The 144179-nt window shown below is 44.7% G+C and overlaps 2 protein-coding genes and 4 long non-coding RNA genes across 55 annotated transcripts; 3 read left to right on the plus strand and 3 right to left on the minus strand.

Moving 5' to 3' along the window:
• Positions 1-16828: 16828 nt before the first annotated feature.
• On the minus strand, positions 16829-18970 carry LOC127925827 (uncharacterized). 4 transcript variants are annotated; one of them, XR_008122419.1, is made up of 4 exons: positions 18075-18970; positions 17715-17930; positions 17499-17558; positions 16837-17162 (listed from the first exon to the last, which is right to left on the minus strand). It is a non-coding gene; the product is annotated as an uncharacterized LOC127925827 (long non-coding RNA). The 4 variants fall into 4 exon arrangements; XR_008122417.1 differs by having other exon boundaries at positions 17499-17588; XR_008122418.1 differs by having other exon boundaries at positions 16829-17006; positions 17499-17930.
• A 523-nt stretch (positions 18971-19493) lies between these two features.
• Positions 19494-24904, minus strand: LOC118383807 (FAD-linked sulfhydryl oxidase ALR). The gene is made up of 3 exons (XM_052511146.1): positions 24522-24904; positions 20255-20469; positions 19494-19936 (listed from the first exon to the last, which is right to left on the minus strand). Exons 1-3 carry the CDS (start codon positions 24756-24758, stop codon positions 19774-19776), a joined length of 615 nt encoding a protein of 204 aa, XP_052367106.1. The 5' UTR covers positions 24759-24904; the 3' UTR covers positions 19494-19773.
• Positions 24905-24923: 19 nt separating this feature from the next.
• Positions 24924-85158, plus strand: drg2 (developmentally regulated GTP binding protein 2). The gene is given in 18 exon segments (XM_052511147.1): positions 24924-25047; positions 27079-27184; positions 32403-32451; positions 33141-33165; positions 33167-33206; positions 33209-33252; positions 36842-36867; positions 37153-37216; positions 44036-44096; positions 48485-48599; positions 59007-59079; positions 72989-73079; positions 75788-75885; positions 77694-77770; positions 78256-78344; positions 84179-84237; positions 84353-84406; positions 84751-85158. Coding segments are annotated over 17 exon segments (1116 nt in total). The 5' UTR covers positions 24924-25047; positions 27079-27120; the 3' UTR covers positions 84838-85158.
• On the plus strand, positions 54872-58980 carry LOC127925830 (uncharacterized). Of its 42 annotated transcripts, none has more exons than XR_008122441.1 (11): positions 54942-55046; positions 55152-55229; positions 55265-55303; positions 55539-55643; positions 55679-55853; positions 56202-56464; positions 56665-56866; positions 57171-57244; positions 57306-57569; positions 57702-58088; positions 58308-58426. It is a non-coding gene; the product is annotated as an uncharacterized LOC127925830 (long non-coding RNA). The 42 variants fall into 42 exon arrangements; XR_008122464.1 differs by lacking the exon at positions 55265-55303 and adding an exon at positions 58176-58206 and having other exon boundaries at positions 55539-55853; positions 57702-57952; positions 58023-58123; XR_008122430.1 differs by lacking the exon at positions 55265-55303 and adding an exon at positions 57046-57080 and having other exon boundaries at positions 55539-55853; positions 56665-56769; positions 56801-56870; positions 57171-57209.
• Positions 76014-77687, minus strand: LOC127925831 (uncharacterized). 6 transcript variants are annotated; one of them, XR_008122483.1, is made up of 5 exons: positions 77190-77687; positions 76892-76927; positions 76749-76786; positions 76388-76577; positions 76014-76195 (listed from the first exon to the last, which is right to left on the minus strand). It is a non-coding gene; the product is annotated as an uncharacterized LOC127925831 (long non-coding RNA). The 6 variants fall into 6 exon arrangements; XR_008122481.1 differs by lacking the exon at positions 76749-76786 and having other exon boundaries at positions 76426-76577; XR_008122482.1 differs by lacking the exons at positions 76388-76577; positions 76749-76786 and having other exon boundaries at positions 76892-76963; positions 77078-77256.
• Positions 85159-85258: 100 nt separating the features above from the next.
• LOC127925828 (uncharacterized) lies at positions 85259-86550 on the plus strand. The gene is made up of 3 exons (XR_008122422.1): positions 85259-85840; positions 85885-86051; positions 86120-86550. It is a non-coding gene; the product is annotated as an uncharacterized LOC127925828 (long non-coding RNA).
• The last annotated feature ends 57629 nt before the right edge of the window (positions 86551-144179 follow it).

Here is a 144179-nt window from a genome sequence, read left to right on the forward strand (position 1 = left end):
TCTATTGAGGAGCTATAGGAGGTAGGAGGTCTAGACTACACATCTGTTGAGGAGCTGTAGGAGGAAGGAGGTCTAGACTACACATCTGTTGAGGAGCTATAGGAGGTCTAGACTACACATCTGTTGAGGAGCTATAGGAGGTTGAGACTACACATCTGTTGAGGAGTTATAGGAGGTCTAGACTACACATCTGTTGAGGAGCTATAGGAGGTTGAGACTACACATCTGTTGAGGAGCTGTAGGAGGTCTAGACTACACATCTGTTGAGGAGTTATAGGAGGTCTAGACTACACATCTGTTGAGGAGCTATAGGAGGTTGAGACTACACATCTGTTGAGGAGCTGTAGGAGGTCTAGACTACACATCTGTTGAGGAGCTATAGGAGGCTGAGACTACACATCTGTTGAGGAGTTATAGGAGGTCTAGACTACACATCTGTTGAGGAGCTATAGGAGGTCTAGACTACACATCTGTTGAGGAGTTATAGGAGGTCTAGACTACACATCTGTTGAGGAGCTATAGGAGGTAGGAGGTCTAGATTACACATCTGTTGAGGAGCTATAGGAGGTCTAGACTACACATCTGTTGAGGAGCTATAGAGGTAGGAGGTCTAGATTACACATCTGTTGAGGAGCTATAGGAGGTCTAGACTACACATCTGTTGAGGAGTTATAGGAGGTCTAGACTACACATCTGTTGAGGAGCTATAGGAGGTCTAGACTACACATCTGTTGAGGAGCTATAGGAGGTCTAGACTACACATCTGTTGAGGAGTTATAGGAGGTCTAGACTACACATCTGTTGAGGAGCTATAGGAGGTCTAGACTACACATCTGTTGAGGAGCTATAGGAGGTCTAGACTACACATCTGTTGAGGAGCTATAGGTAGAAGGAGGTCTAGACTACACATCTGTTGAGGAGCTATAGGTAGAAGGAGGTCAAGACTACACATCTGTTGAGGAGCTATAGGAGGTCTAGACTACACATCTGTTGAAGAGCTATAGGAGGAAGGAGGTCTAGACTACACATCTGTTGAGGAGCTATAGGAGGTCTAGACTACACATCTGTTGAGGAGCTGTAGAAGGTCTAGACTACACATCTGTTGAGGAGCTATAGGAGGTCTAGACTACACATCTGTTGAGGAGCTGTAGAAGGTAGGAGGTCTAGACTACATATCTGTTGAGGAGCTATAGGAGGTCTAGACTACACATCTGTTGAGGAGCTATAGGAGGTCTAGACTACACATCTGTTGAGGAGTTATAGGAGGTCTCGACTACACATCTGTTGAGGAGCTATAGGAGGTCTAGACTACACATCTGTTGAGGAGTTATAGGAGGTCTAGATTACACATCTGTTGAGGAGCTATAGGAGGTCTAGACTACACATCTGTTGAGGAGCTATAGGAGGTAGGAGGTCTCGACTACACGTCTGTTGAGGAGTTATAGGAGGTCTAGACTACACATCTGTTGAGGAGCTATAGGAGGTCTAGACTACACATCTGTTGAGGAGCTGTAGGAGGTCTAGACTACACATCTGTTGAGGAGCTGTAGGAGGAAGGAGGTCTAGACTACACATCTGTTGAGGAGCTATAGGAGGTCTAGACTACACATCTGTTGAGGAGCTGTAGGAGGTCTAGACTACACATCTGTTGAGGAGCTGTAGGAGGAAGGAGGTCTAGACTACACATCTGTTGAGGAGCTATAGGAGGTAGGAGGTCTAGACTACACATCTGTTGAGGAGCTATAGGAGGTCTCTACTACACATCTGTTGAGGAGCTATAGGAGGTCTAGACTACACATCTGTTGAGGAGCTATAGGAGGTCTCTACTACACATCTGTTGAGGAGCTATAGGAGGTCTAGACTACACATCTGTTGAGGAGCTATAGGAGGTCTAGACTACACATCTGTTGAGGAGCTATAGGAGGTCTCTACTACACATCTGTTGAGGAGCTATAGGAGGTCTAGACTACACATCTGTTGAGGAGCTATAGGAGGTCTAGACTACACATCTGTTGAGGAGCTATAGGAGGTCTAGACTACACATCTGTTGAGGAGTTATAGGAGGTCTAGACTACACATCTGTTGAGGAGCTATAGGAGGTCTCTACTACACATCTGTTGAGGAGCTATAGGAGGTAGGAGGTCTAGACTACACATCTGTTGAGGAGCTATAGGACGTAGGAGGTCTAGACTACACATCTGTTGAGGAGCTATAGGAGGTCTAGACTACACATCTGTTGAGGATCTATAGGAGGTCTAGACTACACATCTGTTGAGGAGTTATAGGAGGTCTAGACTACACATCTGTTGAGGAGCTATAGGAGGTCTAGACTACACATCTGTTGAGGAGTTATAGGAGGTCTCTACTACACATCTGTTGAGGAGCTATAGGAGGTCTAGACTACACATCTGTTGAGGAGCTATAGGAGGTCTAGACTACACATCTGTTGAGGAGTTATAGGAGGTCTAGACTACACATCTGTTGAGGAGTTATAGGAGGTCTAGACTACACATCTGTTGAGGAGCTGTAGGAGGTCTAGACTACACATCTGTTGAGGAGTTATAGGAGGTCTAGACTACACATCTGTTGAGGAGCTATAGGAGGTTGAGACTACACATCTGTTGAGGAGTTATAGGAGGTCTAGACTACACATCTGTTGAGGAGCTATAGGAGGTCTAGACTACACATCTGTTGAGGAGTTATAGGAGGTCTAGACTACACATCTGTTGAGGAGTTATAGGAGGTCTAGACTACACATATGTTGAGGAGTTATAGGAGGTCTAGACTACACATCTGTTGAGGAGCTATAGGAGGTCTAGACTACACATCTGTTGAGGAGTTATAGGAGGTCTAGACTACACATCTGTTGAGGAGCTATAGGAGGTCTAGACTACACATCTGTTGAGGAGTTATAGGAGGTCTAGACTACACATCTGTTGAGGAGCTATAGGAGGTTGAGACTACACATCTGTTGAGGAGTTATAGGAGGTCTAGACTACACATCTGTTGAGGAGCTATAGGAGGTCTAGACTACACATCTGTTGAGGAGTTATAGGAGGTCTAGACTACACATCTGTTGAGGAGCTGTAGAAGGTAGGAGGTCTCGACTACACATCTGTTGAGGAGCTATAGGAGGTCTAGACTACACATCTGTTGAGGAGCTGTAGAAGGTAGGAGGTCTAGACTACACATCTGTTGAGGAGCTATAGGAGGTCTAGACTACACATCTGTTGAGGAGTTATAGGAGGTCTAGACTACACATCTGTTGAGGAGCTGTAGAAGATAGGAGGTCTAGACTACACATATGTTGAGGAGTTATAGGAGGTCTAGACTACACATCTGTTGAGGAGTTATAGGAGGTCTAGACTACACATCTGTTGAGGAGCTATAGGTAGAAGGAGGTCTAGACTACACATCTGTTGAGGAGCTATAGGTAGAAGGAGGTCAAGACTACACATCTGTTGAGGAGCTATAGGAGGTCTAGACTACACATCTGTTGAAGAGCTATAGGAGGAAGGAGGTCTAGACTACACATCTGTTGAGGAGCTATAGGAGGTCTAGACTACACATCTGTTGAGGAGCTGTAGAAGGTCTAGACTACACATCTGTTGAGGAGCTATAGGAGGTCTAGACTACACATCTGTTGAGGAGCTGTAGAAGGTCTAGACTACACATCTGTTGAGGAGCTATAGGAGGTCTAGACTACACATCTGTTGAGGAGCTGTAGAAGGTAGGAGGTCTAGACTACATATCTGTTGAGGAGCTATAGGAGGTCTAGACTACACATCTGTTGAGGAGTTATAGGAGGTCTAGACTACACATCTGTTGAGGAGCTATAGGAGGTCTAGACTACACATCTGTTGAGGAGTTATAGGAGGTCTAGACTACACATCTGTTGAGGAGCTATAGGAGGTAGGAGGTCTCGACTACACGTCTGTTGAGGAGCTATAGGAGGTCTAGACTACACATCTGTTGAGGAGCTATAGGAGGTCTAGACTACACATCTGTTGAGGAGCTATAGGAGGTCTAGACTACACATCTGTTGAGGAGCTGTAGGAGGTTGAGACTACACATCTGTTGAGGAGCTGTAGAAGGTCTAGACTACACATCTGTTGAGGAGCTATAGGAGGTCTAGACTACACATCTGTTGAGGAGTTATAGGAGGTAGGAGGTCTAGACTACACATCTGTTGAGGAGCTATAGGAGGTCTCGACTACACATCTGTTGAGGAGCTATAGGAGGTCTAGACTACACATCTGTTGAGGAGTTATAGGAGGTCTAGACTACACATCTGTTGAGGAGCTATAGGAGGTCTCTACTACACATCTGTTGAGGAGCTATAGGAGGTCTAGACTACACATCTGTTGAGGAGCTATAGGAGGTCTAGACTACACATCTGTTGAGGAGCTATAGGAGGTCTCTACTACACATCTGTTGAGGAGCTATAGGAGGTCTAGACTACACATCTGTTGAGGAGCTATAGGAGGTCTAGACTACACATCTGTTGAGGAGCTATAGGAGGTCTAGACTACACATCTGTTGAGGAGTTATAGGAGGTCTAGACTACACATCTGTTGAGGAGCTATAGGAGGTCTCTACTACACATCTGTTGAGGAGCTATAGGAGGTCTAGACTACACATCTGTTGAGGAGTTATAGGAGGTCTAGACTACACATCTGTTGAGGATCTATAGGAGGTCTAGACTACACATCTGTTGAGGAGTTATAGGAGGTCTAGACTACACATCTGTTGAGGAGCTATAGGAGGTCTAGACTACACATCTGTTGAGGAGCTATAGGAGGTCTAGACTACACATCTGTTGAGGAGCTATAGGAGGTCTAGACTACACATCTGTTGAGGAGCTATAGGAGGTCTAGACTACACATCTGTTGAGGAGTTATAGGAGGTCTAGACTACACATCTGTTGAGGAGTTATAGGAGGTCTAGACTACACATCTGTTGAGGCACAGTGGATGGGAGACTCAGACTGGCAGGTATAATTGCCCAGACGATAGACATCAACGTATATAGGACAGGGTCAGGCATTCAAAATGTTTGTTCAATAACAGTAAAAACAAATAGATCACATACTAACATCTACTATATAGATCATACACTATATAGATCATACACTAACATCTACTATATAGATCATACACTATATAGATCATACACTAACATCTACTATATAGATCATACACTATATAGATCATACACTAACATCTACTATATAGATCATACACTATATAGATCATACACTATATAGATCATACACTATATAGATCATACACTAACATCTACTATATAGATCATACACTATATAGATCATACACTAACATCTATTATATAGATCATACACTATATAGATCATACACTAACATCTACTATATAGATCATACACTATATAGATCATACACTATATAGATCATACACTAACATCTACTATATAGATCATACACTATATAGATCATACACTAACATCTACTATATAGATCATGCACTATATAGATCATACACTAACATCTACTATATAGATCATACACTATATAGATCATACACTAACATCTACTATATAGATCATACACTATATAGATCATACACTATATAGATCATACACTAACACTATATAGATCTACTATATAGATCATACACTATATAGATCATACACTAACATCTACTATATAGATCATACACTATATAGATCATACACTAACATCTACTATATAGATCATACACTATATAGATCATACACTATATAGATCATACACTAACATCTAGACTATATAGATCATACACTATATAGATCATACACTAACATCTACTATATAGATCATACACTATATAGATCATACACTAACATCTACTATATAGATCATACACTATATAGATCATACACTATATAGATCATACACTATAGATCATACACTATATAGATCATACACTATAACATCTACTATATAGATCATACTATATAGATCATACACTATATAGATCATACACTAACATCTACTATATAGATCATACACTATATAGATCATACACTATATAGATCATACACACTATATAGATCATACACTATATAGATCATACACTATATAGATCATACACTAACATCTACTATATAGATCATACACTATATAGATCTACTATATAGATACAGCTATATAGACTTCATACCCCACTATAAGATCTACCCCCCAGCTATAAGATCATACCCCCCAGCTATATAGACATACACCCATCTAGCTATAAGATCACCCCCACTATAAGATCATACCCCATATAGATCATAAGACTAACATCTACTATAAGACTTCTACCCCCAGCTATAAGACTTCTACCCCCAGCTATAAGACTTCTACCCCCAGCTATAAGACTTCTACCCCCAGCTATAAGACTTCTACCCCCCAGCTATAAGACTTCTACCCCCAGCTATAAGACTCCTGAACAGCTTCCCCCAGCTATAAGACTTCTACCCCCAGCTATAAGACTTCTACCCCCCAGCTATAAGACTTCTACCCCCAGCTATAAGACTTCTACCCCCAGCTATAAGACTTCTACCCCCAGCTATAAGACTTCTACCCCCAGCTATAAGACTTCTACCCCCAGCTATAAGACTTCTACCCCCAGCTATAAGACTTCTACCCCCCAGCTATAAGACTTCTACCCCCCAGCTATAAGACTTCTACCCCCAGCTATAAGACTTCTACCCCCAGCTATAAGACTTCTACCCCCAGCTATAAGACTTCTACCCCCAGCTATAAGAGCTATAAGACTTCTACCCCCAGCTATAAGACTTCTACCCCCAGCTATAAGACTTCTACCCCCAGCTATAAGACTTCTACCCCCCAGCTATAAGACTTCTACCCCCCAGCTATAAGACTTCTACCCCCCAGCTATAAGACTTCTACCCCCCAGCTATAAGACTTCTACCCCCCAGCTATAAGACTCTTGTACACTTCTACCCCCAGCTATAAGACTTCTACCCCCCAGCTATAAGACTTCTACCCCCAGCTATAAGACTTGTACCCCCAGCTATAAGACTTCTACCCCCAGCTATAAGACTTCTACCCCCAGCTATAAGACTTCTACAGCCCCCAGCTATAAGACTCTCTACCCCCCAGCTATAAGACTTCTACCCCCAGCTATAAGACTTTACCCCCCAGCTATAAGACTTCTACCCCAGCTATAAGACTTCATACTGTGGTCCAACCCCCAGCTATAAGACTTCTACCCCCCAGGATTAAGAGGCCAGGTCAGCTGATGCAGACTCCTGAACAAATAACTTCTACCCCCCAGCTATAAGACTTCTACCCCAGCTATAAGACTTCTAATCCCCCAGCTATAAGACTTATCGCTGCAGAATGACCCCCAGCTATAAGACTTCTAGGCCCCCAGCTATAAGACTTCTACCCCCCAGCTATAAGACTTCTACCCCCAGCTATAAGACCAACCCCCAGCTATAAGATGGGGTATCACTACAGAATGCCCCCAGCTATAAGACTTCTACCCCCAGCTATAAGACTTCTACCCCCAGCTATAAGACTTCTACCCCCAGCTATAAGACTTCTACCCCCCAGCTATAAGATTCTACCCCCCAGCTATAAGACTTCTACCCCCCAGCTATAAGACTTCTACCCCCAGCTATAAGACTTCTACCCCAGCTATAAGACTTCTACCCCCCAGCTATAAGACTTCTACCCCCAGCTATAAGACTTGGTTAGGCCAAACCCAGCGTATACTGCAGACTTCTACCCCCCAGCTATAAGACTCCTGTAACAGCTTCTACCCCCAGCTGGGATAAGACTTCTACCCCCCAGCTATAAGACTTCTACCCCCAGCTATAAGACCTACCCCCCAGCTATAAGACTTCTACCCCCAGCTATAAGACTTCTACCCCCCAGCTATAAGACTTCTACCCCCAGCTATAAGACTTCTACCCCCAGCTATAAGACTCCTACCACCCAGCTATAAGACTTCTACCAGATGGGATGGCTCTCTTGTACACTGCTGCTATTCTCTGATTATTATCTATGCATAGTCACTTTAACTCTGCCTACATGGACACTACCGGTTAACAGTTTTAGAACACCTATTCATTCAAGGGGTTTTCTTTATTTTCTAATGGTGAAGACATCACAACTAATAGCCTTGATGGCAGCTTTGCACACTCTGGGATGGCATTCTCTCAACCAGCTTCACCTGGAATGTTTTTCCAACAGTCTTGAAGGAGTTCCCACATATGCTGAGAACTTGTTGGCCTCTTTTCCTTCATTCTAATATATAATAATAATAATTCTGTGGTCCAACTCATCCCAAACCATCTCAGTTTGGTTGAGGTCAGGGGATTGTGGAGGCCAGGTCATCTGATGCAGCACTTCATCACTCTCCTTCTTGGTCAAATAGCACTTACACAGCCTAGAGGTGTGTTGGGTCATTGTCCTGTTGAAAAACAAATGATAATCCCACTAAGAGCAAACCAGATGGGATGGCGCATCGCTGCAGGATGCTGTGGTAGCCATGCTGGTTAAGGCCAAACCAGATGGGATGGTGTATCACTACAGAATGCTGTGGTAGCCATGCTGGTTAAGGCCAAACCAGATGGGCGTATCGCTGCAGAATGCTGTGGTAGCCATGCTGGTTAAGGCCAAACCAGATGGGATGGCGTGTCGCTGCAGAATGCTGTGGTAGCCATGCTGGTTAAGGCCAAACCAGATGGGCGTATCACTGCAGAATGCTGTGGTAGCCATGCTGGTTAAGGCCAAACCAGATGGGATGGCGTATCGCTGCAGAATGCTGTGGTAGCCATGCTGGTTAAGGCCAAACCAGATGGGATGGCGTATCGCTGCAGAATGCTGTGGTAGCCATGCTGGTTAAGGCCAAACCAGATGGGATGGTGTATCTCTGCAGAATGCTGTGGTAGCCATGCTGGTTAAGGCCAAACCAGATGGGATGGCGTATCGCTGCAGAATGCTGTGGTAGCCATGCTGGTTAAGGCCAAACCAGATGGGATGGCGTATCGCTGCAGAATGATGTGGTAGCCATGCTGGTTAAGGCCAAACCAGATGGCATGGCGTATCGCTGCAGAATGCTGTGGTAGCCATGCTGGTTAAGGCCAAACCAGATGGGATGGCGTATCGCTGCAGAATGCTGCGGTAGCCATGCTGGTTAAGGCCAAACCAGATGGCATGGCGCATCGCTGCAGAATGCTGCGGTAGCCATGCTGGTTAAGGCCAAACCAGATGGCATGGCGCATCGCTGCAGAATGCTGCGGTAGCCATGCTGGTTAAGGCCAAACCAGATGGCATGGCGCATCGCTGCAGAATGCTGCGGTAGCCATGCTGGTTAAGGCCAAACCAGATGGGATGGCGTATCTCTGCAGAATGCTGTGGTAGCCATGCTGGTTAAGGCCAAACCAGATGGGATGGGGTATCTCTGCAGAATGCTGTGGTAGCCATGCTGGTTAAGGCCAAACCAGATGGGATGGCGTATCTCTGCAGAATGCTGTGGTAGCCATGCTGGTTAAGGCCAAACCAGATGGGATGGCGTGTCTCTGCAGAATGCTGTGGTAGCCATGCTGGTTAAGCCCAAACCAGATGGCATGGCGCATCGCTGCAGAATGCTGTGGTAGCCATGCTGGTTAAGGCCAAACCAGATGGGATGGCGTATCGCTGCAGAATGCTGTGGAAGCCATGCTGGTTAAGGCCAAACCAGATGGGATGGCGTATCGCTGCAGAATGCTGTGGTAACCATGCTGGTTAAGGCCAAACCAGATGGCATGGCACATCGCTGCAGAATGCTGTGGTAGCCATGCTGGTTAAGGCCAAACCAGATGGGATGGCGTGTCGCTGCAGAAAGCTGTGGTAGCCATGCTGGTTAAGGCCAAACCAGATGGGATGGAGTGTCGCTGCAGAATGCTGTGGTAGCCATGCTGGTTAAGGCCAAACCAGATGGGATGGCGCATCGCTGCAGAATGCTGTGGTAGCCATGCTGGTTAAGGCCAAACCAGATGGCATGGCGCATCGCTGCAGAATGCTGTGGTAGCCATGCTGGTTAAGGCCAAACCAGATGGCATGGCGCATCGCTGCAGAATGCTGTGGTAGCCATGCTGGTTAAGCCCAAACCAGATGGGCGTATCGCTGCAGAATGCTGTGGTAGCCATGCTGGTTAAGGCCAAACCAGATGGGATGGTGTATCGCTGCAGAATGCTGTGGTAGCCATGCTGGTTAAGCCCAAACCAGATGGGATGGCGTATCGCTGCAGAATGCTGTGGTAACCATGCTGGTTAAGCCCAAACCAGATGGGATGGTGTATCGCTGCAGAATGCTGTGGTGGCCATGCTGGTTAAGGCCAAACCAGATGGGATGGAGTATCACTGCAGAATGCTGTGGTAGCCATGCTGGTTAAGGCCAAACCAGATGGGATGGCATATCACTACAGAATGCTGTGGTAGCCATGCTGGTTAAGGCCAAACTAGATGGGATGGCGTATCACTACAGAATGCTGTGGTAGCCATGCTGGTTAAGGCCAAACCAGATGGGATGGTGTATCGCTGCAGAATGCTGTGGTAGCCATGCTGGTTAAGGCCAAACCAGATGGGATGGTGTATCGCTGCAGAATGCTGTGGTAGCCATGCTGGTTAAGGCCAAACCAGATGGGATGGTGTATCGCTGCAGAATGCTGTGGTAGCCATGCTGGTTAAGGCCAAACCAGATGGGATGGTGTATCACTGCAGAATGCTGTGGTAGCCATGCTGGTTAAGGCCAAACCAGATGGGATGGTGTATCGCTGCAGAATGCTGTGGTAGCCATGCTGGTTAAGGCCAAACCAGATGGGATGGTGTATCGCTGCAGAATGCTGTGGTAGCCATGCTGGTTAAGGCCAAACCAGATGGGATGGTGTATCGCTGCAGAATGCTGTGGTAGCCATGCTGGTTAAGGCCAAACCAGATGGGATGGTGTATCACTGCAGAATGCTGTGGTAGCCATGCTGGTTAAGGCCAAACCAGATGGGATGGTGTATCGCTGCAGAATGCTGTGGTAGCCATGCTGGTTAAGGCCAAACCAGATGGGATGGCGCATCGCTGCAGAATGCTGTGGTAACCATGCTGGTTAAGGCCAAACCAGATGGGCGCATCGCTGCATAATGCTGTGGTAGCCATGCTGGTTAAGGCCAAACCAGATGGGATGGCGTATCACTGCAGAATGCTGTGGAAGCCATGCTGGTTAAGGCCAAACCAGATGGGATGGCGCATCGCTGCAGAATGCTGTGGTAGCCATGCTAGTTAAGGCCAAACCAGATGGCATGGCGCATCGCTGCAGAATGCTGTGGTAGCCATGCTGGTTAAGGCCAAACCAGATGGGATGGCGCATCGCTGCAGAATGCTGTGGTAGCCATGCTGGTTAAGCCCAAACCAGATGGGATGGCGTATCTCTGCAGAATGCTGTGGTAGCCATGCTGGTTAAGCCCAAACCAGATGGCATGGCGCATCGCTGCAGAATGCTGTGGTAGCCATGCTGGTTAAGGCCAAACCAGATGGGATGGCGTATCGCTGCAGAATGCTGTGGTAGCCATGCTGGTTAAGGCCAAACCAGATGGGATGGCGTATCGCTGCAGAATGCTGTGGTAGCCATGCTGGTTAAGGCCAAACCAGATGGGATGGTGTATCGCTGCAGAATGCTGTGGTAGCCATGCTGGTTAAGGCCAAACCAGATGGGATGGCGTATCGCTGCAGAATGCTGTGGTAACCATGCTGGTTAAGGCCAAACCAGATGGGATGGTGTATCGCTGCAGAATGCTGTGGTAGCCATGCTGGTTAAGGCCAAACCAGATGGGATGGCGTATCGCTGCAGAATGCTGTGGTAGCCATGCTGGTTAAGGCCAAACCAGATGGGATGGTGTATCGCTGCAGAATGCTGTGGTAGCCATGCTGGTTAAGGCCAAACCAGATGGGATGGCGTATCGCTGCAGAATGCTGTGGTAACCATGCTGGTTAAGGCCAAACCAGATGGGATGGCGTATCGCTGCAGAATGCTGTGGTAGCCATGCTGGTTAAGGCCAAACCAGATGGGATGTTGTATCGCTGCAGAATGCTGTGGTAGCCATGCTGGTTAAGGCCAAACCAGATGGGATGGCGTATCGCTGCAGAATGCTGTGGTAGCCATGCTGGTTAAGGCCAAACCAGATGGGATGGCGTATCGCTGCAGAATGCTGTGGTAGCCATGCTGGTTAAGGCCAAACCAGATGGGATGTTGTATCGCTGCAGAATGCTGTGGTAGCCAGGAAGGATATAACCAAAGCCATGCTGGTTAAGCCCAAACCAGATGGGCGTATTGCTGCAGAATGCTGTGGTGGCCATGCTGGTTAAGGCCAAACCAGATGGGCGTATCGCTGCAGAATGCTGTGGTGGCCATGCTGGTTAAGGCCAAACCAGATGGGATGGCGTATCACTGCAGAATGCTGTGGTAGCCATGCTGGTTAAGGCCAAACCAGATGGGATGGCGTATCGCTGCAGAATGCTGTGGTAGCCATGCTGGTTAAGGCCAAACCATATGGCATGGCACATCGCTGCAGAATGCTGTGGAAGCCATGCTGGTTAAGGCCAAACCAGATGGGCGTATCGCTGCAGAATGCTGTGGTGGCCATGCTGGTTAAGGCCAAACCAGATGGGCGTATCGCTGCAGAATGCTGTGGTGGCCATGCTGGTTAAGCCCAAACCAGATGGGATGGCTTATCGCTGCAGAATGCTGTGGTAGCCATGCTGGTTAAGGCCAAACCAGATGGGATGGCGTATCGCTGCAGAATGCTGTGGTAGCCATGCTGGTTAAGGCCAAACCATATGGCATGGCACATCGCTGCAGAATGCTGTGGTAGCCATGCTGGTTAAGGCCAAACCAGATGGGATGGCGTATCGCTGCAGAATGCTGTGGTAGCCATGCTGGTTAAGGCCAAACCAGATGGGATGGCGTATCGCTGCAGAATGCTGTGGTAGCCTTGCTGGTTAAGGCCAAACCAGATGGGATGGCGTGTCTCTGCAGAATGCTGTGGTAGCCATGCTGGTTAAGGCCAAACCAGATGGGATGGCTTATCGCTGCAGAATGCTGTGGTAGCCATGCTGGTTAAGGCCAAACCAGATGGGATGGCTTATCGCTGCAGAATGCTGTGGTAGCCATGCTGGTTAAGGCCAAACCAGATGGGATGGTGTATCGCTGCAGAATGCTGTGGTAGCCATGCTGGTTAAGGCCAAACCAGATGGGATGGCTTATCGCTGCAGAATGCTGTGGTGGCCATGCTGGTTAAGGCCAAACCAGATGGGCGTATCGCTGCAGAATGCTGTGGTAGCCATGCTGGTTAAGGCCAAACCAGATGGGATGGCGCATCGCTGCAGAATGCTGTGGTAGCCATGCTGGTTAAGGCCAAACCAGATGGGATGGCGTATCGCTGCAGAATGCTGTGGTGGCCATGCTGGTTAAGGCCAAACCAGATGGGCGTATCGCTGCAGAATGCTGTGGTGGCCATGCTGGTTAAGCCCAAACCAGATGGGATGGCGTATCGCTGCAGAATGCTGTGGTAGCCATGCTGGTTAAGGCCAAACCAGATGGGCGTATCGCTGCAGAATGCTGTGGTAGCCATGCTGGTTAAGCCCAAACCAGATGGGATGGCGTATCGCTGCAGAATGCTGTGGTAGCCATGCTGGTTAAGGCCAAACCAGATGGGATGGCGTATCGCTGCAGAATGCTGTGGTAGCCATGCTGGTTAAGGCCAAACCATATGGCATGGCACATCGCTGCAGAATGCTGTGGTAGCCATGCTGGTTAAGGCCAAACCAGATGGGCGTATCGCTGCAGAATGCTGTGGTGGCCATGCTGGTTAAGGCCAAACCAGATGGGCGTATCGCTGCAGAATGCTGTGGTGGCCATGCTGGTTAAGGCCAAACCAGATGGGATGGCGTATCGCTGCAGAATGCTGTGGTAGCCATGCTGGTTAAGGCCAAACCAGATGGGATGGCGTATCGCTGCAGAATGCTGTGGTAGCCATGCTGGTTAAGGCCAAACCATATGGCATGGCACATCGCTGCAGAATGCTGTGGTAGCCATGCTGGTTAAGGCCAAACCAGATGGGATGGCGTATCGCTGCAGAATGCTGTGGTAGCCATGCTGGTTAAGGCCAAACCAGATGGGATGGCGTATCGCTGCAGAATGCTGTGGTAGCCATGCTGGTTAAGGCCAAACCAGATGGGATGGTGTATCGCTGCAGAATGCTGTGGTAGCCATGCTGGTTAAGGCCAAACCAGATGGGATGGCGTATCGCTGCAGAATGCTGTGGTAGCCATGCTGGTTAAGGCCAAACCAGATGGGATGGCGTATCACTGCAGAATGCTGTGGTAGCCATGCTGGTTAAGGCCAAACCAGATGGGATGGCGTATCGCTGCAGAATGCTGTGGTAGCCATGCTGGTTAAGCCCAAACCAGATGGGCGTATCGCTGCAGAATGCTGTGGTGGCCATGCTGGTTAAGGCCAAACCAGATGGGCGTATCGCTGCAGAATGCTGTGGTGGCCATGCTGGTTAAGCCCAAACCAGATGGGATGGCGTATCGCTGCAGAATGCTGTGGTAGCCATGCTGGTTAAGGCCAAACCAGATGGGATGGTGTATCGCTGCATAATGCTGTGGTAGCCATGCTGGTTAAGGCCAAACCAGATGGGATGGCGTATCGCTGCAGAATGCTGTGGTAGCCATGCTGGTTAAGGCCAAACCATATGGCATGGCACATCGCTGCAGAATGCTGTGGAAGCCATGCTGGTTAAGGCCAAACCAGATGGGCGTATCGCTGCAGAATGCTGTGGTGGCCATGCTGGTTAAGGCCAAACCAGATGGGCGTATCGCTGCAGAATGCTGTGGTGGCCATGCTGGTTAAGGCCAAACCAGATGGGATGGCGTATCGCTGCAGAATGCTGTGGTAGCCATGCTGGTTAAGGCCAAACCATATGGCATGGCACATCGCTGCAGAATGCTGTGGTAGCCATGCTGGTTAAGGCCAAACCAGATGGGATGGCGTATCGCTGCAGAATGCTGTGGTAGCCATGCTGGTTAAGGCCAAACCAGATGGGATGGCGTATCGCTGCAGAATGCTGTGGTAGCCATGCTGGTTAAGGCCAAACCAGATGGGATGGCGTATCGCTGCAGAATGCTGTGGTAGCCATGCTGGTTAAGGCCAAACCAGATGGGATGGCGTATCGCTGCAGAATGCTGTGGTAGCCATGCTGGTTAAGGCCAAACCAGATGGGATGGTGTATTGCTGCAGAATGCTGTGGTAGCCTTGCTGGTTAAGGCCAAACCAGATGGGATGGCGTGTCTCTGCAGAATGCTGTGGTAGCCATGCTGGTTAAGGCCAAACCAGATGGGATGGCTTATCGCTGCAGAATGCTGTGGTAGCCATGCTGGTTAAGGCCAAACCAGATGGGATGGCGTATCGCTGCAGAATGCTGTGGTAGCCATGCTGGTTAAGGCCAAACCAGATGGGATGGCGTATCGCTGCAGAATGCTGTGGTAGCCATGCTGGTTAAGGCCAAACCAGATGGGATGGCGTATCGCTGCAGAATGCTGTGGTAGCCATGCTGGTTAAGGCCAAACCAGATGGGCGTATCGCTGCAGAATGCTGTGGTAGCCATGCTGGTTAAGGCCAAACCAGATGGGCGTATCGCTGCAGAATGCTGTGGTAGCAAGGGCTGGTTAAGAGTGCCTTGAATTTTTAAATAAATCACAGACAGCGTCACCAGCAAAGCACCCCCACACCATCACACCTCCTCCTCCATGCTTCACGGTGGGAACCACACATGCAGAGATCATCCATTCTGCCACATCTCATCTCACAAAGACAAAGCGGTACGTACCAAAAATCTCCAATTTGGACAAATATCTAGTGGTCCAATGTCCATTGATCGTGTTTCTTGGCCCAAGCAAGTCTCTTCTTCTTATTGGTGTGCTTTAGTAGTGGGTTATTTGCAGCAATTTGACCATGAAGGCCTGATTCACACAGTCTCCTCTGAACAGTTGATGTTGAGATGTGTCTGTTACTTGAATTCTGTGAAGCATTTATTTGGGCTGCAATCTGAGGCTGGTAACTCTAATGAACTTATCCTCAGCAGCAGAGGGAACTCTGGGTCTTCCTGTCCTGTGGCGCTCCTCATGAGAGACAGTTAACTAATGAACTTATCCTCTCCAGCAGAGGTAACTCTGGGTCTTCATGTAGCAGAGGTAACTCTGGGTCTTCCTGTAGCAGAGGTAACTCTGGGTCTTCCTGTAGCAGAGGTAACTCTGGGTCTTCCTGTAGCAGAGGTAACTCTGTGTCTTTCTTTCCTGTGGCGCTCCTCATGAGAGCCAGTTAACTCTAATGAACTTATCCTCTGCAGCAGAGGTAACTCTGTGTCTTCCTGTAGCAGAGGTAACTCTGGGTCTTCCTGTAGCAGAGGGAACTCTGGGTCTTCCTGTAGCAGAGGTAACTCTGGGTCTTCCTGTAACAGAGGTAACTCTGGGTCTTCCTGTAGCAGAGGTAACTCTGGGTCTTCCTGTAGCAGAGGTAACTCTGGGTCTTCCTGTAGCAGAGGTAACTCTGGGTCTTCCTGTAGCAGAGGTAACTCTGTGTCTTCCTGCAGCAGAGGTAACTCTGTGTCTTCCTGTTTCATTAGCGCTTGGTTTTTGCGACTTGAAGAAACGTTAAAAGTTCTTGAAATTTTCCGTATTGACTGACCTTCATGTCTTAAAGTAATGATGGACTGACCTTCATGTCTTAAAGTAATGATGGTCTGTTGTATTGACTGACCTTCATGTCATAAAGTAATGATGGACTGTTGTATTGACTGACCTTCATGTCTTAAAGTAATGATGGACTGTTGTATTGACTGACCTTCATGTCTTAAAGTAATGATGGACTGACCTTCATGTCTTAAAGTAATGATGGACTGTTGTATTGACTGACCTTCATGTCTTAAAGTAATGATGGACTGACCTTCATGTCTTAAAGTAATGATGGACTGTTGTATTGACTGACCTTCATGTCATAAAGTAATGATGGACTGTTGTATTGACTGACCTTCATGTCTTAAAGTAATGATGGACTGTTGTATTGACTGACCTTCATGTCTTAAAGTAATGATGGACTGACCTTCATGTCATAAAGTAATGATGGACTGTTGTATTGACTGACCTTTATGTCTTAAAGTAATGATGGACTGTTGTATTGACTGACCTTCATGTCATAAAGTAATGATGGACTGTTGTATTGACTGACCTTTATGTCTTAAAGTAATGATGGACTGTTGTATTGACTGACCTTCATGTCATAAAGTAATGATGGACTGTTGTATTGACTGACCTTTATGTCTTAAAGTAATGATGGACTGTTGTATTGACTGACCTTCATGTCTTAAAGTAATGATGGACTGTTGTATTGACTGACCTTTATGTCTTAAAGTAATGATGGACTGTTGTATTGACTGACCTTCATGTCTTGAAGTAATGATGGACTGACCTTCATGTCTTAAAGTAATGATGGACTGACCTTCATGTCTTAAAGTAATGATGGACTGACCTTCATGTCATAAAGTAATGATGGACTGTTGTATTGACTGACCTTCATGTCTTAAAGTAATGATGGACTGTTGTATTGACTGACCTTCATGTCTTAAAGTAATGATGGACTGTTGTATTGACTGACCTTCATGTCTTAAAGTAATGATGGACTGACCTTCATGTCTTAAAGTAATGATGGACTGACCTTCATGTCTTAAAGTAATGATGGACTGTTGTATTGACTGACCTTCATGTCTTAAAGTAATGATGGACTGACCTTCATGTCTTAAAGTAATGATGGACTGTTGTATTGACTGACCTTCATGTCTTAAAGTAATGATGGACTGTTGTATTGACTGACCTTCATGTCTTAAAGTAATGATGGACTGTTGTATTGACTGACCTTCATGTCATAAAGTAATGATGGACTGACCTTTATGTCTTAAAGTAATGATGGACTGTTGTATTGACTGACCTTCATGTCTTAAAGTAATGATGGACTGACCTTCATGTCTTAAAGTAATGATGGACTGACCTTCATGTCTTAAAGTAATGATGGACTGTTGTATTGACTGACCTTCATGTCTTAAAGTAATGATGGACGCTCCTAACTCAGTGTATCAATACACCCAGTCACTACAATGATAATGCTCCTAACTCAGTGTATCAATACACCCAGTCACTACAATGATAATGCTCCTAACTCAGTGTATCAATACACCCAGTCACTACATTGATACAGGCGTCCTTCCTAACTCAGTTAACGGAGAGGAAGGAAACCGCTCAGTGTTTTCACCACGAGGCCCATGGCGACTGCAAAACAGTTAGAGTTTAATGGCTGTGATGGGAGAACACTGAGGCTGGATCAACAACATTGTAGTTACTCCTCAATACTATTGACAGAGTGAAAAGAAGGACGCCTGTACAGAATAAATATATTCCAAACATGCGTTCTGTTTGCAATAAGGCACTCACGTAAAACTGCAAAAATGTGGCAAAGAAATTAACTTTATGTCCTGAATACAAAGCGTTATGTTTGGGGCAAATCCAACACAACATCACTGAGTAACACTTCATATTTTCAAAGATGAGGTGGCTGCATCATGTTATGGGTATGCTTGTCATCGGCAAGGACTAGGGGAGTTTTTTAGGATAAAAATAAATGGAATAGAGAGAAGCACAGACAAAATCCCAGAGGAAAACCTGGTTGTCTGCTTCCCAACAGATACTGGGAGTATTCCAAAACATGCAAAAAATATCATGTACAAATATTGTACAATCCAAGTGTGTAAAGTTCTTAGAGAATTACCCACAAAGCTTACCCAGAAAGACTTACAGCTGTAAATCAAAGATGATTCTAAGATGTACTGACTCAGGGGTGTGAATACTTGTAAAATGGGATATTTCATTTTCAATATTTTCATTTTAAAAACCTGTTTTACATTTGAAAATGTCTGTAGCTCAGTTGGTAGAGCATGGCGTCATTTGTATTGTGACGTCCAGGGGGTAGTGGGTTGTGATGTCATTATGGGGTATTGTGATGTCATTATGGGGTATTGTGATGTCCATGTCATACATAGTCATTATACGTGATGTCATTATATTGTATGTCATTATGGGGTATTGTGATGTCATTATGGGGTATTGTGATGTCACACCACCCATACGCACACATGACTGTAAGTCGCTTTGATGTCATTATAAAAGTATTGTGATGTCATTAGGGGTATTGTGATGTCAAATGGCATATATTATTATTTATTATATTATAACATTTCTAAAAACCTGTTTTCACTTTTGTCATTATGGGGTATTGTGATGTCATTATGGGGTATTGTGATGTCATTATGGGGTATTGTGTGTCGTTGTGGGGTATTGAGATGTCGTTCATTAGGGGGGGGTATTGTGATGTCATTATGGGGGTATTGTGATGTCATTAGGGGTATTGTGATGTCATTATGGGATATGTAATCCATGTTGAGTTCAGGCTGTAACACAACAACATGTGTAATAAGTCCAGGGGTTTGAATACTTTCTGAAGGCACTGGACAACAGATTGATAGCGAACATCATGTAGATCCGTAGCCAATCAGAAAATAGAAACCAGTCTCTGTGTCAGATAGTTCCCTAAACGGTACTATACAGGGAACAGGATGTGAATAGACGCGTCCTGTATCTCTCAGTTCCCAGGTAACAGTAACGAATCAGTCACAGCTGCCATCTTTCCAACCGTCCCTCCACCTCTCATCCACGAGGGAACAGTCAAACGGCTGCTTCCCCAGCCGAGCGTTGACGTCGTTATGGACGCCACACAGCCACTGGGAGAGGGCGTGGCGACTACTGGCATCTGGCTGATTGGTCTTCAGCCTGAGGAAACAGGAAGTGATGTCATTTAGTCAACCCTGTGGTGGAGTCCCTACTCGACTACATTGCAGACGATCTTACAGGACAGGTATTTAACAGATCAGCTAACCACATATAATACAGCAATGTGACGCCCGACTGCATAGTGGATGACGTGGCAACCATTGATTGATGCAATGCTACTCCTGGGTATCTAGTTGGGCAGGAAGTGGACCTGTATCTACTGCCAGTCATCTGTGACCTTTAACCCACTAGAACCAATTATACAACTCTCAACACCAGCCAACGTAACACACAATAACATAACCTCTAACCCCTGACCTTGTCCGCAGGTCCTCAGCACACTCCTCGCAGGGGAAGACCTTAGAGAAGAGGTTGATGAACTGTCCCATGTCTGTCTGCTGTCTGGGGGAGGGCCGGTCTGGGTAGTAAGCTGCCATGGTGTGCAGGAAGGACCAGGTGTTACGCCCTAACTCTTCCCTGTCCAGCGGACACTCCGGCTGCCGCTGGGGCTCCACATGCTCAGCTGGGGCCTCCTACACACAAACACACACAGGGATACAGACAGACACACATACTGCTTGACTGCGTTGTCTGATGAGCATTACCAAGTCATCATTACTCAACATGAAGAAACGCATGCAGAGGTAGTAGACTATCCACACTGACATCATGCAGGTTTACTAATCTCCTCTATTAGATAATAGTAGAGGCCTGGCAGAGTTAGTAGACTATCCACACTGACATCATTCAGGTTTACTAATCTCCTCTATTAGATAATAGTAGAGGCCTGGCAGAGTTAGTAGGTTATCCACACTGACATCAGTCAGGTTTACTAATCTCCTCTATTAGATAATAGTAGAGGCCTGGCAGAGTTAGTAGGTTATCCACACTGACATCATGCAGGTTTACTAATCTCCTCTATTAGATAATAGTAGAGGCCTGGCAGAGTTAGTAGGTTATCCACACTGACATCAGTCAGGTTTACTAATCTCCTCTATTAGATAATAGTAGAGGCCTGGCAGAGTTAGTAGACTATCCACACTGACATCATGCAGGTTTACTAATCTCCTCTATTAGATAATAGTAGAGGCCTGGCAGAGTTAGTAGGCTATCCACACTGACATCAGTCAGGTTTACTAATCTAAATAGATCCTCTATTAGATAATAGTAGAGGCCTGGCAGAGTTAGTAGACTATCCACACTGACATCATTCAGGTTTACTAATCTAAATAGATCCTCTATTAGATAATAGTAGAGGCCTGGCAGAGTTAGTAGGCTATCCACACTGACATCAGTCAGGTTTACTAATCTCCTCTATTAGATAATAGTAGAGGCCTGGCAGAGTTAGTAGGCTATCCACACTGACATCAGTCAGGTTTACTAATCTCCTCTATTAGATAATAGTAGAGGCCTGGCAGAGTTAGTAGGCTATCCACACTGACATCATTCAGGTTTACTAATCTCCTCTATTAGATAATAGTAGAGGCCTGGCAGAGTTAGTAGGTTATCCACACTGACATCATTCAGGTTTACTAATCTCCTCTATTAGATAATAGTAGAGGCCTGGCAGAGTTAGTAGACTATCCACACTGACATCAGTCAGGTTTACTAATCAGGTTTACTAATCACACTGACATCAGTCAGGTTTCTAATCTCTATTAGATAATAGTAGAGGCCTGGCAGAGTTAGTAGACTATCCACACTGACATCATTCAGGTTTACTAATCTAAATAGATCCTCTATTAGATAATAGTAGAGGCCTGGCAGAGTTAGTAGGTTATCCACACTGACATCATTCAGGTTTACTAATCTCCTCTATTAGATAATAGTAGAGGCCTGGCAGAGTTAGTAGACTATCCACACTGACATCAGTCAGGTTTACTAATCTCCTCTATTAGATAATAGTAGAGGCCTGGCAGAGTTAGTAGACTATCCACACTGACATCATTCAGGTTTACTAATCTCCTCTATTAGATAATAGTAGAGGCCTGGCAGAGTTAGTAGGCTATCCACACTGACATCATTCAGGTTTACTAATCTCCTCTATTAGATAATAGTAGAGGCCTGGCAGAGTTAGTAGGCTATCCACACTGACATCATTCAGGTTTACTAATCTCCTCTATTAGATAATAGTAGAGGCCTGGCAGAGTTAGTAGGCTATCCACACTGACATCATTCAGGTTTACTAATCTCCTCTATTAGATAATAGTAGAGGCCTGGCAGAGTTAGTAGACTATCCACACTGACATCAGTCAGGTTTACTAATCTCCTCTATTAGATAATAGTAGAGGCCTGGCAGAGTTAGTAGACTATCCACACTGACATCATTCAGGTTTACTAATCTCCTCTATTAGATAATAGTAGAGGCCTGGCCGAGTCAGAACAACGTGGCAGCTTACAGAGGTGTCCATGAGGAAACATCTTATCAGCTACATAAACAGTGATGTTTGTGTCAAACAAGTAGAATTTTGGTAGGTTGCTGTTTGTCTCAAACAAGTAGCTTTACGGTAGGTTGATGTTTGTCTCAAACAAGTAGCTTTATGGACGGTTGACGTTTGTGTCAAACAAGTAGCTTTACGGTCGGTTGACGTTTGTGTCAAACAAGTAGCTTTACGGTCGGTTGACGTTTGTCTCAAACAGGTAGCTTTACGGTCAGTTGACGTTTGTGTCAAACAAGTAGCTTTTTGGTCGGTTGACGTTTGTGTCAAACAAGTAGCTTTTTGGTCGGTTGACGTTTGTGTCAAACAAGTAGCTTTTTGGTCGGTTGACGTTTGTGTCAAACAAGTAGCTTTTTGGTTGGTTGACATTTGTGTCAAACAAGTAGATTTTTGGTCGGTTGAGGTTTGTCTCAAACAAGTAGCTTTATGGTCGGTTGACGTTTGTCTCAAACAAGTAGCTTTACGGTCGGTTGACGTTTGTGTCAAACAAGTAGCTTTACGGTCGGTTGACGTTTGTGTCAAACAAGTAGCTTTACGGTCGGTTGACGTTTGTGTCAAACAAGTAGCTTTACGGTCGGTTGACGTTTGTCTCAAACAAGTAGCTTTACGGTCGGTTGATGTTTGTCTCAAACAAGTAGCTTTACGGTCGGTTGATGTTTGTCTCAAACAAGTAGCTTTACGGTCGGTTGATGTTTGTCTCAAACAAGTAGCTTTACGGTCGGTTGATGTTTGTGTCAAACAAGTAGCTTTACGGTCGGTTGACGTTTGTCTCAAACAATTAGCTTTACGGTAGGTTGATGTTTGTCTCAAACAATTAGCTTTACGGTAGGTTGATGTTTGTCTCAAACAAGTAGCTTTACGGTAGGTTGACGTTTGTCTCAAACAAGTAGCTTTACGGTAGGTTGACGTTTGTCTCAAACAAGTAGCTTTACGGTAGGTTGATGTTTGTCTCAAACAAGTAGCTTTACGGTAGGTTGATGTTTGTCTCAAACAAGTAGCTTTACGGTAGGTTGATGTTTGTCTCAAACAAGTAGCTTTACGGTAGGTTGATGTTTGTCTCAAACAAGTAGCTTTACGGTAGGTTGACGTTTGTCTCAAACAAGTAGCTTTACGGTAGGTTGACGTTTGTCTCAAACAAGTAGCTTTACGGTAGGTTGATGTTTGTCTCAAACAAGTAGCTTTACGGTCGGTTGACGCTCATACGCAGTACATCATGCGTGGCTCACTTGTGGGTGTGGGGTTAGGGTTAGGGGTTAGGGTAAGGGGTTAGGCTCACTTGTGGGTTAGGGCTAGGGGTTAGGGGTAGGGTTAGGCTCACTTGTGGGTGTGCTGGCAGCATATTGCAGAACAGTCGATTGTGCGTCAAGAATTCAGCATATAGCAAGTTTGTATGAAGGTCTGGTTATTAAATGGGTAAATAGTTTAATTCGTTTTCAGAATTTATGGCCATGGAGGAGGGTGAAAGGATAGCAGATCCAGTGTCAAAGATCTAGAGAGAAGGCTATTCTGGATAGGGCAGGGACTTCTGGATAGGGGAGGGACTTCTGGATAGGGGAGGGACTTCTGGATAGGGGAGGGACTTCTGGATAGGGCAGGGACTTCTGGATAGGGCAGGGACTTCTGGATAGGGCAGGGACTTCTGGATAGGGCAGGGACTTCTGGATAGGGCAGGGACTTCTGGATAGGGCAGGGACTTCTGGATAGGGGAGGGACTTCTGGATAGGGGAGGGACTTCTGGATAGGGGAGGGACTTCTGGATAGGGGAGGGACTTCTGGATAGGGGAGGGACTTCTGAGGACTTCACCTCAGCATGGGAGCCAATCCGTATTGCAGATCTTCACCTCCTACATCGAAGAGGGTGCTGTTCCCTGGCAACACCTTGTGCCGAAGACTACACTTTGCACAACCAAAGACTATTTTAAGAGCCACCCATATTGCAATAAGAGTATTCTTCCATTTACTTAGCTATGTCAACTGCAGATAATTACATTCACAGTTTCTCTCCCATGGAAATAAAAATATATATATTTTAAATCCCGTTTTCTCTCCAATTTAGTGATATCCAATTGGTAGTAGTTCCAGTCTTGTCCCATCGTTGCAACTCCCGTACGGACTCGGGAGGGGCGAAGGTCGAGAGCCATGCTCACCTGTGGCGCTGCTGCTGCTGGGGTCTGTGGCGTTTTCTGGACCTTCATCCACGACTTGAAGTCGGTACAAGCCCTGCACGGCTTTTTCTTCGGTTCTCCGGTCTGCTCCGGGTCCTTACCGGTGCTGTCCTCCGGGGGCCTGCCGGTTATTATGGGGAACCCCTGGATGCCCGCGGTGGATGATCCTCCGGTGGACGTGGCCATGTCCGCTGTGTTACCGTGGGAAGGATCTGTCATCGGACCAGAACCCGCGGCGGAAGGACGCTTCCGTTATAACGCTTTATAACTCCTCCTCCATGTGTTCTATATATGACACCCGGCCTCCATGTTCACCAACACATGTCTGAATTTATTGTAAACATGTAGGGCAGTAAGTCCACTCGAACCGTGTTCTGTAAACGACTTGATATTTGACCAGGAACTATTTTTCCAGGTATATAACGTTAGATGTTTTGTTCCCCACCGGAATGAAAAGAGAACGGAACCCTCCAGTTCCGGTTTGTGACGTCATTTTTCTATGCATGCAGTTGAGTCGAACACATTTAAAGTGTATATTTTTCATAGATATTAATACCGGCTGATCAGTTTTGTGTTTGTATGTTAACTTCTTGGATTATAGTTAAATCTGTAGTTTTTATTTGATTGACAAATTAATGTTGCGGTCTTCTCACTAGTTGCCTGACACAGGAAGCTATCGCTAGTTAGCGAGCTTGCTAGGCTATTGGGGAGTAGCGGTGTTGACACGTTTCAGTCACAGGAGGTTGGTGGCACCTTCATTCGGGAGGATGGACTCGTGGTAATGGCTGGAGTGAAATGAGTGGAATGGTATCAAACACATGGTTTCCATTCGCTCCGTTCCAGCCATTATTATGAGCCGTCCTCCACCCAGCAGCCTCCAGTGGTTCCAGTCTGATGTAGTGTCTCTCTCCAGGCAGTAACCAGTCTGATGTAGTGTCTCTCTCCAGGCAGTAACCAGTCTGATGTGTGTCTCTCTCCAGGCAGTAACCAGTCTGATGTGTGTCTCTCTCCAGGCAGTAACCAGTCTGATGTAGTGTCTCTCTCCAGGCAGTAACCAGTCTGATGTAGTGTCTCTCTCCAGGCAGTAACCAGTCTGATGTGTGTCTCTCTCCAGGCAGTAACCAGTCTGATGTGTGTCTCTCTCCAGGCAGTAACCAGTCTGATGTAGTGTCTCTCTCCAGGCAGTAACCAGTCTGATGTAGTGTCTCTCTCCAGGCAGTAACCAGTCTGATGTAGTGTCTCTCTCCAGGCAGTAACCAGTCTGATGTGTGTCTCTCTCCAGGCAGTAACCAGTCTGATGTAGTGTCTCTCTCCAGGCAGTAACCAGTCTGATGTAGTGTGTCTCTCCAGGCAGCAACCAGTCTGATGTAGTGTCTCTCTCCAGACAGTAACCAGTCTGATGTAGTGTCTCTCTCCAGGCAGTAACCAGTCTGATGTAGTGTCTCTCTCCAGGCAGTAACCAGTCTGATGTAGTGTGTCTTTCTCCAGGCAGTAACCAGTCTGATGTAGTGTGTCTCTCTCCAGGCAGTAACCAGTCTGATGTAGTGTCTCTCTCCAGGCAGTAACCAGTCTGATGTAGTGTCTCTCTCCAGGCAGTAACCAGTCTGATGTGTGTCTCTCTCCAGGCAGTAACCAGTCTGATGTGTGTCTCTCTCCAGGCAGTAACCAGTCTGATGTAGTGTGTCTCTCTCCAGGCAGTAACCAGTCTGATGTAGTGTCTCTCTCCAGGCAGTAACCAGTCTGATGTAGTGTCTCTCTCCAGGCAGTAACCAGTCTGATGTAGTGTCTCTCTCCAGGCAGTAACCAGTCTGATGTGTGTCTCTCTCCAGGCAGTAACCAGTCTGATGTAGTGTCTCTCTCCAGGCAGTAACCAGTCTGATGTAGTGTCTCTCTCCAGGCAGTAACCAGTCTGATGTAGTGTCTCTCTCCAGGCAGTAACCAGTCTGATGTAGTGTCTCTCTCCAGGCAGTAACCAGTCTGATGTGTGTCTCTCTCCAGGCAGTAACCAGTCTGATGTAGTGTCTCTCTCCAGGCAGTAACCAGTCTGATGTAGTGTCTCTCTCCAGGTAGTAACCAGACTGATGTAGTGTGTCTCTCCAGGCAGTAACCAGTCTGATGTAGTGTCTCTCTCCAGGCAGTAACCAGTCTGATGTAGTGTCTCTCTCCAGACAGTAACCAGTCTGATGTGTGTCTCTCTCCAGGCAGTAACCAGTCTGATGTAGTGTCTCTCTCCAGGTAGTAACCAGACTGATGTAGTGTCTCTCTCCAGGCAGTAACCAGTCTGATGTAGTGTCTCTCTCCAGACAGTAACCAGTCTGATGTGTGTCTCTCTCCAGGCAGTAACCAGTCTGATGTAGTGTCTCTCTCCAGGTAGTAACCAGACTGATGTAGTGTGTCTCTCCAGGCAGTAACCAGTCTGATGTAGTGTCTCTCTCCAGGCAGTAACCAGTCTGATGTAGTGTCTTTCTCCAGGCAGTAACCAGTCTGATGTAGTGTCTCTCTCCAGGCAGTAACCAGTCTGATGTGTGTCTCTCTCCAGGCAGTAACCAGACTAGAAGTGTAACCTGCCCGCTACGACAACATGGGTATCCTGGAGAAGATAGGAGAGATAGAGAGAGAGATCTCTCGAACACAGAAAAACAAAGGTAAGACAGAGGTGGCCGGCTGGGTTGTTTGAGTTTATTTTTACAGGGACCTACGCTACGCCATCTTGGACCCTTAACCTTGACCCTTAACCCCGACCCTGGAGTTTGAGTTTATTTTTTATTTTTACAGGGACAGTGCACATTAATCAACGTTTCAGTAAAAGTGCCGGTTTTAGCCAGCCGGCTAATTTTCAACCGCAGTCCCTGGGCAGGTTATTAAAAACAATTACAATATAGACAATCAATGAGCAGTGAGCAACATAGGACAAGCAAGACATAGCATACAGACAGAGCAACATAGGACAAGCAAGTCATAGCATACAGACAGAGCAACATAGGACAAGCAAGACGTAGCACACAGACAGAGCAACATAGAACAAGCAAGACATAGCATACAGACAGAGCAACATAGAACAAGCAAGACGTAGCATACAGACAGAGCAACATAGAACAAGCAAGACGTAGCATACAGACAGAGCAACATAGAACAAGCAAGACGTAGCATACAGACAGAGCAACATAGAACAAGCAAGACGTAGCATACAGACAGAGCAACATAGAACAAGCAAGACGTAGCATACAGACAGAGCAACATAGAACAAGCAAGGCATAGCATACAGACAGAGCAACATAGAACAAGCAAGACGTAGCATACAGACAGAGCAACATAGAACAAGCAAGACGTAGCATACAGACAGAGCAACATAGAACAAGCAAGACGTAGCATACAGACAGAGCAACATAGAACAAACATGGCATACAAAGAGCAACAACAAGAGTGGCATACAGACAGAGCAACATAGAAAACAAGCAAGACAGCTAGACATACAGACAGAGCAATCTGATAGAACAAGCCATGACTTCAAGCATACAGACAGAGCAACATAGGACAAGCAAGACAGTGCATTACAGACAGAAGCAACAGAGAACAAGCAAGGTGCTTTTCCATAGACAGGAACATATACAGACGTAGCATACAGACAGAGCAACATAGGACAAGCCAAGACATGGTTTTCATACAGACAGAGCAACATAGGACAAGCAAGACGTTTAGGATCATGACAGACAGTTCTGCAACATTCAAGGCATAGACAGATCCATAGAACAAGCACGGGGCATACAGACAGAGCAACATAGAACAAGCAAGACCAGTTCAGACAGAGCAACATAGAACAAGCAAGACGCTAGCATACAGACAGACAGTAGCATACAGACAGAGAACATAGAACAAGCAAGACGTAGCATACAGACAGAAGCAACATAGAACAAGCAGAGACGTAGGGGGCATACAGACAGAGCAACATATATTAACAAGCAAGATATAGCATACAGACAGAGCAACATAGGACACAAGACGTAGCATACACAGACAGAGCAACATAGAACAAGCAAGACGTAGCATACAGACAGAGCAACATAGAGACAAGCAAGACATAGCATACAGACAGAGCAACATAGGACAGCAAGACATAGCATACAGACAGAGCAACATAGAACAAGCATACCATAGCACACAGAGCAACAGAACAACATACAAACACAGACAGAGCAACATAGAACAAGCAAGACATAGCATACAGACAGAGCAACATACAGAGACAAGCAAGCGTAGCATACAAGCAGACGTAGCATACATAGAACACCCCAAGGCTAGCTACTCTTCCTGGGGACAGAGCAACATAGAACAGCTACTCTTCCTGGATACAGACAGTATTTATTATGGATCCCCATAGATCAAGCAAGGGGTTTAGCATACATCCCCATTAGCTCAGCTACTCTTCCTGGGGTTTATTATGGATCCCCATTAGCTCAGCTACTCTTCCTGGGGTTTATTATGGATCCCCATTAGCTCAGCTACTCTTCCTGGGGTTTATTATGGATCCCCATTAGCTCAGCTACTCTTCCTGGGGTTTATTATGGATCCCCATTAGCTCAGCTACTCTTCCTGGGGTTTATTATGGATCCCCATTAGCTCAGCTACTCTTCCTGGGGTTTATTATGGATCCCCATTAGATCAGCTACTCTTCCTGGGGTTTATTATGGATCCCCATTGGCTTAGCTACTCTTCCTGGGGTTTATTAGCTCAGCTACTCTTCCTGGTGTTTATTATGGATCCCCATTAGCTCAGCTACTCTTCCTGGGGTTTATTATGGATCCCCATTAGCTCAGCTACTCTTCCTGGGGTTTATTATGGATCCCCATTAGATCATCTACTCTTCCTGGGGTTTATTATGGATCCCCATTGGCTTAGCTACTCTTCCTGGGGTTTATTAGCTCAGCTACTCTTCCTGGTGTTTATTATGGATCCCCATTAGCTCAGCTACTCTTCCTGGGGTTTATTATGGATCCCCATTAGCTCAGCTACTCTTCCTGGGGTTTATTATGGATCCCCATTAGATCAGCTACTCTTCCTGGGGTTTATTATGGATCCCCATTGGCTTAGCTACTCTTCCTGGGGTTTATTAGCTCAGCTACTCTTCCTGGGGTTTATTATGGATCCCCATTAGATCAGCTACTCTTCCTGGGGTTTATTATGGATCCCCATTGGCTTAGCTACTCTTCCTGGGGTTTATTAGCTCAGCTACTCTTCCTGGGGTTTATTATGGATCCCCATTAGCTCAGCTACTCTTCCTGGGGTTTATTATGGATCCCCATTAGATCAGCTACTCTTCCTGGGGTTTATTATGGATCCCCATTAGCTCAGCTACTCTTCCTGGGGTTTATTAGCTCAGCTACTCTTCCTGGGGTTTATTATGGATCCCCATTAGATCAGCTACTCTTCCTGGGGTTTATTAGCTCAGCTACTCTTCCTGGGGTTTATTATGGATCCCCATTAGATCAGCTACTCTTCCTGGGGTTTATTATGGATCCCCATTAGATCAGCTACTCTTCCTGGGGTTTATTAGCTCAGCTACTCTTCCATTATTTTATTATGGATCCCCATTAGAGTCAGCTATCTTCCTGGGGTTTATTATGGATCCCCATTAGCTCAGCTACTCTTCCTGGGGTTTATTATGGATCCCCATTAGCTCAGCTACTCTTCCTGGGGTTTATTAGACCCCCATTGTGTAGATCAGCTACTCTTCCTGGGGTTTATTAGATTTTCCCCATTAGCTCAGCTACTCTTCCTGGGGTTTATTATGGATTTCCCCATTAGATCAGCTACTCTTCCTGGGGTTTATTATGGATCCCCATTAGATCAGCTACTCTTCCTGGGGTTTATTATGGATCCCCATTAGCTCAGCTATCTTCCTGGGGTTTATTATGGATCCCCATTAGCTCAGCTACTCTTCCTGGGGTTTATTAGCACAGGTACCATCTTCCTGGGGTTTATTATGGATCCCCATTAGCTCAGCTATCTTCCTGGGGTCCAGCAAAATGAAGGCAGTTACACAATTTTAAAAACATTACAATACATCTGGGCCTTTCAGAAGGCTTCACTACACACTATGTGTTTGCCTCAGGCCATCTACTCCACTACCACATATCTACAACAGTAAATGCATGTGTGTGTGTGTGTCTGGGTTGTAGTAGTCCCAGTATTTGTGTGTGTGTAGCCACAGAGTACCATCTGTGCCTGTGAAGGTGTGTGTCCCAGTATTGTCTGTGTGTAGCCACAGAGTACCATCTGGGCCTGTGTGTAGTAAATTGTGTGTGTGTCAAATCAAATGTGTATTTGTCACATACCACTGGTTAGCAGATGTTAATGCGAGTGTAGCCACAAATGCTCTGGGTCGCTAAGTGTCCTGTGCCACAGAGTGTCTGTGCTGAAGGCTAAGTCCCAGTATTGTGTGTGTGTGTAGTGTACCATCTGGGCCTGCTTGTGTTTGTAAGTCCCAGTATTTTCCCCTGTGTGTGTAGCCACAGAGTACCATCTGGGCCTGCTGAAGGCTAAGTGTAGTGAAGTACCAGTATTTTCCCCTGTGTGTGTAGCCACAGAGTACCATCTGGGCCTGCTGAAGGCTAAGTCCCAGTATTTTCCCCTGTGTGTGTAGCCACAGAGTACCATCTGGGCCTGCTGTATAGGCTAAGTCCCAGTATTTTCCCCTGTGTGTGTAGCCACAGAGTACCATCTGGGTGTGTCTGAAGGCTAGCCTAGTGTGTCCCAGTTTTCCCCTGTGTGTGTAGCCACAGAGTACCATCTGGGTGTAGTCCCAGTATTTCCCCCCCCTGTGTGTGTAGCCACAGAGTACCATCTGGGCCTGCTGAAGGCTTGTTGCTCCCCCTGTGTGTGTAGACAGAGTACCAGTCCCAGTATTTTCCCCCTGTGTGTGTAGCCACAGAGTACCATCTGGGCCTGCTGAAGGCTAAGCTAGCTAAGTCCCAGTATTTTCCCCCTGTGTGTGTAGCCACAGAGTACCATCTGGGCCTGCTGAAGGCTAAGCTAGCTAAGTCCCAGTATTTTCCCCCTGTGTGTGTAGCCACAGAGTACCATCTGGGCCTGCTGAAGGCTAAGCTAGCTAAGTCCCAGTATTTTCCCCTGTGTGTGTAGCCACAGAGTACCATCTGGGCCTGCTGAAGGCTAAGCTAGCTAAGTCCCAGTATTTTCTCCCTGTGTGTGTAGCCACAGAGTACCATCTGGGCCTGCTGAAGGCTAAGCTAGCTAAGTCCCAGTATTTTCCCCTGTGTGTGTAGCCACAGAGTACCATCTGGGCCTGCTGAAGGAAGGCTAAGTCCCAGTATTTTCCCCCTGTGTGTGTAGCCACAGAGTACCATCTGGGCCTGCTGAAGGCTAAGCTAGCTAAGTCACAGTATTTTCCCCCTGTGTGTGTAGCCACAGAGTACCATCTGGGCCTGCTGAAGGCTAAGCTAGCTAAGTCCCAGTATTTTCCCCCTGTGTGTGTAGCCACAGAGTACCATCTGGGCCTGCTGAAGGCTAAGTCCCAGTATTTCCCCCCTGTGTGTGTAGCCACAGAGTACCATCTGGGCCCGCTGAAGGCTAAGCTAGCTAAGTCCCAGTATTTTCCCCCTGTGTGTGTAGCCACAGAGTACCATCTGGGCCTGCTGAAGGCTAAGCTAGCGAAGTCCCAGTATTTCTCCCTGTGTGTGTAGCCACCATCTGGGCCTGCTGAAGGCTAAGCTAGCTAAGTCCCAGTATTTTCCCTGCTGAAGGCTAAGTCCCAGTATTTTCTCCCTGTGTGTGTAGCCACAGAGTACCATCTGGGCCTGCTGAAGGCTAAGCTAGCGAAGTACCAGCATTTTCCCCCTGTGTGTGTAGCCACAGAGTACCATCTGGGCCTGCTGAAGGCTAAGCTAGCTAAGTACCAGTATTTTCCCCCTGTGTGTGTAGCCACAGAGTACCATCTGGGCCTGCTGAAGGCTAAGCTAGCTAAGTCCCAGTATTTTCTCCCTGTGTGTGTAGCCACAGAGTACCATCTGGGCCTGCTGAAGGCTAAGCTAGCTAAGTCCCAGTATTTTCCCCTGTGTGTGTAGCCACAGAGTACCATCTGGGCCTGCTGAAGGCTAAGCTAGCTAAGTCCCAGTATTTTCCCCCTGTGTGTGTAGCCACAGAGTACCATCTGGGCCTGCTGAAGGCTAAGCTAGCTAAGTCCCAGTATTTTCCCCCTGTGTGTGTAGCCACAGAGTACCATCTGGGCCTGCTGAAGGCTAAGTCCCAGTATTTTCCCCTGTGTGTGTAGCCACAGAGTACCATCTGGGCCTGCTGAAGGCTAAGCTAGCTAAGTCCCAGTATTTTCCCCCTGTGTGTGTAGCCACAGAGTACCATCTGGGCCTGCTGAAGGCTAAGTCCCAGTATTTCCCCTGTGTGTGTAGCCACAGAGTACCATCTGGGCCTGCTGAAGGCTAAGTCCCAGTATTTTCCCCCTGTGTGTGTAGCCACAGAGTACCATCTGGGCCTGCTGAAGGAAGGCTAAGTCCCAGTATTTTCCCCCTGTGTGTGTAGCCACAGAGTACCATCTGGGCCTGCTGAAGGCTAAGCTAGCTGAAGTAGCCACAGCGCCCAGCTGCTGGAACCGTCCCAGTATTTCCGCAGGAGCCAAAGGAGAGTTCGATGTCATGAAATCTGAGACGCACGTGTTGCACTGATTGGCTTCCCCTCTGTCGGAAAGGTCAGACAGGAAACAGACTGAGCACGCTCACAACGTGTCCTCTAGTCCTGTGTGTTAACTCATGTCTCTGTCCTCTAGTCCTGTGTGTTAACTCATGTCTCTGTCCTCTAGTCCTGTGTGTTAACTCATGTCTCTGTCCTCTAGTCCTGTGTGTTAACTCATGTCTCTGTCCTCTAGTCCTGTGTGTTAACTCAGGTCTCTGTCCTCTAGTCCTGTGTGTTAACTCAGGTCTCTGTCCTCTAGTCCTGTGTGTTAACTCATGTCTCTGTCCTCTAGTCCTGTGTGTTAACTCATGTCTCTGTCCTCTAGTCCTGTGTGTTAACTCATGTCTCTGTCCTCTAGTCCTGTGTGTTAACTCATGTCTCTGTCCTCTAGTCCTGTGTGTTAACTCATGTCTCTGTCCTCTAGTCCTGTGTGTTAACTCATGTCTCTGTCTCTGTCCTCTAGTCCTGTGTGTTAACTCATGTCTCTGTCCTCTAGTCCTGTGTGTTAACTCATGTCTCTGTCCTCTAGTCCTGTGTGTTAACTCATGTCTCTGTCCTCTAGTCCTGTGTGTTAACTCATGTCTCTGTCCTCTAGTCCTGTGTGTTGACTCATGTCTCTGTCTCTGTCCTCTAGTCCTGTGTGTTGACTCATGTCTCTGTCCTCTAGTCCTGTGTGTTAACTCATGTCTCTGTCCTCTGTCTCTGTCCTCTAGTCCTGTGTGTTAACTCATGTCTCTGTCCTCTAGTCCTGTGTGTTAACTCATGTCTCTGTCCTCTAGTCCTGTGTGTTAACTCATGTCTCTGTCCTCTAGTCCTGTGTGTTAACTCATGTCTCTGTCTCTGTCCTGTGTGTTAACTCAGTCCTGTGTGTTAACTCATGTCTCTGTCCTCTAGTCCTGTGTGTTAACTCATGTCTCTGTCCTCTAGTCCTGTGTGTTAACTCATGTCTCTGTCCTCTAGTCCTGTGTGTTAACTCATGTCTCTGTCCTCTAGTCCTGTGTGTTAACTCATGTCTCTGTCCTCTAGTCCTGTGTGTTAACTCATGTCTCTGTCCTCTAGTCCTGTGTGTTAACTCATGTCTCTGTCCTCTAGTCCTGTGTGTTAACTCATGTCTCTGTCCTCTAGTCCTGTGTGTTAACTCATGTCTCTGTCTCTGTCCTCTAGTCCTGTGTGTTAACTCATGTCTCTGTCCTCTAGTCCTGTGTGTTAACTCATGTCTCTGTCCTCTAGTCCTGTGTGTTAACTCATGTCTCTGTCCTCTAGTCCTGTGTGTTAACTCATGTCTCTGTCCTCTAGTCCTGTGTGTTAACTCATGTCTCTGTCCTCTAGTCCTGTGTGTTAACTCATGTCTCTGTCCTCTAGTCCTGTGTGTTAACTCATGTCTCTGTCCTCTAGTCCTGTGTGTTAACTCATGTCTCTGTCCTCTAGTCCTGTGTGTTAACTCATGTCTCTGTCCTGTCCTCTAGTCCTGTGTGTTAACTCATGTCTCTGTCCTCTAGTCCTGTGTGTTAACTCATGTCTCTGTCCTCATGTCTCATGTCTCTGTCCTCTAGTCCTGTGTGTTAACTCATGTCTCTGTCTCTGTCCTCTAGTCCTGTGTGTTAACTCATGTCTCTGTCCTCTAGTCCTGTGTGTTAACTCATGTCTCTGTCCTCTAGTCCTGTGTGTTAACTCATGTCTCTGTCCTCTAGTCCTGTGTGTTAACTCATGTCTCTGTCCTCTAGTCCTGTGTGTTAACTCATGTCTCTGTCCTCTAGTCCTGTGTGTTAACTCATGTCTCTGTCCCTGTGTGTTAACTAGTCTAGTCCTGTGTGTTAACTCATGTCTCTGTCCTCTAGTCCTGTGTGTTAACTCATGTCTCTGTCCTCTAGTCCTGTGTGTTAACTCATGTCTCTGTCCTCTAGTCCTGTGTGTTAACTCATGTCTCTGTCCTCTAGTCCTGTGTCAGTCTAACTCATGTCAGCCTGTCCTCTAGTCCTGTGTGTTAACCACCCTGTCTCTGTCCTCTAGTCCTGTGTGTTAACTCATGTCTCTGTCCTCTAGTCCTGTGTGTTAACTCATGTCTCACACCTCTATGTCACACCTCTGTACCTAGTCCTGTGTGTTACACTCATGTCTCTGTCCTCTAGTCCTGTGTCACTCTAGTGTTACTCACTCAGTACCACACCTACCTGTCTCTCTAGTCCTGTGTGTTAACTCATGTCTCTGTCCTCTAGTCCTCATGTCTCTGTAGTCCTCTGTCTCTGTACCACAGTCCTGTGTGTTAACTCATGTCTCTGTCCTCTAGTCCACACCTGTTACTCACTCATGTCTAGTCCACACCTCATCTCTGTCCTCTAGTCCTGTGTGTTAACATGTCCTCCTCTAGTCCTGTGTGTTAACTCATGTCTCTGTCCTCTAGTCCTGTGTGTTAACTCATACCACACCTCTGTCCTCTAGTCCTGTGTGTTACCACACCTCATGTACCACACCTCTGTACCACACCTCTAGTCCTGTGTGTTACCACTCATGTCTCTGTCCTCTAGTCCTGTGTGTTAACTCATGTCTCATAGTCCTGTGTGTTAACATGTCTCTGTCCTCTAGTCCTGTGTGTTACCACTCCTCATGTCTCTGTCCTCTAGTCCTGTGTGTTAACTCATGTCTCTGTCCTCTAGTCCTGTGTGTTAACTCATGTCTCTGTCCACACCTGTGTTAACTCATGTCTCACCTCTAGTCCTGTGTGTTAACCACACTCATGTATGTCTCTACCTGTGTGTTAACACCTCTCTGTCCTGTGTGTTAACTCATGTCTCTGTCCTCTAGTCCTGTGTGTTACACCTCATGTCTCTGTCCTCTAGTCCTGTGTGTTAACTACCATGTCTCTGTCCTCTAGTCCTGTGTGTTAACTCACTCATGTCCTCAGTCCTGTATGTTAACTCATGTACTCTGTCCTCTAGTCCTGTCATATTAACACCATGTCTCTGTCCTCTAGTCCTGTATGTTAACTCATGTCTCTGTCCTACCACACCTGTCATGTTACACCTCATGTACCACACCTCATGTCTCTGTCCTCTAGTCCTGTGTGTTAACATACCATGTCTCTGTCCTCTAGTCCTGTGTGTTAACTCATATCTCTGTCCTCTAGTACCACCTATATACCAACTCATGTCTCTGTCCTCTAGTCCTGTGTAACACCATACCACACCTCATATGTCATATACCACACCTCTATACCACAGTCCTGTGTGTTAACTCATGTCTCTGTCCTCCAGTCCTGTGTGTTAACTCATACCACACCTCTGTCCTCAGTCCTGTATGTTAACTCATGTACTCACACCTCTAGTCCTGTGTGTATACCACACCTCTGTACCACACCTCTATCCTGTATTAACACCATGTCCACACCACTCTAGTCCTGTGTGTTCACTCATGACCTGTATCCCTAGTCCTGTGTGTACATCCACACTCATATCTCACACCTCTAGTCCTGTGTGTTAACTCATGTCTCTGTCCTCTAGTCCTGTGTTAACACCATACCACACCTCTGTCCTCAGTCCTGTATGTTAACTCATGTCTCTGTCCTCCAGTCCTGTGTGTTAACACCATGTCACACCTCTGTCCTCTAGTCCTCATATGTTAACCTCATGTCCTGTCCTCTAGTCCTGTGTGTTACCTCATGTCTCTGTCACCATACCACACCTCATATACCACACCTCATATCCTGTCCTCTAGTCCTGTGTGTTAACCATGTCTCTGTCCTCTAGTCCACACCTCATATTAACTCATATCCTCTAGTCCTGTGTGTTAACTCATGTCTCTGTCCATACCAGTCCACCATACCAACTCATGTCTCATATCCTCCACACCTGTGTTACCCACACCATACTGTCCCTATATACCACACCTCATATACCACACCTCTATACCACACACACCATACCACACCACACCATACTTCCTATGAGTTCACCACCCTGACCTGTATCCCTGGAGTTATAGAGGTACATCCACACCTCATATACCACACCTCATATACCACACATACCATACCACACACCTACCTCACACACCATACCACACCTCTGTCCATACCACACCTCATATACCACACCTCATATACCACACCTCACACACCATACCACACACCCCACACACCATACACACACACCATAACACATACCATACCACACATACCCACTCACACACACCACCATACACACCATACCACACACCATGTCACACACCCCACACACCATTAACACACCATACCTGTCCCATAGTCCACACCATACCACACACCACACCATACCACACACCCCATATACCACACACCATACCACACCCCATATGCCCCACACCATACCACACACCATACCACACCCCATATACCACACACCATACCACAGTCCATATGCCCCACACCACAACATACCACACCCCATATACCCCACACCATACCATACACCTCATATACCACACCCCATATACCACATACCATACCACATAACATGTGTTACCCCACATACCATACCATACCCCATACCACACCTCATACCATACCACACACCCCATATACCACACACCATGGGTTGTGGGGTCCAGCTGACAGTAGTGTATAATGACCCATCCAGCAGTATAATGGAGCCAACATCCAGCTGACAGTAGTGTATAATAACCCATCCTGCAGTATAATGGAGCCAACATCCAGCTGACAGTAGTGTATAATAACCATCCAGTCCTGCAGTATAATGGAGCCAACATCCAGCTGACAGTAGTGTGTGTATAACCCATCCTGCAGTATAATGGAGCCAACATCCAGCTGACAGTAGTGTATATCAACCCATCCTGTTGTCCTGCAGTATAATGGAGCCAACATCCAGCTGACAGTAGTGTATAATAACCCATCCTGTTGTCCTGCAGTATAATGGAGCCAACATCCAGCTGACAGTAGTGTATAATAACCCATCCTGTTGTCCTGCAGTATAATGGAGCCAACATCCAGCTGACAGTAGTGTATAATAACCCATCCTCAGTATAATGGAGCCAACATCCAGCTGACAGTAGTGTATAATAACCCATCCTGCAGTATAATGGAGCCAACATCCAGCTGACAGTAGTGTATAATAACCCATCCTGTCCTGCAGTATAATGGAGCCAACATCCAGCTGACAGTAGTGTATAATGACCCATCCTGTTGTCCTGCAGTATAATGGAGCCAACATCCCTGACAGTAGTGTATATAACCCATCCTGTTGTCCTGCAGTATAATGGAGCCAACATCCAGCTGACAGTAGTGTATAATAACCCATCCTGTTGTCCTGCAGTATAATGGAGCCAACATCCAGCTGACCAGTAGTGTATAATAACCCATCCTGCAGTATAATGGAGCCACATCCAGCTGACAGTAGTGTATAATAACCCATCCTGTTGTCCTGCAGTATAATGGAGCCAACACCTGACAGTAGTGTATAATAACCCATCCTGCAGTATAATGGAGCCAACATCCAGCTGACAGTAGTGTATAATACCCATCCTGTTGTCCTGCAGTATAATGGAGCCAACATCCAGCTGACAGTAGTGTATAATAACCCATCCTGCAGTATAATGGAGCCAACATCCAGCTGACAGTAGTGTATAATAACCCATCCTGTTGTCCTGCAGTATAATGGAGCCAACATCCAGCTGACAGTAGTGTATAATACCCATCCTGCAGTATAATGGAGCCAACATCCAGCTGACAGTAGTGTATAATAACCCATCCTGTTGTCCTGCAGTATAATGGAGCCAACATCCAGCTGACAGTAGTGTATAATAACCACATCCTGTTGTCCACACCTAATGGAGCCAACATCCAGCTGACAGTAGTGTATAATAACCCATCCTGCAGTATAATGGAGCCAACATCCAGCTGACAGTAGTGTATAATAACCCATCCTGTTGTCCTGCAGTATAATGGAGCCAACATCCAGCACAGTAGTGTATAATACCCATCCTGCAGTATAATGGAGCCAACATCCAGCTGACAGTAGTGTATATTACCACACCCATCCTGTTGTCCTGCAGTATAATGGAGCCAACATCCAGCTGACAGTAGTATATAATAACCATCCTATGTCCTGCAGTATAATGGAGCCAACATCCAGCTGACAGTAGTGTATAATAACCCCCTGTTGTCCTGCAGTATAATGGAGCCAACATCCAGCTGACAGTAGTGTATAATAACCCATCCTGCAGTATAATGGAGCCAACATCCAGCTGACAGTAGTGTATAATAACCCATCCACCATAATACCAACATCCAGCTGACAGTAGTGTATAATAACCCACCTGTATAACCCTGCAGTATAATGGAGCCAACATCCAGCTGACAGTAGTGTATAATAACCCATCCTGTTGTCCTGCAGTATAATGGAGCCAACATCCAGCTGACAGTAGTGTATAATAACCCATCCTGTTGTAACCCATCCTGCAGTATAATGGAGCCAACATCCAGCTGACAGTAGTGTATAACCACCCATCCTGTTGTCCTGCAGTATAATGGAGCCAACATCCAGCTGACAGTAGTGTATAATAACCCATCCTGCAGTATAATGGAGCCAACATCCAGCTGACAGTAGTGTATAATACCCACCCATCCTGTTGTCCCAGTATACCCATGGAGCCAACATCCAGCTGACAGTAGTGTATAATAACCCATCCTGCAGTATAATGGAGCCAACATCCAGCTGACAGTAGTGTATAATGACCCATCCTGCAGTATAATGGAGCCAACATCCAGCTGACAGTAGTGTATAATAACCCATCCTGCAGTATAATGGAGCCAACATCCAGCTGACAGTAGTGTATAATAACCCATCCTGCAGTATAATGGAGCCAACATCCAGCTGACAGTAGTGTATAATAACCCATCCTGCAGTATAATGGAGCCAACATCCAGCTGACAGTAGTGTATAATAACCCATCCTGTTGTCCTGCAGTATAATGGAGCCAACATCCAGCTGACAGTAGTGTATAATAACCCATCCTGTTGTCCTGCAGTATAATGGAGCCAACATCCAGCTGACAGTAGTGTATAATAACCCATCCTGCAGTATAATGGAGCCAACATCCAGCTGACAGTAGTGTATAATAACCCATCCTGCAGTATAATGGAGCCAACATCCAGCTGACAGTAGTGTATAACCCACCCATCCTGCAGTATAATGGAGCCAACATCCAGCTGACAGTAGTGTATAATAACCCATCCTGCAGTATAATGGAGCCAACATCCAGCTGACAGTAGTGTATAACCCACACCCATCCTGCAGTATAATGGAGCCAACATCCAGCTGACAGTAGTGTATAATAACCCATCCTGCAGTATAATGGAGCCAACATCCAGCTGACAGTAGTGTATAATAACCCATCCTGTTGTCCTGCAGTATAATGGAGCCAACATCCAGCTGACAGTAGTGTATAATAACCCATCCTGTTGTCCTGCAGTATAATGGAGCCAACATCCAGCACAGTAGTGTATAATAACCCATCCTGTTGTCCTGTAGTATAATGGAGCCAACATCCAGCTGACAGTAGTGTATAATAACCCATCCTGCAGTATAATGGAGCCAACATCCAGCTGACAGTAGTGTATAATGACCCATCCTGCAGTATAATGGAGCCACACATCCAGCAGTATAATGACAGCTAGTGTATAATAACCCATCCTGCAGTATAATGGAGCCAACATCCAGCTGACAGTAGTGTATACCCATCCTGCAGTATAATGGAGCCAACATCCAGCTGACAGTAGTGTATAATGACCCATCCTGCAGTATAATGGAGCCAACATCCAGCTGACAGTAGTGTATAATGACCCATCCTGCAGTATAATGGAGCCAACATCCAGCTGACAGTAGTGTATAATGACCCATCCTGCAGTATAATGGAGCCAACATCCAGCTGACAGTAGTGTATAATGACCCATCCTGCAGTATAATGGAGCCAACATCCAGCTGACAGTAGTGTATAATGACCCATCCTGTTGTCCTGCAGTATAATGGAGCCAACATCCAGCTGACAGTAGTATATAATAACCCATCCTGTTGTCCTGCAGTATAATGGAGCCAACATCCAGCTGACAGTAGTGTATAATAACCCATCCTGCAGTATAATGGAGCCAACATCCAGCTGACAGTAGTGTATAATAACCCATCCTGTAGTATAATGGAGCCAACATCCAGCTGACAGTAGTGTATAATAACCCATCCTGTAGTATAATGGAGCCAACATCCAGCTGACAGTAGTGTATAATAACCCATCCTGTAGTCCTGCAGTATAATGGAGCCAACATCCAGCTGACAGTAGTGTATAATAACCCATCCTGCAGTATAATGGAGCCAACATCCAGCTGACAGTAGTGTATAATGACCCATCCTGCAGTATAATGGAGCCAACATCCAGCTGACAGTAGTGTATAATAACCCATCCTGTTGTCCTGCAGTATAATGGAGCCAACATCCAGCTGACAGTAGTGTATAATAACCCATCCTGTTGTCCTGCAGTATAATGGAGCCAACATCCAGCTGACAGTAGTGTATAATAACCCATCCTGTTGTCCTGCAGTATAATGGAGCCAACATCCAGCTGACAGTAGTGTATAATAACCCATCCTGCAGTATAATGGAGCCAACATCCAGCTGACAGTAGTGTATAATAACCCATCCTGTTGTCCTGCAGTATAATGGAGCCAACATCCAGCTGACAGTAGTGTATAATAACCCATCCTGCAGTATAATGGAGCCAACATCCAGCTGACAGTAGTGTATAATAACCCATCCTGTTGTCCTGCAGTATAATGGAGCCAACATCCAGCTGACAGTAGTGTATAATAACCCATCCTGCAGTATAATGGAGCCAACATCAGCTGACAGTAGTGTATAATACCCATCCTGCAGTATAATGGAGCCAACATCCAGCTGACAGTAGTGTATAATAACCCATCCTGTTGTCCTGCAGTATAATGGAGCCAACATCCAGCTGACAGTAGTGTATAATAACCCATCCTGTTGTCCTGCAGTATAATGGAGCCAACATCCAGCTGACAGTAGTAGTATATAATAACCCATCCTGTTGTCCTTAGTATAATGGAGCCAACATCCAGCTGACAGTAGTGTATAATAACCCATCCTGCAGTATAATGGAGCCAACATCCAGCTGACAGTAGTGTATAATAACCCATCCTGTTGTCCTGCAGTATAATGGAGCCAACATCCAGCTGACAGTAGTGTATAATAACCCATCCTGCAGTATAATGGAGCCAACATCCAGCTGACAGTAGTGTATAATAACCCATCCTGTTGTCCTGCAGTATAATGGAGCCAACATCCAGCTGACAGTAGTGTATAATAACCCATCCTGCAGTATAATGGAGCCAACATCCAGCTGACAGTAGTGTATAATAACCCATCCTGCAGTATAATGGAGCCAACATCCAGCTGACAGTAGTGTATAATAACCCATCCTGTTGTCCTGCAGTATAATGGAGCCAACATCCAGCTGACAGTAGTGTATAATAACCCATCCTGCAGTATAATGGAGCCAACATCCAGCTGACAGTAGTGTATAATAACCCATCCTGTTGTCCTGCAGTATAATGGAGCCAACATCCAGCTGACAGTAGTGTATAATAACCCATCCTGTTGTCCTGCAGTATAATGGAGCCAACATCCAGCTGACAGTAGTGTATAATAACCCATCCTGTAGTATAATGGAGCCAACATCCAGCTGACAGTAGTGTATAATAACCCATCCTGTAGTATAATGGAGCCAACATCCAGCTGACAGTAGTGTATAATAACCCATCCTGTTGTCCTGCAGTATAATGGAGCCAACATCCAGCTGACAGTAGTGTATAATAACCCATCCTGCAGTATAATGGAGCCAACATCCAGCTGACAGTAGTGTATAATAACCCATCCTGTTGTCCTGCAGTATAATGGAGCCAACATCCAGCTGACAGTAGTGTATAATAACCCATCCTGCAGTATAATGGAGCCAACATCCAGCTGACAGTAGTGTATAATAACCCATCCTGCAGTATAATGGAGCCAACATCCAGCTGACAGTAGTGTATAATAACCCATCCTGTTGTCCTGCAGTATAATGGAGCCAACATCCAGCTGACAGTAGTGTATAATAACCCATCCTGCAGTATAATGGAGCCAACATCCAGCTGACAGTAGTGTATAATAACCCATCCTGCAGTATAATGGAGCCAACATCCAGCTGACAGTAGTGTATAATAACCCATCCTGCAGTATAATGGAGCCAACATCCAGCTGACAGTAGTGTATAATAACCCATCCTGTTGTCCTGCAGTATAATGGAGCCAACATCCAGCTGACAGTAGTGTATAATAACCCATCCTGCAGTATAATGGAGCCAACATCCAGCTGACAGTAGTGTATAATAACCCATCCTGCAGTATAATGGAGCCAACATCCAGCTGACAGTAGTGTATAATAACCCATCCTGTTGTCCTGCAGTATAATGGAGCCAACATCCAGCTGACAGTAGTGTATAATAACCCATCCTGTTGTCCTGCAGTATAATGGAGCCAACATCCAGCTGACAGTAGTGTATAATAACCCATCCTGTAGTACTGCAGTATAATGGAGCCAACATCCAGCTGACAGTAGTGTATAATAACCCATCCTGTAGTCCTGCAGTATAATGGAGCCAACATCCAGCTGACAGTAGTGTATAATAACCAATCCTGCAGTATAATGGAGCCAACATCCAGCTGACAGTAGTGTATAATAACCCATCCTGTTGTCCTGCAGTATAATGGAGCCAACATCCAGCTGCTGGATCTGCCAGGAATCATAGAAGGAGCTTCCCAAGGTACAGTAACTGGTTACCGTGATGGTTGTCTACTGTAGAGGGGGTTGCTGCCACGTTCAGTAGCCAAACGGTGTTGAACGTTGCAGAGACAGATGACACAAGTTAATATAGAGCACTGTGTTATCTCTGAGCTATTAATATAGAACACTGTTATCTCTGAGCTATTAATATAGAGCACTGTGTTATCTCTGGGCTATTAATATAGAGCACTGTGTTATCTCTGAGCTATTAATATAGAGCACTGTGTTATCTCTGAGCTATTAATATAGAGCGCTGTGTTATCTCTGGGCTATTAATATAGAGCACTGTATTATCTCTGAGCTATTAATATAGAGCGCTGTGTTATCTCTGAGCTATTAATGTAGAGCACTGTGTTATCTCTGAGCTATTAATATAGAGCACTGTGTTATCTCTGAGCTATTAATATAGAGCACTGTGTTATCTCTGGGCTATTAATATAGAGCGCTGTGTTATAGAGCACTGTGTTATCTCTGAGCTATTAATATAGAGCGCTGTGTTATCTCTGAGCTATTAATATAGAGCACTGTGTTATCTCTGAGCTATTAATATAGAGCGCTGTGTTATCTCTGGGCTATTAATATAGAGCACTGTGTTATCTCTGGGCTATTAATATAGAGCGCTGTGTTATCTCTGGGCTATTAATATAGAGCACTGTGTTATCTCTGAGCTATTAATATAGAGCACTGTGTTATCTCTGAGCTATTAATATAGAGCGCTGTGTTATCTCTGGGCTATTAATATAGAGCACTGTGTTATCTCTGAGCTATTAATATAGAGCGCTGTGTTATCTCTGGGCTATTAATATAGAGCACTGTGTTATCTCTGAGCTATTAATATAGAGCACTGTGTTATCTCTGAGCTATTAATATAGAGCGCTGTGTTATCTTTGGGCTATTAATATAGAGCACTGTGTTATCTCTGAGCTATTAATATAGAGCGCTGTGTTATCTCTGGGCTATTAATATAGAGCACTGTGTTATCTCTGAGCTATTAATATAGAGCACTGTGTTATCTCTGGGCTATTAATATAGAGCACTGTGTTATCTCTGGGCTATTAATGTAGAGCACTGTGTTATCTCTGGGCTATTAATGTAGAGCACTGTGTTATCTCTGGGCTATTAATATAGAGCTCTGTGTTATCTCTGGGCTATTAATGTAGAGCACTGTGTTATCTCTGGGCTATTAATATACAGAGCACTGTGTTATCTCTGGGCTATTAATATAGAGCACTGTGTTATCTCTGAGCTATTAATATAGAGCGCTGTGTTATCTCTGAGCTATTAATATAGAGCACTGTGTTATCTCTGAGCTATTAATATAGAGCACTGTGTTATCTCTGGGCTATTATATAGAGCGCTGTGTTATAGAGCACTGTGTTATCTCTGAGCTATTAATATAGAGCGCTGTGTTATCTCTGAGCTATTAATGTAGAGCACTGTGTTATCTCTGAGCTATTAATATAGAGCACTGTGTTATCTCTGAGCTATTAATATAGAGCGCTGTGTTATCTCTGGGCTATTAATATAGAGCACTGTGTTATCTCTGAGCTATTAATATAGAGCGCTGTGTTATCTCTGAGCTATTAATATAGAGCACTGTATTATAGAGCACTGTATTATCTCTGAGCTATTAATGTAGAGCACTGTTTTATCTCTGGGCTATTAATATAGAGCACTGTATTATCTCTGAGCTATTAATATAGAGCACTGTGTTATCTCTGAGCTATTAATGTAGAGCACTGTGTTATCTCTGGGCTATTAATATAGAGCACTGTGTTATAGAGCACTGTATTATCTCTGAGCTATTAATGTAGAGCACTGTGTTCTCTCTGAGCTATTAATATAGAGCACTGTGTTATAGAGCACGGTGTTATCTCTGAGCTATTAATATAGAGCACTATGTTATCTCTGAGCTATTAATATAGAGCACTGTGTTATCTCTCAATAATGTGGGTGGGATTAATATAGAGCACTGTGTTCTCTCTGGGCTCGTAGTATAGAGCACTGTGTTATCTCTGAGCTATTAATATAGAGCACTGTTATCTCTGAGCTATTAATATAGAGCACTGTGTTATCTCTGAGCTATTAATATAGAGCACTGTGTTATAGAGCACTGTGTTATCTCTGAGCTATTTATATAGAGCACTGTGTTATCTCTGAGCTATTAATATAGAGCACTGTGTTATCTCGGAGCTATTAATATAGAGCACTGTGTTATCTCGGAGCTATTAATATAGAGCACTGTGTTATCTCTGAGCTATTAATATAGAGCACTGTGTTATCTCTGAGCTATTAATGTAGAGCGCTGTGTTATCTCTGTGCTATTAATGTAGAGCACTGTGTTATCTCTGAGCTATTAATATAGAGCACTGTGTTATCTCTGAGCTATTAATATAGAGCACTGTGTTATCTCTGAGCTATTAATATAGAGCACTGTGTTATCTCTGAGCTATTAATATAGAGCACTGTGTTATCTCTGAGCTATTAATATAGAGCACTGTGTTATCTCTGAGCTATTAATGTAGAGCACTGTGTTATCTCTGAGCTATTAATATAGAGCACTGTGTTATCTCTGAGCTATTAATATAGAGCACTGTGTTATCTCTGAGCTATTAATATAGAGCACTGTGTTATCTCTGAGCTATTAATATAGAGCACTGTGTTATCTCTGAGCTATTAATATAGAGCACTGTGTTATCTCTGAGCTATTAATATAGAGCACTGTGTTATCTCTGAGCTATTAATATAGAGCACTGTGTTATCTCTGAGCTATTAATGTAGAGCACTGTGTTATCTCTGAGCTATTAATATAGAGCACTGTGTTATCTCTGAGCTATTAATATAGAGCACTGTGTTATCTCTGAGCTATTAATATAGAGCACTGTGTTATCTCTGAGCTATTAATATAGAGCACTGTGTTATCTCTGAGCTATTAATATAGAGCACTGTGTTATCTCTGAGCTAGTAATATAGAGCACTGTGTTATCTCTGAGCTATTAATATAGAGCACTGTGTTATCTCTGAGCTATTAATATAGAGCACTGTGTTATCTCTGAGCTATTAATGTAGAGCACTGTGTTATCTCTGAGCTATTAATGTAGAGCACTGTGTTATCTCTGAGCTATTAATATAGAGCACTGTGTTATCTCTGAGCTATTAATGTAGAGCACTGTGTTATCTCTGAGCTATTAATATAGAGCACTGTGTTATCTCTGAGCTATTAATGTAGAGCACTGTGTTATCTCTGAGCTAGTAATATAGAGCACTGTGTTATCTCTGAGCTATTAATATAGAGCACTGTGTTATCTCTGAGCTATTAATGTAGAGCACTGTGTTATCTCTGAGCTATTAATATAGAGCACTGTGTTATCTCTGAGCTATTAATATAGAGCACTGTGTTATCTCGGAGCTATTAATATAGAGCACTGTGTTATCTCTGAGCTATTAATATAGAGCACTGTGTTATCTCTGAGCTATTAATATAGAGCACTGTGTTCTCTCTGAGCTATTAATATAGAGCACTGTGTTATCTCTGAGCTATTAATATAGAGCACTGTGTTATCTCGGAGCTATTAATATAGAGCACTGTGTTCTCTCTGAGCTATTAATATAGAGCACTGTGTTCTCTCTGAGCTATTAATATAGAGCACTGTGTTATCTCTGAGCTATTAATATAGAGCACTGTGTTATCTCTGAGCTATTAATATAGAGCACTGTGTTATCTCTGAGCTATTAATGTAGAGCACTGTGTTATCTCTGAGCTATTAATATAGAGCACTGTGTTCTCTCTGAGCTATTAATATAGAGCACTGTGTTATCTCGGAGCTATTAATATAGAGCACTGTGTTATCTCTGAGCTATTAATATAGAGCACTGTGTTATCTCTGAGCTATTAATGTAGAGCGCTGTGTTATCTCTGTGCTATTCATGTAGAGCACTGTGTTATCTCTGAGCTATTAATGTAGAGCGCTGTGTTATCTCTGAGCTATTAATGTAGAGCACTGTGTTATCTCTGAGCTATTAATATAGAGCACTGTGTTCTCTCTGAGCTATTAATATAGAGCACTGTGTTATCTCGGAGCTATTAATATAGAGCACTGTGTTATCTCTGAGCTATTAATATAGAGCACTGTGTTATCTCTGAGCTATTAATGTAGAGCGCTGTGTTATCTCTGAGCTATTAATATAGAGCACTGTGTTATCTCTGAGTAGAGGTGTGTGTTCTGTTCTTAGTGTGTGTTCTGTTCTAGTAATGTAGAGCACTGTGTTATCTTAGAGCTATTAATATAGAGGCCTTTTATGATTGGATGATGATTTGAACTCTTTGTTGTGATTGGGTGACCTCTGACCTGTGTGTGTGTTTCGCAGGTAAGGGTCGAGGTCGGCAGGTCATTGCTGTTGCCAGGACAGCAGACGTGGTCATCATGATGCTGGACGCCACCAAGGGAGAGTACAGAGGTTAGTACTAGGGAGACGTACAGAGGTGGGTTCTGGGTTAGTACTAGGGAGACGTACAGAGGTGGGTTCTGGGTTAGGGAGTTACGTACAGAGGTCTGTTAGGGTTAGTACTAGGGAGACGTACAGAGGTGGGTTAGTCTAGGGAGACGTACAGAGGTGTGGTTCTGTCTTAGTACTAGGGAGACGTACAGAGGTGGGTTAGGGTTAGTACTAGGGAGACGTACAGAGGTGTTCTGGTTAGTACTAGGGAGACGTACAGAGGTGGGTTCTGGGTTAGTACTAGGGAGACGTACAGAGGTGTGTTAGGTTAGGGTACTACAGAGTGGGTTGGGTTAGGGAGTTCAGAGGTTAGTGTGTTCTGGGTTAGTACTAGGGAGACGTACAGAGGTGGGTTAGGGTTAGTGGAGACGTACAGAGGTGGGTTACTAGTTAGTGTGGAGACGTACAGAGGTGGGTTAGGGTTAGTACTAGGGAGTTCTGTTCTTAGTAGGTGGGAGACGTACAGAGGTGGGTGTTCTGTTCTTAGTACTAGGGAGACGTACAGAGGTTCTGTTCTTAGTACTAGGGAGACGTACAGAGGTTCTGTTCTTAGTACTAGGAGACGTACAGAGGTTCTGTACTAGGGAGACGTACAGAGTTCTTAGTACTAGGGAGACGTACAGAGGTTAGTAGGGAGACGTACAGAGGGTACTGGGAGACTACAGAGTACTAGGGAGTGTGTTCTGTTCAGAGGTTAGTACTAGGGAGACGTACAGAGGTTCTGTACTCTTACAGAGTTCTGTTAGTACTAGGAGACGTACAGAGTGTTCTGTTCTTAGTACTAGGGAGACGTACAGAGGTTCTGTTCTTAGTACTAGCAGCTAGTTAGTTAGTGTTCTGTTCTGTACAGAGGTGAGGTTAGGTGTGTGTTCTGTTCTTAGTACTAGGGAGACGTACAGAGGTGTGTGTTCTGTTCTTAGTACTAGGAGACTTAGTACAGAGGTTCTGTTCTTAGTACTAGCAGCTAGTTAGTTAGTGTGTTCTGTTCTTAGTACTAGGGAGACGTACAGAGGTGTGTTCTGTTCAGGTTAGTACTAGTACTAGAGCGTACAGTTAGTGTGTTCTGTTCTTAGTACTAGGGAGACGTACAGAGGTTCTGTTCTTAGTACTAGCAGCTAGTTAGTGTGTTCTGTTCTTAGTACTAGCAGCTAGTTAGTTAGTGTGTTCTGTTCTTAGTACTAGGGAGACGTACAGAGGTGTGTGTTCTGTTCTTAGTACTAGGGAGACGTACAGAGGTGTGTGTTCTGTTCTTAGTACTAGTGTGTTCTGGGAGACGTACAGAGGTTCTGTTCTTAGTACTAGCAGCTAGTTAGTTAGTGTGTTCTGTTCTTAGTACTAGGGAGACGTACAGAGGTGGGTGTGTTCTGTTCTTAGTGTGTTCTGGGAGACGTACAGAGGTGTGTGTTCTGTTCTTAGTACTAGGGAGACGTACAGAGGTGTGTGTTCTGTTCTTAGTACTAGCAGCGTACAGTTAGTGTGTTCTGTTCTTAGTACTAGCAGGAGACGTACAGAGGTGTGTGTTCTGTTCTTAGTACTAGGAGACGTACAGAGTTCTGTAGTGTGTTCTGTTCTTAGTAGCAGCTGGTTAGTGTGTTCTGTTCTTAGTACTAGCAGCTAGTTAGTGTGTGTTCTGTTCTTAGTACTAGGGAGACGTACAGAGGTTCTGTTCTTAGTACTAGCAGAGGTGTGTGTTCTGTTCTTAGTACTAGGGAGACGTACAGAGGTGCTGTTCTTAGTACTAGGGAGACGTACAGAGGTGTGTGTTCTGTTCTTAGTACTAGCAGCTAGTTAGTGTGTTCTGTTCTTAGTACTAGGGAGACGTACAGAGGTGTGTGTTCTGTTCTTAGTACTAGGGAGACGTACAGAGGTGTGTGTTCTGTTCTTAGTACTAGCAGCTGGTTAGTTAGTGTGTTCTGTTCTTAGTACTAGCAGCTAGTTAGTTAGTGTGTTCTGTTCTTAGTACAAGGGAGACGTACAGAGGTGTGTGTTCTGTTCTTAGTACTAGGGAGACGTACAGAGGTTCTGTTCTTAGTACTAGCAGCTTGTTAGTGTGTTCTGTTCTTAGTACTAGCAGCTAGTTAGTGTGTTCTGTTCTTAGTACTAGCAGCTAGTTAGTGTGTTCTGTTCTTAGTACTAGCAGCTAGCAGTTAGTTAGTGTGTTCTGTTCTTAGTACTAGGAGACGTACAGAGGTGTGTGTTCTGTTCTTAGTACTAGCAGCTAGTTAGTTAGTGTGTTCTGTTCTTAGTACTAGGGCAGTACAGAGTTGTGTGTTCTGTTCTTAGTACTAGCAGCTAGTTAGTTAGTGTGTTCTGTTCTTAGTACTAGCAGCAGAGTTGTGTGTTCTGTTCTTAGTACTAGGGAGCAGCTAGTTAGTTAGTGTGTTCTGTTCTTAGTACTAGCAGCTAGTTAGTTAGTGTGTTCTGTTCTTAGTACTAGCAGCTAGTTAGTTAGTTGTGTGTTCTGTTCTTAGTACTAGGGAGACGTACAGAGCAGCAGTTAGTGTGTTCTGTTCTTAGTACTAGTAGCTTGTTAGTTAGTGTGTTCTGTTCTTAGTACTAGCAGCTAGTTAGTTAGTGTGTTCTGTTCTTAGTACTAGCAGCTAGTTAGTTAGTGTGTTCTGTTCTTAGTACTAGCAGCTAGTTAGTTAGTGTGTTCTGTTCTTAGTACTAGCAGCTAGTTAGTTAGTGTGTTCTGTTCTTAGTACTAGCAGTTAGTTAGTGTGTTCTGTTCTTAGTACTAGCAGCTAGTTAGTGTGTTCTGTTCTTAGTACTAGCAGCTAGTTAGTGTGTTCTGTTCTTAGTACTAGCAGCTAGTTAGTTAGTGTGTTCTGTTCTTAGTACAAGGGAGACGTACAGAGGTGTGTGTTCTGTTCTTAGTACTAGGGAGACTACAGAGGTGTGTGTTCTGTTCTTAGTACTAGTTACAGTTAGTGTGTTCTGTTCTTAGTACTAGCAGCTAGTTAGTGTGTTCTGTTCTTAGTACTAGGGAGACGTACAGAGGTGTGTGTTCTGTTCTTAGTACTAGGGAGACGTACAGAGGTGTGTGTTCTGTTCTTAGTACTAGCAGCTAGTTAGTGTGTTCTGTTCTTAGTACTAGCAGCTAGTTAGTTAGTGTGTTCTGTTCTTAGTACTAGCAGCTACAGAGTTAGTGTGTTCTGTTCTTAGTACTAGCAGCAGCTAGTTAGTTAGTGTGTTCTGTTCTTAGTACTAGCAGCTAGTTAGTTAGTGTGTTCTGTTCTTAGTACTAGCAGCAGTGTTCTGTTCTTAGTACTAGTTAGTTAGTTAGTGTGTTCTGTTCTTAGTACTAGCAGCTAGTTAGTTAGTGTGTTCTGTTCTTAGTACTAGCAGCTAGTTAGTTAGTGTGTTCTGTTCTTAGTACTAGCAGCTAGTTAGTTAGTGTGTTCTGTTCTTAGTACTAGCAGCTAGTTAGTTAGTGTGTTCTGTTCTTAGTACTAGCAGCTAGTTAGTTAGTGTGTTCTGTTCTTAGTACTAGCAGCTAGGTTGTGTGTTCTGTTCTTAGTTAGTTAGTGTGTGTTCTGTTCTTAGTACTAGCAGCTAGTTAGTAGTGTGTTCTGTTCTTAGTACTAGCAGCTAGTTAGTTAGTGTGTTCTGTTCTTAGTACTAGCAGCTAGTTAGTTAGTGTGTTCTGTTCTTAGTACTAGCAGCTAGTTAGTTAGTGTGTTCTGTTCTTAGTACTAGCAGCTAGTTAGTTAGTGTGTTCTGTTCTTAGTACTAGCCAGGTTAGTTCAGTACAGAGTTAGTTAGTGTGTTCTGTTCTTAGTACTAGCAGCTAGTTAGTTAGTGTGTTCTGTTCTTAGTACTAGCAGCTAGTTAGTTAGTGTGTTCTGTTCTTAGTAGTTAGTTCAGCTGTTAGTGTGTTCTGTTCTTAGTACTAGCAGCTAGTTAGTGTGTTCTGTTCTTAGTACTAGCAGCTAGTTAGTTAGTGTGTTCTGTTCTTAGTACTAGCAGCTAGTTAGTTAGTGTGTTCTGTTCTTAGTACTAGCAGCTAGTTAGTTAGTGTGTTCTGTTCTTAGTACTAGGGAGACGTACAGAGGTGTGTTCTGTTCTGTTCTTAGTACTAGGGAGACGCACAGAGGTAGTGTGTTCTGTTCTTAGTACTAGGGAGACGTACAGAGGTGTGTGTTCTGTTCTTAGTACTAGGGAGACTACCAGCACAGTTAGTTAGTTGTGTGTTCTGTTCTTAGTACTAGCAGCTAGTTAGTTAGTGTGTTCTGTTCTTAGTACTAGCAGCTAGTTAGTTAGTGTGTTCTGTTCTTAGTACTAGCAGCTAGTTAGTTAGTGTGTTCTGTTCTTAGTACTAGCAGCTAGTTAGTTAGTGTGTTCTGTTCTTAGTACTAGCAGCTAGTTAGTTAGTGTGTTCTGTTCTTAGTACTAGCAGCTAGTTAGTTAGTGTGTTCTGTTCTTAGTACTAGCAGCTAGTTAGTTAGTGTGTTCTGTTCTTAGTACTAGCAGCAGTTCTAGCAGCTAGTTAGTTAGTGTGTTCTGTTCTTAGTACTAGCAGCTAGTTAGTTAGTGTGTTCTGTTCTTAGTACTAGCAGCTAGTTAGTTAGTGTGTTCTGTTCTTAGTACTAGCAGCTAGTTAGTTAGTGTGTTCTGTTCTTAGTACTAGCAGCTAGTTAGTTAGTGTGTTCTGTTCTTAGTACTAGCAGCTAGTTAGTTAGTGTGTTCTGTTCTTAGTACTAGCAGCTAGTTAGTTAGTGTGTTCTGTTCTTAGTACTAGCAGCTAGTTAGTTAGTGTGTTCTGTTCTTAGTACTAGCAGCTAGTTAGTTAGTGTGTTGTTCTGTTCTTAGTACTAGCAGCTAGTTAGTTAGTGTGTTCTGTTCTTAGTACTAGCAGCTAGTTAGTTAGTGTGTTCTGTTCTGTACTAGCAGCTAGTTAGTTAGTGTGTTCTGTTCTTAGTACTAGCAGCTAGTTAGTTAGTGTGTTCTGTCTTAGTCTAGTACTAGCAGCTAGTTAGTTAGTGTGTTCTGTTCTTAGTACTAGCAGCTAGTTAGTTAGTGTGTTCTGTTCTTAGTACTAGCAGCTAGTTAGTTAGTGTGTTCTGTTCTTAGTACTAGCAGCTAGTTAGTTAGTGTGTTCTGTTCTTAGTACTAGCAGCTAGTTAGTTAGTGTGTTCTGTTCTTAGTACTAGCAGCTAGTTAGTTAGTGTGTTCTGTTCTTAGTACTAGCAGCTTAGTACTAGTTAGTGTGTTCTGTTCTTAGTACTAGCAGCTAGTTAGTTAGTGTGTTCTGTTCTTAGTACTAGCAGCAGTTAGTTAGTGTGTTCTAGTTAGTTGTGTGTTCTGTTCTTAGTACTAGCAGCAGCTAGTTAGTTAGTGTGTTCTGTTCTTAGTACTAGCAGCTAGTTAGTTAGTGTGTTCTGTTCTTAGTACTAGCAGCTAGTTAGTGTGTTCTGTTCTTAGTACTAGCAGCTAGTTAGTGTGTTCTGTTCTTAGTACTAGCAGCTAGTTAGTTAGTGTGTTCTGTTCTTAGTACTAGCAGCTAGTTAGTTAGTGTGTTCTGTTCTTAGTACTAGCAGCTAGTTAGTTAGTGTGTTCTGTTCTTAGTACTAGCAGCTAGTTAGTTAGTGTGTTCTGTTCTTAGTACTAGCAGCTAGTTAGTTAGTGTGTTCTGTTCTTAGTACTAGCAGCTAGTTAGTTAGTGTGTTCTGTTCTTAGTACTAGCAGCTAGTTAGTTAGTGTGTTCTGTTCTTAGTACTAGCAGCTAGTTAGTTAGTGTGTTCTGTTCTTAGTACTAGCAGCTAGTTAGTTAGTGTGTTCTGTTCTTAGTACTAGTAGCTTGTTAGTTAGTGTGTTCTGTTCTTAGTACTAGCAGCTAGTTAGTTTGTGTGTTCTGTTCTTAGTACTAGCAGCTAGTTAGTTAGTGTGTTCTGTTCTTAGTACTAGCAGCTAGTTAGTTACTGCTAAACCATCTAGTGTGCGTTTCCCTGTACTGTTCTATCTGTCCCAGCTGGTTGGTTAGTGTGTTCCGTTTGTCCCCGCTGGTTAGTTAGTTTGTGTGTTCTGTCTGTCCCAGCTAGTTAGTTTGTGTGTTCTGTCTGTCCCAGCTAGTTAGTTAGTGTGTTCTGTCTGTCCCAGCTAGTTAGTTAGTGTGTTCTGTCTGTCCCAGCTGGTTAGTTTGTTAGTGTGTTCTGTCTGTCCCAGCTGGTTAGTTAACCTGGGGAAACAGACAGAACACAGTGTGTTCTGTCTAACCAACCTGGGGAGACAGTTACTGTGTTTTGTCTGTCTCCCCAGGTTAGTTAGTGTGTTCTGTCTGTCTCTACAGGTTGGTTAGTTAGTGTGTTCTGTCTGTCTCCCCAAGTTAGTTAGTTAGTGTGTTCTGTCTGTCTCCCCAAGTTAGTTAGTTAGTGTGTTCTGTCTGTCTCTACAGGTTGGTTAGTTAGTTAGTGTGTTCTGTCTGTCTCTACAGGTTGGTTAGTTAGTGTGTTCTGTCTGTCTCCCCAGGTTGGTTAGTTAGTGTGTTCTGTCTGTCTCTCCAGGTTAGTTAGTTAGTGTGTTCTGTCTGTCTCTCCAGGTTGGTTAGTTAGTTAGTGTGTTCTGTCTGTCTCTACAGGTTGGTTAGTTAGTTAGTGTGTTCTGTCTGTCTCTACAGGTTGGTTAGTTAGTGTGTTCTGTCTGTCTCTACAGGTTGGTTAGTTAGTTAGTGTGTTCTGTCTGTCTCTACAGGTTAGTTAGTTAGTGTGTTCTGTCTGTCTCCCAAGTTAGTTAGTTAGTGTGTTCTGTCTGTCTCCCAAGTTAGTTAGTTAGTGTGTTCTGTCTGTCTCCCCAAGTTAGTTAGTGTGTTCTGTCTGTCTCCCCAGGTTAGTTAGTTAGTGTGTTCTGTCTGTCTCCCCAGGTTAGTTAGTTAGTGTGTTCTGTCTGTCTCCCCAGGTTAGTTAGTTAGTGTGTTCTGTCTCCCCAGGTTAGTTAGTTAGTGTGTTCTGTCTGTCTCCCCAAGTTAGTTAGTTAGTGTGTTCTGTCTGTCTCCCCAGGTTAGTTAGTTAGTGTGTTCTGTCTGTCTCCCCAAGTTAGTTAGTTAGTGTGTTCTGTCTGTCTCCCCAGGTTAGTTAGTTAGTGTGTTCTGTCTGTCTCCCCAAGTTAGTTAGTTAGTGTGTTCTGTCTGTCTCCCCAAGTTAGTTAGTTAGTGTGTTCTGTCTGTCTCCCCAAGTTAGTTAGTTAGTGTGTTCTGTCTGACTCCCCAAGTTAGTTAGTTAGTGTGTTCTGTCTGTCTCCCCAGGTTAGTTAGTTAGTGTGTTCTGTCTCCCCAGGTTAGTTAGTTAGTGTGTTCTGTCTCCCAGGTTAGTTAGTTAGTGTGTTCTGTCTCCCCAGGTTAGTTAGTTAGTGTGTTCTGTCTCCCCAGGTTAGTTAGTTAGTGTGTTCTGTCTCCTCAGGTTAGTTAGTTAGTGTGTTCTGTCTCCTCAGGTGAGTTAGTTAGTTAGTGTGTTCTGTCTCCTCAGGTTAGTTAGTTAGTGTGTTCTGTCTCCTCAGGTTAGTTAGTTAGTGTGTTCTGTCTCCTCAGGTGAGTTAGTTAGTTAGTGTGTTCTGTCTCCTCAGGTTAGTTAGTTAGTGTGTTCTGTCTCCCCAGGTTAGTTAGTTAGTGTGTTCTGTCTCCCCAGGTTAGTTAGTTAGTGTGTTCTGTCTCCTCAGGAAACTCCTGGAGAAGGAGTTGGAGTCTCCCCAGGTTAGTTAGTTAGTGTGTTCTGTCTCCCCAGGTTAGTTAGTTAGTGTGTTCTGTCTCCCCAGGTTAGTTAGTTAGTTAGTGTGTTCTGTCTCCCCAGGTTAGTTAGTTAGTTAGTGTGTTCTGTCTCCCCAGGTTAGTTAGTTAGTGTGTTCTGTCTGTCTCCCCAGGTTAGTTAGTTAGTGTGTTCTGTCTCCCCAGGTTAGTTAGTTAGTGTGTTCTGTCTGTGTCCCCAGGTTAGTTAGTTAGTGTGTTCTGTCTCTCCCCAAGTTAGTTAGTTAGTGTGTTCTGTCTGACTCCCCAAGTTAGTTAGTTAGTGTGTTCTGTCTGTCTCCCCAGGTTAGTTAGTTAGTGTGTTCTGTCTCCCCAGGTTAGTTAGTTAGTTAGTGTGTTCTGTCTGTCTCCCCAGGTTAGTTAGTTAGTGTGTTCTGTCTCCCCAGGTTAGTTAGTTAGTGTGTTCTGTCTCCCCAGGTTAGTTAGTTAGTTAGTGTGTTCTGTCTCCCCAGGTTAGTTAGTTAGTGTGTTCTGTCTCCCCAGGTTAGTTAGTTAGTTAGTGTGTTCTGTCTCCCCAGGTTAGTTAGTTAGTGTGTTCTGTCTCCCCAGGTTAGTTAGTTAGTTAGTGTGTTCTGTCTCTCAGGAAACTCCTGGAGAAGGAGTTGGAGTCTCCCCAGGTTAGTTAGTTAGTGTGTTCTGTCTCCCCAGGTTAGTTAGTTCTGTCTCCCCAGTTAGTGTGTTCTGTCTGTGTCCCCAGGTTAGTTAGTTAGTGTGTTCTGTCTGTGTCCCCAGGTTAGTTAGTTAGTGTGTTCTGTCTCCCCAGGTTAGTTAGTGTTTCTGTCTCCCCAGGTTAGTTAGTTAGTTAGTGTGTTCTGTCCCCAGGTTAGTTAGTTAGTTAGTGTGTTCTGTCTCCCCAGGTTAGTTAGTTAGTTAGTGTGTTCTGTCTCCCCAGGTTAGTTAGTTAGTTAGTGTGTTCTGTCTCCCAGGTTAGTTAGTTAGTGTGTTCTGTCTCCCCAGGTTAGTTAGTTAGTGTGTTCTGTCTCCCCAGGTTAGTTAGTTAGTGTGTTCTGTCTCCCCAGGTTAGTTAGTTAGTGTGTTCTGTCTCCCCAGGTTAGTTAGTTAGTTAGTGTGTTCTGTCTGTGTCCCCAGGTTAGTTAGTTAGTGTGTTCTGTCTCCCCAGGTTAGTTAGTTAGTGTGTTCTGTCTCCCCAGGTTAGTTAGTTAGTTAGTGTGTTCTGTCTCCCCAGGTTAGTTAGTTAGTGTGTTCTGTCTCCCCAGGTTAGTTAGTTAGTTAGTGTGTTCTGTCTCCTCAGGAAACTCCTGGAGAAGGAGTTGGAGTCTCCCCAGGTTAGTTAGTTAGTTAGTGTGTTCTGTCTCCCCAGGTTAGTTAGTTAGTGTGTTCTGTCTCTCCCAGGTTAGTTAGTTAGTGTGTTCTGTCTCCTCAGGTTAGTTAGTTAGTGTGTTCTGTCTCCCCAGGTTAGTTAGTTAGTGTGTTCTGTCTCCTCAGGTTAGTTAGTTAGTTAGTGTGTTCTGTCTCCCCAGGTTAGTTAGTTAGTTAGTGTGTTCTGTCTCCTCAGGAAACTCCTGGAGAAGGAGTTGGAGTCTCCCCAGGTTAGTGTGTTCTGTCTCCCCAGGTTAGTTAGTTAGTGTGTTCTGTCTCCCCAGGTTAGTTAGTTAGTTAGTGTGTTCTGTCTCCCCAGGTTAGTTAGTTAGTGTGTTCTGTCTGTCTCCCCAGGTTAGTTAGTTAGTTAGTGTGTTCTGTCTCCCCAGGTTAGTTAGTTAGTGTGTTCTGTCTCCCCAGGTTAGTTAGTTAGTTAGTGTGTTCTGTCTCCTCAGGTTAGTTAGTGTGTTCTGTTAGTTAGTTAGTTAGTGTGTTCTGTCTCCCCAGGTTAGTTAGTTAGTGTGTTCTGTCTCCCCAGGTTAGTTAGTTAGTTAGTGTGTTCTGTCTCCCCAGGTTAGTTAGTTAGTGTGTTCTGTCTCCTCAGGTGAGTTAGTTAGTTAGTGTGTTCTGTCTCCTCAGGTGAGTTAGTTAGTTAGTTAGTGTGTTCTGTCTCAGGTGAGTTAGTTAGTTAGTGTGTTCTGTCTCCTCAGGTGAGTTAGTTAGTTAGTGTGTTCTGTCTCCTCAGGTTAGTTAGTTAGTTAGTGTGTTCTGTCTCCTCAGGTGAGTTAGTTAGTTAGTGTGTTCTGTCTCCTCAGGAAACTCCTGGAGAAGGAGTTGGAGTCTCCCCAGGTTAGTTAGTTAGTTAGTGTGTTCTGTCTCCTCAGGTGAGTTAGTTAGTTAGTGTGTTCTGTCTCCTCAGGTGAGTTAGTTAGTTAGTGTGTTCTGTCTCCTCAGGTGAGTTAGTTAGTTAGTGTGTTCTGTCTCCTCAGGAAACTCCTGGAGAAGGAGTTGGAGTCTCCCCAGGTTAGTTAGTTAGTTAGTGTGTTCTGTCTCCTCAGGTGAGTTAGTTAGTTAGTGTGTTCTGTCTCCTCAGGTGAGTTAGTTAGTTAGTGTGTTCTGTCTCCTCAGGTGAGTTAGTTAGTTAGTGTGTTCTGTCTCCTCAGGTGAGTTAGTTAGTTAGTGTGTTCTGTCTCCTCAGGTGAGTTAGTTAGTTAGTGTGTTCTGTCTCCTCAGGTTAGTTAGTTAGTTAGTGTGTTCTGTCTCCTCAGGTTAGTTAGTTAGTTAGTGTGTTCTGTCTCCTCAGGTGAGTTAGTTAGTTAGTGTGTTCTGTCTCCTCAGGAAACTCCTGGAGAAGGAGTTGGAGTCCGTCGGCATCAGACTCAACCGCTCTAAACCCAACATCTACTTTAAGGTCCGTTTCTCCATCACATTATTTTATATATTTTACATTTAACCTTTAACAACAAATTCTTAATTACAATGACGGCCTACCCTGGCCAAACCAGGACGCTGTGCACGGCCCTATGAGACTCCCAATGACGGCCTACCCTGGCCAAACCAGGACGCTGTGCACGGCCCTATGAGACTCCCAATGACGGCCTACCCTGGCCAAACCAGGACGCTGTGCACCGCCCTATGAGACTCCCAATGACGGCCTACCCTGGCCAAACCACCGCCCTATGAGACTCCCAATGACGGTCTACCCTGGCCAAACCAGGACGCTGTGCACGGCCCTATGAGACTCCCAATGACGGCCTACCCTGGCCAAACCAGGACGCTGTGCACGGCCCTATGAGACTCCCAATGACGGCCTACCCTGGCCAAACCAGGACGCTGTGCACGGCCCTATGAGACTCCCAATGACGGCCTACCCTGGCCAAACCAGGACGCTGTGCACGGCCCTATGAGACTCCCAATGACGGCCTACCCTGGCCAAACCAGGACGCTGTGCACGGCCCTATGAGACTCCCAATGACGGCCTACCCTGGCCAAACCAGGACGCTGTGCACGGCCCTATGAGACTCCCAATGACGGCCTACCCTGGCCAAACCAGGACGCTGTGCACCTCCCTATGAGACTCCCAATGACGGCCTACCCTGGCCAAACCAGGACGCTTTGCACGGCCCTATGAGACTCCCAATGACGGCCTACCCTGGCCAAACCAGGACGCTGTGCACTGCCCTATGAGACTCCCAATGACGGCCTACCCTGGCCAAACCACCGCCCTATGAGACTCCCAATGACGGCCTACCCTGGCCAAACCAGGACGCTGTGCACTGCCCTATGAGACTCCCAATGACGGTCTACCCTGGCCAAACCAGGACGCTTTGCACGGCCCTATGAGACTCCCAATGACGGCCTACCCTGGCCAAACCAGGACGCTGTGCACGGCCCTATGAGACTCCCAATGACGGCCTACCCTGGCCAAACCAGGACGCTGTGCACGGCCCTATGAGACTCCCAATGACGGCCTACCCTGGCCAAACCAGGAGACTGCACGGCCCCCTGGACTCCCAATGACGGCCTACCCTGGCCAAACCACCGCCCTATGAGACTCCCAATGACGGCCTACCCTGGCCAAACCAGGACGCTGTGCACTGCCCTATGAGACTCCCAATGACGGCCTACCCTGGCCAAACCACCGCCCTATGTGACTCCCAATGACGGCCTACCCTGGCCAAACCAGGACGCTGTGCACTGCCCTATGAGACTCCCAATGACGGCCTACCCTGGCCAAACCAGGACGCTGTGCAATGCCCTATGAGACTCCCAATGACGGCCTACCCTGGCCAAACCAGGACGCTGTGCACCGCCCTATGAGACTCCCAATGACGGCCTACCCTGGCCAAACCACCGCCCTATGAGACCCCCAATGACGGCCTACCCTGGCCAAACCAGGACGCTGTGCACCGCCCTATGAGACTCCCAATGACGGCCTACCCTGGCCAAACCAGGACGCTGTGCACTGCCCTATGAGACTCCCAATGACGGCCTACCCTGGCCAAACCAGGACGCTGTGCACGGCCCTATGAGACTCCCAATGACGGCCTACCCTGGCCAAACCAGGACGCTGTGCACGGCCCTATGAGACTCCCAATGACGGCCTACCCTGGCCAAAACGCTGTGCACCGGCCCAGGACGCCTGCAAACCAGGACGCCCTATGAGACTCCCAATGACGGCCTACCCTGGCCAAACCAGGACGCTGTGCACCGCCCCTATGAGACTCCCAATGACGGCCTACCCTGGCCAAACCAGGACGCTGTGCACTGCCCTATGAGACTCCCAATGACGGCCTACCCTGGCCAAACCACCGCCCTATGAGACTCCCAATGACGGCCTACCCTGGCCAAACCAGGACGCTGTGCACGGCCCTATGAGACTCCCAATGACGGCCTACCCTGGCCAAACCAGGACGCTGTGCACCGCCCTATGAGACTCCCAATGACGGCCTACCCTGGCCAAACCAGGACGCTGTGCACCGCCCTATGAGACTCCCAATGACGGCCTACCCTGGCCAAACCAGGACGCTGTGCACGGCCCTATGAGACTCCCAATGACGGCTTACCCTGGCCAAACCAGGAAGCTGTGCACGGCCCTATGAGACTCCCAATGACGGCCTACCCTGGCCAAACCAGGACGCTGTGCACGGCCCTATGAGACCCCCAATGACGGCCTACCCTGGCCAAACCACTGCCCTATGAGACTCCCAATGACGGCCTACCCTGGCCAAACCAGGACGCTGTGCACTGCCCTATGAGACTCCCAATGACGACCTACCCTGGCCAAACCAGGACGCTGTGCACTGCCCTATGAGACTCCCAATGACGGCCTACCCTGGCCAAACCAGGACGCTGTGCACCGCCCTATGAGACTCCCAATGACGGCCTACCCTGGCCAAACCACCGCCCTATGAGACTCCCAATGACGGCCTACCCTGGCCAAACCAGGACGCTGTGCACGGCCCTATGAGACTCCCAATGACGGCCTACCCTGGCCAAACCAGGACGCTGTGCACCGCCCTATGAGACTCCCAATGACGGCCTACCCTGGCCAAACCAGGACGCTGTGCACGGCCCTATGAGACTCCCAATGACGGCCTACCCTGGCCAAACCAGGACGCTGTGCACGGCCCTATGAGACTCCCAATGACGGCCTACCCTGGCCAAACCAGGACGCTGTGCACCGCCCTATGAGACTCCCAATGACGGCCTACCCTGGCCAAACCACCCTGGCCAAACCGCTGTGCACCGCCCTATGAGACTCCCAATGACGGCCTACCCTGGCCAAACCAGGACGCTGTGCACTGCCCTATGAGACTCCCAATGACGGCCTACCCTGGCCAAACCACCGCCCTATGAGACTCCCAATGACGGCCTACCCTGGCCAAACCAGGACGCTGTGCACGGCCCTATGAGACTCCCAATGACGGCCTACCCTGGCCAAACCAGGACGCTGTGCACCGCCCCTATGAGACTCCCAATGACGGCCTACCCTGGCCAAACCAGGACGCTGTGCACCGCCCTATGAGACTCCCAATGACGGCCTACCCTGGCCAAACCAGGACGCTGTGCCACCGGCCCTATGAGACTCCCAATGACGGCCTACCCTGGCCAAACCAGGACGCTGTGCACGGCCCTATGAGACTCCCAATGACGGCCTACCCTGGCCAAACCAGGACGCTGTGCACGGCCCTATGAGACTCCCAATGACGGCCTACCCTGGCCAAACCACTGCCCTATGAGACTCCCAATGACGGCCTACCCTGGCCAAACCAGGACGCTGTGCACGGCCCTATGAGACTCCCAATGACGGCCTACCCTGGCCAAACCAGGACGCTGTGCACCGCCCCCCTATGAGACTCCCAATGACGGCCTACCCTGGCCAAACCAGGACGCTGTGCACCGCCCTATGAGACTCCCAATGACGGCCTACCCTGGCCAAACCAGGACGCTGTGCACGGCCCTATGAGACTCCCAATGACGGCCTACCCTGGCCAAACCAGGACGCTGTGCACGGCCCTATGAGACTCCCAATGACGGCCTACCCTGGCCAAACCAGGACGCTGTGCACGGCCCTATGAGACCCCAATGACGGCCTGACCTGGCCTACCCTGGCCAAACCACTGCCCTATGAGACTCCCAATGACGGCCTACCCTGGCCAAACCAGGACGCTGTGCACTGCCCTATGAGACTCCCAATGACGGCCTACCCTGGCCAAACCAGGACGCTGTGCACCGCCCTATGAGACTCCCAATGACGGCCTACCCTGGCCAAACCAGGACGCTGTGCACTGCCCTATGAGACTCCCAATGACGGCCTACCCTGGCCAAACCAGGACGCTGTGCACTGCCCTATGAGACTCCCAATGACGGCCTACCCTGGCCAAACCAGGACGCTGTGCACTGCCCTATGAGACTCCCAATGACGGCCTACCCTGGCCAAACCACTGCCCTATGAGACCCCCAATGACGGCCTACCCTGGCCAAACCAGGACGCTGTGCACGGCCCTATGAGACTCCCAATGACGGCCTACCCTGGCCAAACCACTGCCCTATGAGACCCCCAATGACGGCCTACCCTGGCCAAACCACTGCCCTATGAGACCCCAATGACGGCCTACCCTGGCCAAACCAGGACGCTGTGCACAGCCCTATGAGACCCCCAATGACGGCCTACCCTGGCCAAACCAGGACGCTGTGCACTGCCCTATGAGACTCCCAATGACGGCCTACCCTGGCCAAACCAGGACGCTGTGCACGGCCCTATGAGACTCCCAATGACGGCCTACCCTGGCCAAACCAGGACGCTGTCCACCGCCCTATGAGACTCCCAATGACGGCCTACCCTGGCCAAACCAGGACGCTGTGCACTGCCCTATGAGACTCCCAATGACGGCCTACCCTGGCCAAACCAGGACGCGCCGCCCTATGAGACCCCCAATGACGGCCTACCCTGGCCAAACCACTGCCCTATGAGACCCCAATGACGGCCTACCCCTGGCCAAACCACTGCCCTATGAGACCCCCAATGACGGCCTACCCTGGCCAAACCACTGCCCTATGAGACTCCCAATGACGGCCTACCCTGGCCAAACCAGGACGCTGTGCACCGCCCTATGAGACTCCCAATGACGGCCTACCCTGGCCAAACCACCGCCCTATGAGACTCCCAATGACGGCCTACCCTGGCCAAACCAGGACGCTGTGCACCGCCCTATGAGACTCCCAATGACGGCCTACCCTGGCCAAACCAGGACGCTGTGCACCGCCCTATGAGACTCCCAATGACGGCCTACCCTGGCCAAACCAGGACGCTGTGCACGGCCCTATGAGACTCCCAATGACGGCCTACCCTGGCCAAACCAGGACGCTGTGCACCGCCCTATGAGACTCCCAATGACGGCCTACCCTGGCCAAACCAGGACGCTGTGCACCGCCCTATGAGACTCCCAATGACGGCCTACCCTGGCCAAACCAGGACGCTGTGCACCGCCCTATGAGACTCCCAATGACGGCCTACCCTGGCCAAACCAGGACGCTGTGCACCGCCCTATGAGACTCCCAATGACGGCCTACCCTGGCCAAACCAGGACGCTGTCCACCGCCCTATGAGACTCCCAATGACGGCCTACCCTGGCCAAACCAGGACGCTGTCCACCGCCCTATGAGACTCCCAATGACGGCCTACCCTGGCCAAACCAGGACGCTGTCCACCGCCCTATGAGACTCCCAATGACGGCCTACCCTGGCCAAACCACTGCCCTATGAGACTCCCAATGACGGCCTACCCTGGCCAAACCAGGACGCTGTCCACCGCCCTATGAGACTCCCAATGACGGCCTACCCTGGCCAAACCAGGACGCTGTCCACCGCCCTATGAGACTCCCAATGACGGCCTACCCTGGCCAAACCAGGACGCTGTGCACTGCCCTATGAGACTCCCAATGACGGCCTACCCTGGCCAAACCACTGCCCTATGAGACCCCCAATGACGGCCTACCCTGGCCAAACCAGGCCCTATGAGACCCTATGAGATGACGGCCTACCCTGGCCAGGACCACTGCCCTATGAGACTCCCAATGACGGCCTACCCTGGCCAAACCACTGCCCTATGAGACTCCCAATGACGGCCTACCCTGGCCAAACCAGGACGCTGTGCACCGCCCTATGAGACTCCCAATGACGGCCTACCCTGGCCAAACCAGGACGCTGTGCACGGCCCTATGAGACTCCCAATGACGGTCTACCCTGGCCAGACCACTGCCCTATGAGACTCCCAATGACGGCCTACCCTGGCCAAACCAGGACGCCACCGCCCTATGAGACTCCCAATGACGGCCTACCCTGGCCAAACCAGGACGCTGTGCACCGCCCTATGAGACTCCCAATGACGGCCTACCCTGGCCAAACCAGGACGCTGTGCACGGCCCTATGAGACTCCCAATGACGGCCTACCCTGGCCAAACCAGGACGCTGTGCACGGCCCTATGAGACTCCCAATGACGGCCTACCCTGGCCAAACCAGGACGCTGTGCACGGCCCTATGAGACTCCCAATGACGGCCTACCCTGGCCAAACCAGGACGCTGTGCACCGCCCTATGAGACTCCCAATGACGGCCTACCCTGGCCAAACCAGGACGCTGTGCACGGCCCTATGAGACTCCCAATGACGGCCTACCCTGGCCAAACCACCGCCCTATGAGACTCCCAATGACGGCCTACCCTGGCCAAACCAGGACGCTGTGCACCGCCCTATGAGACTCCCAATGACGGCCTACCCTGGCCAAACCAGGACGCTGTGCACCGGCCCTATGAGACTCCCAATGATGGCCTACCCTGGCCAAACCAGGACGCTGTGCACTGCCCTATGAGACTCCCAATGACGGCCTACCCTGGCCAAACCAGGACGCTGTGCACCGCCCTATGAGACTCCCAATGACGGCCTACCCTGGCCAAACCAGGACGCTGTCCACCGCCCTATGAGACTCCCAATGACGGCCTACCCTGGCCAAACCAGGACGCTGTGCACCGCCCTATGAGACTCCCAATGACGGCCTACCCTGGCCAAACCAGGACGCTGTGCACCGCCCTATGAGACTCCCAATGACGGCCTACCCTGGCCAAACCAGGACGCTGTGCACCGCCCTATGAGACTCCCAATGACGGCCTACCCTGGCCAAACCAGGACGCTGTGCACCGCCCTATGAGACTCCCAATGACGGCCTACCCTGGCCAAACCACCGCCCTATGAGACTCCCAATGACGGCCTACCCTGGCCAAACCAGGACGCTGTGCACCGCCCTATGAGACTCCCAATGACGGCCTACCCTGGCCAAACCAGGACGCGCCCTATGAGACCCCCAATGACGGCCTACCCTGGCCAAACCAGGACGCTGTGCACGGCCCTATGAGACTCCCAATGACGGCCTACCCTGGCCAAACCAGGACGCTGTGCACCGCCCTATGAGACTCCCAATGACGGCCTACCCTGGCCAAACCAGGACGCTGTGCACCGCCCTATGAGACTCCCAATGACGGCCTACCCTGGCCAAACCACCGCCCTATGAGACTCCCAATGACGGCCTACCCTGGCCAAACCAGGACGCTGTGCACCGCCCTATGAGACTCCCAATGACGGCCTACCCTGGCCAAACCAGGACGCTGTGCACGGCCCTATGAGACTCCCAATGACGGCCTACCCTGGCCAAACCACCGCCCTATGAGACTCCCAATGACGGCCTACCCTGGCCAAACCAGGACGCTGTGCACCGCCCTATGAGACTCCCAATGACGGCCTACCCTGGCCAAACCAGGACGCTGTGCACCGCCCTATGAGACTCCCAATGACGGCCTACCCTGGCCAAACCAGGACGCTGTGCACCGCCCTATGAGACTCCCAATGACGGCCTACCCTGGCCAAACCAGGACGCTGTGCACCGCCCTATGAGACTCCCAATGACGGCCTACCCTGGCCAAACCAGGACGCTGTGCACGGCCCTATGAGACCCCAATGACGGCCTACCCTGGCCAAACCAGGACACCGCCCTATGAGACTCCCAATGACGGCCTACCCCGGCCAAACCAGGACGCTGTGCACCGCCCTATGAGACTCCCAATGACGGCCTACCCTGGCCAAACCAGGACGCCGCCCTATGAGACTCCCAATGACGGCCTACCCTGGCCAAACCAGGACGCTGTGCACGGCCCTATGAGACCCCAATGACGGCCTACCCTGGCCAAACCAGGACGCCGCCCCTATGAGACTCCCAATGACGGCCTACCCTGGCCAAACCAGGACGCTGTGCACCGCCCTATGAGACTCCCAATGACGGCCTACCCTGGCCAAACCAGGACGCCGCCCTATGAGACTCCCAATGACGGCCTACCCTGGCCAAACCAGGACGCCGCCCTATGAGACTCCCAATGACGGCCTACCCTGGCCAAACCAGGACGCTGCCCTATGAGACTCCCAATGACGGCTGGATGTGAAACAGCCTGGTTTCGAACCAAGGACTGTAGTGACGCCCCTTTCACTGAGATGCAGTGTGTCAGACCGCTGAACCAAGGACTGTAGTGACGCCTCTTGCACTGAGATGCAGTGTGTCAGACCGCTGAACCAAGGACTGTAGTGACGCCTCTTGCACTGAGATGCAGTGTGTCAGACCGCTGAACCAAGGACTGTAGTTAGTGACGCCTCTTGCACTGAGATGCAGTGTGTCAGACCGCTGAACCAAGGACTGTAGTGACGCCTCTTGCACTGAGATGCAGTGTGTCAGACCGCTGAACCAAGGACTGTAGTGACGCCTCTTGCACTGAGATGCAGTGTGTCAGACCGCTGAACCAAGGACTGTAGTGACGCCTCTTGCACTGAGATGCAGTGTCTCAGACCGCTGAACCAAGGACTGTAGTGACGCCTCTAGCACTGAGATGCAGTGTGTCAGACCGCTGAACCAAGGACTGTAGTGACGCCTCTTGCACTGAGATGCAGTGTGTCAGACCGCTGAACCAAGGACTGTAGTGACGCCTCTTGCACTGAGATGCAGTGTCTCAGACCGCTGAACCAAGGACTGTAGTGACGCCTCTTGCACTGAGATGCAGTGTCTCAGACCGCTGAACCAAGGACTGTAGTGACGCCTCTTGCACTGAGATGCAGTGTGTCAGACCGCTGAACCAAGGACTGTAGTGACGCCTCTTGCACTGAGATGCAGTGTCTCAGACCGCTGAACCAAGGACTGTAGTGACGCCTCTTGCACTGAGATGCAGTGTGTCAGACCGCTGAACCAAGGACTGTAGTGACGCCTCTTGCACTGAGATGCAGTGTGTCAGACCGCTGAACCAAGGACTGTAGTGACGCCTCTTGCACTGAGATGCAGTGTGTCAGACCGCTGAACCAAGGACTGTAGTGACGCCCCTTTCACTGAGATGCAGTGTGTCAGACCGCTGAACCAAGGACTGTAGTGACGCCTCTTGCACTGAGATGCAGTGTCTCAGACCGCTGAACCAAGGACTGTAGTGACGCCTCTTGCACTGAGATGCAGTGTGTCAGACCGCTGAACCAAGGACTGTAGTGACGCCTCTTGCACTGAGATGCAGTGTCTCAGACCATGAAATGGGTTTCCATGGCCGAGCAGCCGCACACAAGCCTAAGATCACCATGCACAATGTCGAGCGTCGACTGGAGTGGTGTAAAGCTCGCCGCCATTGGACTCTGGAGCAGTGGAAACGCGTTCTCTGGAGTGATGAATCACGCTTCACCATCTGGCAGTCCGATGGACGAATCTGGGTTTGGCTTATTCCAGGAGAACGCTTCCTGCCCGACTACATAGTGCCAACTGTAAAGTTTGGTGGAGGAGGAATAATGGTCTGGGGCTGATGGAAGCAAGGCCTAATCACCCCCAACATCAGTGACCGACCGCACTAATGCTCATGGCTGAATGGAAGCAAGGCCTAATCACCCCCAACATCAGTGACCGACCGCACTAATGCTCATGGCTGAATGGAAGCAAGGCCTAGTCACCCCCAACATCAGTGACCGACCACACTAATGCTCATGGCTGAGTGGAAGCAAGGCCTAGTCACCCCCAACATCAGTGACCGACCGCACTAATGCTCATGGCTGAATGGAAGCAAGGCCTAATCACCCCCAACATCAGTGACCGACCGCACTAATGCTCATGGCTGAATGGAAGCAAGGCCTAGTCACCCCCAACATCAGTGACCGACCGCACTAATGCTCATGGCTGAGTGGAAGCAAGGCCTAATCACCCCCAACATCAGTGACCGACCGCACTAATGCTCATGGCTGAGTGGAAGCAAGGCCTAGTCACCCACAACATCAGTGACCGACCGCACTAATGCTCATGGCTGATGGAAGCAAGGCCTAATCACCCACAACATCAGTGATTGACCGCACTGAATGCTCATGGCTGAGTGGAAGCAAGGCCTAATCACCCCCAACATCAGTGACCGACCGCACTAATGCTCATGGCTGAGTGGAAGCAAGGCCTAATCACCCCCAACATCAGTGACCGACCACACTAATGCTCATGGCTGATGGAAGCAAGGCCTAATCAGTATTCAACATCAGTGATGACCGTACTAATGCTCATGGCTGAGTGGAAGCAAGGCCTAATCACCCACAACATCAGTGACTGACCGCACTAATGCTCATGGCTGAGTGGAAGCAAGGCCTAATCACCCCCAACATCAGTGATGACCGCACTAATGCTCATGGCTGAATGGAAGAAGGCCTAGTATTCACCCACAACATCAGTGATGATGGCACTAATGCTCATGGCTGAGTGGAAGCAAATGTGTATGGCCTAATCACCCCATGATCAGTGACCGACCGCACTAATGCTCATGGCTGAATGGAAGCAAGTCCTAATGGTAGTATTCAACATCAGTGACCGACCGCACTAATGCTCATGGCTGAGTGGAATTCAAGGCCTAATCACCCCCAACATCAGTGACCGACCACACTAATGCTCATGGCTGAGTGGAAGCAAGGCCTAATCAACCCCAATGATCAGTACCGTATTCCAACTAATGTATGATGGCTGAGTGGAAGCAAGGCCTATGTGTATCAGTGAGTATTCTAACTCATGGCTGATGGAAGCAAGGCCTAATCAACCCCAAGATCAGTGACCATGTGTATGATGTATTCATGGTAGAGTGGGATTCAAAGGCCTAATGTGTATGATGGTAGTATTCAACATGTGTATGATGGTAGTATTCAACATGTGTATGATGGTAGTATTCAACAACATGTGTATGATGGTAGTATTCAACAACATGTGTATGATGGTAGTATTCAACATGTGTATGATGGTAGTATTCAACATGTGTATGATATGTATTCAACATGTGTATGATGGTAGTATTCAACATGTGTATGATGGTAGTATTCAACATGTGTGTGTATGATGGTAGTATTCAACATGTGTGTGTATGATGGTAGTATTCAACAACATGTGTTTGATGGTAGTATTCAACAACATGTGTATGATGGTAGTATTCAACATGTGTGTGTATGATGGTAGTATTCAACATGTGTATGATGGTAGTATTCAACATGTGTATGATGGTAGTATTCAACATGTGTATGTATGATGGTAGTATTCAACATGTGTATGTATGATGGTAGTATTCAACATGTGTATGATGGTAGTATTCAACATGTGTATGATGGTAGTATTCAACATGTGTATGATGGTAGTATTCAACATGTGTATGATGGTAGTATTCAACATGTGTATGATGGTAGTATTCAACAACATGTGTATGATGGTAGTATTCAACATGTGTATGATGGTAGTATTCAACATGTGTATGATGGTAGTATTCAACAACATGTGTATGATGGTAGTATTCAACATGTGTATGATGGTAGTATTCAACAACATGTGTATGATGGTAGTATTATGATGGTAGTATTCAACAACATGTGTATGATGGTAGTATTCAACATGTGTATGATGGTAGTATTCAACATGTGTATGATGGTAGTATTCAACATGTGTATGATGGTAGTATTCAACATGTGTATGATGGTAGTATTCAACATGTGTATGATGGTAGTATTCAACATGTGTATGATGGTAGTATTCAACATGTGTATGATGGTAGTATTCAACAACATGTGTATGATGGTAGTATTCAACAACATGTGTATGATGGTAGTATTCAACAACATGTGTATGATGGTAGTATTCAACAACATGTGTATGATGGTAGTATTCAACATGTGTATGATGGTAGTATTCAACAACATGTGTATGATGGTAGTATTCAACATGTGTATGATGGTAGTATTCAACATGTGTATGATGGTAGTATTCAACATGTGTATGATGGTAGTATTCAACATGTGTATGATGGTAGTATTCAACATGTGTATGATGGTAGTATTCAACATGTGTATGATGGTAGTATTCAACATGTGTATGATGGTAGTATTCAACATGTGTATGATGGTAGTATTCAACATGTGTATGATGGTAGTATTCAACATGTGTATGATGGTAGTATTCAACAACATGTGTATGATGGTAGTATTCAACATGTGTATGATGGTAGTATTCAACATGTGTATGATGGTAGTATTCAACAACATGTGTATGATGGTAGTATTCAACATGTGTATGATGGTAGTATTCAACATGTGTATGATGGTAGTATTCAACATGTGTATGATGGTAGTATTCAACATGTGTATGATGGTAGTATTCAACATGTGTATGATGGTAGTATTCAACAACATGTGTATGATGGTAGTATTCAACATGTGTATGATGGTATGTGTATGATGGTAGTATTCAACATGTGTATGATGGTAGTATTCAACAACATGTGTATGATGGTAGTATTCAACATGTGTATGATGGTAGTATTCAACATGTGTATGATGGTAGTATTCAACATGTGTATGATGGTAGTATTCAACATGTGTATGATGGTAGTATTCAACATGTGTATGATGGTAGTATTCAACAACATGTGTATGATGGTAGTATTCAACATGTGTATGATGGTAGTATTCAACATGTGTATGATGGTAGTATTCAACAACATGTGTATGATGGTAGTATTCAACATGTGTATGATGGTAGTATTCAACATGTGTATGATGGTAGTATTCAACATGTGTATGATGGTAGTATTCAACAACATGTGTATGATGGTAGTATTCAACATGTGTATGATGGTAGTATTCAACATGTGTATGATGGTAGTATTCAACATGTGTATGATGGTAGTATTCAACATGTGTATGATGGTAGTATTCAACATGTGTATGATGGTAGTATTCAACAACATGTGTATGATGGTAGTATTCAACATGTGTATGATGGTAGTATTCAACATGTGTATGATGGTAGTATTCAACATGTGTATGATGGTAGTATTCAACAACATGTGTATGATGGTAGTATTCATGTGTATGATGGTAGTACAACATGTGTATGATGGTAGTATTCAACATGTGTATGATGGTAGTATTCAACAACATGTGTATGATGGTAGTATTCAGTACAACATGTGTATGATGGTAGTATTCAACAACATGTGTATGATGGTAGTATTCAACATGTGTATGATGGTAGTATTCAACATGTGTATGATGGTAGTATTCAACATGTGTATGATGGTAGTATTCAACATGTGATGGTAGTATGATGGTAGTATTCAACATGTGTATGATGGTAGTATTCAACATGTGTATGATGGTAGTATTCAACATGTGTATGATGGTAGTATTCAACAACATGTGTATGATGGTAGTATTCAACATGTGTATGATGGTAGTATTCAACATGTGTATGATGGTAGTATTCAACATGTGTATGATGGTAGTATTCAACATGTGTATGATGGTAGTATTCAACAACATGTGTATGATGGTAGTATTCAACATGTGTATGATGGTAGTATTCAACAACATGTGTATGATGGTAGTATTCAAACATGTGTATGATGGTAGTATTCAACATGTGTATGATGGTAGTATTCAACAACATGTGTATGATGGTAGTATTCAACAACATGTGTATGATGGTAGTATTCAACAACATGTGTATGATGGTAGTATTCAACATGTGTATGATGGTAGTATTCAACATGTGTATGATGGTAGTATTCAACATGTGTATGATGGTAGTATTCAACATGTGTATGATGGTAGTATTCAACAACATGTGTATGATGGTAGTATTCAACATGTGTATGATGGTAGTATTCAACATGTGTATGATGGTAGTATTCAACATGTGTTTGATGCTGGTCTGTAGTAATGTGACAACTGTGTGTTTGTGTTCAGCCCAAGAAAGGAGGGGGTTTGTCCTATAACTCCATGGTTCCTCTGACGATGTGTTCTGAGAAACTGGTCCAGCTTATCCTCCACGAATACAGTATCCTTCTGACCTACAGACACCACTAGATACAGACACCACTAGATACAGACACCACGAGATACAGACACCACTAGATACAGACACCACTAGATACAGACACCACTAGATACAGACACCACTAGATACAGACACCACTAGATACAGACACCATGGTAGATACAGACACCACTATGATACAGACACCACTAGATACAGACACCACATGTGATACAGACACCACTAGATACAGACACCACTGATACAGACACCACTATGATACAGACACCATGTGTATGAGATACAGACACCACTAGATACAGACACCACTAGATACAGACACCACTCGATACAGACACCACTAGATACAGACACCACTAGATACAGACACCACTAGATACAGACATACAGACACCACTAGATACAGACACCACTAGATACAGACACCAGACCAGACACCACTGTGATACAGACACCACTAGATACAGACACCACTAGATACAGACACCACTAGATACAGACACCACTAGATACAGACACCACTGTAGATACAGACACCACTAGATACAGACACCACTAGATACAGACACCACTAGATACAGACACCACTAGATACAGACACCACTAGATACAGACACCACTCGATACAGACACCACTAGATACAGACACCACTAGATACAGACACCACTAGATACAGACACCACTAGATACAGACACCACTAGATACAGACACCACTAGATACAGACACCACTAGATACAGACACCACTAGATACAGACACCACTAGATACAGACACCACTAGATACAGACACCACTAGATACAGACACCACTAGATACAGACACCACTAGATACAGACACCACTAGATACAGACACCACTAGATACAGACACCACTCGATACAGACACCAGACCACCACCAGATACAGACACCACTAGATACAGACACCACTAGATACAGACACCACTAGATACAGACACCACTAGATACAGACACCACTCGATACAGACACCACTAGATACAGACACCACCGACTACAGACACCAGACCACCACCACCTACAGACACCACTAGATACAGACACCACTAGATACAGACACCACTAGATACAGACACCACTAGATACAGACACCACAGATACAGACACCACCAGATACAGACACCACTAGATACAGACACCACGAGATACAGACACCACTAGATACAGACACCACTAGATACAGACACCACTAGATACAGACACCACTAGATACAGACACCACTAGATACAGACACCACTCGATACAGACACCACTAGATACAGACACCACTACAGATACAGACACCACTAGATACAGACACACTAGATACAGACACTAGATACAGACACCACTAGATACAGACACCACTAGATACAGATACAGATACAGACACCACTAGATACAGACACCACTCAGATACAGACACACCATACAGACACCGACTACAGATACAGACACCACCGACTACAGACACCACTAGATACAGACACCACCGACTACAGACACACCACACAACAGATACAGACACCACAGATACAGACACCACTCGACTACAGACACCACTAACTACAGACACCACTAGACTACAGACAGACTAGATACAGACGCCACCGACTACAGACACTACAGACTCCACCGACTACAGACACTACAGACAGACTCCACCGACTACAGACACTACAGACTCCACCGACTACAGACACTACAGCCACCACTACAGACTCCACCAGACTACAGACACTACAGACACAATACCACTACTAACTACAGACACAATACCACTACTAACTACAGACACCATACCACTACTAACTACAGACACCATACCACTACTAACTACAGACACCATACCACTGCTAACTACAGACACAATACCACTGCTAACTACAGACACAATACCACTGCTAACTACAGACACAATACCACTGCTAACTACAGACACAATACCACTGCTAACTACAGACACAATACCACTGCTAACTACAGACACAATACCACTGCTAACTACAGACACCACCACTACTAACTACAGACACCATACCACTAAACTACAGACACAATACCACTGCTAACTACAGACACAATACCACTGCTAACTACAGACACCACTACAGTACCACTACCTAACGATCCACCTCACCAACTACAGACACAATACCTTAACGATCCACCTCAGAACAGTAGGTAGAACCTTAACGATCCACCTCAGAACAGTAGGTAGAACCTTAACGATCCACCTCAGAACAGTAGGTAGAACCTTAACGATCCACCTCAGAACAGTAGGTAGAACCTTAACGATCCACCTCAGAACAGTAGGTAGAACCTTAACGATCCACCTCAGAACAGTAGGTAGAACCTTAACGATCCACCTCAGAACAGTAGGTAGAACCTTAACGATCCACCTCAGAACAGTAGGTAGAACCTTAATGATCCACCTCAGAACAGTAGGTAGAACCTTAATGATCCACCTCAGAACAGTAGGTAGAACCTTATCCACGATCCACCTCAGAACAGTAGGTAGAACCTTAATGATCCACCTCAGAACAGTAGGTAGAACCTTCTGATCCACCTCAGAACAGTAGGTAGAACCTTTACAGATCCACCTCAGAACAGTAGGTAGAACCTTAACGATCCACCTCAGAACAGTAGGTAGAACCTTAATGATCCACCTCAGAACAGTAGGTAGAACCTTAATGATCCACCTCAGAAATCTTCAATGCGGAGGTTCTGTTCCGAGAAGACAGCACTCCTGATGACTTCATCGACGTCATTGTTGGGAACCGAGTTTACATGCCCTGTTTATACGTACGTACCTGATCTATGATCTAGCTCTATGTTTATACGTACGTACCTGATCTATGATCTAGCTCTATGTTTATACGTACGTACCTGATCTATGATCTAGCTCTATGTTTATACGTACGTACCTGATCTATGATCTAGCTCTATGTTTATACGTACGTACCTGATCTATGATCTAGCTCTATGTTTATACGTACGTACCTGATCTATGATCTAGCTCTATGTTTATACGTACGTACCTGATCTATGATCTAGCTCTATGTTTATACGTACGTACCTGATCTATGATCTAGCCCTGTTTATACGTACGTACCTGATCTATGATCTAGCTCTATGTTTATACGTGATCTACGCTCTATGTTTACCTGATCTATGATCTAGCTCTATGTTTATACGTACGTACCTGATCTATGATCTAGCTCTATGTTTATACGTACGTACCTGATCTATGATCTAGCTCTATGTTTATACGTACGTACCTGATCTATGATCTAGCCTGATCTACCTGATCTATGATCTAGCTCTATGTTTATACGTACGTACCTGATCTATGATCTAGCTCTATGTTTATACGTACGTACCTGATCTATGATCTAGCTCTATGTTTATACGTACGTACCTGATCTATGATCTAGCTCTATGTTTATACGTACGTACCTGATCTATGATCTAGCTCTATGTTTATACGTACGTACCTGATCTATGATCCTCTGTTTATACGTACGTACCTGATCTATGATCTAGCTCCTGTTTATACGTACGTACCTGATCTATGATCTAGCTCTATGTATACGTATACCTGATCTATGATCTAGCTCTATGTACGTACTGATCTATGATCTAGCTCCATGTTTATACGTACGTACCTGATCTATGATCTAGCTCTATGTTTATACGTACGTACCTGATCTATGATCTAGCTCTATGTTTATACGTACGTACCTGATCTATGATCTAGCTCTATGTTTATAGTACGTACCTGATCTATGATAGCTCTGTTTATATGTACCTGATCTATGATCTAGCCCTGTTTATACGTACGTACCTGATCTATGATCTAGCTCTGTTTATACGTACGTACCTGATCTATGATCTAGCTCTATGTTTATACGTACGTACCTGATCTATGATCTAGCTCTATGTTTATACGTACGTACCTGATCTATGATCTAGCTCTATGTTTATACGTACGTACCTGATCTATGATCTAGCCCTGTTTATACGTACGTACCTGATCTATGATCTAGCTCTATGTTTATACGTACGTACCTGATCTATGATCTAGCTCTATGTTTATACGTACGTACCTGATCTATGATCTAGCTCTATGTTTATACGTACGTACCTGATCTATGATCTAGCTCTATGTTTATACGTACGTACCTGATCTATGATCTAGCTCTATGTTTATACGTACGTACCTGATCTATGATCTAGCTCTATGTTTATACGTAGGTACCTGATCTATGATCTAGCTCTATGTTTATATGTAGGTACCTGATCTATGATCTAGCTCTATGTTTATACCTAGGTACCTGATCTATGATCTAGCTCTATGTTTATACCTAGGTACCTGATCTATGATCTAGCTCTATGTTTATACCTAGGTACCTGATCTATGATCTAGCTCTATGTTTATACCTAGGTACCTGATCTATGATCTAGCTCTATGTTTATACCTAGGTACCTGATCTATGATCTAGCTAGCTCTATGTTTATACATGCGTACCTGATCTATGATCTAGCTAGCTCTATGTTTATACGTACCTGTTCTGTACCAGTCCACAATGAATATGTAGTGGTGTGTGTAGGTGTATAACAAGGTGGATCAGATCTCTATAGAGGAGGTGGACAGACTGGCCCACGAACCCCACAGCGTTGTCATCAGGTCAGAAACTACCCTGTCTGTGTCTGACTGTCTGTCTGACTGTCTCTTCTCTGTCTGACTGTCTCTTCTCTGTCTGACTGTCTCTTCTCTCTCTGACTGTCTCTTCTCTCTGTCTGACTGTCTCTTCTCTGTCTGACTGTCTCTTCTCTGTCTGACTGTCTCTTCTCTGTCTGACTGTCTCTTCTCTGTCTGACTGTCTCTTCTCTGTCTGACTGTCTCTTTCTCTGTCTGACTGTCTCTTCTCTCTGTCTGACTGTCTCTTCTCTCTGTCTGACTGTCTCTTCTCTGTCTGACTGTCTCTTCTCTGTCTGACTGTCTCTTCTCTGTCTGACTGTCTCTTCTCTGTCTGACTGTCTCTTCTCTGTCTGACTGTCTCTCTCTCTGTCTGACTGTCTCTTCTCTGTCTGACTGTCTCTTCTCTGTCTGACTGTCTCTTCTCTGTCTGACTGTCTCTTCTCTGTCTGACTGTCTCTTCTCTCTGTCAGCTGTGGGATGAAGCTGAACCTGGACTTCCTGTTAGAGAGGCTGTGGGAATACCTGGCGCTCATCTGTCTTTACACAAAGAAGAGAGGAGGTACACACCCCCCCCCAACCCCCGTATACTGAGAATGCGTCATGTTCGATTCTGTTGTTGCCTGCTATTGGTTGATGTCGGTAGCTCCTCCCCATATCTAACTGATCAGCTGTTGTCATAGGCTGAATGAGTTTCAAATTGTCGCATTCTATTTTACTTTTTCTCATACTTAAACGGCCTACTCCCACGCTGTGTGTAGAACCCCTGGCGTCTCCCACGCTGTGTGTAGAACCCCTGGCGTCTCCCACGCTGTGTAGAACCCCTGGTGTCTCCCACGCTGTGTAGAACCCCTGGCGTCTCCCACGCTGTGTGTTGAACCCCTGGTGTCTCCCACGCTGTGTGTAGAACCCCTGGTGTCTCCCACGCTGTGTGTAGAACCCCTGGTGTCTCCCACGCTGTGTGTTGAACCCCTGGCGTCTCCCACGCTGTGTAGAACCCCTGGTGTCTCCCACGCTGTGTGTTGAACCCCTGGTGTCTCCCACGCTGTGTTGAACCCCTGGTGTCTCCCACGCTGTGTGTTGAACCCCTGGTGTCTCCCACGCTGTGTGTAGAACCCCTGGTGTCTCCCACGCTGTGTAGAACCCCTGGTGTCTCCCACGCTGTGTGTTGAACCCCTGGTGTCTCCCACGCTGTGTGTAGAACCCCTGGTGTCTCCCACGCTGTGTGTAGAACCCCTGGTGTCTCCCCCTGGTGTCTCCCACGCTGTGTGTAGAACCCTGGTGTCTCCCACGCTGTGTGTGAACCCTGGTGTCTCCCACGCTGTGTGTAGAACCCTGGTGTCTCCCACGCTGTGTGTAGAACCCCTGGTGTCTCCCACGCTGTGTGTAGAACCCCTGGTGTCTCCCACGCTGTGTGTAGAACCCCTGGTGTCTCCCACGCTGTGTGTAGAACCCCTGGTGTCTCCCACGCTGTGTGTAGAACCCTGGTGTCTCCCACGCTGTGTAGAACCCCTCTCTCCCACGCTGTGTGTAGAACCCCTGGTGTCTCCCACGCTGTGTGTAGAACCCCTGGTGTCTCCCACGCTGTGTGTAGAACCCCTGGTGTCTCCCACGCTGTGTGTAGAACCCCTGGTGTCTCCCACGCTGTGTGTAGAACCCTGGTGTCTCCAACGCTGTGTGTAGAACCCTGGTGTCTCCCACGCTGTGTGTAGAACCCCTGGTGTCTCCCACGCGAACCCCTGGTGTCTCCCACGTGTTGAACCCCTGGTGTCTCCCACGCTGTGTGTAGAACCCTGGTGTCTCCCACGCTGTGTGTAGAACCCCTGGTGTCTCCCACGCTGTGTGTAGAACCCCTGGTGTCTCCCACGCGAACCCCTGTCTCCCACGCTGTGTGTAGAACCCTGGTGTCTCCCACGCTGTGTGTAGAACCCCTGGTGTCTCCCACGCTGTGTGTAGAACCCCTGGTGTCTCCCACGCTGTGTGTAGAACCCCTGGCGTCTCCCACGCTGTGTAGAACCCCTGGCGTCTCCCACGCTGTGTGTAGAACCCCTGGTGTCTCCCACGCTGTGTGTAGAACCCCTGGCGTCTCCCACGCTGTGTGTAGAACCCCTGGTGTCTCCCACGCTGTGTGTAGAACCCCTGGTGTCTCCCACGCTGTGTGTAGAACCCTGGTGTCTCCCACGCTGTGTGTAGAACCCCTGGTGTCTCCCACGCTGTGTGTAGAACCCCTGGTGTCTCCCACGCTGTGTGTAGAACCCCTGGTGTCTCCCACGCTGTGTGTAGAACCCCTGGTGTCTCCCACGCTGTGTTGAACCCCTGGTGTCTCCCACGCTGTGTGTAGAACCCCTGGTGTCTCCCACGCTGTGTGTAGAACCCCTGGTGTCTCCCACGCTGTGTGTAGAACCCCTGGTGTCTCCCACGCTGTGTGTAGAACCCCTGGTGTCTCCCACGCTGTGTGTAGAACCCCTGGTGTCTCCCACGCTGTGTGTTGAACCCTGGTGTCTGTGTGTAGAACCCCTGGTGTCTCCCACGCTGTGTGTAGAACCCCTGGTGTCTCCCACGCTGTGTGTAGAACCCCTGGTGTCTCCCACGCTGTGTGTAGAACCCCTGGTGTCTCCCACGCTGTGTGTAGAACCCCTGGTGTCTCCCACGCTGTGTGTAGAACCCCTGGTGTCTCCCACGCTGTGTGTAGAACCCCTGGCGTCTCCCACGCTGTGTGTAGAACCCCTGGCGTCTCCCACGCTGTGTGTAGAACCCCTGGCGTCTCCGCACGCTGTGTGTGAACCCCTGAACCCCTGGAACCCTGGTGTCTCCCACGCTGTGTGTTGAACCCCTGGTGTCTCCCACGCTGTGTGTAGAACCCCTGGTGTCTCCCACGCTGTGTGTAGAACCCTGGTGTCTCCCACGCTGTGTGTAGAACCCTGGTGTCTCCCACGCTGTGTGTAGACCCTGGTGTCTCCCCCTGGAACCCTGGCGTCTCCCACGCTGTGTGTGAACCCCTGTAGAACCCCTGGTGTCTCCCACGCTGTGTGTAGAACCCCTGGTGTCTCCCACGCTGTGTGTAGAACCCCTGGTGTCTCCCACGCTGTGTGTAGAACGTCTCCCACGCTGTGTGTAGAACCCTGGTGTCTCCCCCTGTAGAACCCTGGTGTCTCCCACGCTGTGTGTGAACCCTGTGTCCCACGCTGTGTGTAGAACCCCTGGTGTCTCCCACGCTGTGTAGAACCCCTGGTGTCTCCCACGCTGTGTGTAGAACCCCTGGTGTCTCCCACGCTGTGTGTAGAACCCCTGGTGTCTCCCACGCTGTGTGTAGAACCCCTGGTGTCTCCCACGCTGTGTGTAGAACCCCTGGTGTCTCCCACGCTGTGTGTAGAACCCCTGGTGTCTCCCACGCTGTGTGTAGAACCCCTGGTGTCTCCCACGCTGTGTGTAGAACCCCTGGCGTCTCCCACGCTGTGTTGAACCCCTGGCGTCTCCCACGCTGTGTTGAACCCCTGGTGTCTCCCACGCTGTGTGTAGAACCCCTGGTGTCTCCCACGCTGTGTAGAACCCCTGGTGTCTCCCCGCTGTGTGTAGAACCCCGTCTCCCACGCTGTGTGTAGAACCCTGGTGTCTCCCACGCTGTGTGTAGAACCCTGGTGTCTCCCACGCTGTGCGTCTCCCTGGCTCTCCCACGCTGTGTAGAACCCTGGTGTCTCCCACGCTGTGTGTAGAACCCTGGTGTCTCCCACGCTGTGTGTAGGTGTCTCCCACGCTGTGTGTAGAACCCCTGGCGTCTCCCACGCTGTGTGTAGAACCCCTGGTGTCTCCCACGCTGTGTGTAGAACCCCTGGTGTCTCCCACGCTGTCCCACGCTGTGTAGAACCCCTGGTGTCTCCCACTCCCACGCTGTGTGTAGAACCCTGGTGTCTCCCACGCTGTGTGTAGAACCCCTGGTGTCTCCCACGCTGTGTGAACCCCTGGTGTCTCCCACGCTGTGTGAACCCTCTCCCACGCTGTGTGTAGAACCCCTGGTGTCTCCCACGCTGTGTGTAGAACCCCTGGTGTCTCCCACGCTGTGTGTAGAACCCCTGGTGTCTCCCACGCTGTGTGTTGAACCCCTGGTGTCTCCCACGCTGTGTGTGAACCCTGGTGTCTGAACCCCTGGTGTCTCCCACGCTGTGTGTAGAACCCTGGTGTCTCCCACGCTGTGTGTAGAACCCCTGGTGTCTCCCACGCTGTGTGTAGAACCCTGGTGTCTCCCACGCTGTGTGTAGAACCCCTCCCACGCTGTGTGTCTCTCCCACGCTGTGTGTAGAACCCTGGTGTCTCCCACGCTGTGTGTCTAGAACCCTGGTGTCTCCCACGCTGTGTGTAGAACCCTGGTGTCTCCCGCGCTGTGTGTAGAACCCCTGGTGTCTCCCACGCTGTGTGTAGAACCCTGGCGTCTCCCACGCTGTGTGTTGAACCCCTGGTGTCTCCCACGCTGTGTGAACCCTGGTGAACCCCTGGTGTCTCCCACGCTGTGTGTTGAACCCCTGGTGTCACGCTGTGTGTAGAACCCTGGTGTCTCCCACGCGTGTAGAACCCCTGTCTCCCACGCTGTGTAGAACCCCTGGTGTCTCCCGCGTGTGTGAACCCTGGTGTCTGAACCCCTGGTGTCTCCCACGCTGTGTGTGTCTCCCACGCTGTGTGTAGAACCCCCCTGGTGTCTCCCACGCTGTGTGTAGAACCCCTGGTGTCTCCCACGCTGTGTGTAGAACCCTGGTGTCTCCCACGCTGTGTGTAGAACCCCTGGTGTCTCCCCGCTGTGTGTAGAACTCCCACGCTGTGTGTAGAACCCCTGGCGTCTCCCACGCTGTGTAGACCCTGGTGTCTCCCCCTGGTGTCTCCCACGCTGTGTGTAGAACCCTGGTGTCTCCCACGCTGTGTGTAGAACCCTGGTGTCTCCCACGCTGTGTGTAGAACCCCTGGCGTCTCCCACGCTGTGTGTAGAACCCTGGCGTCTCCCACGCTGTGTGTAGAACCCTGGCGTCTCCCACGCTGTGTGTTGAACCCCTCCCACGCTGCGTGTAGAACCCTCCCACGCTGTGTGTAGAACCCCTGGCGTCTCCCACGCTGTGTGTAGAACCCCTGGCGTCTCCCACGCTGTGTGTAGAACCCTGGTGTCTCCCCCTGTAGAACCCGTCTCCCACGCTGTGTGTAGAACCCCTGGCGTCTCCCACGCTGTGTGTAGAACCCCTGGCGTCTCCCACGCTGTGTGTAGAACCCCTGGTGTCTCCCACGCTGTGTGTAGAACCCCTGGCGTCTCCCACGCTGTGTGTAGAACCCCTGGCGTCTCCCACGCTGTGTGTAGAACCCCTGGCGTCTCCCACGCTGTGTGTAGAACCCCTGGCGTCTCCCACGCTGTGTGTAGAACCCCTGGCGTCTCCCACGCTGTGTGTAGAACCCCTGGCGTCTCCCACGCTGTGTGTAGAACCCCTGGCGTCTCCCACGCTGTGTGTAGAACCCCTGGCGTCTCCCACGCTGTGTGTAGAACCCCTGGCGTCTCCCACGCTGTGTGTAGAACCCCTGGTGTCTCCCACGCTGTGTGTAGAACCCCTGGCGTCTCCCACGCTGTGTGTAGAACCCCTGGCGTCTCCCACGCTGTGTGTAGAACCCCTGGCGTCTCCCACGCTGTGTGTAGAACCCCTGGCGTCTCCCACGCTGTGTGTAGAACCCCTGGCGTCTCCCACGCTGTGTGTAGAACCCCTGGCGTCTCCCACGCTGTGTGTAGAACCCCTGGCGTCTCCCACGCTGTGTGTAGAACCCCTGGTGTCTCCCACGCTGTGTGTAGAACCCCTGGTGTCTCCCACGCTGTGTGTAGAACCCCTGGCGTCTCCCACGCTGTGTGTAGAACCCCTGGTGTCTCCCACGCTGTGTGTAGAACCCCTGGCGTCTCCCACGCTGTGTGTAGAACCCCTGGCGTCTCCCACGCTGTGTGTAGAACCCCTGGTGTCTCCCACGCTGTGTGTAGAACCCTGGCGTCTCCCACGCTGTGTGTAGAACCCCTGGCGTCTCCCACGCTGTGTAGAACCCCTGGCGTCTCCCACGCTGTGTGTAGAACCCCTGGCGTCTCCCACGCTGTGTGTAGAACCCCTGGCGTCTCCCACGCTGTGTGTAGAACCCCTGGCGTCTCCCACGCTGTGTGTAGAACCCCTGGCGTCTCCCACGCTGTGTGTAGAACCCCTGGCGTCTCCCACGCTGTGTGTTGAACCCCTGGCGTCTCCCACGCTGTGTGTTGAACCCCTGGCGTCTCCCACGCTGTGTGTAGAACCCCTGGCGTCTCCCACGCTGTGTGTTGAACCCCTGGCGTCTCCCACGCTGTGTGTTGAACCCCTGGTGTCTCCTGTTGAATTGTGGGTCTTGTTGTTTCAGAGAGGCCTGACTTCAGCGACGCCATCATCATGAGGAGAGGAGCGTCTGTAGAACATGTGGTGAGCTTGAACACACTGACAATCCTGGCTTTGAACCCAGGTGGTCGGCACCAGACTGTGTTAACCCGCTGAGCTAAAGCCTTAACGACGGTCTCCCCCCTCTCTCTCCCTGCAGTGTCATCGGATCCACAGAACGTTAGCCAGCCAGTTCAAGTACGCCCTGGTCTGGGTAAGTTAGCAGCACCCCGTGCTATAGCAACGTTGGGTTTGTCCTCTGCGTTTATAAAACGATGTATCTTTCTTTCATGACTCCATTTTGTGCCTGTTGTGTTCCAGGGCATGACTCCATTTTGTGCCTGTTGTGTTCCAGGGCATGACTCCATTTTGTGCCTGTTGTGTTCCAGGGCATGACTCCATTTTGTGCCTGTTGTGTTCCAGGGCATGACTCCATTTTGTGCCTGTTGTGTTCCAGGGCATGACTCCATTTTGTGCCTGTTGTGTTCCAGGGCATGACTCCATTTGTGCCTGTTGTGTTCCAGGGCATGACTCCATTTTGTGCCTGTTGTGTTCCAGGGCACCAGCACCAAGTTCGACCCCCAGCGGGTGGGGCTGACACACATCATGGAGCACGAGGACGTCATCCAGATTGTTAAGAAGTGAAACAGCTCTTCGGGATAGGACCGATGACGGGCTGGGGGTGGGTGGGACGAGTTAGTAAAACATGCCTTCTGATTGGACGGAATACAAGATGGGTGGGAGGAGTTAAAAACAGGAAGTTGATTTATCCAGAACCAGTGGTACAGTAGATTCTAAAGTCCTGATTTTTATTTTGCATTTAGAACAAACAACAAAAATAACCAATCAAGAACCAGATGCCATCTGGGTTACAAGAGGACAGGAAGCAACATATTTTAACTTAGTTGACATTTAAACGCATCCAGAATGACAAGGGAAACTAAATAAATAAAATAAATAAATGGACACAGTTTGTTTCTGTGGTTTTGTTTTTCCATTGGTTGCAATATGTCTTGTTTTTGAATTCCAATCCAGCAGGTCCTGTAGTCTACAGAGGTAAGGAGACTGACAGCAGGTCCTGTAGTCTACAGAGGTAAGGAGACTGACAGCAGGTCCTGTAGTCTACAGAGGTAAGGAGACTGACAGCAGGTCCTGTAGTCTACAGAGGTAAGGAGACTGACAGCAGGTCCTGTAGTCTACAGAGGTAAGGAGACTGACAGCAGGTCCTGTAGTCTACAGAGGTAAGGAGACTGACAGCAGGTCCTGTAGTCTACAGAGGTAAGGAGACTGACAGCAGGTCCTGTAGTCTACAGAGGTAAGGAGACTGACAGCAGGTCCTGTAGTCTACAGAGGTAAGGAGACTGACAGCAGGTCCTGTAGTCTACAGAGGTAAGGAGACTGACAGCAGGTCCTGTAGTCTACAGAGGTAAGGAGACTGACAGCAGGTCCTGTAGTCTACAGAGGTAAGGAGACTGACAGCAGGTCCTGTAGTCTACAGAGGTAAGGAGACTGACAGCAGGTCCTGTAGTCTACAGAGGTAAGGAGACTGACAGCAGGTCCTGTAGTCTACAGAGGTAAGGAGACTGACAGCAGGTCCTGTAGTCTACAGAGGTAAGGAGACTGACAGCAGGTCCTGTAGTCTACAGAGGTAAGGAGACTGACAGCAGGACAGCAGGTCTGTAGTCTACAGAGGTAAGGAGACTGACAGCAGGTCCTGTAGTCTACAGAGGTAAGGAGACTGACAGCAGGTCCTGTAGTCTACAGAGGTAAGGAGACTGACAGCAGGTCCTGTAGTCTACAGAGGTAAGGAGACTGACAGCAGGTCCTGTAGTCTACAGAGGTAAGGAGACTGACAGCAGGTCCTGTAGTCTACAGAGGTAAGGAGACTGACTGCAGGTCCTGTAGTCTACAGAGGTAAGGAGACCAGGTCCTGTAGTCTACAGAGGTAAGGAGACTGACAGCAGGTCCTGTAGTCTACAGAGGTAAGGAGACTGACAGCAGGTCCTGTAGTCTACAGAGGTAAGGAGACTGACAGCAGGTCCTGTAGTCTACAGAGGTAAGGAGACTGACAGCAGGTCCTGTAGTCTACAGAGGTAAGGAGACTGACAGCAGGTCCTGTAGTCTACAGAGGTAAGGAGACTGACAGCAGGTCCTGTAGTCTACAGAGGTAAGGAGACTGACAGCAGGTCCTGTAGTCTACAGAGGTAAGGAGACTGACAGCAGGTCCTGTAGTCTACAGAGGTAAGGAGACTGACAGCAGGTCCTGTAGTCTACAGAGGTAAGGAGACTGACAGCAGGTCCTGTAGTCTACAGAGGTAAGGAGACTGACAGCAGGTCCTGTAGTCTACAGAGGTAAGGAGACTGACAGCAGGTCCTGTAGTCCTGTATGAACCATTATACATAACACCCCTGTTAGGTTCAGATCTGGGATCAGCTTCCCCCTATGAACCATTATACATAACATAACACCCCTGTTAGGTACAGATCTGGGATCAGCTTCCCCCTATGAACCATTATACATAACACCCCTGTTAGGTACAGATCTGGGATCAGCTTCCCCCTATGAACCATTATACATAACATAACACCCCTGTTAGGTTCAGATCTGGGATCAGATTCCCCTATGAACCATTATACATAACACCCCTGTTAGGTTCAGATCTGGGATCAGCTTCCCCTAGGTGAACAGCTTCCCCCTATGAACCATTATATAACATAACACCCCTGTTAGGTTCAGATCTGGGATCAGCTTCCCCTATGAACCATTATACATAACACCCCTGTTAGGTACAGATCTGGGATCAGCTTCCTGTAGTCTAACACCCAGAGGTACAGATCTGGGATCAGCTTCTATGAACCATTATACATAACACCCCTGTTAGGTACAGATCTGGGATCAGCTTCCCCCTATGAACCATTATACATAACATAACACCCCTGTTAGGTACAGATCTGGGATCAGCTTCCCCCTATGAACCATTATACATAACACCCCTGTTAGGTACAGATCTGGGATCAGCTTCCCCCTATGAACCATTATACATAACATAACACCCCTGTTAGGTACAGATCTGGGATCAGCTTCCCCCTATGAACCATTATACATAACATAACACCCCTGTTAGGTACAGATCTGGGATCAGCTTCCCCCTATGAACCATTATACATAACATAACACCCCTGTTAGGTACAGATCTGGGATCAGCTTCCCCCTATGAACCATTATACATACATAACACCCCTGTTAGGTACAGATCTGGGATCAGCTTCCCCCTATGAACCATTATACATAACATAACACCCCTGTTAGGTACAGATCTGGGATCAGCTTCCCCCTATGAACCATTATACATAACATAACACCCCTGTTAGGTACAGATCTGGGATCAGCTTCCCCCTATGAACCATTATACATAACACCCCTGTTAGGTACAGATCTGGGATCAGCTTCCCCCTATGAACCATTATACATAACACCCCTGTTAGGTACAGATCTGGGATCAGCTTCCCCCTATGAACCATTATACATAACATAACACCCCTGTTAGGTACAGATCTGTACAGGATCCCCATGCTTCCCCCTATGAACCATTATACATAACATAACACCCCTGTTAGGTACAGATCTGGGATCAGCTTCCCCCTATGAACCATTATATACATAACACCCCTGTTAGGTACAGATCTGGGATCAGCTTCCCCCTATGAACCATTATACATAACATAACACCCCTGTTAGGTACAGATCTGGGATCAGCTTCCCCCTATGAACCATTATACATAGGTACAGATCTGGGATCAGCTTCCCCCTATGAACCATTATACATAACATAACACCCCTGTTAGGTACAGATCTGGGATCAGCTTCCCCCTATGAACCATTATACATAACACCCCTGTTAGGTACAGATCTGGGATCAGCTTCCCCCTATGAACCATTATACATAACATAACACCCCTGTTAGGTACAGATCTGGGATCAGCTTCCCCCTATGAACCATTATACATAACATAACACCCCTGTTAGGTTCAGATCTGGGATCAGCTTCCCCCTATGAACCATTATACATAACATAACACCCCTGTTAGGTACAGATCTGGGATCAGCTTCCCCCTATGAACCATTATACATAACACCCCTGTTAGGTACAGATCTGGGATCAGCTTCCCCCTATGAACCATTATACATAACATAACACCCCTGTTAGGTACAGATCTGGGATCAGCTTCCCCCTATGAACCATTATACATAACATAACACCCCTGTTAGGTACAGATCTGGGATCAGCTTCCCCCTATGAACCATTATACATAACACCCCTGTTAGGTACAGATCTGGGATCAGGAACCATTATACATAACATAACACCCCTGCCCAGCTTCCCCTATGAACCATTTCATAACATAACACCCCTGTTAGGTACAGATCTGGGATCAGCTTCCCCCTATGAACCATTATACATAACACCCCTGTTAGGTTCAGATCTGGGATCAGCTTCCCCCTATGAACCATTATACATAACATAACACCCCTGTTAGGTACAGATCTGGGATCAGCTTCCCCCTATGAACCATTATACATAACATAACACCCCTGTTAGGTACAGATCTGGGATCAGCTTCCCCTATGAACCATTATACATAACACCCCTGTTAGGTACAGATCTGGGATCAGCTTCCCCCTATGAACCATTATACATAACACCCCTGTTAGGTACAGATCTGGGATCAGCTTCCCCTATGAACCATTATACATAACACCCTGTTAGGTACAGATCTGGGATCAGCTTCCCCTATGAACCATTTACATACATAACACCCCTGTTAGGTACAGATCTGGGATCAGCTTCCCCCTATGAACCATTATACATAACATAACACCCCTGTTAGGTACAGATCTGGGATCAGCTTCCCCTATGAACCATTATACATTAACATAACACCCTGTTAGGTTCAGATCTGGGACAGCATTCCCCCTATGAACCATTGACATAACACCCCTGTTAGGTTCAGATCTGGGATCAGCTTGGGAAGTGTTACCAAACATAACATAACACCCTGTTAGGTTCAGATCTGGGATCAGCTTCCCCTATGAACCATTTGACTAACAATAATGAACATAACACCCCTGTTAGGTTCAGATCTGGATCAGCTTCCCCCTATGAACCATTAATATAACATAACACCCCTATACAGAGGTCCAGATAAAATAGATCAGCTTCCCCTTGAACCATTATACATAACATAACACCCTGTTAGGTTCAGATCTGGGATCAGCTTCCCCCTATGAACCATTATACATAACACCCTAGATCTGGGATCAGCTTCCCCTATGAACCATTATACATAACACCCCTGTTAGGTACAGATCTGGGATCAGCTTTCCCCTATGAACCATTATACATAACATAACACCCCTGTTAGGTACAGATCTGGGATCAGCTTCCCCCTATGAACCATTATACATAACATAACACCCCTATTAGGTACAGATCTGGGATTATGAACCATTATACATAACATAACACCCCTGTTGAATCCCAGTCCACAGATCTGGGATCAGCATTATGTATGAACCATTATACATAACACCCCTGTTAGGTACAATCTGGGATCAGCTTCCCCATGAACCATTATACATAACATAACACCCCTGTTAGGTTCAGATCTGGGATCAGCTTCCCCCTATGAACCATTATACATAACACCCCTGTTAGGTATCAGTTGAACCATTATACATAACACCCTGAATCCCAGACTCCAGAGTCTGGGATCAGCTTATGTTTGAACCATTATACATAACATAACACCCTGCTGTACAGATCTGGGACTCAGCTTCCCCCTATGAACCATTATACATACACCCCTGTTAGGTTCAGATCTGGGATCAGCTCCCCTAGAACCATTATACATAACATAACACCCCTGTTAGGTAACAGATCTGGGATCCCAGACTCCATGAACCATTATACATAACACCCCTGTTAGGTTCAGATCTGGGATCAGCTTCCCCCTATGAACCATTATAGGCTGAATAACACCCCTGACTCAGATCTGATCAGCTTATGTTTGAACCATTATACATAAGACACCCCTGAGGTTCAGATCTGGGATCAGCTTCCCCCAGAACCATTATACATAACACCCCTGTTAGGTACAGATCTGGGATCAGCTTCTATGAACCATTATACATAACATAACACCCCTGTTAGGTAACAGATCTGGGATCATCCCCTATGAACCATTATACATAACACCCCTGTTAGGTTCAGATCTGGGATCAGCTTCCTATGAACCATTATACATAACACCCCTGTTAGGTACAGATCTGGGATCAGCTTCCCCTATGAACCATTATACATAACATAACAATCCCAGGACAGATCTGGGATCAGCTTCCCCCTATGAACCATTATACATAACATAACACCCCTATTAGGTACAGATCTGGGATCAGCTTCCCCTATGAACCATTATACATAACATAACAGTTAGGCTGAATCCCAGACTCAGCTTCCCCCTGTTGAACCATTTAACACCCCTGTTAGGTACAGATCTGGGATCAGCTTCCCCTGAACCATTATACATAACAGAAGGCTGAATCCCAGACTCAGATCTGATCAGCATTATGTTTCCTCTATGAACAGACACCCCTGTTAGGTACAGATCTGAGCTTCCCCTATGAACCATTATACATAACACCCCAGGTTCAGATCTGGGATCAGCTTCCCTAGCATTATACATAATATAACACCCAGAAGGCTGAGGTACAGATCTGGGATCAGCTGTCCCCCTATGAACCATTATACATAACACCCCTGTTAGCTGAATCCCAGTTCAGATCTGGGATCAGCTTATATGAACCATTATACATAACATAACACCCCTGTTAGGTACAGATCTGGGATCAGCTCCCCCTATGAACCATTATACATAAGGCTGAGCTGATCCCAGAACCAGAGTCTGTTAACAGCCCTGTTAGGTACAGATCTGGCTCTAACAGGCTGAATCCCAGACTCCAGAGTCTGTTCAGCATTATGTTTAATAGCTCTAACAGAAGGCTGAATCCCAGACTCCAGTACAGTCTGATCAGCATGAACCCCTATGAACCATTTACATAACATAACACCCCTGTTGGGTTCAGATCTGGGCTCAGCTTCCCAGAACCATTATACATAACACCCTGTTAGGTACAGATCTGGGATCAGCTTCCCCCTATGAACCATTATACATAACACCCCTGTTAGGTTCAGATCTGGGATCAGCTTCCCCTATGAACCATTATACATAACATAACACCCCAGACTACAGAGTCTGGGATCAGCATTATGAACCATTATAACAGAAGGCTGAATCCCAGACTCCAGATCTGGGTTCAGCATATAACCATTTAACAACCCTGTTAGGTACAGATCTGGGATCAGCTTCCCCTATGAACCATTAACATAACATAACACCCCTGTTAGGTTCAGATCTGATCAGCTTCCCCCATGAACCATTATACATAACATAACACCCCTGTTAGGTACAGATCTGGGATCAGCTTCCCCCTATGAACCATTATACATAACATAACACCCCTGTTAACAGATCTGGGATCAGCTTCCCCCTATGAACCATTATACATCCCTGTTAGACTCAGATCTGGGATCAGCTTTATGAACCATTATACATAACACCCCTGTTAGGTTCAATCTGGGATCAGATTCCCCCTATTGAACCATTATATATAACATAACACCCCTGTTAGGTTCAGATCTGGGATCAGCTTCCCCCTATGAACCATTATACATAACATAACACCCCTGTTAGGTACAGATCTGGGATCAGCTTCCCCCTATGAACCATTATACATAACATAACACCCCTGTTAGGTACAGATCTGGGATCAGCTTCCCCCTATGAACCATTATACATAACACCCCTGTTAGGTTCAGATCTGGGATCAGCTTATGTTATGAACCATATATACATAACACCCCTGTTAGGTACAGATCTGGGATCAGCTTCCCCCTATGAACCATTATACATAACATAACACCCCTGTTAGGTACAGATCTGGGATCAGCTTCCCCCTATGAACCATTATACATAACTGAACCCCTGTTAGGTTCAGATCTGGGATCAGCTTCCCCTATGAACCATTATACATAACTCTAACAGAAGGCCCTGTTAGGTACAGATCTGGGATCAGCTTCCCCCTATGAACCATTATACATAACATAACACCCCTGTTAGGTACAGATCTGGGATCAGCTTCCCCTATGAACCATTATACATAACTAACACCCTGTTAGGTACAGATCTTGGATCAGCTTCCCCCTATGAACCATTATACATAACACCCCTGTTAGGTACAGATCTGGGATCAGCTTCCCTATGAACCATTATACATAACATAACACCCCTGTTAGGTACAGATCTGGGATCAGCTTCCCCCTATGAACCATTATACATAACATAACACCCCTGTTAGGCTCAGATCTGGGATCAGACTCCCCCTCTGAACCATTATACATACACCCCTGTTAGGTACAGATCTGGGATCAGCTTCCCCCTATGAACCATTAACATAACACCCCTGTTAGGTTCAGATCTGGGATCAGCTTCCCCTATGAACCATTATACATAACATAACACCCCTGTTAGGTACAGATCTGGGATCAGCTTCCCCTATGAACCATTATACATAACACCCCTGTTAGGTACAGATCTGGGATCAGCTTCCCCCTATGAACCATATACATAACATAACACCCCTGTTAGGTACAGATCTGGGATCAGCTTCCCCTATGAACCATTATACATAACACCCCTGTTAGGTTCAGATCTGGGATCAGCTTCCCCCTATGAACCATTATACATAACATAACACCCCTGTTAGGTACAGATCTGGGATCAGCTTCCCCTATGAACCATTATACATAACACCCCTGTTAGGTACAGATTGGGATCAGCTTCCCCCTATGAACCATTATACATAACATAACACCCCAGTTAGGTACAGATCTGATCAGCTTCCCCCTATGAACCATTATACATAACATAACACCCCTGTCCCAGTTCAGATCTGGGATCAGCTTCCCCCTATGAACCATTATACATAACACCCCTGTTAGGTACAGATCTGGGATCAGCCCCTATGAACCATTATACATAACCCCTCCTGTTAGGTCAGATCTGGGATCAGCTTCCCCTATGAACCATTATACATAACACCCCTGTTAGGTACAGATCTGGGATCAGATTCCCCCATGAACCATTATACATAACATAATAAGATTCCCTCTGAACCATTAGAAAAGGCTAAACTGTCCCAAGACTCAGAGTCTGTTCGGCATCCTCCTGTTAAAACCAGAGGAGTGACGGCTAGAGTGGATTACTGAAAGGTATGCCGAGCCCTTCTGTGATAGAAATCTCCGGGTGTCATCGCGTTTCAATCACTTTACAAGCGTCATGAACAGATTTAGATTATCTTTGGTGATCTTCACCTCGGACTAGTTGAACATTAACAGCTAAACTCCCAGATAGTGTGTGTGTCGGGAAGTGTAATGTAAAACGGTCTTTGAGGTGAGTAGGGTTCACAGTGCAGCAGAAGGAGTCGAGAGGGTTGGACGCTTGAAGAGGTTCAGTCTGGAGGTAAGAAATGAAACAGTTGTTCTCTTGGAGAATCAAATCAGACTATTCACCTTACTGGGCTTCACAAATGACCAAGTGAGAAAGATTAAAACACATTTCTTAAATTGGACATTAAAATGTTAACGACAATAATGAAGTAAATGGTAAACCTGAGAGACTAATGCATTAAAATAACATACAGAGAGAGATAAAATAGACAGGATGACTAAAACCAAACCCGAAGACCCCAGACTCCAGAGTCTGTTCAGCATTATGTTTAATATGCTCTAACAGAAGGCTGAATCCCAGACTCCAGAGTCTGTTCGGCATTATGTTTAATATGCTCTAACAGAAGGCTGAATCCCAGACTCCAGAGTCTGTTCGGCATTATGTTTAATATGCTCTAACAGAAGGCTGAATCCCAGACTCCAGAGTCTGTTCAGCATTATGTTTAATATGCTCTAACAGAAGGCTGAATCCCAGACTCCAGAGTCTGTTCAGCATTATGTTTAATATGCTCTAACAGAAGGCTGAATCCCAGACTCCAGAGTCTGTTCAGCATTATGTTTAATATGCTCTAACAGAAGGCTGAATCCCAGACTCCAGAGTCTGTTCAGCATTATGTTTAATATGCTCTAACAGAAGGCTGAATCCCAGACTCCAGAGTCTGTTCAGCATTATGTTTAATATGCTCTAACAGAAGGCTGAATCCCAGACTCCAGAGTCTGTTCAGCATTATGTTTAATATGCTCTAACAGAAGGCTGAATCCCAGACTCCAGAGTCTGTTCAGCATTATGTTTAATATGCTCTAACAGAAGGCTGAATCCCAGACTCCAGAGTCTGTTCAGCATTATGTTTAATATGCTCTAACACATAGGCTATAACAAATCACAGACTATCCAGACAAACTATGTTTAATATGCTCTAACAGAAGGCTGAATCTATAACAAACTCCAGAGTCTTTCAGCATTATGTTTAAATATGTTCTAACAGAAGGCTATAATAAACCCAGACTAACCAGAGTCTGTAACAAACTGGGTGGTTCTAACGCATATTATCTATAACAAACTGGGTGGTTCTAACACATATTATCTATAACAAACTTGGTTTAAAATATCTATAACAAACTGGGTGGTTCTAACAGATCTATAACAAACTGTCTGGTTCTAACGGCATTATCTTAACAAATATGTTCTAACAGAAGGCTTATCTATAACAAGTCTGTTGGTTATGTTTACATATATCTATAACAAAGGCTGTTCTAACACATCTATAACAAACTGGGTGGTTCTAACACATCTATAACAAACTGGCTGAATCCCATTATCTATAACAAACTGTTGGTTTACACATATATCTATAACAAACTGGGCTGAATCCCAGACTCCAGAGTCTATAACAGCATTATGTTTAATATCTATAACAAACTGGCTGGTTCTAACACATATTATCTATAACAAACTGGGTGGTTCTAACTATAACATCTATAACAAACTGGGTGGTTCTAACACATCTATAACAAACTGGACTCCAGAAGGCTGAATGGTTTCTAATCTATAACAAATATGGTTCTAACACATATATCTATAACAAAGGCTGGTTCTAACACATATTATCTATAACAAACTGGATGGTTCTAACACTATTATCTATAACAAACTGGATGGTTCTAACACATATTATCTATAACAAACTGGCTGGTTCCCATTATCTATAACAAACTGTCTGGTTCAGCATTATCTATAACAAACTGAATCCCAGACTGGTTCTAACACACATTATGTTTAATATAACAAAGGCTGAATCCCATTATCTATAACAAACTGTCTGGTTCTAACACATCTATAACAAATGGTTTACATATTATCTATAACAAAGGCTGAATCCCAGATCTATAACAAACTGGGTTGTTCTAACACTGTTCTATAACAAACTTGGTTTAATATTATCTATAACAAACTGAATCCCAGATCTATAACAAACTGTCTGGTTCTAAGCATATTATCTATAACAAACTGGGTTGTTCTAACACATATTATCTATAACAAACTGAATCCCAGTCCAGTTCTAAGCATATTATCTATAATAAACTATGGTTCTAACACATATTATCTGAATCCCAAACTCCAGAGTCTGTTCTAACACATTATGTTAACAAACTATGGTTCTAACAGATATTATCTATAACAAACTGGATGGTTCTAACACATATTATCTATTTAAACTGGGTGGTTCTAACACATCTATAACAAATTGGTTCTAACACATATTATCTATAACAAACTGGGTGGTTCTAACACATATTATCTATAACAAACTGGATGGTTCTAACACATATTATCTATAACAAACTGGATGGTTCTAACACATATTATCTATAACAAACTGGGTGGTTCTAACACATATTATCTATAACAAACTGGGTGGTTCAAATCTATAACAAACTGGATGGTTCTAAACATATTATCTATAACAAACTGGGTGGTTCTAACACATATTATCTATAACAAACTGGGTGGTTCTAACACATATTATCTATAACAAACTGAGTGGTTCTAACACATATTATCTATAACAAACTGGGTGGTTCTAACACATATTATCTATAAAAACTGGGTGGTTCTAACACATATTATCTATAACAAACTGGGTGGATCTAACACATATTATCTATAACAAACTGGATGGTTCTAACACATATTATCTATAACAAATTGGGTGGATCTAACACATATTATCTATAACAAACTGGATGGTTCTAACACATATTATCTATAACAAACTGGATGGTTCTAACACATTATCTATAACAAACTGGGTGGTTCTAACACATATTATCTATAACAAACTGGGTGGTTCTAACACATATTATCTATAACAAACTGGATGGTTCTAACACATATTATCTATAACAAACTGGATGGTTCTAACACACATTATCTATAACAAACTGGGTGGTTCTAACACACATTATCTATAACAAACTGGATGGTTCTAACACATATTATCTATAACAAACTGGGTGGTTCTAACACATATTATCTATAACAAACTGGATGGTTCTAACACATATTATCTATAACAAACTGGGTGGTTCTAACACATATTATCTATAACAAACTGGATGGTTCTAACACATATTATCTATAACAAACTGGGTGGTTCTAACACATATTATCTATAACAAACTGGATGGTTCTAACACACATTATCTATAACAAACTGGGTGGTTCTAACACACATTATCTATAACAAACTGGATGGTTCTAACACATATTATCTATAACAAACTGGGTGGTTCTAACACATATTATCTATAACAAACTGGGTGGTTCTAACACATATTATCTATAACAAACTGGATGGTTCTAACACATATTATCTATAACAAACTGGGTGGTTCTAATGCTGATTTGGCAGAAAGCCGTGGTATTATCTATAACAAACTGGATGGTTCTGTTCTAATTGAGTTGTTAACAGTTTATACAATTATCTAATAAGGCACCTTTGGGGGTTTATGGAATATGGCCAATATACCACGTCTAAGGGCTGTATCCAAGCACTCTGCGTTGAGTCGTGGATTAGAACAACCCTTAGCCGTGATATATTGGCCATATATCACACCCCCTCGTGCCTTATTGCTTCATTATATTGACCATAAACTCTAGTGGCCGCTCTAACAATGAAAATACATTTATTCCAATAGTTACCACAGGTACAAAGTCAAAATACTGTAAAAATAATCAATTAAACGTTTGTTCAGGGTTAGGCGTAAGGTGAGCAGTATGGTTAAGGTCCACCTTTGACCTCCTCCTCGTGGACCCGGAGCTGCTGTTGGCGCCTTTACCAACAGTCGCTCTGCTTTCTGCCTCTCAGGTAGACCGGTTACCGGCTGCATCATTTCTGCCTCTCAGGTAGACCGGTTACCGGCTGCATCATTTCTGCCTCTCAGGTAGACCGGTTACCGGCTGCATCATTTCTGCCTCTCAGGTAGACCGGTTACCGGCTGCATCATTTCTGCCTCTCAGGTAGACCGGTTACCGGCTGCATCCTTTCTGCCTCTCAGGTAGACCGGTTACCGGCTGCATCATTTCTGCCTCTCAGGTAGACCGGTTACCGGCTGCATCATTTCTGCCTCTCAGGTAGACCGGTTACCGGCTGCATCATTTCTGCCTCTCAGGTAGACCGGTTACCGGCTGCATCATTTCTGCCTCTCAGGTAGACCGGTTACCGGCTGCATCCATTTCTGCCTCTCAGGTAGACCGGTTACCGGCTGCTCCATTTCTGCCTCTCAGGTAGACCGGTTACCGGCTGCTCCATTTCTGCCTCTCAGGTAGACCGGTTACCGGCTGCTCCATTTCTGCCTCTCAGGTAGACCGGTTACCGGCTGCTCCATTTCTGCCTCTCACAGACCAATGCATCATTTCTGCCTCTCATAGATAGCATCCTTTCTGCCTCTCAGGTAGACCGGTTACCGACTGCATCATTTCTGCCTCTCAGGTAGACCGGTTACCGGCTGCATCATTTCTGCCATTCACAGTAGAGAGGGAGGAGAGGACCGGCTGCTCCATTTCTGCCTCTCAGGTAGACCGGTTACCGGCTGCTCCATTTCTGCCTCTCAGGTAGACCGGTTACCGGCTGCTCCATTTCTGCCTCTCAGGTAGACCGGTTACCGGCTGCTCCATTCACCAGACAACACAACAATGGCATAATAGAGACATAAAAAATGCAAACACATCCATTCACAGTGAAGAGGGAGGAGAGGAAGAGAGAGAGAGAGAGAGAGGGAGGAGAGGAAGAGAGAGAGAGAGAGAGAGAGGGAGGAGAGGAAGAGAGAGAGAGAGGGAGGAGAGGAAGAGAGAGCGAGAGTTATGGGGAGGAGAGGAATCATATGGCTGCCGTGTGTGTGTTTACTGTTTAGAGAGAGGGAGCAGAGGAAGAGAGAGAGTTAGAGAGGGAGGAGAAAAGACAGAGAGAGGGAGGAGATGGCTGACTGTGAGTGTGTTTACTGTTTACTGGAGCCAGCAGCCAGCTATGATGTTATAGGGGAAAACTGACAACTTGATCAGGATAATGTTTGACTGTGTGTGTGTTTACTGTTTACTGTAGCCAGCAGCCAGCTATGATGTTATAGTTGAAAACTCCACTCAACTTGATCAGGATAATGTTTGACTGTGTGTGTGTTTACTGTTTACTGTAGCCAGCAGCCAGCTATGATGTTGTAGTTGAAAACTCCACTCAACTTGATCAGGATAATGTTTGACTGTGTGTGTGTTTACTGTTTACTGTAGCCAGCAGCCAGCTATGATGTTGTAGTTGAAAACTCCACTCAACTTGATCAGGATAATGTTTGACTGTGTGTGTCATTTAGTTGACTGCAGTGTTATAAACAACTATTTACGTTCAGCCCCTGTTGAATTTGGATGAACATAGGACCTACTACACACTGGTCTACCACTATAGCCAACATGTAGGTCTAGAACATAGGACCTACTGGTCTACCACTATAGCCAACATGTAGGTCTAGAACATAGGACCTACTGGTCTACCACTATAGCCAACATGTAGGTCTAGAACATAGGACCTACTACATACTGGTCTACCACTATAGCCAACATGTAGGTCTAGAACATAGGACCTACTGGTCTACCACTATAGCCAACATGTAGGTCTAGAACATAGGACCTACTGGTCTACCACTATAGCCAACATGTAGGTCTAGAACATAGGACCTACTACACACTGGTCTACCACTACAGCCAACATGTAGGTCTAGAACATAGGACCTACTACACACTGGTCTACCACTACAGCCAACATGTAGGTCTAGAACATAGGACCTACTACACACTGGTCTACCACTACAGCCAACATGTAGGTCTAGAACATAGGACCTACTACACACTGGTCTACCACTATAGCCAACATGTAGGTCTAGAACATAGGACCTACTACACACTGGTCTACCACTACAGCCAACATGTAGGTCTAGAACATAGGACCTACTGGTCTACCACTATAGCCAACATGTAGGTCTAGAACATAGGACCTACTGGTCTACCACTATAGCCAACATGTAGGTCTAGAACATAGGACCTACTACACACTGGTCTACCACTATAGCCAACATGTAGGTCTAGAACATAGGACCTACTACACACTGGTCTACCACTACAGCCAACATGTAGGTCTAGAACATAGGACCTACTACACACTGGTCTACCACTATAGCCAACATGTAGGTCTAGAACATAGGACCTACTACACACTGGTCTACCACTATAGCCAACATGTAGGTCTAGAACATAGGACCTACTACACACTGGTCTACCACTATAGCCAACATGTAGGTCTAGAACATAGGACCTACTACACACTGGTCTACCACTATAGCCAACATGTAGGTCTAGAACATAGGACCTACTACACACTGGTCTACCACTACAGCCAACATGTAGGTCTAGAACATAGGACCTACTACATACTGGTCTACCACTATAGCCAACATGTAGGTCTAGAACATAGGACCTACTACACACTGGTCTACCACTATAGCCAACATGTAGGTCTAGAACATAGGACCTACTACACACTGGTCTACCACTATAGCCAACATGTAGGTCTAGAACATAGGACCAACTGGTCTACCACTATAACCAACATGTAGGTGTAGAACATAGGACCTACTGGTCTACCACTATAGCCAACATGTAGGTCTATAACATAGGACCTACTGGTCTACCACTATAGCCAACATGTAGGTCTAGAACATAGGACCTACTACACACTGGTCTACCACTATAGCCAACATGTAGGTCTAGAACATAGGACCTACTACACACTGGTCTACCACTATAGCCAACATGTAGGTCTAGAACATAGGACCTACTACACACTGGTCTACCACTATAGCCAACATGTAGGTCTAGAACATAGGACCTACTACACACTGGTCTACCACTATAGCCAACATGTAGGTCTAGAAAATAGGACCTACTGGTCTACCACTATAGCCAACATGTAGGTCTAGAACATAGGACCTACTACACACTGGTCTACCACTACAGCCAACATGTAGGTCTAGAACATAGGACCTACTACACACTGGTCTACCACTACAGCCAACATGTAGGTCTAGAACATAGGACCTACTACACACTGGTCTACCACTACAGCCAACATGTAGGTCTAGAACATAGGACCTACTACACACTGGTCTACCACTATAGCCAACATGTAGGTCTAGAACATAGGACCTACTACACACTGGTCTACCACTACAGCCAACATGTAGGTCTAGAACATAGGACCTACTGGTCTACCACTATAGCCAACATGTAGGTCTAGAACATAGGACCTACTGGTCTACCACTATAGCCAACATGTAGGTCTAGAACATAGGACCTACTACACACTGGTCTACCACTATAGCCAACATGTAGGTCTAGAACATAGGACCTACTACACACTGGTCTACCACTACAGCCAACATGTAGGTCTAGAACATAGGACCTACTACACACTGGTCTACCACTATAGCCAACATGTAGGTCTAGAACATAGGACCTACTACACACTGGTCTACCACTATAGCCAACATGTAGGTCTAGAACATAGGACCTACTACACACTGGTCTACCACTATAGCCAACATGTAGGTCTAGAACATAGGACCTACTACACACTGGTCTACCACTATAGCCAACATGTAGGTCTAGAACATAGGACCTACTACACACTGGTCTACCACTACAGCCAACATGTAGGTCTAGAACATAGGACCTACTACATACTGGTCTACCACTATAGCCAACATGTAGGTCTAGAACATAGGACCTACTACACACTGGTCTACCACTATAGCCAACATGTAGGTCTAGAACATAGGACCTACTACACACTGGTCTACCACTATAGCCAACATGTAGGTCTAGAACATAGGACCAACTGGTCTACCACTATAACCAACATGTAGGTGTAGAACATAGGACCTACTGGTCTACCACTATAGCCAACATGTAGGTCTATAACATAGGACCTACTGGTCTACCACTATAGCCAACATGTAGGTCTAGAACATAGGACCTACTACACACTGGTCTACCACTATAGCCAACATGTAGGTCTAGAACATAGGACCTACTACACACTGGTCTACCACTATAGCCAACATGTAGGTCTAGAACATAGGACCTACTACACACTGGTCTACCACTATAGCCAACATGTAGGTCTAGAACATAGGACCTACTGGTCTACCACTATAGCCAACATGTAGGTCTAGAACATAGGACCTACTACACACTGGTCTACCACTATAGCCAACATGTAGGTCTAGAACATAGGACCTACTGGTCTACCACTATAGCCAACATGTAGGTCTAGAACATAGGACCTACTACACACTGGTCTACCACTATAGCCAACATGTAGGTCTAGAACATAGGACCTACTGGTCTACCACTATAGCCAACATGTAGGTCTAGAACATAGGACCTACTGGTCTACCACTATAGCCAACATGTAGGTCTAGAACATAGGACCTACTGGTCTACCACTATAGCCAACATGTAGGTCTAGAACATAGGACCTACTGGTCTACCACTCTAGCCAACATGTAGGTCTAGAACATAGGACCTACTGGTCTACCACTATAGCCAACATGTAGGTCTAGAACATAGGACCTACTGGTCTACCACTATAGCCAACATGTAGGTCTAGAACATAGGACCTACTACACACTGGTCTACCACTATAGCCAACATGTTTACATGTAGGTCTAGAACATAGGACCTACTACATACTGGTCTACCACTATAGCCAACATGTAGGTCTAGAACATAGGACCTACTACATACTGGTCTACCACTATAGCCAACATGTAGGTCTAGAACATAGGACCTACTACATACTGGTCTACCACTATAGCCAACATGTAGGTCTAGAACATAGGACCTACTACACACTGGTCTAACACTATAGCCAACATGTAGGTCTAGAACATAGGACCTACTACACACTGCTCTAACACTATAGCCAACATGTAGGTCTAGAACATAGGACCTACTACACACTGGTCTACCACTATAGCCAACATGTAGGTCTAGAACATAGGACCTACTGGTCTACCACTATAGCCAACATGTAGGTCTAGAACATAGGACCTACTACATACTGGTCTACCACTATAGCCAACATGTAGGTCTAGAACATAGGACCTACTACACACTGGTCTACCACTATAGCCTAAGACCTTGGATTTAGCTCCCCATACTAAGGCCTTGGATTTAGCTCCCCATACTAAGGCCTTGGATTTATCTCCCCCAGACTAAGGCCTTGGATTTATCTCCCCCAGACTAAGGACTTGGATTTATCTCCCCAGACTAAGGCCTTGGATTTATCTCCACAGACTAAGGCCTTGGATTTAGCTCCCCCATACTAAGGCCTTGGATTTATCTCCCCAGACTAAGGCCTTGGATTTATCTCCCCAGACTAAAGCCTTGGATTTATCTCCCCATACTAAGGCCTTGGATTTATCTCCCCCATACTAAGGCCTTGGATTTAGCTCCCCCATACTAAGACCTTGGATTTAGCTCCCCCATACTAAGGCCTTGGATTTATCTCCCCCATACTAAGGCCTTGGATTTAGCTCCCCATACTAAGGCCTTGGATTTAGCTCCCCCATACTAAGGCCTTGGATTTATCTCCCCCATACTAAGGCCTTGGATTTATCTCCCCATACTAAGGCCTTGGATTTATCTCCCCATACTAAGGCCTTGGATTTAGCTCCCCCATACCAAGACCTTGGATTTATCTCCCCATACTAAGGCCTTGGATTTAGCTCCCCCATACTAAGGCCTTGGATTTAGCTCCCCCATACTAAGACCTTGGATTTAGCTCCCCCATACTAAGGCCTTGGATGTAAATGTAAATTTATCTCCCCCATACTAAGGCCTTGGATTTATCTCCCCATACTAAGGCCTTGGATTTATCTCCCCATACTAAGGCCTTGGATTTAGCTCCCCCATACCAAGACCTTGGATTTAGCTCCCCCATACCAAGACCTTGGATTTAGCTCCCCCATACTAAGGCCTTGGATTTATCTCCCCCATACTAAGACCTTGGATTTATCTCCCCCATACTAAGACCTTGGATTTAGCTCCCCCATACTAAGGCCTTGGATTTATCTCCCCATACTAAGGCCTTGGATTTATCTCCCCATACTAAGGCCTTGGATTTAGCTCCCCCATACTAAGGCCTTGGATTTATCTCCCCATACTAAGGCCTTGGATTTATCTCCCCCATACTAAGGCCTTGGATTTATCTCCCCATACTAAGGCCTTGGATTTAGCTCCCCCATACTAAGGCCTTGGATTTAGCTCCCCCATACTAAGGCCTTGGATTTAGCTCCCCCATACTAAGGCCTTGGATTTAGCTCCCCATACTAAGGCCTTGGACTTAGCTCCCCCATACTAAGGCCTTGGATTTAGCTCCCCATACTAAGGCCTTGGATTTAGCTCCCCCATACTAAGGCCTTGGATTTAGCTCCCCCATACTAAGGCCTTGGATTTAGCTCCCCCATACTAAGGCCTTGGACTTAGCTCCCCCATACTAAGGCCTTGGATTTAGCTCCCCCATACTAAGGCCTTGGATTTAGCTCCCCCATACTAAGGCCTTGTATTTAGCTCCCCATACTAAGGCCTTGGACTTAGCTCAGTGGGCTCTAATTGTGTGTCGTTTAATTCCCCACTCCTCCCAAACAGACACTCTGCTGCCTCCTGCTGGACTAAACTGGTCACTACAGAGACATTTATCTTCTATGGGGATGTTGTGGTTGAGACATATAAACCCCGCTGTCTGTTGTTGGGGGTGAGGTGTCAGAGGTAATGGGTCAGAAGGTTCAATGTAGCTGTTTCATCTCAATACCAAATCATTTCTGGGTAACAATTAACTACCGACTTGTGATTGGTCATGGTCATCTGTTATAGGAACATTATACAGTCAGTGTCTGTTATAGTAACATTATGCAGTCAGTGTTTGTCTGTTATAGTAACATTATGCAGTCAGTGTTTGTCTGTTATAGTAACATTATGCAGTCAGTGTCTGTTATAGTAACATTATGCAGTCAGTGTCTGTTATAGTAACATTATGCAGTCAGTGTTTGTCTGTTATAGTAACATTATGCAGTCAGTGTCTGTTATAGTAACATTATGCAGTCAGTGTCTGTTATAGTAACATTATGCAGTCAGTGTCTGTTATAGTAACATTATACAGTCAGTGTCTGTTATAGTAACATTATGCAGTCAGTGTCTGTTATAGTAACATTATGCAGTCAGTGTCTGTTATAGTAACATTATGCAGTCAGTGTTTGTCTGTTATAGTAACATTATGCAGTCAGTGTCTGTTATAGTAACATTATGCAGTCAGTGTCTGTTATAGTAACATTATACAGTCAGTGTTTGTCTGTTATAGTAACATTATGCAGTCAGTGTCTGTTATAGTAACATTATGCAGTCAGTGTCTGTTATAGTAACATTATACAGTCAGTGTCTGTTATAGTAACATTATGCAGTCAGTGTCTGTTATAGTAACATTATGCAGTCAGTGTTTGTCTGTTATAGTAACATTATGCAGTCAGTGTGTCTGTTATAGTAACATTATGCAGTCAGTGTCTGTTATAGTAACATTATGCAGTCAGTGTCTGTTATAGTAACATTATGCAGTCAGTGTCTGTTATAGTAACATTATGCAGTCAGTGTCTGTTATAGTAACATTATGCAGTCAGTGTCTGTTATAGTAACATTATACAGTCAGTGTCTGTTATAGTAACATTATGCAGTCAGTGTTTGTCTGTTATAGTAACATTATACAGTCAGTGTCTGTTATAGTAACATTATGCAGTCAGTGTCTGTTATAGTAACATTATGCAGTCAGTGTCTGTTATAGTAACATTATGCAGTCAGTGTCTGTTATAGTAACATTATGCAGTCAGTGTCTGTTATAGTAACATTATGCAGTCAGTGTCTGTTATAGTAACATTATGCAGTCAGTGTCTGTTATAGTAACATTATGCAGTCAGTGTCTGTTATAGTAACATTATGCAGTCAGTGTCTGTTATAGTAACATTATACAGTCAGTGTCTGTTATAGTAACATTATGCAGTCAGTGTCTGTTATAGTAACATTATGCAGTCAGTGTTTGTCTGTTATAGTAACATTATGCAGTCAGTGTTTGACCAACATGGAACAGTGTATTTATTGTTCAGTCAAATTATTCAAGGCTTCCTTTGTTATATGATTTGAAAACTAATATGCTTTGATTTAGCCTATGGCTTTGATTTAGCCTATGGCTTTGATTTAGTCTATGGCTTTTATTTAGCCTATGGCTTTGATTTAGCCTATGGCTTTGATTTAGCCTATGGCTTTGATTTAGCCTATGGCTTTGATTTAGAATATGGCTTTGATTTAGCCTATGGCTTTGATTTAGCCTATGGCTTTGATTTAGTCTATGGCTTTGATTTAGCCTATGGCTTTGATTTAGCCTATGGCTTTGATTTAGCCTATGGCTTTGATTTAGCCTATGGCTCAGAACGAAGGACATACCAAGAGTGTGCAAAGCTGTCATCAAGGCAACGGCTACTTTGAAGAATATACATTATATTTGGATTTGTTTAACACTTTTTTGGTTACTACCTGATTCCATATGTGTTATTGCATCATTTTGATCTCTTCATATTTATTATATATCTAGCAGGTTAACTCTGTGGTATATTTATTATATATTTAACCCAGTGGTATATTTATTATATATTTAACCCAGTGGTATATTTATTATATATTTAACCCAGTGGTATATTTATTATATATTTAACAGGTTAACCCAGTGGTATATTTATTATATATTTAACCCAGTGGTATATTTATTATATATCTAGCAGGTTAACCCAGTGGTATATTTATTATATATTTAACCCAGTGGTATATTTATTATATATTTAGCAGGTTAACCCAGTGGTATATTTATTATATATCTAGCAGGTTAACCCAGTGGTATATTTATTATATATTTAGCAGGTTAACACAGTGGTATATTTATTATATATTTAGCAGGTTAACCCAGCGGTATATTTATTATATATCTAGCAGGTTAACCCAGTGGTATATTTATTATATATTTAACCCAGTGGTATATTTATTATATATTTAACCCAGTGGTATATTTATTATATATCTAGCAGGTTAACCCAGTGGTATATTTATTATATATTTAACCCAGTGGTATATTTATTATATATTTAACCCAGTGGTATATTTATTATATATCTAGCAGGTTAACCCAGTGGTATATTTATTATATATTTAACCCAGTTGTATATTTATTATATATTTAACCCAGTGGTATATTTATTATATATCTAGCAGGTTAACCCAGTGGTATATTTATTATATATTTAACCCAGCGGTATATTTATTATATATTTAGCAGGTTAACACAGTGGTATATTTATTATATATCTAGCAGGTTAACCCAGTGGTATATTTATTATATATCTAGCAGGTTAACCCAGTGGTATATTTATTATATATTTAACCCAGTGGTATATTTATTATATATTTAGCAGGTTAACCCAGTGGTATATTTATTATATATTTAACCCAGCGGTATATTTATTATATATTTAACCCAGCGGTATATTTATTATATATTTAACCCAGTGGTATATTTATTATATATCTAGCAGGTTAACCCAGTGGTATATTTATTATATATTTAACCCAGTGGTATATTTATTATATATTTAGCAGGTTAACCCAGTGGTATATTTATTATATATTTAACCCAGTGGTATATTTATTATATATCTAGCAGGTTAACCCAGTGGTATATTTATTATATATTTAACCCAGTGGTATATTTATTATATATCTAGCAGGTTAACCCAGTGGTATATTTATTATATATCTAGCAGGTTAACCCAGTGGTATATTTATTATATATTTAGCAGGTTAACCCAGTGGTATATTTATTATATATTTAGCAGGTTAACCCAGTGGTATATTTATTATATATCTAGCAGGTTAACTCAGTGGTATATTTATTATATATTTAACACAGTGGTATATTTATTATATATCTAGCAGGTTAACCCAGTGGTATATTTATTATATATTTAGCAGGTTAACCCAGTGGTATATTTATTATATATCTAGCAGGTTAACCCAGTGGTATATTTATTATATATTTAACCCAGTGGTATATTTATTATATATTTAGCAGGTTAACCCAGTGGTATATTTATTATATATCTAGCAGGTTAACCCAGTGGTATATTTATTATATATTTAGCAGGTTAACACAGTGGTATATTTATTATATATTTAGCAGGTTAACCCAGCGGTATATTTATTATATATCTAGCAGGTTAACTCAGTGGTATATTTATTATATATTTAACCCAGTGGTATATTTATTATATATTTAGCAGGTTAACACAGTGGTATATTTATTATATATTTAGCAGGTGAACTCAGTGGTATATTTAGTATATATCTAGCTGGTTAACACAGTGGTATATTTATTATATATTTAACCCAGTGGTATATTTATTATATATCTAGCAGGTTAACCCAGTGGTATATTTATTATATATTTAGCAGGTTAACCCAGTGGTATATTTATTATATATTTAGCAGGTTAACCCAGTGGTATATTTATTATATATCTAGCAGGTTAACCCAGTGGTATATTTATTATATATTTAGCAGGTTAACCCAGTGGTATATTTATTATATATTTAGCAGGTTAACACAGTGGTATATTTATTATATATCTAGCAGGTTAACCCAGTGGTATATTTATTATATATTTAGCAGGTTAACCCAGTGGTATATTTATTATATATCTAGCAGGTTAACCCAGTGGTATATTTATTATATATTTAACCCAGTGGTATATTTATTATATATTTAACCCAGTGGTATATTTATTATATATTTAGCAGGTTAACCCAGTGGTATATTTATTATATATTTAACCCAGTGGTATATTTATTATATATCTAGCAGGTTAACCCAGTGGTATATTTATTATATATCTAGCAGGTTAACCCAGTGGTATATTTATTATATATTTAACCCAGTGGTATATTTATTATATATTTAACCCAGTGGTATATTTATTATATATTTAACCCAGTGGTATATTTATTATATATCTAGCAGGTTAACCCAGTGGTATATTTATTATATATTTAACCCAGTGGTATATTTATTATATATTTAACCCAGTGGTATATTTATTATATATTTAACCCAGTGGTATATGTATTATATATTTAACCCAGTGGTATATTTATTATATATTTAGCAGGTTAACCCAGTGGTATATTTATTATATATTTAACCCAGTGGTATATGTATTATATATTTAACCCAGTGGTATATTTATTATATATTTAGCAGGTTAACCCAGTGGTATATTTATTATATATTTAACCCAGCGGTATATTTATTACATATCTAGCAGGTTAACCCAGTGGTATATTTATTATATATCTAGCAGGTTAACCCAGTGGTATATTTATTATATATTTAACCCAGTGGTATATTTATTATATATTTAGCAGGTTAACCCAGTGGAATATGACTTAAATGTAATGTAATGTAATGTATATTTATTATATATTTAACCCAGTGGTATATTTATTATATATTTAGCAGGTTAACCCAGTGGTATATTTATTATATATTTAACCCAGTGGTATATTTATTATATATCTAGCAGGTTAACCCAGTGGTATATATATTATATATCTAGCAGGTTAACCCAGTGGTATATTTATTATATATCTAACCCAGTGGTATATTTATTATATATCTAGCAGGTTAACCCAGTGGTATATATATTATATATCTAGCAGGTTAACCCAGTGGTATATTTATTATATATCTAGCAGGTTAACCCAGTGGTATATTTATTATATATCTAACCCAGTGGTATATTTATTATATATCTAGCAGGTTAACCCAGTGGTATATATATTATATATCTAGCAGGTTAACCCAGTGGTATATTTATTATATATTTAACCCAGTGGTATATTTATTATATATTTAGCAGGTTAACCCAGTGGTATATTTATTATATATTTAACCCAGTGGTATATTTATTATATATTTAACCCAGTGGTATATTTATTATATATTTAACAGGTTAACCCAGTGGTATATTTATTATATATCGAGCAGGTTAACTCAGTGGTATATTTATTATATATTTAACCCAGTGGTATATTTATTATATATTTAGCAGGTTAACCCAGTGGTATATTTATTATATATTTAGCAGGTTAACCCAGTGGTATATTTATTATATATTTAGCAGGTTAACACAGTGGTATATTTATTATATATTTAACAGGTTAACCCAGTGGTATATTTATTATATATCTAGCAGGTTAACTCAGTGGTATATTTATTATATATTTAACCCAGTGGTATATTTATTATATATTTAGCAGGTTAACACAGTGGTATATTTATTATATATTTAGCAGGTGAACTCAGTGGTATATTTAGTATATATCTAGCTGGTTAACACAGTGGTATATTTATTATATATTTAACCCAGTGGTATATTTATTATATATTTAGCAGGTTAACCCAGTGGTATATTTATTATATATTTAGCAGGTTAACCCAGTGGTATATTTATTATATATTTAGCAGGTTAACCCAGTGGTATATTTATTATATATCTAGCAGGTTAACCCAGTGGTATATTTATTATATATTTATCAGGTTAACCCAGTGGTATATTTATTATATATTTAGCAGGTGAACTCAGTGGTATATTTATTATATATCTAGCAGGTTAACCCAGTGGTATATTTATTATATATTTAGCAGGTTAACCCAGTGGTATATTTATTATATATCTAGCAGGTTAACCCAGTGGTATATTTATTATATATTTAGCAGGTGAACTCAGTGGTATATTTATTATATATTTAACCCAGTGGTATATGTATTATATATTTAGCAGGTTAACCCAGTGGTATATTTATTATATATTTAACCCAGTGGTATATTTATTATATATCTAGCAGGTTAACCCAGTGGTATATTTATTATATATTTAACCCAGTGGTATATTTATTACATATCTAGCAGGTTAACCCAGTGGTATATTTATTATATATTTAGCAGGTTATCCCAGTGGTATATATTTATTATATATCTAGCAGGTTAACCCAGTGGTATATTTATTATATATCTAGCAGGTTAACCCAGTGGTATATTTATTATATATTTAACCCAGTGGTATATTTATTATATATTTAACCCAGTGGTATATTTATTATATATCTAGCAGGTTAACCCAGTGGTATATTTATTATATATTTAACCCAGTGGTATATTTATTATATATCTAGCAGGTTAACCCAGTGGTATATTTATTATATATTTAACCCAGTGGTATATTTATTATATATCTAGCAGGTTAACCCAGTGGTATATTTATTATATATTTAACCCAGTGGTATATTTATTATATATTTAGCAGGTTAACCCAGTGGTATATTTATTATATATTTAACCCAGTGGTATATTTATTATATATCTAGCAGGTTAACTCAGTGGTATATTTATTATATATTTAACCCAGTGGTATATTTATTATATATCTAGCAGGTTAACCCAGTGGTATATTTATTATATATTTAACCCAGTGGTATATTTATTATATATTTAGCAGGTTAACCCAGTGGAATATGACTTAAATGTAATGTAATGTAATGTATATTTATTATATATTTAACCCAGTGGTATATTTATTATATATTTAGCAGGTTAACCCAGTGGTATATTTATTATATATTTAACCCAGTGGTATATTTATTATATATCTAGCAGGTTAACTCAGTGGTATATTTATTATATATCTAGCAGGTTAACCCAGTGGTATATTTATTATATATTTAACCCAGTGGTATATTTATTATATATTTAGCAGGTTAACCCAGTGGTATATTTATTATATATCTAGCAGGTTAACTCAGTGGTATATTTATTATATATTTAACCCAGTGGTATATTTATTATATATCTAGCAGGTTAACCCAGTGGTATATTTATTATATATTTAGCAGGTTAACTCAGTGGTATATTTATTATATATTTAACTCAGTGGTATATTTATTATATATCTAGCAGGTTAACCCAGTGGTATATTTATTATATATTTAGCAGGTTAACCCAGTGGTATATTTATTATATATTTAGCAGGTTAACCCAGTGGTATATTTATTATATATTTAACCCAGTGGTATATTTATTATATCTCTAGCAGGTTAACCCAGTCATATATTTATTATATATTTAACCCAGTGGTATATTTATTATATATCTAGCAGGTTAACCCAGTGGTATATTTATTATATATTTAGCAGGTTAACTCAGTGGTATATTTATTATATATTTAACTCAGTGGTATATTTATTATATATCTAGCAGGTTAACCCAGTGGTATATTTATTATATATTTAGCAGGTTAACCCAGTGGTATATTTATTATATATTTAGCAGGTTAACCCAGTGGTATATTTATTATATATTTAACTCAGTGGTATATTTATTATATATTTAGCAGGTTAACCCAGTGGTATATTTATTATATATTTAACTCAGTGGTATATTTATTATATATTTAGCAGGTTAACCCAGTGGTATATTTATTATATATTTAACCCAGTGGTATATTTATTATATATTTAACCCAGTGGTATATTTATTATATATTTAACAGGTTAACCCAGTGGTATATTTATTATATATCGAGCAGGTTAACTCAGTGGTATATTTATTATATATTTAACCCAGTGGTATATTTATTATATATTTAGCAGGTTAACCCAGTGGTATATTTATTATATATTTAGCAGGTTAACCCAGTGGTATATTTATTATATATTTAGCAGGTTAACACAGTGGTATATTTATGATATATTTAACAGGTTAACCCAGTGGTATATTTATTATATATCTAGCAGGTTAACTCAGTGGTATATTTATTATATATTTAACCCAGTGGTATATTTATTATATATTTAGCAGGTTAACACAGTGGTATATTTATTATATATTTAGCAGGTGAACTCAGTGGTATATTTAGTATATATCTAGCTGGTTAACACAGTGGTATATTTATTATATATTTAACCCAGTGGTATATTTATTATATATTTAGCAGGTTAACCCAGTGGTATATTTATTATATATTTAGCAGGTTAACCCAGTGGTATATTTATTATATATTTAGCAGGTTAACCCAGTGGTATATTTATTATATATCTAGCAGGTTAACCCAGTGGTATATTTATTATATATTTAGCAGGTTAACCCAGTGGTATATTTATTATATATTTAGCAGGTGAACTCAGTGGTGTATTTATTATATATCTAGCAGGTTAACCCAGTGGTATATTTATTATATATTTAGCAGGTTAACCCAGTGGTATATTTATTATATATCTAGCAGGTTAACCCAGTGGTATATTTATTATATATTTAGCAGGTGAACTCAGTGGTATATTTATTATATATTTAACCCAGTGGTATATTTATTATATATTTAGCAGGTTAACCCAGTGGTATATTTATTATATATTTAACCCAGTGGTATATTTATTATATATCTAGCAGGTTAACCCAGTGGTATATTTATTATATATCTAGCAGGTTAACCCAGTGGTATATTTATTATATATTTAACCCAGTGGTATATTTATTATATATTTAACCCAGTGGTATATTTATTATATATTTAACCCAGTGGTATATTTATTATATATCTAGCAGGTTAACCCAGTGGTATATTTATTATATATTTAACCCAGTGGTATATTTATTATATATTTAACCCAGTGGTATATTTATTATATATTTAACCCAGTGGTATATGTATTATATATTTAACCCAGTGGTATATTTATTATATATTTAGCAGGTTAACCCAGTGGTATATTTATTATATATTTAACCCAGTGGTATATGTATTATATATTTAACCCAGTGGTATATTTATTATATATCTAGCAGGTTAACCCAGTGGTATATTTATTATATATTTAACCCAGCGGTATATTTATTACATATCTAGCAGGTTAACCCAGTGGTATATTTATTATATATCTAGCAGGTTAACCCAGTGGTATATTTATTATATATTTAACCCAGTGGTATATTTATTATATATTTAGCAGGTTAACCCAGTGGAATATGACTTAAATGTAATGTAATGTAATGTATATTTATTATATATTTAACCCAGTGGTATATTTATTATATATTTAGCAGGTTAACCCAGTGGTATATTTATTATATATTTAACCCAGTGGTATATTTATTATATATCTAGCAGGTTAACCCAGTGGTATATATATTATATATCTAGCAGGTTAACCCAGTGGTATATTTATTATATATCTAACCCAGTGGTATATTTATTATATATCTAGCAGGTTAACCCAGTGGTATATATATTATATATCTAGCAGGTTAACCCAGTGGTATATTTATTATATATCTAGCAGGTTAACCCAGTGGTATATTTATTATATATCTAACCCAGTGGTATATTTATTATATATCTAGCAGGTTAACCCAGTGGTATATATATTATATATCTAGCAGGTTAACCCAGTGGTATATTTATTATATATTTAACCCAGTGGTATATTTATTATATATTTAGCAGGTTAACCCAGTGGTATATTTATTATATATTTAACCCAGTGGTATATTTATTATATATTTAACCCAGTGGTATATTTATTATATATTTAACAGGTTAACCCAGTGGTATATTTATTATATATCGAGCAGGTTAACTCAGTGGTATATTTATTATATATTTAACCCAGTGGTATATTTATTATATATTTAGCAGGTTAACCCAGTGGTATATTTATTATATATTTAGCAGGTTAACCCAGTGGTATATTTATTATATATTTAGCAGGTTAACACAGTGGTATATTTATTATATATTTAACAGGTTAACCCAGTGGTATATTTATTATATATCTAGCAGGTTAACTCAGTGGTATATTTATTATATATTTAACCCAGTGGTATATTTATTATATATTTAGCAGGTTAACACAGTGGTATATTTATTATATATTTAGCAGGTGAACACAGTGGTATATTTATTATATATTTAACAGGTTAACCCAGTGGTATATTTATTATATATCTAGCAGGTTAACTCAGTGGTATATTTATTATATATTTAACCCAGTGGTATATTTATTATATATTTAGCAGGTTAACACAGTGGTATATTTATTATATATTTAGCAGGTGAACTCAGTGGTATATTTAGTATATATCTAGCTGGTTAACACAGTGGTATATTTATTATATATTTAACCCAGTGGTATATTTATTATATATTTAGCAGGTTAACCCAGTGGTATATTTATTATATATTTAGCAGGTTAACCCAGTGGTATATTTATTATATATTTAGCAGGTTAACCCAGTGGTATATTTATTATATATCTAGCAGGTTAACCCAGTGGTATATTTATTATATATTTATCAGGTTAACCCAGTGGTATATTTATTATATATTTAGCAGGTGAACTCAGTGGTATATTTATTATATATCTAGCAGGTTAACCCAGTGGTATATTTATTATATATTTAGCAGGTTAACCCAGTGGTATATTTATTATATATCTAGCAGGTTAACCCAGTGGTATATTTATTATATATTTAGCAGGTGAACTCAGTGGTATATTTATTATATATTTAACCCAGTGGTATATGTATTATATATTTAGCAGGTTAACCCAGTGGTATATTTATTATATATTTAACCCAGTGGTATATTTATTATATATCTAGCAGGTTAACCCAGTGGTATATTTATTATATATCTAGCAGGTTAACCCAGTGGTATATTTATTATATAATTAACCCAGTGGTATATTTATTATATATTTAGCAGGTTAACCCAGTGGTATATTTATTATATATTTAACCCAGTGGTATATTTATTATATATCTAGCAGGTTAACCCAGTGGTATATTTATTATATATTTAACCCAGTGGTATATTTATTATATATTTAACCCAGTGGTATATTTATTATATATTTAACCCAGTGGTATATGTATTATATATTTAACCCAGTGGTATATTTATTATATATTTAGCAGGTTAACCCAGTGGTATATTTATTATATATTTAACCCAGTGGTATATGTATTATATATTTAACCCAGTGGTATATTTATTATATATTTAGCAGGTTAACCCAGTGGTATATTTATTATATATTTAACCCAGTGGTATATTTATTATATATTTAGCAGGTTAACCCAGTGGTATATTTATTATATATTTAGCAGGTTAACCCAGTGGTATATTTATTATATATTTAGCAGGTTAACCCAGTGGTATATTTATTATATATCTAGCAGGTTAACCCAGTGGTATATTTATTATATATTTAGCAGGTTAACCCAGTGGTATATTTATTATATATTTAGCAGGTTAACTCAGTGGTATATTTATTATATATCTAGCAGGTTAACCCAGTGGTATATTTATTATATATTTAACCCAGTGGTATATTTAGTATATATCTAGCAGGTTAACCCAGTGGTATATTTATTATATATTTAGCAGGTTAACCCAGTGGTATATTTATTATATATTTAACCCAGTGGTATATTTATTATATATTTAGCAGGTTAACCCAGTGGTATATTTATTATATATTTAACCCAGTGGTATATTTATTATATATCTAGCAGGTTAACCCAGTGGTATATTTATTATATATCTAGCAGGTTAACCCAGTGGTATATTTATTATATATTTAACCCAGTGGTATATTTATTATATATTTAACCCAGTGGAATATGACTTAAATGTAATGTAATGTAATGTATATTTATTATATATTTAACCCAGTGGTATATTTATTATATATCTAGCAGGTTAACCCAGTGGTATATTTATTATATATTTAACCCAGTGGTATATTTATTATATATTTAACCCAGTGGTATATTTATTATATATTTAACCCAGTGGTATATGTATTATATATTTAACCCAGTGGTATATTTATTATATATTTAGCAGGTTAACCCAGTGGTATATTTATTATATATTTAACCCAGTGGTATATGTATTATATATTTAACCCAGTGGTATATTTATTATATATTTAGCAGGTTAACCCAGTGGTATATTTATTATATATTTAACCCAGTGGTATATTTATTATATATCTAGCAGGTTAACCCAGTGGTATATTTATTATATATTTAGCAGGTTAACCCAGTGGTATATTTATTATATATTTAACCCAGTGGTATATTTATAATATATTTAGCAGGTTAACCCAGTGGTATATTTATTATATATTTAACCCAGTGGTATATTTATTATATATTTAGCAGGTTAACCCAGTGGTATATTTATTATATATTTAACCCAGTGGTATATTTATTATATATCTAGCAGGTTAACCCAGTGGTATATTTATTATATATTTAGCAGGTGAACACAGTGGTATATTTATTATATATTTAACAGGTTAACCCAGTGGTATATTTATTATATATCTAGCAGGTTAACTCAGTGGTATATTTATTATATATTTAACCCAGTGGTATATTTATTATATATTTAGCAGGTTAACACAGTGGTATATTTATTATATATTTAGCAGGTGAACTCAGTGGTATATTTAGTATATATCTAGCTGGTTAACACAGTGGTATATTTATTATATATTTAACCCAGTGGTATAGGCAGGTTAACCCAGTGGTATATTTATTATATATTTAGCAGGTTAACCCAGTGGTATATTTATTATATATTTAGCAGGTTAACCCAGTGGTATATTTATTATATATCTAGCAGGTTAACCCAGTGGTATATTTATTATATATTTAGCAGGTTAACCCAGTGGTATATTTATTATATATTTAGCAGGTTAACCCAGTGGTATATTTATTATATATCTAGCAGGTTAACCCAGTGGTATATTTATTATATATTTAACAGGTTAACCCAGTGGTATATTTATTATATATTTAGCAGGTTAACCCAGTGGTATATTTATTATATATCTAGCAGGTTAACCCAGTGGTATATTTATTATATATTTAGCAGGTTAACCCAGTGGTATATTTATTATATATCTAGCAGGTTAACCCAGTGGTATATTTATTATATATTTAGCAGGTGAACTCAGTGGTATATTTATTATATATTTAACCCAGTGGTATATGTATTATATATTTAGCAGGTTAACCCAGTGGTATATTTATTATATATTTAACCCAGTGGTATATTTATTATATATCTAGCAGGTTAACCCAGTGGTATATTTATTATATATCTAGCAGGTTAACCCAGTGGTATATTTATTATATAATTAACCCAGTGGTATATTTATTATATATTTAGCAGGTTAACCCAGTGGTATATTTATTATATATTTAACCCAGTGGTATATTTATTATATATCTAGCAGGTTAACCCAGTGGTATATTTATTATATATTTAACCCAGTGGTATATTTATTATATATTTAACCCAGTGGTATATTTATTATATATTTAACCCAGTGGTATATGTATTATATATTTAACCCAGTGGTATATTTATTATATATTTAGCAGGTTAACCCAGTGGTATATTTATTATATATTTAACCCAGTGGTATATGTATTATATATTTAACCCAGTGGTATATTTATTATATATTTAGCAGGTTAACCCAGTGGTATATTTATTATATATTTAACCCAGTGGTATATTTATTATATATCTATAACCCAGTGGTATATTTATTATATATTTAGCAGGTTAACCCAGTGGTATATTTATTATATATTTAACCCAGTGGTATATTTATTATATATTTAGCAGGTTAACCCAGTGGTATATTTATTATATATTTAACCCAGTGGTATATTTATTATATATTTAGCAGGTTAACCCAGTGGTATATTTATTATATATTTAACCCAGTGGTATATTTATTATATATCTAGCAGGTTAACCCAGTGGTATATTTATTATATATCTAGCAGGTTAACCCAGTGGTATATTTATTATATATCTAACCCAGTGGTATATTTATTATATATCTAGCAGGTTAACCCAGTGGTATATTTATTATATATCTAGCAGGTTAACCCAGTGGTATATTTATTATATATTTAACCCAGTGGTATATTTATTATATATCTAGCAGGTTAACCCAGTGGTATATTTATTATATATTTAACCCAGTGGTATATTTATTATATATCTAGCAGGTTAACCCAGTGGTATATTTATTATATATTTAACCCAGTGGTATATTTATTATATATTTAGCAGGTTAACACAGTGGTATATTTATTATATATCTAGCAGGTTAACCCAGTGGTATATTTATTATATATCTAGCAGGTTAACCCAGTGGTATATTTATTATATATTTAACCCAGTGGTATATTTATTATATATCTAGCAGGTTAACCCAGTGGTATATTTATTATATATTTAACCCAGTGGTATATATATTATATATTTAGCAGGTTAACTCAGTGGTATATTTATTATATATTTAACCCAGTGGTATATTTATTATATATCTAGCAGGTTAACCCAGTGGTATATTTATTATATATTTAGCAGGTTAACCCAGTGGTATATTTATTATATATCTAGCAGGTTAACCCAGTGGTATATTTATTATATATCTAGCAGGTTAACCCAGTGTTATATTGATTATATATTTAACCCAGTGGTATATTTATTATATATCTAGCAGGTTATTTATTATATATTTAACCCAGTGGTATATATATTATATATTTAGCAGGTTAACCCAGTGGTATATTGATTATATATTTAACTCAGTGGTATATTTATTATATATTTAGCAGGTTAACCCAGTGGTATATTGATTATATATTTAGCAGGTTAACCCAGTGGTATATGTATTATATATTTAGCAGGTTAACCCAGTGGTATATTGATTATATATTTAACTCAGTGGTATATTTATTATATATCTAGCAGGTTAACCCAGTGGTATATTTATTATATATTTAGCAGGTTAACCCAGTGGTATATTGATTATATATTTAACTCAGTGGTATATTTATTATATATTTAGCAGGTTAACCCAGTGGTATATTTATTATATATCTAGCAGGTTAACACAGTGGTATATTTATTATATATTTAGCAGGTTAACCCAGTGGTATATTTATTATATATTTAACCCAGTGGTATATTTATTATATATTTAGCAGGTTAACCCAGTGGTATATTTATTATATATCTAGCAGGTTAACCCAGTGGTATATTTATTATATATCTAGCAGGTTAACCCAGTGGTATATTTATTATATATTTAACCCAGTGGTATATTTATTATATATCTAGCAGGTTAACCCAGTGGTATATTTATTATATATCTAGCAGGTTAACCCAGTGGTATATTTATTATATATTTAGCAGGTTAACCCAGTGGTATATTTATTATATATTTAACCCAGTGGTATATTTATTATATATCTAGCAGGTTAACCCAGTGGTATATTTATTATATATTTAACCCAGTGGTATATTTATTATATATCTAGCAGGTTAACCCAGTGGTATATTTATTATATATTTAACCCAGTGGTATATTTATTATATATCTAGCAGGTTAACCCAGTGGTATATTTATTATATATTTAACCCAGTGGTATATTTATTATATATCTAGCAGGTTAACCCAGTGGTATATTTATTATATATCTAGCAGGTTAACACAGTGGTATATTTATTATATATCTAGCAGGTTAACCCAGTGGTATATTTATTATATATTTAACACAGTGGTATATTTATTATATATCTAGCAGGTTAACCCAGTGGTATATTTATTACATATCTAGCAGGTTAACCCAGTGGTATATTTATTATATATTTAGCAGGTTAACCCAGTGGTATATTTATTATATATTTAGCAGGTTAACCCAGTGGTATATTTATTATATATCTAGCAGGTTAACTCAGTGGTATATATATTATATATCTAGCAGGTTAACCCAGTGGTATATTTATTATATATTTAACCCAGTGGTATATTTATTATATATTTAACCCAGGGGTATATTTATTATATATTTAACCCAGTGGTATATTTATTATATATTTAGCAGGTTAACCCAGTGGTATATTTATTATATATTTAACCCAGTGGTATATTTATTATATATCTAGCAGGTTAACTCAGTGGTATATATATTATATATTTAGCAGGTTAACTCAGTGGTATATTTATTATATATCTAGCAGGTTAACCCAGTGGTATATTTATTATATATTTAGCAGGTTAACTCAGTGGTATATTTATTATATATTTAACCCAGTGGTATATATATTATATATTTAGCAGGTTAACCCAGTGGTATATTTATTATATATTTAGCAGGTTAACCCAGTGGTATATTTATTATATATCTAGCAGGTTAACTCAGTGGTATATTTATTATATATTTAACTCAGTGGTATATTTATTATATATTTAGCAGGTTAACTCAGTGGTATATTTATTATATATTTAACTCAGTGGTATATTTATTATATATTTAGCAGGTTAACCCAGTGGTATATTTATTATATATTTAACTCAGTGGTATATTTATTATATATTTAGCAGGTTAACCCAGTGGTATATTTATTATATATTTAACCCAGTGGTATATTTATTATATATCTAGCGGGTTAACCCAGTGGTATATTTATTATATATTTAACCCAGTGGTATATTTATTATATATTTAACCCAGTGGTATATTTATTATATATTTAACCCAGTGGTATATTTATTATATATTTAACCCAGTGGTATATTTATTATATATCTAGCAGGTTAACTCAGTGGTATATTTATTATATATTTAACCCAGTGGTATATTTATTATATATTTAGCAGGTTAACCCAGTGGTATATTTATTATATATCTAGCAGGTTAACTCAGTGGTATATATATTATATATCTAGCAGGTTAACCCAGTGGTATATTTATTATATATTTAACCCAGTGGTATATTTATTATATATTTAGCAGGTTAACCCAGTGGTATATTTATTATATATTTAACCCAGTGGTATATTTATTATATATTTAGCAGGTTAACTCAGTGGTATATTTATTATATATTTAACTCAGTGGTATATTTATTATATATTTAGCAGGTTAACCCAGTGGTATATTTATTATATATTTAACTCAGTGGTATATTTATTATATATTTAGCAGGTTAACCCAGTGGTATATTTATTATATATCTAGCAGGTTAACCCAGTGGTATATTTATTATATATTTAACCCAGTGGTATATTTATTATATATCTAGCAGGTTAACCCAGTGGTATATTTATTATATATCTAGCAGGTTAACCCAGTGGTATATTTAAATCAAATCAAATCAAATCAAATTTATTTATATAGCCCTTCGTACATCAGCTGATATCTCAAAGTGCTGTACAGAAACCCAGCCTAAAACCCCAAACAGCAAACAATGCAGGTGTAAAAGCACGGTGGCTAGGAAAAACTCCCTAGAAAGGCCAAAACCTAGGAAGAAACCTAGAGAGGAACCGGGCTATGTGGGGTGGCCAGTCCTCTTCTGGCTGTGCCGGGTAGAGATTATAACAGAACATGACCAAGATGTTCAAATGTTCATAAATGACCAGCATGGTCGAATAATAATAAGGCAGAACAGTTGAAACTGGAGCAGCAGCACAGTCAGGTGGACTGGGGACAGCAAGGAGCCTTCATGTCAGGTAGTCCTGGGGCACGGTCCTAGGGCTCAGGTCAGTTGAAACTGGAGCAGGAGCATGGCCAGGTGGACTGGGGACAGCAAGGAGTCCTCATGTCAGGTAGTCCTGGGACATGGTCCTAGGGCTCAGGTCCTCCGAGAGAGAGAAAGAAAGAGAGAAGGAGAGAATTAGAGAACGCACACTTAGATTCACACAGGACACCGAATAGGACAGGAGAAGTACTCCAGATATAACAAACTGACCCTAGCCCCCGACACATAAACTACTGCAGCATAAATACTGGAGGCTGAGACAGGAGTGGTCAGGAGACACTGTGGCCCCATCCGAGGACACCCCGGACAGGGCCAAACAGGAAGGATATAACCCCACCCACTTTGCCAAAGCACATCCCCCACACCACTAGAGGGATATCTTCAACCACCAACTTACCATCCTGAGACAAGGCCGAGTATAGCCCACAAAGATCTCCGCCACGGTACAACCCAAGGGGGGGCAACCCAGCCAGGCCGACCACAACAGTGAATCAACCCACCCAGGTGACGCACCCCCCCAGGGACGGCACGAGAGAGCCCCAGCAAGCCAGTGACTCAGCCCCGTAACAGGGTTAGAGGCAGAGAATCCCAGTGGAAAGAGGGGAACCGGCCAGGCAGAGACAGCAAGGGCGGTTCGTTGCTCCAGAGCCTTTCCGTTCACCTTCCCACTCCTGGGCCAGACTACACTCAATCATATGACCCACTGAAGAGATGAGTCTTCAGTAAAGACTTAAAGGTTGAGACCGAGTTTGCGTCTCTGACATGGGTAGGCAGACCGTTCCATAAAAATGGAGCTCTATAGGAGAAAGCCCTGCCTCCAGCTGTTTGCTTAGAAATTCTAGGGACAATTAGGAGGCCTGCGTCTTGTGACCGTAGCGTACGTGTAGGTATGTACGGCAGGACCAAATCAGAGAGGTAGGTAGGAGCAAGCCCATGTAATGCTTTGTAGGTTAGCAGTAAAACCTTGAAATCAGCCCTTGCTTTGACAGGAAGCCAGTGTAGAGAGGCTAGCACTGGAGTAATATGATCAAATTTTTTGGTTCTAGTCAGGATTCTAGCAGCCGTATTTAGCACTAACTGAAGTTTATTTAGTGCTTTATCCGGGTAGCCGGAAAATAGAGCATTGCAGTAGTCTAACCTAGAAGTGACAAAAGCATGGATTAATTTTTCTGCATCATTTTTGGACAGAAATTTTCTGATTTTTGCAATGTTACGTAGATGGAAAAAAGCTGTCCTCGAAATGGTCTTGATATGTTCTTCAAAAGAGAGATCAGGGTCCAGAGTAACGCCGAGGTCCTTCACAGTTTTATTTGAGACGACTGTACATCCATTAAGATTAATTGTCAGATTCAACAGAACAGAACAGAACATTTATTATATATTTAGCAGGTTAACCCAGTGGTATATTTATTATATATTTAACAGGTTAACCCAGTGGTATATTTATTATATATCTAGCAGGTTAACCCAGTGGTATATTTATTATATATCTAGCAGGTTAACCCAGTGGTATATTTATTATATATTTAACTCAGTGGTATATTTATTATATATTTAACCCAGTGGTATATTTATTATATATCTAGCAGGTTAACCCAGTGGTATATTTATTATATATTTAACTCAGTGGTATATTTATTATATATTTAGCAGGTTAACCCAGTGGTATATTTATTATATATCTAGCAGGTTAACCCAGTGGTATATTTATTATATACCTAGCAGGTTAACTCAGTGGTATATATATTACATATCTAGCAGGTTAACTCAGTGGTATATTTATTATATATTTAACCCAGTGGTATATTTATTATATATTTAACCCAGGGGTATATTTATTATATATTTAACCCAGTGGTATATTTATTATATATTTAGCAGGTTAACCCAGTGGTATATTTATTATATATTTAACCCAGTGGTATATTTATTATATATCTAGCAGGTTAACTCAGTGGTATATATATTATATATTTAGCAGGTTAACTCAGTGGTATATATATTATATATTTAGCAGGTTAACCCAGTGGTATATTTATTATATATTTAGCAGGTTAACCCAGTGGTATATTTATTATATATCTAGTAGGTTAACTCAGTGGTATATTTATTATATATTTAACTCAGTGGTATATTTATTATATATTTAGCAGGTTAACTCAGTGGTATATTTATTATATATTTAACTCAGTGGTATATTTATTATATATTTAGCAGGTTAACCCAGTGGTATATTTATTATATATTTAACTCAGTGGTATATTTATTATATATTTAGCAGGTTAACCCAGTGGTATATTTATTATATATTTAACCCAGTGGTATATTTATTATATATTTAGCAGGTTAACCCAGTGGTATATTTATTATATATTTAACCCAGTGGTATATTTATTATATATTTAGCAGGTTAACCCAGTGGTATATTTATTATATATTTAACCCAGTGGTATATTTATTATATATTTAACCCAGTGGTATATTTATTATATATCTAGCAGGTTAACCCAGTGGTATATTTATTATATATTTAACTCAGTGGTATATTTATTATATATCTAGCAGGTTAACCCAGTGGTATATTTATTATATATCTAGCAGGTTAACCCAGTGGTATATTTATTATATATCTAGCAGGTTAACCCAGTGGTATATTTATTATATATCTAGCAGGTTAACTCAGTGGTATATTTATTATATATTTAACCCAGTGGTATATTTATTATATATCTAGCAGGTTAACCCAGTGGTATATATTTATTATATATCTAGCAGGTTAACCCAGTGGTATATTTATTATATATCTAGCAGGTTAACCCAGTGGTATATTTATTATATATTTAACCCAGTGGTATATTTATTATATATTTAACCCAGTGGTATATTTATTATATATCTAGCAGGTTAACCCAGTGGTTTATTTATTATATATTTAACCCAGTGGTATATTTATTATATATTTAGCAGGTTAACCCAGTGGTATATTTATTATATATTTAGCAGGTTAACCCAGTGGTATATTTATTATATATCTAGCAGGTTAACTCAGTGGTATATTTATTATATATTTAGCAGGTTAACCCAGTGGTATATTTATTATATATTTAACCCAGTGGTATATTTATTATATATTTAGCAGGTTAACCCAGTGGTATATTTATTATATATCTAGCAGGTTAACCCAGTGGTATATTTATTATATATCTAGCAGGTTATTTATTATATATTTAGCAGGTTAACCCAGTGGTATATTTATTATATATTTAGCAGGTTAACCCAGTGGTATATTTATTATATATTTAGCAGGTTATTTATTATATATTAATCAGGTTATCCCAGTGGTATATTTATTATATATTTAGCAGGTTAACCCAGTGGTATATTTATTATATATTTAGCAGGTTAACTCAGTGGTATATTTATTATATATTTAACCCAGTGGTATATTTATTATATATTTAACCCAGTGGTATATTTATTATATATTTAGCAGGTTAACCCAGTGGTATATTTATTATATATCTAGCAGGTTAACCCAGTGGTATATTTATTATATATTTAGCAGGTTAACCCAGTGGTATATTTATTATATATCTAGCAGGTTATCCCAGTGTTATATTTAGCTGGTTGTGATGAATGTTTTATCCTGCAGCGTGGGCTGAATGCAGGGCAGCTATTAAATATGTATATCTGCCACAGTCATGACCTCCTGTATCAACCAGTCATCAATGAATTAACATGATTCATTTCCATAATGCTCTCCGACAACACAACACACTCACCAACACGACACCAACACAGAGTTCTGGGTGCAACAATAGATTTTTCTGCCTTTTGTCCTTATTTGCGTGAAACTCCACATGTATTGATTTAGTGCTATTAGCTGTATCCTCTGTGTATCGTGGTTCAGTGACCCACCACACTGTGTATCGTGGTTCAGTGACCCACCACACTGTGTATCGTGGTTCAGTGACCCACCACACTGTGTATCATGGTTCAGTGACCACCACACTGTGTATCGTGGTTCAGTGACCCACCACACTGTGTATCGTGGTTCAGTGACCCCCACACTGTGTATCGTGGTTCAGTGACCCACCACACTGTGTATCGTGGTTCATGACCCACCACATATCAGTGACCCACCACACTGTGTATCATGGTTCAGTGACTCCCCACACTGTGTATCGTGGTTCAGTGACTCCCCACACTGTGTATCATGGTTATGACCCACCACACTGTGTATCGTGGTTCAGTGACTCCCCACACTGTGTATCGTGGTTCAGTGACCCACCCACTGTGTATCGTGGTTCAGTATTTATCGTGGTTCAGTGACCCACCACACTGTGTATCCCCACACTGTGTATCGTGGTTCAGTGACCCACCACACTGTGTATCATGGTTCAGTGACTCCCCACACTGTGTATCATGGTTCAGTGACTCCCACACTGTGTATCATGGTTCAGTGACCCACCACACTGTGTATCGTGGTTCAGTGACCCACCACACTGTTATCGTGGTTCAGTGACTCCCACACTGTGTATCGTGGTTCAGTGACTCCCCACACTGTGTATCGTGGTTCAGTGACTCCCCACATATCGTGGTTCAGTGACCCACCACACTGTGTATCGTGGTTCAGTGACTCCCCACACTGTGTATCGTGGTTCAGTGACCGACCACACTGTATTTCAGTGACCCACCACACTGTGTATCATGGTTCAGTGACTCCCCACACTGTGTATCGTGGTTCAGTGACCCACCACACTGTGTATCGTGGTTCAGTGACCCACCACACTGTGTATCATGGTTCAGTGACTCCCCACACTGTGTATCATGGTTCAGTGACTCCCCACACTGTGTATCATGGTTCAGTGACCCACCACACTGTGTATCGTGGTCATGACCCACCACACTGTGTATCGTGGTTCAGTGACTCCCCACACTGTGTATCGTGGTTCAGTGACTCCCCACACTGTGTATCATGGTTCAGTGACTCCCCACACTGTGTATCATGGTTCAGTGACCCACCACACTGTGTATCGTGGTTCAGTGACCCACCACACTGTGTATCATGGTTCAGTGACTCCCCACACTGTGTATCGTGGTTCAGTGACTCCCACACTGTGTATCATGGTTCAGTGACTCCCCACACTGTGTATCATGGTTCAGTGACCCACCACACTGTGTATCGTGGTTCAGTGACTCCCACACTGTGTATCGTGGTTCAGTGACCCACCACACTGTGTATCATGGTTCAGTGACCCACCACACTGTGTATCATGGTTCAGTGACTCCCCACACTGTGTATCGTGGTTCAGTGACCCACCACACTGTGTATCATGGTTCAGTGACCCACCACACTGTGTATCGTGGTTCAGTGACCCACCACACTGTGTATCGTGGTTCAGTGACTCCCCACACTGTGTATCGTGGTTCAGTGACTCACCACACTGTGTATCATGGTTCAGTGACTCCCCACACTGTGTATCGTGGTTCAGTGACCCACCACACTGTGTATCGTGGTTCAGTGACCCACCACACTGTGTATCATGGTTCAGTGACTCCCCACACTGTGTATCGTGGTTCAGTTCCCACACTGTGTATCATGGTTCAGTGACCCACCACACTGTGTATCGTGGTTCAGTGACTCCCCACACTGTGTATCGTGGTTCAGTGACTCCCCACACTGTGTATCGTGGTTCAGTGACTCCCCACACTGTGTATCGTGGTTCAGTGACTCCCCACACTGTGTATCATGGTTCAGTGACCCACCACACTGTGTATCATGGTTCAGTGACCCACCACACTGTGTATCTTGGTTCAGTGACTCCCCACACTGTGTATCGTGGTTCAGTGACTCCCCACACTGTGTATCATGGTTCAGTGACTCCCCACACTGTGTATCGTGTTTCAGTGACTCCCACACTGTGTATCATGGTTCAGTGACTCCCACACTGTGTATCGTGGGTCAGTGACTCCCCACACTGTGTATCGTGGTTCAGTGACCCACCACACTGTGTATCATGGTTGTGACTCCCCACACTGTGTATCGTGGTTCAGTGACCCACCACACTGTGTATCGTGGTTCAGTGACTCCCCACACTGTGTATCGTGGTTCAGTGACTCCCCACACTGTGTATCATGGTTCAGTGACTCCCCACACTGTGTATCATGGTTCAGTGACTCCCCACACTGTGTATCGTGGTTCAGTGACTCCCCACACTGTGTATCGTGGTTCAGTGACCCACCACACTGTGTATCATGGTTCAGTGACTCCCCACACTGTGTATCGTGGTTCAGTGACCCACCACACTGTGTATCATGGTTCAGTGACTCCCCACACTGTGTATCGTGGTTCAGTGACCCACCACACTGTGTATCGTGGTTCAGTGACCCACCACACTGTGTATCATGGTTCAGTGACCCACCACACTGTGTATCGTGGTTCAGTGACCCACCACACTGTGTATCGTGGTTCAGTGACCCACCACACTGTGTATCGTGGTTCAGTGACCCACCACACTGTGTATCGTGGTTCAGTGACCCACCACACTGTGTATCGTGGTTCAGTGACCCACCACACTGTGTATCGTGGTTTGACCGACCACACTGTGTATCGTGGTTCAGTGACCCACCACACTGTGTATCGTGGTTCAGTGATCGTGGTTCAGTGACCCACCACACTGTGTATCATGGTTCAGTGACCCACCACACTGTGTATCGTGGTTCAGTGACTCCCCACACTGTGTATCATGGTTCAGTGACCCACCACACTGTGTATCGTGGTTCAGTGACCCACCACACTGTGACAGTGACCCACCACACTGTGTATCATGGTTCAGTGACTCCCCACACTGTGTATCGTGGTTCAGTGACCCACCACACTGTGTATCGTGGTTCAGTGACCCACCACACTGTGTATCGTGGTTCAGTGACCCACCACACTGTGTATCGTGGTTCAGTGACTCCCACACTGTGTATCGTGGTTCAGTGACTCACTGTGTATCGTGGTTCAGTGACCCACCACACTGTGTATCGTGGTTCAGTGACCCACCACACTGTGTATCGTGGTTCAGTGACTCCCCACACTGTGTATCGTGGTTCAGTGACTCCCCACACTGTGTATCATGGTTCAGTGACTCCCCACACTGTGTATTCAGTGACTCCCCACACTGTGTATCGTGGTTCAGTGACTCCCCACACTGTGTATCGTGGTTCAGTGACTCCCACACTGTGTATCTGGTTCAGTGACTCCCCACACTGTGTGGTTCAGTGACTCCCCACACTGTGTATCGTGGTTCAGTGACCCACCACACTGTGTATCATGGTTCAGTGACCCACCACACTGTGTATCGTGGGTCAGTGACTCCCCACTGTGTATCGTGGTTCAGTGACTCCCCACACTGTGTATCGTGGGTCAGTGACTCCCCAGACTGTGTATCGTGGTTCAGTGACCCACCACTGTGTATCATGGTTCAGTGACTCCCCACACTGTGTATCGTGGTTCAGTGACCCACCACACTGTGTACGTGGTTCAGTGACCCACCACACTGTGTATCATGGTTCAGTGACTCCCCACACTGTGTATCATGGTTCAGTGACTCCCCACACTGTGTATCATGGTTCAGTGACCCACCACACTGTGTATCGTGGTTCAGTGACCCACCACACTGTGTATCGTGGTTCAGTGACTCCCACACTGTGTATCGTGGTTCAGTGACTCCCCACACATCATGGTTCAGTGACTCCCCACACTGTGTATCATGGTTCAGTGACCCACCACACTGTATCGTGGTCAGTCACTGTGTATCATGGTTCAGTGACTCCCCACACTGTGTATCGTGGTTCAGTGACTCCCCACACTGTGTATCATGGTTCAGTGACTCCCCACACTGTGTATCATGGTTCAGTGACCCACCACACTGTGTATCGTGGTTCAGTGACTCCCCACACTGTGTATCGTGGTTCAGTGACCCACCACACTGTGTATCGTGGTTCAGTGACCCACCACACTGTGTATCATGGTTCAGTGACTCCCCACACTGTGTATCATGGTTCAGTGACTCCCCACACTGTGTATCATGGTTCAGTGACCCACCACACTGTGTATCGTGGTTCAGTGACCCACCACACTGTGTATCGTGGTTCAGTGACTCCCCACACTGTGTATCGTGGTTCAGTGACTCCCCACACTGTGTATCGTGGTTCAGTGACTCCCCACACTGTGTATCATGGTTCAGTGACCCACCACACTGTGTATCGTGGTTCAGTGACCCACCACACTGTGTATCATGGGTGACTCCCCACACATCGTGACTCCCCACACTGTGTATCATGGTTCAGTGACCCACCACACTGTGTATCGTGGTTCAGTGACTCCCCACACTGTGTATCGTGGTTCAGTGACTCCCCACACTGTGTATCGTGGTTCAGTGACTCCCCACACTGTGTATCGTGGTTCAGTGACTCCCCACACTGTGTATCGTGGTTCAGTGACCCACCACACTGTGTATCATGGTTCAGTGACCCACCACACTGTGTATCGTGGTTCAGTGACTCCCCACACTGTGTATCGTGGTTCAGTGACTCCCCACACTGTGTATCATGGTTCAGTGACTCCCCACACTGTGTATCATGGTTCAGTGACTCCCCACACTGTGTATCGTGGTTCAGTGACTCCCCACACTGTGTATCGTGGGTCAGTGACTCCCCACACTGTGTATCGTGGTTCAGTGACCCACCACACTGTGTATCATGGTTCAGTGACTCCCCACACTGTGTATCGTGGTTCAGTGTGTATCGTGGTTCAGTGACCCACCACACTGTGTATCGTGGTTCAGTGACTCCCCACACTGTGTATCGTGGTTCAGTGACTCCCCACACTGTGTATCATGGTTCAGTGACTCCCACACTGTGTATCATGGTTCAGTGACTCCCCACACTGTGTATCGTGGTTCAGTGACTCCCCACACTGTGTATCGTGGTTCAGTGACTCCCCACACTGGGTATCGTGGTTCAGTGACTCCCCACACTGTGTATCATGGTTCAGTGACTCCCCACACTGTGTATCGTGGTTCAGTGACCCACCACACTGTGTATCATGGTTCAGTAACTCCCCACACTGTGTATCATGGTTCAGTGACTCCCCACACTGTATGTCATGGTTCAGTGACCCACCACACTGTGTATCGTGGTTCAGTGACCCACCACACTGTGTATCGTGGTTCAGTGACCCACCACACTGTGTATCATGGTTCAGTGACTCCCCACACTGTGTATCGTGGTTCAGTGACTCCCCACACTGTGTATCATGGTTCAGTGACTCCCACACTGTGTATCTTGGTTCAGTGACTCCCCACACTGTGTATCGTGGTTCAGTGACTCCCCACACTGTGTATCGTGGTTCAGTGACTCCCCACACTGTGTATCGTGGTTCAGTCACTGTGTATGTGGTTCAGTGACTCCCCACACTGTGTATCGTGGTTCAGTGTGTATCGTGGTTCAGTGACTCCCCACACTGTGTATCGTGGTTCAGTGACTCCCCACACGTGGTTCAGTGACTCCCCGCACTGTGTATCGTGGTTCAGTGACTCCCCGCACTGTGTATCGTGGTTCAGTGACTCCCCACACTGTGTGTCATGGTTCAGTGACTCACCACACTGTGTATCGTGGTTCAGTGACTCCCCACACTGTGTATCATGGTTCAGTGACCCACCACACTGTGTATCGTGGTTCAGTGACCCACCACACTGTGTATCGTGGTTCAGTGACTCCCCACACTGTGTATCGTGGTTCAGTGACTCCCCACACTGTGTATCGTGGTTCAGTGACTCCCCACACTGTGTATCGTGGTTCAGTGACTCCCCACACTGTGTATCGTGGTTCAGTGACTCACCACACTGTGTATCGTGGTTCAGTGACCCAACACACTGTGTATCGTGGTTCAGTGACCCACCACACTGTGTATCGTGGTTCAGTGACCCACCACACTGTGTATCGTGGTTCAGTGACCCACCACACTGTGTATCGTGGTTCAGTGACCCACCACACTGTGTATCGTGGTTCAGTGACCCACCACACTGTGTATCGTGGTTCAGTGACTCCCCACACTGTGTATCGTGGTTCAGTGACTCCCCACACTGTGTATCGTGGTTCAGTGACCCACCACGCTGTGTATCGTGGTTCAGTGACCCACCACGCTGTGTATCGTGGTTCAGTGACTCCCCACACTGTGTATCGTGGTTCAGTGACCCACCACACTGTGTATCGTGGTTCAGTGACCCACCACACTGTGTATCGTGGTTCAGTGACCCACCACACTGTGTATCGTGGTTCAGTGACCCACCACACTGTGTATCGTGGTTCAGTGACCCACCACACTGTGTATCGTGGTTCAGTGACCCACCACACTGTGTATCGTGGTTCAGTGACCCACCACACTGTGTATCGTGGTTCAGTGACCCACCACACTGTGTATCATGGTTCAGTGACCCACCACACTGTGTATCATGGTTCAGTGACCCACCACACTGTGTATCATGGTTCAGTGACCCACCACACTGTGTATCATGGTTCAGTGACCCACCACACTGTGTATCATGGTTCAGTGACCCACCACACTGTGTATCATGGTTCAGTGACTCACCACACTGTGTATCATGGTTCAGTGACCCACCACACTGTGTGTCAGGTGTGTGTGTTTGTGTGTGCCAGCTGTGTTTGTATCAGGAGTGTGTGAAAGCTGTGTTTGTATCAGGAGTTTGAAAGCTGTGTTTTATCAGGAGTGTGTGAAAGCTGTGTTTGTATCAGGAGTGTGTGAAAGCTGTGTTTTATCAGGTGTGTGTGAAAGCTGTGTTTTATCAGGTGTGTGTGTGAAAGCTGTGTTTTGTATCAGGAGTGTGTGAAAGCTGTGTTTGTATCAGGAGTTTGAAAGCTGTGTTTTTATCAGGAGTTTGAAAGCTGTGTTTTTATCAGGAGTGTGAAAGCTGTGTTTGTATCAGGAGTGTGTGAAAGCTGTGTTTGTATCAGGAGTTTGAAAGCTGTGTTTTATCAGGTGTGTGTGAAAGCTGTGTTTTATCAGGTGTGTGTGTGAAAGCTATGTTTGTGTCAGGAGTTTGAAAGCTGTGTTTGTCTCAGGAGTGTGTGAAAGCTGTGTTTTATCAGGTGTGTGTGCCAGCTGTGTTTGTATCAGGCGTGTGTGCCAGTTGTGTTTGTATCAGGTGTGTGTGAAAGCTGTGTTTTATCAGGTGTGTAAAAGCTGTGTGTATCAGGTGTGTGTGCCAGCTGTATGTGTTTTGGCTCTATGAGGCTGGGGCTCTTAGGCACAGTTTAGCAGCAGCTCAGCCCGCCTGCATTATTCAGCCACGACTGAGCCCCAGGATAGGGTTACCCCAAGCAGTACAGCTGATACATTAAGGTGCCCTTTGCAACTATAACGGGCCACACACACACATACACTACACACACCTGGCACACACACACGCTGTGAGGCGGTGACAGGTCTCAGGGCTGAGGTGAACGGGGGACGGAGGCTCCATAACCAGAGAGAGTGTCGTCTCGGCTCAGTGGGAGAGACACAAAGGACTGCTGCGGGACACAAAGGAACGCTGACGTGGGATATGCTTTCTCACACACCTGACGCACACCTGACACAACGTGTGTAGGAGAGGATACCCCTGAGCAGGGGAGTCTCTCAGACGCACTTCTCTCTGTGTGGGGGGAAACTGCTGCCAAAACTCAGGCAGCAGCCAAGAAGACAACCAACGGCTGCAGAGCACCGGAAGAGCACTGGCAGAACACTGGCAGACCACTGGAAGAGCACTGGCAGAACACTGGAAGAGCACTGGCAGAACACTGGCAGAACACTGGAAGAGCACTGGCAGAACACTGGAAGAGCACTGGCAGAACACTGGAAGAGCACTGGCAGAACACTGGAAGAGCACTGGCAGAACACTGGCAGAACACTGGAAGAGCACTGGCAGAACACTGGAAGAGCACTGGCAGAACACTGGAAGAGCACTGGCAGAACACTGGAAGAGCACTGGCAGAGCACTGGCAGAACACTAGAAGAGCACTGGCAGAACACTGGAAGAGCACTGGCAGAACACTGGCAGAACACTGGCAGAACACTGGCAGAGCACTGGCAGAACACTGGAAGAGCACTGACAGAAAACTGACAGAACACAGACAGAATACTGGCAGAACACAGACAGAACACAGGCAGAACACAGACAGAACACAGACAGAACACTGACAGAACACAGACAGAACACAGGCAGAACACAGACAGAACATAGACAGAACACTGACAGAACACAGACAGAACACAGGCAGAACACAGACAGAACACTGACAGAACACTGACAGAACACTGGCAGAACACTGACAGAACACAGACAGAACACTGGCAGAACACTGACAGAACACAGACAGAATACAGGCAGAACACAGACAGAACACTGACAGAACACAGACAGAACACAGACAGATCACTGACAGAACACAGGCAGAACACAGACAGAACACAGACAGAACACTGACAGAACACTGACAGAACACAGACAGAACACTGACAGAACACAGACAGAACACTGACAGAACACTGACAGAACACTGACAGAACACAGACAGAACACTGACAGAACACAGACAGAACACTGACAGAACACAGACAGAACACAGACAGAACACAGACAGAACACAGACAGAACACAGACAGAACACAGACAGAACACTGACAGAACACAGGCAGAACACAGACAGAACACAGACAGAACACAGACAGAACACAGACAGAACACAGACAGAACACAGACAGAACACAGACAGAACACAGACAGAACACAGACAGAACACTGGCAGAACACAGACAGAACACAGACAGAATACTGACAGAACACAGACAGAACACAGACAGAACACAGACAGAATACAGACAGAACACAGACAGAACACAGACAGAACACTGGCAGAACACTGACAGAACACTGACAGAACACAGACAGAACACAGACAGAACACTGACAGAACACAGACAGAACACTGGCAGAACACAGACAGAACACAGACAGAACACTGACAGAACACAGACAGAACACAGACAGAACACAGACAGAACACTGACAGAACACAGACAGAACACAGACAGAACACTGACAGAACACTGACAGAACACAGACAGAACACAGACAGAACACAGACAGAATACAGACAGAACACAGACAGAACACAGACAGAACACAGACAGAACACAGACAGAACACAGACAGAACACAGACAGAACACTGACAGAACACTGACAGAACACAGACAGAACACAGACAGAACACTGACAGAACACTGACAGAACACAGACAGAACACTGACAGAACACAGACAGAACACTGACAGAACACAGACAGAACACAGACAGAACACTGACAGAACACAGACAGAACACAGACAGAACACAGACAGAACACTGACAGAACACAGACAGAACACAGACAGAACACTGACAGAACACTGACAGAACACAGACAGAACACAGACAGAACACAGACAGAACACAGACAGAACACAGACAGAACACAGACAGAACACAGACAGAACACAGACAGAACACAGACAGAACACAGACAGAACACTGACAGAACACTGACAGAACACAGACAGAACACAGACAGAACACTGACAGAACACTGACAGAACACAGACAGAACACTGACAGAACACTGACAGAACACTGACAGAACACTGACAGAACACAGGCAGAACACAGACAGAATAATCGGACAATGGGAGACAGTCTGAGGACGATACAGCTGACATATCTGGAGCATTTTTAAACCACAGAGGAAACACTTTTGATTCTTTCTGCCTGGGAATATCCTGTATGACCATTCCTGCTATGCTAGACTGTCTGGACCCTTTTGGGCTGTTTTCAAGGGGACTTGTCTATTGAGTCTGTGTGGTAAGTGTGGCTCATGGTATCAGCCTGGTGTACAGTAGTCCAGTAGTGAACAAGCCTCTGGCAGCCTGGTATGGTACAGTAGTGAACAAGCCCCTGGCAGCCTGGTATGGTACAGTAGTGCACAATGGGAGCTGTGCTGTAAGGAGCCCCAGTGTGGATCAGTCTGCTAGACTACAGAGCTGTCTGACTCTGAGAAGTAATGTGACCAACCGCTGACCGCTGTAATTCAGACTCCGTTACTAGATCGTGTTTTGGATGGCATTGGTTTGGTTGGGCCGTTTTTTCAGTTCACGTTACAGTCATCATAGAGAAGAGTGGGTCTGAGGCGTAGCTTCATTCAGACAAGAGACAGACGGACAGGAGGAGATGCTGCTGTGTTTGACGGCCGGGTGGACAGCAACCCTCTGACCGGCTCCATCTCCCTCTAGCAGGATCCCTGGCCTGAGACAACATGCCACCTAAGAAAGGAGCAGCAGACAAGAAAGGAGGAGGGAAGGAGGACAAGAAAGGAGGAGGGAAGGAGGACAAGAAAGGAGGAGGGAAGGAGGACAAGAAAGGAGGAGGGAAGGAGGACAAGAAAGGAGGGAAGAAAGAGGAGCCGGCTAAAGATAAAGCAAAGGATGATGGGAAGAAAGGTAAAGGAGAGAAGTCAGAGGAGGAGGAGGAGGAGGTGCCAAGCGAGGAGGAAGAGGAGGATGAACAGAGTGAGGAAGAGCAGAAAGCTCCACCGCCACAGAAAGGGAAGGGGAAGGTCGCTCTGAAGGGAGCCTCTAAAGCCGTAGCCATGAAGGCTATGGTCAAGCCGCCCCCCAAACGAGGCCAGCCCCCGCCCCCCGAGGACGACGACGACGAGGAGGACGAGGAGGTGAAGAAGCCGCAGATGAAGAAGATGGGAGCGTTGAACCTGAAGAAGATGACTCAGGGGAACATCAAGGGAACCAAGGTCATGATGGGGTTCACTGCCGAGGGACAGAAGAAGACAGTCGCCGCCCAGAAGGTCCAGAAGAAACAGGAAGCCAAGTCTCACCTGAAGGCTCTGAGCGGTCTGACCGGTAAGGCCTCGCCCTTCTCTGCCTCCGCACCTAAACCCCCCCCGCCGCCGGTGAAGACCCAGCCCAAGAGGAACATGAAGAGCACGTCTCGTCTGTTCCTCAGGATGTCAGGACATAAGAAGACCAAACCTCCCACCAACACCAAGCAGATCCTAGGCACCACTAAGTTCTTCGCTGGCTTCGGGAAATCCAAATCTCCTCCTCCGGAGAAGCCAGCACTGCCTAGCACCTCCAAGTTCTCCATGTTCACCAGGAAGGAGGAGAAGCCCAAAGAGCCTCCTGGTAAGAAGGGCCTGCTGCTGTCTAACCTGGGGGCCCGCGGCCCCACCGCCTCAGAGCAGGCTAAAGGACTGGGGGGGAAGTTTAAAGGAATGTTTGTCAAGAAGAAGGACGAGAGCTCTGAGTCTGGGTTTAAGAGTAAAGGCTGGATGCTGGGGAGGATAGCGGGAGCTACTAACTGGCTGACTGGGAGATTCCTGTCCTCTAAGGGCCAGGGGCGTCTGAGGGCAAGTAAGAAGCTGTCGTTCGCCACGCGGGACCCCCGTGCCAGGCTGAGGGGGGGCTACTACAACGAGGACTATGAGGATGATGAGGAAGAGGAAGAATTCACCTATGAGGAAGATGAGTACGACCAGAGGTCCCGAGGTCGTTACGGACGACCTTTAACCTACGCCTCCTACGACCCCTACGGAGAGGTCACAGAATACTGCGAGGACAAGTACGGTTACTACGACTACAAGGGCAACTACTACGACTACTACAGCGAGGACGACCATGAGTACCGTGATGATGAGGTGGAGTACTACGACCCGTACCGTTACTACGATGACGGGTTTGACCACCTCGACCACAGGCAGGGGTTGACGATGGAGGAGTTTTGTTACTACGGCGACGATGGTCTGGAGTATTACTACGGCGATGACGGACTGCTGTATCCGATGGAGACGGGGGAGTACGGTTACTACTACGACACTAACGAGATGTTGGATTACTATGACGACCAGTTGGGCTATTACAACCCGCAGTACCTGGATTATGGGATGTCTGAGCAGTATGGGATGTTGTCGGGTTACGATGGTTTCTATCTGTCAGACCAGTCCCTCCTGTACCACACAGACCCTGCTACTGGGATGATGGGATATGCTGCTGTTGATCAGTTCAACCCCTATCCCCCCTACCCGCTCCACCAAGCCTACCCTCAGCCCTACCCTTTCCCCATGGAAGCTGTTCTGGAGTCAGTGCAGCCGGGGGTGGTGTACGGGGCTGACCAGCTGTCCTACCCAGCAGCTGTCCCAGGATCAGACCAGTTCCGGCTGCCGCGGCCGCAGGTCAGGCTGTTTGGCAAGGAGAGATTAGAGGTTGGCCACGCCCCCTCCTCCCCTCACCTGGCCCTCAAAGACCTGGACATTATGTCAGAGATCCAGTACGAGCCGCTCCCCCTCCCCGAGTACACCCCCAGATCTCACCCCCGACCTCCCTCCCCCACCCCCACAGCCAAGCTCATCCAGCAGGCCCACGGCCGCACCCCTCTCTCTGCCTCCCCCAGCCGGATCTCCCTCACCCCTGTTGGGGTGACACAGCTCCCACTTCATGACCCCCCCTTCTATCACCACTCCCCCATACCTCTAGAGCCTGTGTTCCAGCAATACATCCCACAGATGGGAGAGATCTCAGGGATGGGACCCTATCCACCCATGGCTTCTCCTTATCCATCGATGGCTCCACAGAGGGCCACCCCATTTTCCCCCATGCCAGTGCGTCGTCTCGGCCCCCACCCGTCCCCTCAGCTCTCTCTAAGGCCTGGTTCTCCAGGTATGGGGCGCGTCCCTCATCCCACTCACCCCATGGACCCCCACCTCTCCCCTCGGCTCTCCAGGAGGGGGATTCCTCCCCCCCATCTGCCCCCCTCTCCGCTAGCCAGGAGGCGCACCTCCCCCCTCTCCTCGCCCCTCCCATCCAGACGAGGCCCCTCCCTCAGGGCTCAGAGTCAACCGTCCAGGAGGAGGAGACTCCTCTCTCACCCGTCTCACCCGTCTCCCCCCTGCTCCCCCCTGGCCAGTCCCCCCTCCTCCCCCCGAGGATCCCTGAGGAAAAGGAGCCCTCCTCATTCCCCCAGGCCCCCCTCCCCTCCTCTCTCCAGAGCTCGTCTGATTGGAGGAAGGAAGCAACAAAGCACCTTGTCTCGCCCCTCCTCCCCCTCTGCCTCCCCTCTCAGAAGGAACCCCCCCCTCGGGGAATACAGACCCCTGTCTCCGACATTCCGTCCTGCCTCCCCCTCCCCTAACCTCTCTTCCCCCTGCCGACTCTCCTCTCCCACCCCCTCCTGTATGTCCAGCCACCCCCTCCCTTCCCGCACCTCCACACGGCACCTCAGAGGGGGTCGTGGCCAGGTGCCCATGGGGGCGGTGAAGCCCTCGCCAGGTAACCCCTACCTGCAGAGACGTAGTCGGCATGGCACCCCTCTCACCCAGAACGTGGCTCCCTTCAGGTCGTCGGTTCACAGCGTCGCCGAGGGCCAACCCCCTCCAGCAGGACAGCTGCAGGGCCCCGTCCCCCCCATGTTGGCACGCTCAGTGTCCCGTCCGGGAGGGGTCAGGGAGTCGCAGCGGACCCCCCAGGGAGGTTTCCATCGCCCCGTAGGGAGGGGCCACCCTCTCGTCCGCATGCCCAGGAACCCTCCTCCTGGCAGGCAGTCGTTCAGAGGCCGTCCTCTCTCCCCCCAGCCCTCCATGAAGCAGCAGGGTGGTCCTCTCTCTCCACAGCCCTCTGTTAGACGCCCCTCCTCCCCACAACACAAGCAACCCTCTTCCCCCCTGCCGCCCCGTTCCCCCTCTCCCTTCCACCACTTCTCCCCAGCCTCCTTCAGACCTCCCCCCCACCACCCCAGTCTCCCCCATCACTCCCAGGTCGTGACCCAGTACAACCACACTATGGAGCCAGGAGCCTCTCCCTTACTGACCAACGCTCACCTTAGAGGAGTAAACTACACCTCCCCTCAGCAGCGGCCCCCCTCCCCCCATCCCTCCCTCCGTTACGATCCTCGTTCCTCCCCCCTCCAGAACTCTTACCTGCGTAACACGTCCTATAGTTCACCTGTACAGAGAGGCCCCTCCCCCTCGCCCGGTGGCCAGCTGATGATGTCATATGATGGACAGGTTAGCCAGGGTTCCTCCCCCCAGCTGTCTAACGCCTTACAGCAGAACACTAACCTGTCTAACGCCTCCTACTCCTACCCCCTGGCCTCCTCTCCTCTCCAGAGGAATGCCTCCCTTTACACCCCCGCCCTCTCCCCCTATCAGGCCCAGTCCTCCTCACCTCGTCTCTCCAGCACCGTGCTCAGCCCTCGGCTCCGCAACGCTTCCTACGCCTCCCCCGCTCTTCACAGACCTCCTCCACCCTCCTCCCCCACGCTGTCCACCACTCTTAGCACCTCCCACCACCTACAGGGGTCAGCGTTCCGCCTACCCGACGGTTCCGTGATGATGTCGGGGGGTTCCGAGGGGAACAAGAGCAGTGGAGGTTCTCCCGGTTCTGTCTCTCTGATGTCTAATGCTCTGCAGAACACTAGCATGAGACAAGCTACCTACCGTCTACCAGACGGTTCTCTGGTCACCAGGACTGAACCCAATCCTCAACCATCTTCCTTCTCTCCAAACCTCTCCTCCGCTCTCCTCAACCCCAACATGCAACAGGCTACGTATAAATTACCAGATGGGACGCTAGTAACCCAGAACGAGTCTCAACCGATTCCCTCTCCCTCCTTCTCTCCGAATCTCTCCTCAGCTCTTCTCAACCCAAACCTCCGCCAGGCTACGTACAGATTACCAGATGGAACTCTAGTAACCAGGAACGAGTCTCCACAACCTTCTCCTAACCTCTCCTCTGCCCTCCTCAACCAGAATCTTACCAAGGCTACGTACAGATTACCAGATGGAACTCTAGTAACCAGGAACGAGCCTCCACAACCTTCTCCTAACCTCTCCTCTGCTCTCCTCAACCAGAATCTTACCAAGGCTACGTACAGATTACCAGATGGAACTCTAGTAACCAGGAACGAGCCTCCACAACCTTCTCCTAACCTCTCCTCTGCTCTCCTCAACCAGAATCTTACCAAGGCTACGTACAGATTACCAGATGGAACTCTAGTAACCAGGAACGAGCCTCCACAACCTTCTCCTAACCTCTCCTCTGCTCTCCTCAACCAGAATCTTACCAAGGCTACGTACAGATTACCAGATGGAACTCTAGTAACCAGGAACGAGCCTCCACAACCTTCTCCTAACCTCTCCTCTGCCCTCCTCAACCAGAATCTTACCAAGGCTACGTACAGATTACCAGATGGAACTCTAGTAACCAGGAATGAGCCTCCACAACCTTCTCCTAACCTCTCCTCTGCCCTCCTCAACCAGAATCTTACCAAGGCTACGTACAGATTACCAGATGGAACTCTAGTAACCAGGAACGAGCCTCCACAACCTTCTCCTAACCTCTCCTCTGCTCTCCTCAACCAGAATCTTACCAAGGCTACGTACAGATTACCAGATGGAACTCTCGTAACCAGGAACGAGCCTCCACAACCTTCTCCTAACCTCTCCTCTGCTCTCCTCAACCCTAATGTCCGTGGAGCCTCCTATAGGGGGGGGTCTCTGGCCCCCCCTAGCCCCTCCCCCAACCTGTCCAATGCTCTCCAGAACCAGAACCTGCGTTCCGCCACTTACAGACTACCTGATGGGACCTTAGTGACCCGGGCCCAGCCTAGCACTCCCCAGCTCTCCAACGCTCTACAGAACCAGAACCTGCGTTCAGCTACGTACAGACTTCCTGACGGGAGCATGATGACGAGACCTGTTCCCGCCACCCCCCAGCTTGGCAATGCCCTACAGAACCAGAACCTCCGTGGGGCCTCCTACCGCCTGCCCTCCTCGCTGGAGGAGCCTGGAGGGGGGCGATACGCCGTGGTCATGCCCCAGGTCCAGGGCTCTGGGCCGGGGCAAGGGGCAGGGCATCACTGGGCTCAGGGCCCAGGGCCTGGGATGGGGACACAGCCTAGGGGTCCAGGGGAGCAGGTGGATGTGTGGGGGTCAGAGACAGTGCTGCCCCACCCCACTGTCCAGAACCTCACCAAGTGGTCCATGTACCGGGATGAGGAGCTGCTGGATCCCCCGGGGCCCCCCCACCATGGACAGAGAGAGATGGACCTGGAGCCGGACTGGGCTCCAAACAGGGAAGGGGAACCCACTGGGCCCTGGTACGATAAGGTAATACTGGTTTAACTATAGAACCCACTGGGCCCTGGTATGATAATGTAATACTGGTTTAACTATAGAACCCACTAGGCCCTGGTATGATAAGGTAATACTGGTTTAACTATATAACCCACTGGGCCCTGGTATGATAATGTAATACTGGTTTAACTATAGAACCCACTGGGCCCTGGTATGATAATGTAATACTGGTTTAACTATAGAACCCACTGGGCCCTGGTATGATAAGGTAATACTGGTTTAACTATATAACCCACTGGGCCCTGGTATGACGAGGTAATACTGGTTTAACTATAGAACCCACTGGGCCCTGGTATGGGCCCTCGTAATACTGAAAATACTGTTAATACAGTAAGCTACTACTGGTATGATATGGTAATACAGTAAGCTAATATAATAATAATATAATATAATAATATATATGCCATTTAGCAGACGCTTTTATCCAAAGCGACTTACAGTCATGTGTGCATACATTCTACGTATGGGTGGTCCCGGGAATCGAACCCACTACCCTGGCGTTACAAGCACCATGCTCTACCAACTGAGCTACAGAAGGACCATACCAGCTACTACTGGTATGATAAGGTAATACAGTAGGCTACTACTGGTATGATAAGGTAATACAGTAGGCTACTACTGGTATGATAAGGTAATACAGTAGGCTACTACTGGTATGATAAGGTAATACAGTAGACTACTACTGGTATGATAAGGTAATACAGTAGGCTACTACTGGTATGATAAGGTAATACAGTAGACTACTACTGGTATGATAAGGTAATACAGTAGGCTACTACTGGTATGATAAGGTAATACAGTAGACTACTACTGGTATGATAAGGTAATACAGTAGACTACTACTGGTATGATAAGGTAATACTGTAGGCTACTACTGGTATGATAAGGTAATACAGTAGGCTACTACTGGTATGATATGGTAATACAGCAAGCTACTACTGGTATGATATGGTAATACAGTAAGCTACTACTGGTATGATAAGGTAATACAGTAAGCTACTACTGGTATGATAAGGTAATACAGTAAGCTACTACTGGTATGATAAGGTAATACAGTAAGCTACTACTGGTATGATATGGTAATACAGTAACCTACTACTGATATGAGAAGGTAATACCGGTGATATTAGTACTACTGGTACGATGAGATAATACAGTAGCCTACTATTGGTACGATAAGGTAA

Source organism: Oncorhynchus keta, unplaced genomic scaffold (assembly GCF_023373465.1).
Source record: "Oncorhynchus keta strain PuntledgeMale-10-30-2019 unplaced genomic scaffold, Oket_V2 Un_contig_6330_pilon_pilon, whole genome shotgun sequence".
NCBI classification, from domain to species: domain Eukaryota; kingdom Metazoa; phylum Chordata; class Actinopteri; order Salmoniformes; family Salmonidae; genus Oncorhynchus; species Oncorhynchus keta.

Coding starts and splice junctions, on each gene's coding strand:
- LOC118383807 (XM_052511146.1), bottom strand. CDS start 24,758: ATGACAGATCCTTCCCACGGTAACACAGCGGACATGGCCACGTCCACC. Junction 20,470..24,521: donor CAGCAGCAGCAGCGCCACAG/GTGAGCATGGCT, acceptor GTTTGTGTGTAG/GAGGCCCCAGCTGAGCATGT. Junction 19,937..20,254: donor GCTGAGGACCTGCGGACAAG/GTCAGGGGTTAG, acceptor CTGTTTCCTCAG/GCTGAAGACCAATCAGCCAG.